This window comes from Eumetopias jubatus, unplaced genomic scaffold, assembly GCF_037043125.1.
Source record: "Eumetopias jubatus isolate StellerSeaLion01/CBP00866 unplaced genomic scaffold, mEumJub1_p1.0 scaffold_10, whole genome shotgun sequence".
NCBI lineage: Eukaryota > Metazoa > Chordata > Mammalia > Carnivora > Otariidae > Eumetopias > Eumetopias jubatus.
Window position 1 is genome coordinate 57,334,298 of NW_028274816.1, and position 129,803 is coordinate 57,464,100.

General features: G+C 53.2%; 10 protein-coding genes across 18 annotated transcripts; 3 read left to right on the forward strand and 7 right to left on the reverse strand.

Moving 5' to 3' along the window:
- Window positions 1–1,125: 1,125 nt before the first annotated feature.
- Window positions 1,126–13,863, reverse strand: RASIP1 (Ras interacting protein 1). Of its 2 annotated transcripts, none has more exons than XM_028091615.2 (11): window positions 13,727–13,863; window positions 12,355–13,040; window positions 10,577–10,932; window positions 7,232–7,885; window positions 6,466–6,503; window positions 6,081–6,232; window positions 5,859–5,962; window positions 4,479–4,722; window positions 4,096–4,268; window positions 2,092–2,239; window positions 1,126–1,513 (listed from the first exon to the last, which is right to left on the reverse strand). In XM_028091615.2, the coding sequence occupies exons 1-11, from the start codon at window positions 13,861–13,863 to the stop codon at window positions 1,314–1,316; spliced, it is 2,892 nt and encodes a 963-aa protein (XP_027947416.1). In that variant the 3' UTR covers window positions 1,126–1,313. The 2 variants fall into 2 exon arrangements, with proteins under 2 accessions (XP_027947416.1, XP_087883322.1); XM_088027196.1 differs by having other exon boundaries at window positions 5,859–5,974.
- A 602-nt stretch (window positions 13,864–14,465) lies between these two features.
- On the reverse strand, window positions 14,466–18,177 carry IZUMO1 (izumo sperm-oocyte fusion 1). Its single transcript, XM_088026951.1, has 9 exons — window positions 17,943–18,177; window positions 17,246–17,320; window positions 16,792–16,878; window positions 16,508–16,528; window positions 16,075–16,155; window positions 15,784–15,884; window positions 15,356–15,509; window positions 14,862–15,051; window positions 14,466–14,592 (listed from the first exon to the last, which is right to left on the reverse strand). Exons 1-9 carry the CDS (start codon window positions 18,175–18,177, stop codon window positions 14,466–14,468), a joined length of 1,071 nt encoding a protein of 356 aa, XP_087883077.1.
- Window positions 18,178–20,615: 2,438 nt separating this feature from the next.
- FUT1 (fucosyltransferase 1 (H blood group)) lies at window positions 20,616–21,713 on the reverse strand. The gene has a single exon (XM_028091606.2). It carries the CDS (start codon window positions 21,711–21,713, stop codon window positions 20,616–20,618), a length of 1,098 nt encoding a protein of 365 aa, XP_027947407.2.
- A 2,685-nt stretch (window positions 21,714–24,398) lies between these two features.
- On the forward strand, window positions 24,399–25,972 carry FGF21 (fibroblast growth factor 21). Its single transcript, XM_028091380.2, has 3 exons — window positions 24,399–24,633; window positions 24,830–24,933; window positions 25,682–25,972. Exons 1-3 carry the CDS (start codon window positions 24,399–24,401, stop codon window positions 25,970–25,972), a joined length of 630 nt encoding a protein of 209 aa, XP_027947181.1.
- An 18,830-nt stretch (window positions 25,973–44,802) lies between these two features.
- BCAT2 (branched chain amino acid transaminase 2) lies at window positions 44,803–55,216 on the reverse strand. The gene is made up of 11 exons (XM_028091656.2): window positions 55,016–55,216; window positions 50,623–50,697; window positions 50,095–50,298; window positions 48,356–48,466; window positions 48,134–48,253; window positions 47,832–47,995; window positions 46,837–46,979; window positions 46,576–46,661; window positions 46,211–46,351; window positions 46,063–46,137; window positions 44,803–45,231 (listed from the first exon to the last, which is right to left on the reverse strand). Exons 1-11 carry the CDS (start codon window positions 55,214–55,216, stop codon window positions 45,193–45,195), a joined length of 1,359 nt encoding a protein of 452 aa, XP_027947457.2. The 3' UTR covers window positions 44,803–45,192.
- A 2,225-nt stretch (window positions 55,217–57,441) lies between these two features.
- On the reverse strand, window positions 57,442–72,575 carry HSD17B14 (hydroxysteroid 17-beta dehydrogenase 14). Its single transcript, XM_028091620.2, has 9 exons — window positions 72,408–72,575; window positions 71,874–71,912; window positions 71,632–71,714; window positions 71,061–71,127; window positions 67,650–67,741; window positions 58,376–58,480; window positions 58,049–58,116; window positions 57,856–57,952; window positions 57,442–57,753 (listed from the first exon to the last, which is right to left on the reverse strand). The coding sequence occupies exons 1-9, from the start codon at window positions 72,493–72,495 to the stop codon at window positions 57,580–57,582; spliced, it is 813 nt and encodes a 270-aa protein (XP_027947421.1). The 5' UTR covers window positions 72,496–72,575; the 3' UTR covers window positions 57,442–57,579.
- A 325-nt stretch (window positions 72,576–72,900) lies between these two features.
- PLEKHA4 (pleckstrin homology domain containing A4) lies at window positions 72,901–92,948 on the reverse strand. Of its 5 annotated transcripts, XM_088027198.1 has the most exons (20): window positions 92,865–92,948; window positions 92,150–92,257; window positions 90,743–90,815; window positions 90,527–90,627; window positions 90,259–90,368; window positions 89,455–89,670; window positions 88,802–89,081; window positions 88,085–88,171; window positions 86,931–86,978; window positions 86,706–86,786; window positions 86,412–86,561; window positions 84,689–84,787; window positions 81,902–82,042; window positions 80,725–80,824; window positions 80,575–80,651; window positions 77,755–77,757; window positions 75,150–75,311; window positions 74,181–74,239; window positions 73,660–73,772; window positions 72,901–73,353 (listed from the first exon to the last, which is right to left on the reverse strand). In XM_088027198.1, the coding sequence occupies exons 1-20, from the start codon at window positions 92,946–92,948 to the stop codon at window positions 73,094–73,096; spliced, it is 2,352 nt and encodes a 783-aa protein (XP_087883324.1). In that variant the 3' UTR covers window positions 72,901–73,093. The 5 variants fall into 5 exon arrangements, with proteins under 5 accessions (XP_087883324.1, XP_027947406.2, XP_087883323.1 ...); XM_028091605.2 differs by lacking the exon at window positions 77,755–77,757 and having other exon boundaries at window positions 88,085–88,159; XM_088027197.1 differs by lacking the exon at window positions 77,755–77,757 and having other exon boundaries at window positions 88,085–88,159; window positions 88,790–89,081.
- Window positions 92,949–95,817: 2,869 nt separating this feature from the next.
- PPP1R15A (protein phosphatase 1 regulatory subunit 15A) lies at window positions 95,818–99,317 on the forward strand. The gene is made up of 3 exons (XM_028091621.2): window positions 95,818–96,042; window positions 96,733–98,455; window positions 98,886–99,317. The coding sequence occupies exons 2-3, from the start codon at window positions 96,737–96,739 to the stop codon at window positions 99,144–99,146; spliced, it is 1,980 nt and encodes a 659-aa protein (XP_027947422.2). The 5' UTR covers window positions 95,818–96,042; window positions 96,733–96,736; the 3' UTR covers window positions 99,147–99,317.
- A 1,239-nt stretch (window positions 99,318–100,556) lies between these two features.
- On the reverse strand, window positions 100,557–107,852 carry TULP2 (TUB like protein 2). The gene is given in 13 exon segments (XM_088027201.1): window positions 100,557–100,722; window positions 101,014–101,185; window positions 101,429–101,527; window positions 101,613–101,637; window positions 101,639–101,725; window positions 102,245–102,357; window positions 103,410–103,508; window positions 103,510–103,722; window positions 104,392–104,513; window positions 106,084–106,209; window positions 106,772–106,898; window positions 107,310–107,361; window positions 107,821–107,852. Coding segments are annotated over 13 exon segments (1,401 nt in total). The 3' UTR covers window positions 100,557–100,588.
- Window positions 107,853–108,890: 1,038 nt separating this feature from the next.
- Window positions 108,891–128,233, forward strand: NUCB1 (nucleobindin 1). 4 transcript variants are annotated; one of them, XM_028091401.2, is made up of 13 exons: window positions 108,891–108,994; window positions 109,399–109,538; window positions 112,018–112,125; window positions 114,581–114,713; window positions 118,838–118,941; window positions 122,037–122,222; window positions 122,469–122,559; window positions 125,568–125,626; window positions 125,898–125,990; window positions 126,076–126,168; window positions 126,522–126,692; window positions 127,120–127,216; window positions 127,341–128,233. In XM_028091401.2, exons 2-13 carry the CDS (start codon window positions 109,410–109,412, stop codon window positions 127,451–127,453), a joined length of 1,377 nt encoding a protein of 458 aa, XP_027947202.1. In that variant the 5' UTR covers window positions 108,891–108,994; window positions 109,399–109,409; the 3' UTR covers window positions 127,454–128,233. The 4 variants fall into 4 exon arrangements, with proteins under 4 accessions (XP_027947202.1, XP_027947205.1, XP_027947208.1 ...); XM_028091404.2 differs by having other exon boundaries at window positions 112,051–112,125; XM_028091407.2 differs by lacking the exons at window positions 108,891–108,994; window positions 109,399–109,538 and adding an exon at window positions 109,790–109,982 and having other exon boundaries at window positions 112,051–112,125.
- The last annotated feature ends 1,570 nt before the right edge of the window (window positions 128,234–129,803 follow it).

A 129,803-nucleotide genomic window follows, 5' to 3' on the forward strand; every position in this document is an offset into this window, starting at 1 on the left:
GGAAAGACTGGAATCTGTGAAAGGAGACCCCTGGGCCTATGAAAGGAGAGGAAGGAAAAGAGGGTGAAGGGATAGAGCTCAATACTCTGAAAGGACTAGAATCCAACACCCTTGATCAAGAGGGAAAGGGACCCGGTAGGTTCCTGGGGAATGGGGAAGGGTCTCTGCCACCTGCATTTGAGAGGGGAGTGGGTCGGTGTCAGCCACCATGGTCTGTGAGGAAGGGACTGGGACCAGAGAGGTGACAGAAGAGTTAAGGTGGTTTCCCCCCACCCCCATCCCAGGGGCTTCTCACCAGGTGGGCTCGGCGCAGCAGTGCTCTGGAGCGGGTTGAGTCCCCTGGTCTAGGCTGGAGGCCGCAGGCTCCGCCCCACCAGCCTGGGACCGCCTAGGACACCCCTTTCTAGGGCGTGCCAGGAGCCTGTGGAATGGGGCGGGGGAGGAGGGGGGAGACAGGAGCCCCGCCTGGGACCCTAAGAAGGGGCGGGAGCACGGGCTGGGAGGGACTGGGGCGGGGCGAACGTCGGGGTTCCCTGGGTCGCTCCTCCTCCGCGTCCTGGGGCTGCGGGGTCGGGCGGGGCAGCGGCGGGCGGACTGACAGAAGCAGGTGCCTGGAGAGGGGCGCCGGGTGAGCGGCGGGAGCAGGTGGTCGCGACCCGGCCCTGCGGGCAGGTGCCACCTGTCGCTTGTTTTTTCCCTGACGCAGCAGCAGGAGTCGGATTTAGAGGAGTGGAGAAGTTCAAACTGGAGCCCCGAACTCCTGGATCCGAGGGAGGAGGGGGCTGGCACCTGGACTCCCGGGTCTGAGGGAGAAGAGGGCTGGACTCTGGCCTTTGGGGTCGAAGGGAGAGAAGTCTGGTTCCCACCGGCAGGACTGAGGGCCTGATATTTGGCAGAGCAAGCTTAGAGCTCTGTCCTGAAATGCGTGGGAGGCCCCAGGGCTCCGGGTTTGGATTACAAGCCGCAGGGCAAGCTGAGGCCAAGGCTATAAATATCTCCTCGGACTCGGCAAGAACCCAACGCTCTAGTCGAGGACCCTGGTGCTCTAATCCGCAAAACATCATCATCACCAGCGTTCCCGAGTCTTAACAAGTGAGGCGTTGCCAATACCACAGATACCTTTATTGCTCCTTGCGCTCACGCCCCAAGCCCATCTTCCCACTGTCCCATCCTCTACTACCCGAAAACTCAAACTCCCGGCATCCCACGCGGGGAAGGAACTACAACTCCCAGAGAGCTCTGAGCTCGAGCGGGCTCCGGAGAGTAGAAGCCGAAGAATTTTCAAGGTTCGCGCGCTCGTTTGTTATTGGTTTTCAAGGAGGCGAGGCCACGGGAGGTCCGTGGCGGTGATTGGCCGGCAGTTCCTGCTGCTCAAGATCCCAGAGGAGGCGGCGGAGCCTGCGCAGTTCACGGTGCAGGGCGTCGTCTGTCACAGGACCCGTGAGGCGCAGGCGCGAGCTGCCCAAGGGCAGGATGAGGGGAGGATGGGAAGAGAAGCTTTCGAAGATGTCCCCTAGGAGACCGAAGAAGACGGAGTCAAACTCTGAAAATGGGCGTGGGGCAGGAGTGTTGGGGAGAGGCTCTGTCACGCCCGAAGGAAGGAAAAACTTCAACCCCCAGCAATTCCTGGGGCAGGATCCACTCAAACATGACTCGCGGGAGTCCCCAAGCGTCATGGGAGTTGTAGTTTCAGACAAAGAAAGGCCACCGTTGCCTGGGAAACGGGCGAGGCATTGGGTTCTTGGACCCGTGAGGAAGGAACGTCTGGGAACTTAGTTTTACGGATTCCTTAGAGTGGAGGGGGCTGGAACCCGAACTCCTGGGTGAGGAGGGTAGGTTGTCCGGGGAAGAGGTTGGGGGCCTGAAACCCTGGGGGAAAAAGGAGCTGGGGCTTGAACTCCTGTACCCTGGGGGAGGGGGCAGTTGGGGTTCATCACTTAAGTCTTGAGGGAGGAGAGGGTTAAGGGTCCAGAATCCTGGGTCAGAAGGAGGAAGGCGCTGGGGCTGTGGAATCCTGGGTCCTGAGAACCAAAAAAAAAAAAAAAAAAAAAAGCTGACAGCCCCAGTGCCTCTGTCCCCATCTGTCCTCACCTGTGTCCACAGCATCTCGCTCTGCAGGGGGGGGGTCCCAGGCAGGTGGTGTCCCACGGCCAGGACCCAGCTGGTAGTGGCTGAGCAGATGGTGGAGCTGAGCAGGAGTCAGTGTGGGGTGGTCAGTTCGTAGGCTGCTCCATGAAGCCTGGTGGGAAGATCGGGTGAGAAATCTATGGTCATTATGGGTCAGCTGAGAAATCCTAAAATGGAAGGCCCTCCATAAAGGGCATGGATGTAGTGGGTAGACAGTGGTGTCTGTGCAATATCTTCCGGACACTGTGAGGCCAGGCTATCAACCAAAGGGATGGTGGGAAAGGGCACTTTACAAAAATGTTAATTGGGGGCGCCTGGGTGGCTCAGGTCGGACTTCGACTCAGGTCATGATCCCAGGGTCCTGGCATCGAGCCCCGCATTAGGCTCCCTGCTCGGGGGGGGGGGTCTGCTTCTCCCTCTTCTCCCTCTCCCACTCCCCCTGCTTGTGTTCCCTCTCGCTGTCTCTCTCTCTCTAATAAATAAATAAAATCTTTTTAAAAAGGGGCGCCTGGGTGGCTCAGTTGGTTAAGCGACTGCCTTCGGCTCAGGTCATGATCCCAGGGTCCTGGGATCGAGCCCTGCATCGGGCTCCCTGCTCGGCAGGAAGCCTGCTTCTCCCTCTCCCACTCCCCCTGCTTGTGTTCCCTCTCTCTCTGTCTCTCTCTGTCAATTAAATAAATAAAATCTTAAAAAAAATCTTTTTAAAAATGTGATTTGCTTCAGCATAAATGAGGATGTAGGAGTTCGTGGGGGGGGGTGGAAAAGAAACAAAATTGGCCATTAGTTTATTATTGAAGCTGATGATGTGTACCTAGGGCTTCATTACGGCACTGTGGCTATTTTTGGTATCTGAAAATTTCTACACTTAACTGAGATGACATCTGAATCATCTGTGGGATGAAAACCAGAGACTCTGGACCCAGAATGCCCGGGTTCAAAAATCCCAGCTTGACCACTCATTACCTTCTGGCAAGTCACTGCGCCTCACTTTTTTTTTTAAGATTTTATTTATTTATTTGACAGAGAGACAGCTAGAGAGGGAACCCAGGGAGAGGGAGAGGGAGAAGCAGGCTTCCTGCTGAGCCGGCAGCCCGATGTGGGGCTCAATCCCAGGACTCCAGGATCATGACCCGAGCTGAAGGCAGACACTTAACAACTGAGCCACCCAGATGCCCCTGTGCCTCACCTTCTTCATCTGTCAATTGGGTGTGGGCGGGAATAAAACTAATAGGGTAGTTATGAGGATTCAATATGGCAAGATTGTAAAGACTTAGCACACTGCCTGGTGGTTATTAAACACTGTAGAAGTTTGATAAATATAAATAAATGAAATCAAGTAACTTATCCTACCTGATTTTCAGTCTCCTTGTCTGAAAAGAATTGTCAATTAATAACCTATTTCATGAGGCTTAGTCAACATTCAGTGAGAGTGCTAGACAGCATCGGGCATGTCATTTATGTTCAATGCATATTCTAACTATCACATTCCTTGGTCTCATAGCAGACTTTCTGAATCAGCATGTCTGAGGGTGGAGGCCTTGGAACCTATTATTAATAAGTCCCATGGGATTCAGATGCAGTTTGGACACTTGTGGCTGACTTCCTTCTAACTGTCAATGCATCACCCACAGTGTCAGAGCTGGGACCGGGGATAACATGAAGTCCAAGGGGAGGGTGCCTGGGTGGCTCAGTTGGTTAAGTGACTGCCTTCGGCTCAGGTCATGATCCTGGAGTCCCGGGATCGAGTCCCACGTCAGGCTCCCTGCTCAGCAGGGAGTCTGCTTCTCCCTCTGACCCTCCCCCCTCTCATGTGCTCTCTCTCTCTCTCATTCTCGCTCTCTCAAATAAATAAATAAAATCTTGGAAAAAAAAAAACCCATGAAGTCCAAGGGGAGATCCAAGGGTGAGCTGAATACAGAGGATAGCTGAGTGGGGTCGAGGAGTCAGAGGTCAGGGATCAGGAGTCACCTTGAGCAGGGAAGTGCGGGGCACGCAGAGCAGGTTCACAGCTATGGAGAGTTTCCGGAAGAATTCAGTGGCAATGTCACCCAGCCCAGCCCCCTGCAGCCAGTCCAAGACAAGGTCCAAGTTGGTTCGGATTTGGACAGCTCGGGACCATTGATAGAAAGGTCGGCCTTGACCTGTTGGGGGAAAGACATGAAGGGCAATGAGTGTGTGGACTTGGCCCTCCTGCCTCCCAGACCCTTCCTATCATTCAACTTGGGATCTGGAACTTGCTATCCAGAGTCCCTAAACATGAGGCCTGATCCTGGGGCACGCTGTCTGAATTGACATGGGTCTCAGAGGTTCCCATGCTTTCCTCCCTGTCCCTTCCCCAGTCCAACCCTCACCTCGTTCCATCAGCGAATTGAGAAGGGACGCATTGGAGAAGAAGAACAAGTAACCGAAAGTCTGAGACACGAGGTCCGGGTGCAGCTCACACTGGCTGGTCAGTTCCAGGGCCGCCTGGAACACGCCCAGTGTCGGTCTCAAGCCTGGAGGCATGGCCCCCAGCTCTGCTCCAGGCCCTGGCAGCTCTGCCCCAGCTGTGAAAGGGTTACTATCCAGGAGAGCAGGCAGCGTTGAATACAGAGTCTAAGAAGATACAGAGATGCAAACAAGTGATTGGACTACACCCCATGGAAGCTTCAGGGTGACAGAGCTTCTGGGAATTATAGTCCATTGTACCTGCGACACCCTAAAAGTTCTCTGTGAGCAAATCCCTATTTTCCAGATGGGTGTCTAGCATTCATCAGGCTGAGGACACCTCAAGTCTTAAGAAAACCTCCAGGAGTTTCCTGGGTATTTTACGACCACCTCGGTGCCTCATAGGACTTGTAGTTCTCAACAGAGACAGCTCACAGAGGACAAAGGATACTGAACAAAGAGCCCCCCCTTCAGTCAAAGAATTATTTATCCAGAGTTCCCGAAGGAAAGAAAAAAGAATGAAGAGTCAGGAAGTGGGAGTGGCATGGCAGTGAGCCAGTGGAAAGTGAGATCAGGCCAAGGACAGGAAATGAGGTCAGAGCTGAAGAAGAAATAAAGCCACACTTGTCAGGGATGGACAGGAAGCGAAGCCTTGGAGGAATGGGCTTCACCAATCAAGGCTGCTTAAGGAACAGAAAGAATTTCCCCAAAGATCCCCTTTGATGTTACAGATAGGGACTGAGGCCCACCAGAAGCCTGAAAACCTGTGAATTCCAAGAAGCCATCTTAAGGTCAAGGGTGGTGGGGGACTGGGGCAGAAAGCACTCCAGGGAGAAGATCTGTGGCTTGGAAAAGGGAATGAATTCAGAGCTGTAGGAAATGAAGTCAGCAAACACAGGAAGTGAGGTCGGATTCAAGAGGACCTTTCATTTAAATGACAGTGTCCGGCACTATTTGATCTCTGTCTCTGTCTCTCTCTCTCTCTACCCACCTATTAAATTTACCAGTGGACTTAGAAAACAGGAGCTTAAAAAAGTGAAAATGGTGATATAACCAGATAGTAAAGTTAGCCTGTCAAGAGGGGATCATTGCAGAGACAGGAAGAGAAGCCGGAAAGACAGGAAATGATGTAGGCTCAAACAGGAAGTGGTACCAGAACAGCAAAGTGCTGCGGTGAATGGGAAGTGATGTCAGAGAAGCAGGGAATCTCATAAGGTCAAATAGGAAGTAACATCGGAATGATGTGATGTAATTCAAACCGGAAGTGAGATTATGTCAAACAGGAAGTAGGGGATGAGACCAACCTTGGTGAGGTAGTAGACAGACTGCTGGAAGGTACACATGATGACCTCGTCCAGGAGGGCCATGGCCTCATCACATAATTCCAAGTCATTGCAGAGCTGTGGGTCTGAGGACAGACCTGGGGGTGAGAGAGAGAACCAGAGGCTGACAGGCAGGAGCCCAAGTCCCCAAGTAGCAGAAATGACAGGGGGCTTAGACAGGTCTGGGCTTGGGTCAGAGCTCACCCTCCTGGTCAGCCTCCTTCTCCATCTCCAGCACTTTCTCCTGCACAAAGCTCAGCAGCTCCGTGGTGTTGGCCATCCACAGCATGAGTGGCCGCAGCTCTACGGACACAGCCTCGGGAGTCAAGGGCACCTCGGGGACTCCCTCTGGGTGGCTGGGGAAGGAGAAAAGGATCTGTGTCCTTTGCCCAAACCCCACTGTAGTGTCTAAACCCCGAGATCTGGGTCTAATTGGGGACTGAGACCAATCCTCATTTCACGGCTGGAAAAGTTGAGTGCCAAGGAAGAGCAGAAACCTGCACTAAGCCATGAATGCAGTGAATGAACCACCAGCTGCAAATCCCCACCCTGCATCCTTCTAGACCCTTCTCCCCGGAATTTCTCTTACTTCTCTGGCTGACGGTCTCCAATTTCCTTAATCTTTTCCTGTAGAACAGTAAGATCAGAGTCAAGGTGAGGAGGGTTGGGGAGAGGCCTATGAGTTATTACCCTGGTGTTTCTAGAAGCACCTTTTTGACAGAGACTCTCCCCACTCAAATGGACTCTAACCCTCAAACTTCAGAATGGTCTCTCCTCTTCTTACCTTTTAAAACACAAAGCCCTATGATTGTGAGTGGCCTATTGTCCTCAGGTCCGCTCAAATAGTTTCTTCTTACTGCCCCCCCCCAAAAAAAAACACTTCCTTAAGCTTCTCTCTGATGAGCCCTAGCTCAGTGGGATGGAACCTTTAACCCCACTCTGGATGATTTCTCCCAGGCACTTCCATCTGTAAGTCAGACCAATTTGTTCTTCCTCAACTCCAGAAATGGTCTTGCCCACTACTGCTCAAAGCCCCCAGCCCAATGGGCTGCCGGCCTCACCTCCCACAATGATCTCTCCTGACTTCTCATCCAACGGGATCTCTCTCCCAATCTCTCGGAATGGTTTCTCCCATTATCCCATAAGTGCAAAGTTGGTACTTCACTGCCTTCTCTTCTAGCACCATGGATATGCATTCCGTGAGGCCTCCTGCTTAATAGCCCAAACCCCTCCTGGAGCATCATGGAAGAGGTAGTTTGATCCCGCCCAACTACGGCTGGAAGGTGGAGAGGAGGGGTGGCTGGGGAAAGAACCTGCGGTGCCGACAGGGCTGGACGGTGGTGGGAGGCACTCACCCAGACAGCCTCCTTGATGAGACGGGCGAGGCGGCCCAGCAGGCGCGGCAGGTGGCCCAGCTCCAGTTCCCGGGCTGAATGCTGCACGCACAGCGCCAGCAGCGTGGCGGGCCCGAGCGGTGGCAGGTCGCCAGCACCTGCAGCCGCAGCGCGCACGATCTCGCCCAGCAGCGCCTCTTCCTCGCGCGGCCGGAAGCGCAGCACAGGCTCGCGGCCGTCCAAGTAGGCCGCCAGCGCCTCGCCCCGCTCCTGCAGGCCCCGGCCGCACAGGCGGCAAGAGAAGGCCCAGCCTGGACCCGGCGGGGTGGCCCCAGGGCGGGCGGGCAGCCAGGGCGGCCGCGCTGGCCCTGAGCCTCCAGTGCGGGGGTCCTTGTACATGAAGAGGAAGTGCTCGCCCAGCCCCAGCAGGTCGCCAGGGTGAAGCTCCGCCTCCCGCAGCAGGAGGCACCCGTTATGCGTGACTGGTGCACCCCGGGATGGGCGCACCATGGCCGGGGGCTCAGGGCCCGCACGCACGGTGCAGTGCCGCGGCAGGATGTCAGGGGCATTAAGAAAGGTGTCCACATATGGGGCCGGGGACCCACCACGGGCCGAGGAGTTCCCGCCCCGGCCAAAGACATGCTGCTCCCGCGTCATCACATATACCACGAAGTCCTGGAGGGAAAGGGAAGATACAGGAGAGACACAGCTCCATGAGGAATGGATGCTTGCAACGAAGACCCTTTTGCCACAGTCGACTCTCCCATCAACTACCTCCGTTAGAATGAACACTTCCAAGGAGATCTACTGGGATGTCAAAGGACTCACCAATTACCTCCCCCCAAGCATGAGTGGACTTCTCTCTCTCTCTCTCTCTCTCTTTTTTCATGAGTGTCCTTCTCAAAGGCACTTCCTGTGACGGACTGGCCCATAACACTCATCTTGAAGACCGACTGCTTATAAGGAAACCCCTTTCTTGACAGGGGCTCTAGAATTCTCCTCCCTCAAATTGTTGATGCTTTCCAGGAAACCTTTCTCCAGTAGACTCTCCCATCTTCTCATCTCCTCTGAATGGACCCTTATAAGGCTATCCCTTCCCACAGTGCACTCTCCCACAACATCCAGCTCAAAGAATAGGTGCTTCCAAGAACAACACACCCTCATTACTAAAATGGACTGTCCTGTTACCATTACCCTCAAAGAATGGAACTTTCCAAGGAAATCTTTCTCTTAGGAACTCTCCCATTTCCCTACCCTTGGCCCCATTTGCCCAACATTCCACCCCCATGATGGAGACTACCAAAGACGTTTGTTTCCCCTTCCAATAATAGCTTCTCTGAATATTTCCAAAACAAGGGATAGATATCTTTAAAGAGATTCCCCCTTTGAACAAAGGTTTCTTCCATTTTCTCCACCCCATGAGTATGCACTCTGGGGAGACCCCCTTTCTACAAATGGACTCTCATTTTTCCCCACCCCAGGATGGACTCACTTCCAAGGAGACCTAATACTACAACAGACTCACCTACTACCCTCACTCCCAGGATAGAGGATTCCAAAGATACTCTCCTTTCCATCAGTGGATGCTTTCAATATTCCCATCCCAACAAAGAAAATCTCCATGGAGATCTCCATATAGTAGCTGTTCTAGCAACCCCACCTTATAAATAAATGTTTTCAAGGAGACCCTCTTCTTATAATGGAGTGTCCCATTTCATCCACCAAATGAAGAGGTGCATTCCAGAAGATCCCTTCCTAAATGACTTTTCCATCTCCATCCTATAAAAATGGAAGAGCTCAGTCTGATCCCCTTCCTAAAATACACCCTCTGTTCTCTACTCATGTCTGAGAGAATAGTCATCCTGATATTCATGAATCCCCTTCCTACACTGCACTCTATTACCTATACCCCATGGATGGACATTTCCAAAGAGACCCCTTCCTACAATGGATTTGTTTATCTGCCTCTAGAAAATGGAACTTTCCAGTCTGACCACTTTCTGAAGCTAGAATCTCCTGTTTTCTATCCCTGTTTGAAGCAATGGAATGGTCCAAAGTACATGAGCCCCTTTTCTAAAACTGCTTAACCCAAGAAGGGATGCTTTCACAGTGCCCACAATGAACTCTCTCGAGTTATAGCCACTTGTGAATACATGAGTGCAGATAAATTCTATAAGAGATTCACCTCTTATTCCTGATCCCAAGGAAGGAAGACTTCCAATGAAACCTCTTTCTTAAAAAGGAATTTCCCCGTGAACCTCACTCAAAAGAATGGATGCTTCCAATGTCTCTCCCTCTTCCCAGAACAGACTCCCCTATACTCCCAGAACAGATCCTCCAATTTGACTACCTTCCCAAAATAGACCCTCCTATTCTCCAACCTTGTCTCAAGAAATGGGCTGTTATAATATATGCAAACTCCTCCCTATAATGAACTTGCCCCATCCCCTTGCCCCGACAAGGAGGAATAAATTCTTCCAAGCAAGCCCTTCTCTAAATAGTCTTCCTCTCTCACTCACATTCAAAGCCAGGCCACCTAACCCAATTGGATCACTCTATGACTGTGAAAATGGGACTATTCACTAAGTTTCACCAGTGGGCTTTCCCACTGATTCCCAGAAGTACCTGTTGAACTTGACTGTACCACTGTTACCCAAAGTTGAACATCATAAAATGATTCCCCCAATCATCACATCACAAAAATGAGTATTTCCAATAATACATATGTTTCTATTGATGAAATAATTTCCTGCTAAGCCACTAATAATTTTCTACTAACTCCTAATCCTCTCTCCCCCTCTGCTCCCTAACACTCAAGCAAGTTCTATAGTCATCCGAATATATAAAATAGAAGTTATCAGTATCACCTACCCCCATCAAAAACAGATCGTTCCAGTGTAAACCAGAACATTTAAAGAGTGGATTAGTCCACTCCTTCCAAGAAAACACAGGCCTACCCAGAACAAGATCCCATGCATCCATCAAATTATCTTCTTCCCAAACAAGATAGACACTTCCATTACTCCTCATCAAGAAATAGACCCTTACAAGGAGATCCCTTTTCTACAATAGGCTCTCAACATTCCCCCCTTGACAAAGACAGTGCTTTCCCCCCAGTTTTGCATGAAATGAGCCATTCACTACTTGTTCTTCCAGCGAGATCTCAGCCATCAACTTTCCACCACTACCACCTCCCCCGCCAATCCCCCATCCCTCATCTCTGACAATGACATCTCCTACCCTGGAACCTTGCTGGGACATACCTGAGACTACCATGACCCAAGGAATTGTGGGAGTTGTAATTTTGTCTCCCTGCCACCGAAGGGTGGAGCATAGGTCTCTTCCAGTAGGACAGGTTGCGCGTACCTGGGCGTCCTGGTAGCCCTGGAGCAGCAGGAAGTAGGGACGGTTGCTGGGGGCCTGGATGAGGCATTGGGTCAACTGATCGAAGTCGCCAGGGTCCGCTGGTCCGATCTGGGCGTCTGCTGCCCCCGGGGCCATACTAAGTGCCTGCTGCCGGCGCTCCTGCTGCCGCCGCCGCCGCCCCTGCAGGCTGAGCTCCGACACGCTGCGCCGCAGGGACAGGTTTTCCGAGCGCTCTTTGCCCCCGGACCCAGCCGGGGGCCCTGACCCCGACCCCGGGCCGGGACTGGCCAGCGCTGCCCCGCCGGACGCCGCCCGGGTGCGGTTCTTCTGTGGCCGCCACGAGGGAGCACCCGTGCCTGCGGAGAGATACGGAGGGATGAGGCCGAGACTCGAAAGAGAGGCAGGCTTGGAGAGCTGGAGATTATAAAGAGACAAAGAATTGACTACAGAGAAGTGAGGCGGCTTCCCACATTTAGGTTTTTGCATATGCTGTTCCCTGTACCTGGAACACACTTTCTGCCTGACTCCTACCCACCTCGCAGTTTTCAGCTCAGAAATTCATTCTTTTAACTGTTTTTTGGGGGACACCTACTGCTGCACCATACTTCGGGCTTTGTCTGGACCCAGCAGAGCCCTGGCACATAGTGGGGATTAGTGGAAATGAGCTCAAGGAATGAACTGATGTGTTTCTCACTAGGCTGTAAAATCTAGGAGGGTGGGAACCTCACCTGTCATGTGCTCACTGTATTTCCCCATGGCCCTGAATAATGTGTGGCCCAGAGTGAGCACTCAACGAATGCTTTTTTTTTGGAGGGGGGAGACAGCGATGGTTATAATTGCCATTCTTTATTAGGCAACCACTATGTGCCAAGTCTTGTGCTAGAGCCCTGTTATACATGATCTCATTTCACCTTCACCTAGGGTTTTGCTCAGTGTAACTGGCAAAAGACAGATTGGAATCCAAGCCAGAGTTCAAAGCTCATGAGTTTAGCTACTACACCACTCTATTTCCCAAAGGGAGACTCGGAAACAGAAAAGCATTAGAAGGCTACCTGAGCGGCCCGTGGCCCTGAGCCAGGCCCCATCCCTGCCAGGCCCTGCTCCATACGCACTATTCCACCAAGGAATTCCATCACCTCCTGTTCCAGGCCCGGCCGTCTCCAAGACCAGTCCAGCGTGTAAGCACGACCTTCTTCGGCCTCTACAAATACTCTTCCTCTTCATTTCCCTTGAGCCACCCTCAAGTCTCCCATTCACACTCTGCGGCCAACCTAGACCTAGGGCCACCTGCTCCAAGGCCAGCTCCCCTGAGGCTCCGCCCATCCTTAGGCCCCGATCAGGCAGACCATTTCTTCACTTGCCAAGTCCCTTCCCCTTATACGCTTAATCTACATAGGCCCGGTTCCTCACGAACCCCTTCAACCTATTGCTCAGAGAGGCCTCCTGCCACAGGGGCCAGCGCCACCACTCGACACCTCTGGCTCCGGGTTACTCTCTTCCGCAGGCCCCGCCCCAGCATCCCAGGCCCCGCCCATCGGCTCTGCAAAAACCTCTGGCCTGGCCCATCTTGACGAGCCGGGTCCTGCCCCAACCCCACTCTCCACTAGACACGGTGCTCTAGGTCCCTCCCAGGCCCCATCTCCCCCGCGCCCCCGCCTCCAGCCTACCACTGGTCCCTTCAGCCCCGCCCCAGCCCCGCCTCCCCGCAGGTCCTGCCTCCAGGGAAGGCCCCGCCCCGTCCGCAAAGCCCCGCCCCCAGCGTCCGCCGGCCCGCTCACCGTCGCTGTCCGCCGCCCCGAAGGCCTCCTGCTCCAGGCGGCGCGCCTCCTCGCGGCCGCGCAGCTCGAAACGCCGCGCCCAGCCGGGCCGCGCTCGCCACAGCTCCTGCACCAGCAGCGGCCGCTCCGAGTCGCCCAGCACGCGCAGGTGCTCCGCCCGCCACTCGCCGCTGCCCACACCGCCCGCCGCGGGCCGGCCCAGCGCGTCGCACAGCGCGAAGGCGTCCACGCAGCTGCTCTCGCCCGGGCTGCCGCCGGGGCTGCCCGCCAGCCCGTAGCGCTCCAGCGCCTCGGCCACCAGCTCGCGTGCCGTGGAGCGCGCAGTGGCCAGCACGCTCTTGTAGTTGGCGCCCGACGCCAGCCCGGCGCCGAATATCTTGAGGACCCCTGGGGGCGCCGTGGCGCGCGTGACCAGCGGGGGCTCGGGGGCCACGCCCGCCGCCAGCTCCGGCAGCTTCTTCTCGCTGGCCCAGCGCTGGGCGCCCCCCGGAGTCCCGGGGCCTCCCGCGCCGCCGGACCCCGTGGCCCCGGTCCCCGAGCCCCGAAAGAGCTGGGAGATGCGCTTGGCGCGACTCCCCGAGGCTCCCCCGGCCGCCTTGACCGCGCCCACTCGCCGCAGCTCCACGTGCGGCGGCGGCGGGGGCAGCGGCTCGCTACTGCGACTCCCCGTGTCCGAAGAAGACGACCTGGGAGCCCGCCGGGGAGTGGAGAGGCGGGAGAAAGACCCAGAAAGACAGGCAGAGAGAGGAGTAGATGGTAGAGAAGGAAGGAGGTGGGAAAGACCCAGATGGAGGGGACAGAGACCCAGGGAGGAAGAGATCGGGGACAGACACCCAGAGAGTGACAGAGACCCATTGAGAGAGGACAGAGAACCAGATAGAAAGGGCAACAAAAACCCGGAGAAAGAGAGGGACGGAGGCCCAGAGAAAGAGGGAGACGGGAGACAGAGACCCACAGAAGGGAGAGAGATGCGGGGGCGGGGGGGTGGTGTACGACAGAGATGGAGTTGGGCAGAGGCCAGAGGCAAAGAGAGAGAGATAAATACATAAATAAAGGCGAGTCCCCCAGAAGGAAATTCCAAGAAGTAAGCAGGGAGGGGAGGAAGGAAGGTGAATCAAACCCCTGCCCCTGTGTCCCCATCTCCATCCAGCCTGACCCCATCTCCAGACCCAGCACTCCCCACACTGGGCCTGAAAGCACTGTGGCCCACTGTCTCCTCCTGCCTGCTGGCTCACTTGCCCATTCAGGACAGGAACTGGAAGCCAATCCTTGGGGCCCCTGGCATTACCCAGTGCAGAGACTGGGTCATAAACGGGGACAAATGGGAAGCAGATGGTGCAGGGGCGGGAGTCTCAAGGGGGTGAGCACTCACTTAACAGAGGCAGCGCTGGGCCAGCGCCGCCCCAACTTGGCCAGCTGCTTCCTGGGAGAATTGATCCACAGGCCCACGGGGAGATGGAGCTTCCCGAAGCGGGGGCTTCCGCCCTCCTTCCGGTCACCAGATAGCATGGCCCTAAGGAAGGGTGGGTAAGACCCCAACTCCTGAGGCCCTGAGTGGTGGGGTTGGGATGGAGGGGGACTCCTCAGTCAGAGAGGGGGGCTGGGGCTCAGAATTCTGAGTCCAGAGTGGAGGAGAAGGATGGGAGCCTAGACTCCTGGGTGCTGGGATGGGAGGTGGCTGGGGACTGGCTCCCGGGGTCTGGACTTCTGGGTCCCTGGCTCTTACCCTGCTTCAGGTCCCAGCAGCACCCCGGGGCCCTGGCTCCGTTGGCCCTGGTTGGTTCCTGACCCTGCTGCTCCTGTTCAGCCTTTGCCTCTGCCCCAGCTCCCAGCACTGGGTGGGGGACAGGAAAAGGCGAGAGGAAACCCGGCAGGAAGAGCGGGGAGGGGGCGTCCTGTGAGGGGACTGGGCCTGGGGGAGGAGATCTGGGTAGGGCTGGCCTTTCCCTGCTCCTTGATTCTGGAATTACGTCTCAGCCGGTTGGGCCCTTCCAGGACTCCGGAGCCAGCTTCCCGGCCCCTCCTGCCAGACCTCTCCTCTGGGGAAACCAAAAATTAGGATCAGACCAGAGGAATGAGTCAGATATTTATTTAGACAACCAGATAAATCTTTATTTCGGCCCTGATGGTGTGTCTTTTTCCTTTGGAACCTGGGGCTGCTGCATGTCAGGCTCCTTCTTGCGGTGGAAACAGGACTTGATGGAATTGATCACCTTCTCAGGTCGAAAGCAAAGTATCCTGGGGGGAGGGTGAGGTGCAAATAGCGGAACCAGATTAGGTCCTAACTGAGTGAGGGACACCCCTCCCAGCCTCCCTATATTTGATCTAATTCTAGCAGTGACCCAAGCTTAGTCCACCTAGGTAAGGCCCACCCTGTTTTCTAAGCCCCATCCCCAACGGAAGTACAGCTCTCAGTATTTCCCTAGCTCCCAGACCCCCTCCTGCGTTAGGAAGTTGGAAATCCCGCCCCTTGCTCCAAGCCCTGCCTTCTTCAGTGGGCGGCTCACGCGGTCGTAAAGCCGATTATCAGCACCACAAAGCCCCAGATCAGCAGTCCTATCAGACGGCCTCTCAGCACGTTCTCAGACTTCGGACACGGCGTCGGCGTAGGCTGGATGCTTGAATTCCCCTGACCTGGGGCCTCCCCACCCTGGCTGATGTTTGACGGTAGCTCTTCAGAGATCCTTCTGGGCAGCACTGATAGAAGAGAGGGAAGGAGCAGTCCTGGGAGGGCATGAAGGTCCCGCCCTGGCCAAGGCAAGCCCGCTCCACTCCAGCCTGCCCCAAGACCCAGGCCTTGCAGGAGAGAATAACGCCGCTAAGTGCGTGAAGCCCTGCCACCGTGGCGGGAGGACCACACCCAGGGCACGAAGCCACACCCTCGTGGCCTGAAACCACACCCCAACAGAAAGTTAAGCCCCGCAGACCACGCCCCTGAAGCTGACTGCCTCCACCCCCAGGACCCTGAATCCCACACTACCGTCCAGTCCCCAGCACTAACCTTTGACTTCATATAAGATGATCGTGGCTGGGATGGATCGCACACTGTCCAAACTGCAGCGGTAGACACCTGCATCCTCTGCAGTCACCGCGGTCTTGATCAGGGTGGGATTTTTCCCCTTGTACAGCAAGGTCTCAGAATCTCTCCCCCAAACCTAGACCCAAGCTCAAGGGGTCACAGAGGCCTGAGGAATTCAGGGTTTGGGGTTGTACAGGGGTGAGATCATCACGGGCCTCATGGTGGGGGACACGGGAGTCCAGGGTGGACTGGTCAAGACATGGGGTCCCCGGGGATCAGTAGAAGCCAAACCTGGGTAGGTCATGGGTCATAGGGATTGTGGGTGCAAACCTGTGGATACAGGGATCAGGGGGCTCACACAAGCCTGATGGGCTTGGGGTTCAAGGGTTACAGGACTTAGAGGGCCCCACCCTGAAAAAGTTGTAATCGGTCAGGCCTTGAGAGAGTCGATGCCAGTTGAGCTCACAGTTCAGGATCAAGTCTTCCATTTCATGGACTATGACTGGGCGCACTGGGGATAGGGGATTACGGTGGGATGCTTCTTCAAAGTTCGGGCCCTTCCTCAACTCCCTCCCACTTGGTCTCGGCCCCGCCTTTTCTCTCCTGCCGGCTCCAGGCTCCGCCCTCTCTAGATTCAGTCTCTCCTCCGGCTCCGCCCCTTTCGCGCCGACCCCCCGCCCCGCCGGCCCCAGCTCTCTCACCCCCGCAATCAGAGCTCTTTCGACAAGTGTGAACCTGCTTCTGACAGGTATTGCACCAGATCAGACTCTGCAACATCATACCTGAAGGGGCAGGATCAACGCTGTATTCGCCCTGAGAGGCGAGGCTTAAAGGGGAGGGCAGGGTCAAGGACTGGGGCGGGGTCAGGGGCCCAATCCCTAGGAGGTCAGCCCAAGGGGCGGGGGTAGAAGGCAGCCCCGCAGGAAGAGGGATGGAACCAGGCTCGGTAAAGAGAGAAAAGCAAAGAGAGCAATATGACGCGCTCCCGAGTAAGTCCGCAGTGCAGAAGGAATGTGGAACCTCTCAGACGTGGAGAATGAAGAAACATCGAGAACCAAAGGGGGAGGAGAACGGCTGGGTATTAACGGGGCGACCATGAGGGATAGAGGACCAGCTCCCATAACCCGGACTCACCACATTTGTTGGGACAAAAAGCTGCCTCAGAAGAAAGAAAAAAAAAAAAAGATTATCAGATTTCTAAGTTAAAGGAGTGAGAAAGGGCAAGGGAATAGGTTGGGGTTTGGGCTCTTGGGTTTGAGGGAGGAAGGACCCAGGTGCCTGGATCCCTGGGTCCAAGGGAGGGTGGAGCTGGGAGAGCTGAGGGGCTGGACGTGGAGAAGCAGGGGGCTGGGGTCGGGGACTCTGGGACTGTTGAAGAAAGGGGCTGTGGTCCCTGACGGACTCCCATCTTCCCTCACCCTCTTTTTGGAACTGAGCTGCAAAGCGGGCAAACATATCCTTTTGCAGGTGCAACATCCAGTACAGCTCCTTCACGAAAAGTTCACCTGGGAAGGAGCAGGGTGACACACAGTGCTTCCCCTCTCCCTCACTCCTGTACAGGAAGTCTGCTTCTGTCGGAAGAGCCTGGCATTCCACTTTGGGGTCTTCTCCCGGAGGGACAATGAAATTGACTGACCACTTAACATAATGCGGGCCACTGAGCTAAGGGACAGCTGGGACTGTTCTGATCTTCATTTTAGAAGCGACAAAGCTGCGAAATCCCTCACTCAAGGCCACACGGTTAGGAGATGGCAGAGCCGGAATCTGAACCTAGGCAGTTTGGCTCCAGAGCCACTACCAGACCAGTTGTCACCAACTATCACTTCTCCGGAAGATTCTGTAGACCCTCCACTGGCCCCTCTGTGCATTTACCTTTTACATTACTGTCTGTGATACGTTTCAAATCCTTCAGGAAACTCCAGGATGCCTTTTCCAGTGTGGGCTTATCTGGAGGGGTGGGAGGTGGGGATGCAGGGAGGGAGAGATAGAACTCCAGATTCCAAGCCTTACCGCCTCATTGGCTCGCCTATTCTTAGAAACTACAATAGTGCCTGGGTGGCTCAGTTGGTTGAAGGATTGCCTTTGGTTCAGGTCATGATCCTGGAGTCCCGGAATCGAGTCCCGCGTCAGGCTCCCTGCTCGGCAGGGAGTCTGCTTCTCCCTCTTGACCCTCCTCCCTCTCATGCTCTGTCTCTATCATTCTCTCTCCATAAATAAATAAAAATCTTTTAAAAAAAAGAAACTACAATACCCATGAGACTACTGGGCAAGGATAGGCCTGGTAAAGGGACTGTCCGCCCGTTGCCTTCTGGGAGTTGTAGGGTTTTTTTGTTTGTTTGTTTGTTTGTTTTGGTTTGGTTTGGTTTTTTTTTACACAAACTTCCAGGCTAAGCGATGGGGAACACAGTATTTACTACCTTGGGTAAGGCCCAGAATCTGCATTCCAGCCTTCTACATTCCCGAACCCAGTAGACTCTGCCTCCAACCCTGCCCTCCCGGCCCCCGCCCCCAGCAATCCTAGCCACAAACCCCTCCTTTGCCAGGACTCCACACTCTTCCCTGCCCTCACCGATAACCCCCATATAGGAATCCTCTTCAATTGGCAGGTCCTTGAAATCCGTCACGGTTTGTTTTACCCTTTGCATAAAGCTTTGGTGACGATCGGCCGCCAGATGGCCAGGCAGGTAATCCGTCTCCAAGGATTTTAGCGCCTCCACGACCTTTGTAGCACAGAGGATACAGCCCCGGGCAGGAAGCAGGCAGCCGGCCAGCGCCGCCACCAGGAGGGGAAGTTGCGGACCCATTGCGGCCAGAGCGCTCAGTCCGCACAGGGGGAGGGGGAAGGGGAAGGGGTCCTTTCGCCCCAAACGTTCACGCTAAGTGGAGAGAAACCCTTCCCCGAGACTTTGGGGGGCGCACACTTCTCGGTTAGGAAACCGAGGTGTCCGGAGACCCGATGCGCCCTCAACAGCCGCTGCCCGACCTTGACCTTGAATGTTGTACCCTCAAATAGCTAGGGTCCGCTGAAGAGCCGAATCCAGGCTGAGGGCTTTTAAAGAGGATGAGCAGGCCACGTCCTTCCACTCTGCTATTTTCCCACGACTAAAATTAAGGATTTTGTTGGGGGCGAGGGTGAGATCGGTCGCGTGATATGGAGAGCTTTCTGACTGGAGTCACAGTCACCGTTCGCCCCGGTCTGGGAGGAATTCCCACAGCTTCCCCCTTCTAGTTTCCCACATGCGGCCCCAACTCCCCAAAAGATACTCCCTGGGAGTTTTCTCGGCCCCGCCCACAAGCCCAACGCTGAGTCTGATTGGACCGCAACAAAGGAAGACTCCGCCTATCGTTCCATGATGTCACAAGAGGTGGCCGTCCTTTCAGACTAGAATTTTCCCAGCGTCTACCGAAAGGAAAGTTATCTTGTCCCCTCCGGCTTCTAAAGCCAAGGAAAGGGCTTCTGGGCTTCAGCTTCCTCCCGTCCCCGGATCCAGGCTTCCGGCTAGGTGCACGTGGCCTTTTGGGAAACTTGGCGTCGAGCCACGAAGATGAGGGAAGTGGCCCTTTCTAGCCCTAGGACTACGACTCCCAGGAGGCCCTGGGGCCTCTCCCTGGCCAGCCAGATGGCTATATGGGAAATGTAGTTCCAGAGTTACACACTTTGCTCACGCCCTCCACCTTCTCTCTCTAGCCCAAGAGGCTTGATGCCAAGGTTCAAGAGGAAAGAGGCCTAGAGCCAATACTGAGAAACTGGGTCTCTGCAGGTCCTGGAAGTTCTCTCCTTTTCTGCATCATTGAAAACAGGCCACCAGAAAAACAGGCAGCACTACTCACCCAACTCTGAGAACAAGAGGCTACCAGATCTGAACAGAACAATACCCCTAGACATGAATAATGAGTCCCTGGCAGTTCCAAACCTTTCCTCCTACACACACATACACACACACACACGACTCCAAAAAACCTGCAGACACAGGAGTTGGCGATGTGGACTTTTAATTCATACCTCCCTCTTCCCCACCTGGAGCAGCTGAATAGGGAATGATCCCTCAAAACTCCCTGAGAAGACTAAAAAAGGGGCCTGCATTCTTCTGGGTAAACAGGAGATGCGATCAGAGTTGTCTGCAATAAAGCTAGCCACCACCTTCACCCGCGGCATAAAGCCTCAAGGGGTTCCTGAAATCTGAGTCCAGAATCCCATCCTCCTTGGCCAAACTCTGTGCTCCTTTCTGCCTGGGTTTGAGAACAGTCTGGAGTCTGAATATCCTCAGATTCTTTCAAACTCGAAGCCAGATTTAGTGGTTCTGTGAAATCGGGGGCAGACAAGGGTTGGCAAGGGACACAAGGCCAGCCGCTTTCTGTAAGCCCAAAGGAAACATTCCTGCCGGCTGAATTCCAGAAAATCAATCCCATCATCACCCCCCCACCCCCACCCACAGCCCTGCAGCAAAGGAGGAAACGTCTGTAATTGGGAGAGGCGACCTAACTCAGAGCCACCTTCTGGGGTGCTTGTCTTTGGCAGTTTTTGAGCTTAAAAAAAAAAAAAAGTGTTCCTACATTTCTGTAAAACTTTGCTCCAGAAGCTGCTGCAATTCACAGCCATTCCCCTCCCCCACCTCCCATGTTTTCACCTATCTGCTCAAAAGAGAGTCTTGGTCTTTTTTTTTCCGGGGCTAAGAGGTTGGACAGATTTCGGGTCTGCTTGCAGCTACAGATAGTTTGTCTTCCACCAATCTTTCTGGCAGTGGTTGAGGCGTTGAGCTTCAGATTGTACCTTCCTGAGATTCTCCTGGAATTCCAGAACTCCATCCTCCCTGGAAGAGCCCTGCAGGATTCTTCACAGGCACTAGAATTGACCCTCTCTAGAATGGCTGCAGAAACACAGAAGGGGAGTTGGTAAGTGCTTGCTCTAGAATACCCACAAATTCCTTCAGTCCTGGAGATGAACCTCTCTTCTAGAAAAGACCAGGGACAACATCAGAAGGGGGAGTTGCCTGTACTTGGGGTGCAGCCATCCTTCTAGATGTACTCTGGATATGGGCTGGGAAGAGCAGGTAGGCATTGCCTTCTAGAACTGACATGAGCCTCTCTGGGCATTGCCAACCAACAGGGAAAGATCTTCTGCTGGTTCTAGAATGTTCAGACAGCTACAGAAAGCCCTCTTTTCTCTCCAAGCTGCCAGGCCTCTGGAGATGCATAAATGCTGGCCCAAGACTAATCAGCAATTCCAAAGTCTCCCTGCTGCTCAAGGCCCTGACAGCGACCGGAGTGCAGACAAGTCTGCATTAATGCCCACCCACTCGGGCAGGAAGGCGGCCTTGGGCTTAAAGATCTTAAGGAAGCTGGAGTTAGGCAGGGTGAAGTTGGCCAGGTAGACAGTGTCTCCACCAGCCAGGTAGGCAGCCCAGAAACCAAAGGTCCCAATGGTCATGATGGTGTGGTTGCACTGCGTGAGCAGTGCAAAGTCCTTCCCTGGCGAGCCCTCCTGCCCGTCGCCAGCAAAGATTACATCCCCCCGGGAGGCATCAATGTTCTCCCGACACCAGGCCATGCCGTTGCTGGCGACCACAAAGATGGGGGCTTCGTGCCGGGCCCGGAACCAGTCCATAGCCTGCTGGAGGTAAGTGCGATCAGCCACCACACCCTTCCAGCGATGGGGCATGACTTGCAGGTAGTCCCCCCGGCGCACATGGACACCCACAAAGGTGCGAGGGCGGTCCCCCGTGCGGCCCAAGCGGAGCTGGCTCAGTAGACCCTGGGCCTCCTGCCGCAGGTGTTCGTGCAAGGTGAACTCGCGGCGGATCTGGGCGCGGAGATGGTGGAAGAAGGTCCAGGAGCAGGGGAAGCCCCTGAGCTTCAGAAAGTCATCCTCCAAGTGGGCATAGTCCTCCGACATCCAGTCATGCAGCTGCAGCTCCCGCCATGGCGTGTGGCCGTCCACCTTGGGGGCCAGCACGGGCAGGGTGATGCGGAACACGGGGGCGAGGGTGGCGTGCATGGTGGGCAGGATGAACGCCTGCCGACCGTTGAGCTGGGCCAGGGCCAGCAGTGTGGCATACTGTCCCATCTGGTTACCGAAGCGGCCTTCTGGGTAGATGGTCCAGATTCCGGAGAGGGAGGCAGGGGGCTTGAGACAGGGAAAGGAGGTGTTGGGGGCCATCGGTGAGCCCGACAGACAGAAGATGGCCACGGGGGGTGTCAGGAGGCGGCGGTCTGGACACAGGGCAATCAGGTCTAGGCCACTGTGAAACAGGTCTTGGTGGATGTGGAGGAAGAAGACGGCTGAAAGAACACAGACTAGCAGGAAGGTCAGACAGAGCTGCCGTCGGCTGGGGGCCCACATGGCTGCACAGGAGGAAAGGAGGATTAGCAGGTGCTCAGAGCCCGAGGACGAATGTCAGGGAGCAGAGGATGGGCGGGAGGAGGGTACTAAGGATTCAGACTCCTGGGTCCCGAGGGAAGGGGAATCAGGGTCCTGGATCTGAGGGAGGAGAAGCAGGGGGCTTGGAATTTCAGGGGATGGGGATGGGAAATGGTGCTTTCCAAGACAGGGTCTAGGATCCAGCATCTCATCTCCACATCTTGGAATCTGGCTCCCCAGGCCCCGAAGGCCCACTGAAACTGGGCAATGTTCCACCAACTCCCTTCTCAGGTGTACCCGGGTGGTGGGGGTGGGGTGGGGAGGAGATGGGCAGCCTTCATTCACCATGGAGGCGACAGGAACAGACAGGCCAAGCAGAACAGGGGAGGCTGGGAATGGATGAGGGATCTTGGTTCCTGGAGGATCAGGAGTTGCGGGTGGGGTGGAGACTCCCGGGGTCCTAAGGGGCGAGAGGTTGGGGGTGCAGTTCCTGGGTCCCAGGCATCCGCTAGTCCCACTCACCTGAGCTCCTGGCGGATGGCAGATCTGCAGTCGGCTTGGCGGGGCTGGAGCGCGCGGTCCTCAAGTGCAGCCCACATCCGCCCGCCCCCGGAACCCCGAACTCCAGGTCCCAAGGCTCAGCAGCCCTCCCCTCCATGCCGCTTCTCTCGACTGGCTCCGAGGGCTCGGGGAAGAGAGAAAGGAGATGGGCGCGGTTCCGAGGCTCGCAGCCTCCGCCCCTCCCGGGCGAGGCAGGTAGGTCCGAGGCGGAGCCCCGCCCCCGTCCTGAGGCCCCAGGCTAGGGTGGTAGCCCCCGCCCCCTGCCCTCCCCAGACCTGGGACCCTGCGCCCAGCCCCCTCCTCCTCGGCCTCGGCCAGCCACAGGGCTCTCCAGGGCTGGCCTACCTGGCCTCCAGCAGCGGTATCCTTCGGTGGACGTGGACTTCTAGCGCCCAGACGCAATGCTGGACCCAGGTGTTCGGGTCCATCGATGTCTCCCCCTTCTCCGGCGCCCGGGCTCACAGTCGGCCCGGGTACCTGGATGGTCGGAGCCCGGCCACTCCCCGGCCTCTAGGGAGGACCCGGACAGCAGGCCCGGGCGGGGAGGAAGATCCTCCGCCCTCTGCCTCGTCCTCCCGGTGGAGGTGAAGAACCTGTTAGCCAGGCTGCTCCTGGAGCGGATGCAAAACCTCCTCCAGCTCTCAGGGTCCCAGACGTGGGAGCCTCCGGCCGTAGGTGTCCCCGCGCCCAGCAAGGGCCTCTGATCCCCCAGGTCCGCGCAGCGCACCTGCAAATTCCAGAGTCGCGGCCCCCAGCCTCTCCTACAGACAGAGCTGTGGATCTGGCGCCTGACAGCTCCTTTCTAGACGGGCACCTCCCGGAGGCAGGCTCTCCCCCGGAGCCCAGGAAGGAGCAAGCGGGAGTGGAAGCCAGTTTATCTTCCCAGCCTCCTGGTTGGGGTTCAAAGGCTCCACTCTGCAGCACACCTGAGGCTGTTCCCATCGTCAAGGTGGCCCTACCCACCCCCACCCTCACCCTGGCCAGAGCAGGGTGACCGTGGGCATTCAATAAATCAAACTCAGGAATTTGACGTCACTCTCCAGAGATTTGACCCTAAATGTCTCCAGACCCAGGAGTCCGGCCCCCAGGCCTCCCCTTCCTCAGACGGGGGACTTCCAACCCCAGCCCCCTCCTCAGACAGAGAAGTTCAGGCCTCTAGTGCCCTCCTCCCTCAGCCCCAGGTGGCCAGCCTCTGTACCTTTAGTTTCCGGGAAACTGCCCACCCCCCCATTCCCTTTGGGCTCTTGCCTCTCATTTCCCCCTCCAGAGCCTGGCTGGGCCACCAACGCCGAGTCAAGAGACTCACCCTCCTCCCTGCCCCACGCTATTTTGAGAGCACTTTTCTGGGCCTGGGGGTAGCTTCTCTGGTGAAAGAAACACCAGGATTGCATCAGGGAGGAGAGAGAGGCTGGACGTTTGGTGTAGGAGGAGCATCGGGGCTGGACTGGTGAGGTTGAGGTCAGGATGCCTCGGTCCCAGCAGAGGACGCTTTGGTCATGTGCCATTCACTGCCTTCCTGATGATCAAGGAACGTCAGTCAGCGTGTGACCCCAGAGACCTAGAAATTCAGGTGACATGCAGAAATTCCAGTTATGGGACGCAGTCTGCATCCCCGTCAGCCAGGGAGTCAGACTTCCAGGCCCCCTCCCCCCGACAACCCTCCCCTCCCTCAGACTCCAGGGGTCCTGGCCCCCAGCCCCTGTCACCCAGGTCCCAGTTCATCAGACCCCTATCCCCCTGATTCCTCAGACTCGGGAGTCCCGGCCCCCACCTGGAAGGACCCCCTGATTGCGTCATCCGTTCAGCCTGATCGGGCCACGGTGGAATCCTAGCTGCTGCCAAGTGGGTCAAATATCATGGGTCAGGTGTGGGGAAGGTGATTGGGCAGGTCTGTCTGGATATAAATTTTGGAGCCCCTGCATCCATTCTAAGAGACCTGGGTATTCGGTTCAGCTGGGAATCCACGTGTGAGAGGACCCAGGCGTTCAAGCTAAGCAGCGATCCGTGGATCTGCTCTCCCAGACAGCCAGGCTCTGAAACAGAATCTATACCATTCCGCTGGTCAAATCTCAGACCCCAGATCTCGCCTGAGGACGTGAGCCATTGATGGGCTGGGAGGAGGCCAGGTCTGAGCACCTGGGGCTGTGGGTCCCTGTGCTGGCTGTCCTTTTGCTGGAAGCCTGCCGGGCACACCCTATCCCTGACTCCAGCCCCCTCCTCCAATTTGGAGGCCAAGTTCGACAGCGGTACCTCTACACGGACGATGCCCAGGAGACAGAGGCCCACCTAGAGATCAGGGCTGATGGCACAGTGGTGGGGGCTGCCCGCCGGAGCCCCGAAAGTGAGTGTGTAGACCAGGGCCTGGTCTGAAGGAGGAAGGGCCGGAGGCCTGGACCCCTGGGTCTGAGGAGGGAGAGGGCTGAGGCCCTGCAGTCCTGGGTCTGAGGGAGGAGGGGCTGGGGGCCTGGACTCCTGGGTCTAAGAGAGAGGGGCCTGGGCAGAGGCCCTCTGGGTCCCTGACCACTTTCTCCCCTCAGGTCTCTTGGAGTTGAAAGCCCTGAAGCCAGGGGTCATTCAAATCTTGGGAGTGAAAACGTCCAGGTTCCTGTGCCAGGGCCCGGATGGGACACTGTATGGATCGGTGAGTTTCCGGGGCCCCCTCCTTGTGCTCCCCCCTTATGTCACCTTTGTCCATCTGGGGTACCACATCTGGCACCTGTGGCCTGGGCCAGGATTGGTCCTGTGCTCTCCACGTGCCTACACCACGCCAGCACCCCTGCATGTGGGAGCTGACCTTGTCAATGTTTACAAGAGGAAACTGAGGCTTACGCAGGGACACACGTGCCGCCAGTCACAAGGCCTGTGAGTGACAGAGTGGCCTAAGAGGCCGAGTCTTGTGACTCGGAACCCCTGGTGGCCACATGGGCTCCTACCTGTCCCGTTCCCGCTGGGCGCAGGGTCGCTCTGAGGACCTATGGCCTGTAAAGTGACCGTGAGCCCTGTGGGGAAGCCAGACGCCCTTGTCTGGACTCAGAGAGCCTCGACTGGAATATTTCTGTCTGTGAAGTGGGGACGGGGAGGTGGGCCTTGCAGGACTGCTCAGGGGGGAAGGAGGAGCCTGCTTCTGTTGTTCTTGTCCCGGAGGAGGAGGGGGCTGGGGACCTGGACTCTGGATCTGAGGGAGGAGGGGCTCCCCCAGCTCCCTAGGAGTGTCTGGACTCCTGTATCCTGTTGGAAGAGAGCACTCTGTGGTCTGAAAGAAGAGAGAGCTGGCGGCCCGGACGCCTGGGTCTGAGGGAGGAGGGTGCTGGGGGCCCAGACGCCTGGGTCCTGCAGCAGGAAGGTGGGAAGGAATTCCCTATCTCCGATCTCTCTTCTTGTCCCCTCAGCTCCACTTCGACCCCGTAGCCTGCAGCTTCCGGGAACTGCTTCTCGAGGTTGGGTACAACATCTACCACTCCGAGACCCTCGGCCTCCCACTTCGCCTGCCCCCCCGCAACTCCCCATACCGGGACCTGGCGCCCCGGGGACCCGCCCGCTTCCTGCCCCTGCCCGGCCTGCTTCCGGCCCCCCTGGAGCCTCCAGGGGTCCCAGGCCCCCAGCCTCCCGACGTGGGCTCCTCGGACCCCCTGAGCATGGTGGGGCCTTCGCAGGGCCGAAGTCCCAGCTACACTTCCTGAAGCCACAGGCTGTTTATTATGGGGTCTCCTCTATTTATCGGGTTATTTATCTTATTTATTATTTTATTTTTCTTACTCGGGATAATAAAGAATCTGAGAGGAGGACCCGAGTGAGTGTTTGAGGGAGGATATGGGATCCCGCTGCCTTGTCTCCCATTGACCCCAAGAACCCTTGCGCCCATTGTCAGGAGGCTGTGAGAATGTCCCAATCGCCCTCTGGGCCTCAGTTTTCTGCTCTGCTTAGGTGTCCCTAGGGACTCTGGACTATCCCTGCCCCTTGACAGGAGAAGGCTTGTTAACCTCCCCGCCTCCCCCACCCACCCCCAACTTCGTGCTTGTGTTGTGGAACTATTTTTCTGGGGTCCCTCAATAACAGGGGAACATTTAAACAATGACACCACAGACCTACAGCCTCATGGGAGATGTAGTTTTCTGGGTCCACTTAGCACGAGGATTTGGATGACATCTGGGTCCTCAGGGGCGGGCAAGGACTCTTGGATCCTAGGGGTTTGATTGGTCCTAGATGGGACACTTGGGTCCTGAGGGATCAGAGAGCTGGACATCTGGACACCTGGGTCCCAGGAAAACAGGGGAAGAGGAACGTGGAACCCTGGTCTGAGGGAAGGACTGGAGAGTGGGAGTCCTGATTCTCAGGAGGAGCACTTGAGGATCTAAATGCATCCATCCAGGGCGCCTGGGTGGCTCAGTTGGTTAAGCGACTGCCTTCGGCTCAGGTCATGATCCTGGAGTTCCGGGATCGAGTCCCACGTCAGGCTCCCTGCTCGGTGGGGAGTCTGCTTCTCCCTCTGACCCTCCCCCCCTCATGATCTCTCTCTCTCTCTCTCATTCTCTCTCTCTCTCAGATAAAGAAATAAAATCTTAAAAAAAAATAAATGCATCCACCCAGGTGCTTATGGACTAGGGAGTATAACCACTGTCACAGACTCCAGTCCCAGTGAGTGAGTTGCCCGTCCTCCCTCCCTTCCCACCACCTAGATTTCCACATTGCTTATTTCCCGGTGAGGAAAGACGGGAGGACGGAGATACAACACCTCCCCGGGGTTATGGTCAGCGCCCTCTGGGTCCCGGGTGTCTGACTCTCTACTGCAGCCTCTCGGGAGTTGTGGTCTCGGACCCTTCATTTTTAATCCCCACATTCAAATGAGAGGAACATCTCAGTGGAAGGGCGGGGATATCAGTGCAGGTCCTGGCTGGTCATAGAAGGGATTCAATGCCCAGAGCGGATGAAAGTCTGCATCTCGTGGACAGACGGTTTTCCACTCGGATGGCAAGAGGCTGGCTCAGGTGGGGGACAGCGTTGTCACTGGAAGCAGAAGCCGAGATGCCACAAAAGTCACCGGAAAGAGAGTTTTCATTCCTGGCGGGGGGAGCTTCACCGGAGATGTAGGTTCTTCGTCAGAAGAGTCCGCCTGCCTCAGGAAAGATCTCCCACTAGATCTGCCCCATCACCCCTCACTGCTTCTAGACTCAATTCTGGCAGGTTCCACAGGGTGAGGTGCAAAGTGTGGTCAGTGAGGAGCTGCGAAGCACACCCAAAGAACAGCGGCATCTCGCCCTTGAAATTGGCAGTCACCTGGGGGGCCAGTCTGGGAAGGGAACTTGCACATTCCCGACCCCGGACCTCTTGAATCAAAAAATTCTGGGGACTAGACAAACTCCTAGACACAGAAATCAACTTAGTGGTTGCCCCCAGCTGGCAGGAGGGTGGAACAGGGAGCCTATTATTTCCCCCCCAGGGCTTGCCATAACAAAGTACCACAAACTGAGTGACCTAAAACAACAGAAATTTGCTCTCTCATGGTTCTGGGGCAAAAAAGTCTGAAATCAAGGTGTTGGCAGGGCCAGGCTCTCTCCAAAGGCTCTCAGGGAGGAGACTTCTTCTTCTTCTTTTTTTTTTTTTTTTTAAGATTTTATTTATTTATTTTACAGAGAGAGACAGCCAGAGAGAGAACACGGCAGGGTAAATGGGAGAGAGAGAAGCAGGCTTCCCACAGAGCAGAGAGCCCGATGGGGGGCTCGATCCCAGGACCCTGGGATCATGACCTAAGCAGAAGACAGACACTTAACGACTGAGCCACCCAGGCGCCCCAGGGAGGAGACTTCTTTGCTTCTTCCCAGCTTCTGGTGGTCACTGGCAATCCTTGGCATCCCTTGGCTTATAGACACGTCACTCCAATCTCCATCTCCATCTTTATATGGCCTTTTGCCCAAGTGTCTGTGTCTAAATTGCCCTCTTTTTTTTTAAGGTTTCATTCTAATTTTTTTTTTTAAAGATTTTATTTATTTATTTGACAGAGAGAGACACAGTGAGAGAAGGAGCACAAACGGGGGGAGTGGGAGAGGGAGAAGGAGGCTTCCCGCGGAGCAGGTGTCCCGATGTGGGGCCCGATCCCAGGACCCTGGGATCCAGCCCCGAGCCCCGCTTCCTGCTCAGTGGGGAGTCTACTTCTCCCTCTGCCCCTGCTCATGTGCTCTCTCTTTCTTGCTCACACTCTCTCTCCCAAATAAATAAATCTTTAAAATAAATAAATAAATAAATAAATAAATAAATAATTTAAAACCTCTCTTATTGGGGCACCTGGCTGGCTCAGTAGGAAGAGCATGTGACTCTTGATCTCGCGATCAAGAGGTTGTAGGTTCGAGCCCCAAGTTGGGTGTAGAGATTACTTAAAAATAAAATCTTTAAAAAAGAAAAAATATATATATAAGCTCTCAGTATATCAACCTCTCCAAAATTGTGTAGACAGATCTGTTTCCTCCCCCACCAGTATCTGAATCTTTTCTCCCAGAGTTCTGGCCAAAATCAATCTGGGTTCTCCTTCCATTAATTTTCACAAGAATAGAGCTTAGTCCAACCACTAAAAAGAAAGGATAATTATGTAACAGGATAGAGGTGCTCATTATTGCTATAATGGCAATCATATTACAGTATGTAAATGTATCAAATGAACATGCGGTGCTCCTTGAATTTATACAATGTTATATGTCAACTATATTTCAATAATAACATTTTTTTAAAACACAGAGCTTTTTCCTTCCAAATGAGAGATTCTGGGGGGGGGGGGGGGCCTGGGTGGCTCAGTCCATTAAGCAGCGGACTCTTTTTTTTTTATTTTTTATTGTTATGTTAATCACCATACATTACATCATTAGCTTTTGATGTAATGTTCTGTGATTCATTGTTTGTGCATAACACCCAGTGCCCCAGGCAGAATGTGCCCTCTTTAATACCCATCACCAGGCTAACCCATCCCCCCACCCCCCTCCCCTCTAGAACCCTCAGTGTGTTTCTCAGAGTCCATTGTCTCTCATGGTTCGTCTCCCCCTCCAACTTACTCCCCTTCATTCTTCCCCTCCTGCTATCTTCTTCTTCTTTTTTTTCTTAACATATATTGCATTATTTGTTTCAGAGGTACAGATCTGTGATTCAACAGTCCTGCACAATTCACAGCGCTCACCACAGCACATACCCTCCCCAATGTCTATCACCCAGCCACCCCCTCCCTCCCACCCCCCACCACTCCAGCAACCCTCAGTTTGTTTCCTGAGATTAAGAATTCCTCATATCAGTGAGGTCATATGATACATGTCTTTCTCTGATTGACTTATTTCACTCAGCATAACACCCTCCAGTTCCATCCACGTCGTTGCAAATGGCAAGATCTCATTCCTTTTGATGGCTGCATAATATTCCATTGTGTATATATACCACATCTTCTTTATCCATTCGTCTGTTGATGGACATCTTGACTCTTTCCACAGTTTGGCTATTGTGGACATTGAGCAGCGGACTCTTTTTTTCCTCTAAGATTTATTTGTTTGTTTATTTGAGAGAGAGCACGAGAAAGGGAGAGAGAGAGCACAAGCAGGGGGAGAGGCAAAGGGAGAAGCAGACATCCTGCTGAGCTGGGGAGCCCAATGCTCAGTCCCAGCACCCTGGGATCATAACCTGAGCCAAAGGCAGAGACTTAACTGACTGAGCCACCCAGGAGCCCCAAGCAGTGGACTCTTAATGTTAGCTCAGGTCTTGATCTCAGGGTTGTGAGTTCAAGCCCCATGTCAGTCTCCATGCTGGGTGTGGAGCCTACTTAAAAAAGAGAGAGATTCTGCTGAGGAACTGTGAGATCTCAGGGGACCCAGACCCCCACTCCAGCATCTTCCAACCTTCCCATCATCTGGACACCCCCTACTATACTAATTGGAGCTGTGAGCCAGTGCGCGCGGGCACACACACACACTCACACACACACACACACACACACACACTATTTGAGTGCGGCTGTTCTAACTGCTCTCACCAAGTCCTCAGCTATGAAGGCAACCTCTCCTCTAAGGGTGGGGGCTGGGGGGAAACTTCCAGGCTTGCTAGTTTCCTTTTCTTCCTATACTGGGACTGGCTCAGCCCCCACTCACTTGTATTTCAGGGCTCCGTGGGGGCTCCGTTGTCAGCTGGTTTTGTGCAAGATGTCATTTGTGAGTTTTTGCTGTCCTAGTTGCTGTACCTGGATTTGCTTCTGTTGTTGTTTTGGGGGGATGGGGCTGGAGGGGGTGGGGGTGGGAAGATCAGTAGACCGTGCCACCCAACCTGAATCTAATCGTGAGGAGACAGCACACATTTTCAGTCAGGAGGCCTTCTGCCAAACAACTGGCCTTGACTCTTCAAAAAAGTCAAGGTCGAGAAAGAGGAAGACGGAGGAAATGTTCCTATTAATGGACGCCAGCGGCAGTCCTTTGAGCAATCAGGTGATATCCCAGTTGTGAGTAAGACACCTGAAGAAATTTGAATGAGCTCCGTGCATTAGATAGTAGTAATTGATCCATGTGAAATTTTCTGACTTGGATCATTGCATTGTGGTTATTAAAAAGAATGTCCTTGTTCTTAGCAAATACATACTGCAATACTTAGGGACAAAGGAGCGTGGTACCTCCAGTGTTTTCTCAAATACCTCTGGAAATGTAAATATATAATAATACAGAGAGATAGTGACCGGATGATAAAGCAAAAGGGGGCGGGAACAGCGAGAACTGGGGAGCCTGGTAAAGCATCTATGGAGTTCTTTGCACGAGTCTTGAAACTTTTCTGTAAGTTCAAAATTATATCAGGTAAAAGCTACCCCTGCGGAAAAAAAATCCCCGCTGCAACCCCATTGTTATCTCGCCTCTTTCCAAACATCCTTCTAAACAGATGAGCTTATGAGAGGACAGAAATTTCCAGATCTCCTCCCTCACAGAAGATGAAGAAGATGCAGAAGGAGGAGGAGAAGGAAGAAGAAGAAAGAAGAAAAGGAAAGAAAGAAGGAAGGATGGAAGGAAGCAAGGACATTGAACAGCAGGACTAAACAGCCTTGTCTCACCCCGTCCCACCCTACAATAATTTTATTTTATTTTTTTAAATATTTTATTTTTAAGTCATCTCTACACCCAGCGCGGGGCTCAAACTCACAACTCAGCGATCAATAGTCGAAGGCTCCACCAACTGAGCCAGCCAGGAGCCCCAACCCTGCAATAACTTTAGATTGTTTTTTTTTTTTAAACATTTTTTTTAAGATTTTATTTATTTATTTGAGAGAGAGAGAGAATGAGAGAGAGAGAGAATGAGAGATAGAGAGCACGAGAGGGAAGAGGGTCAGAGAGAGAAGCAGACTCCCCGCTGAGCAGGGAGCCCAATGCGGGACTCGATCCCGGGACTCCAGGATCATGACCCGAGCCGAAGGCAGTCGCTTAACCAACTGAGCCACCCAGGCACCCCAATAACTTTAGATTGTAAAGCTTTCAGAGAAAAAAGGTTGTTTGAAATCTTTTTTTATTATTATTATGATCAAATATGCACTGTCTTAACCATTTTTAAGTCTACAGTTTAGCAGTATTGAACGTATTCACATTGTTGGGTAGCCAGTCCCCAGAACTTTTTCATCTTGCAAAATTCAACCTCTGTACCCATTAAACAACTCCCCATACCCTCCTTCTCCCAGCCCCTGGCCACCACCATCTACTTCCTGTTTCTATGAATTTTACCACTTTAGATACATCAGTGGAATCATAGAGTATTTTTGTGTGTGTGAGTGTCTTACTTCACCCAGCATAATGTTTCCAGAGTTCATCCAAAGTGTTGTAGAATGTGTCAAAGTATCCCTTATGGTTAAATAGTATTCCACTGTATGGGTCAACTTGACTGGACAAAGGGATACCCAGAGAGATGGTAAGACAGTATGTCTGGGTGCGTCCATGAGTGTATTTCTGGAAGAGATTAGCATTTGATTTTGCAAACTCATCAATATGAGTGGACATCATAGAAAGCTGTATAGATACACATAAGTCCCTAATCAGATATATGATTTGCAAATATTCTTTTATCCTGTGGATTGACTCTGTTGACTGTCTCCTTTGATGCACAAAGGTTTTTAATTTGGATACAGTCCTATTCTTCTATTATTACTCTTGTTGCCTGTGTTTTTGGTGTAATATCCAGGAAATCATTGCCAAATCCAATGTCACAACGCTGCCCCCCTCCACCCCACCCCACCCCCGCCACGTTTTCTTCTATGAGCCTTATAATTTGGGTCTTTACGTTTAGGTCGCTGATTTAATTTGAGTTAATTTTTGCATGTGGTGTTAGGTAAGGATCCAACTTCATTCTTTGGCGTGTGGACATGCAGAACAAATGAGCATCATTTGTTGAGAAGACTGTGGTGAGGTCTTTTAATGTCAGAAAAGCTTTTATGGATGGACACAAATATTCACAACTATTTGTTTCTTTGGTAATGATTAATGAATTTTTAAGCAATCCACTTTCCTCTAAATATTAGCTGACGACTTCCACAGCTAAAAATAGCAAGCTTGTGCATTTCACAATTTTAGATTTTTCCAAACATTTGAACATTGCAAACGTAAATCAATGAATTTCCACAAGCCTGGTATCTCAGATTCCCTTAAATGAGTGAAGTGCCTTGAAGAAAAGACCGTAATAACAAGCTTGATCATATTTTTTGCAAGTCAAATATACGAGATTTTTCTAAACACCTTAAATATCTCAAGGACAGACAGATAGGAGTACAGGGACCAGCAAATCAATTTCTTTACATTTAACTGGTTACAAATGTGCCAGTGTCCTGGATATAAATATGTTTCTTCAATACCTCTATTCTGATCAAGATTTTGATTTCACAGTCCTGATACTTCTTACTTGTGATTTTTCTTGCTTATAGGTATGCTTCAATCATCCACAAGCTGAAGTTAACAGTTTGAGGGTTGAAGATTCAATCCTAGGATATGAGCCTGGCTACCTTCCAAGTTAATTCCCACCACGCCCGAATTCCATGACAGTTAGACTTTGTCACCATCACATGGATTAAGAAATTGATTTTGGGGGGCACCTAGTGACTCCATCCGTTAAGTGGCTGACTCTTGATTTCAGCTCAGGTCATGATCTCAGGGTCTCAGGTCATGATCTCAGGGCTCGCCGCTCAGCGGGGAGTCTGCTTTAGTTTCTCTCTCTCCCTCTCCCTCTGCACGCCCCCACTCTCTCTCTCTCTCTCTCTCAAATAAATAAATAAATATATAAATTTTAAAAAGTGATTTAACAGGGGCGCCTGGGTAGCTCAGTCAGTTAAACGTCTGCCTTCCACTCAGGTCATGATCCCAGGATCCTGGGATCGAGTCCCACATCAGGCTCCCGGCTAGGCGGGGATCCTGCTTCTCCCTCTGCCTTGCCTCTCTCTCTCTGACTTTGATGAATAAATAAATAAATAAATAAACATTTAAAAAATAAATAAATAAAAGTGATTTAACATTAAAAAAAAAGAAGAAATTGACTTTACTGATCCTGATTTATTTCCCACAGCTGTTCGCTCAGAGTGGCATGTCTTCATGCCACAGCCTGCAAAGCATGTTCTAAGAGTGCTACTATTTTAATAGGCGGGGAGGTGAGATGATTTAGCAGCTGTTTACTCTGGGTCCCTTGTCTGTTAAGCATGTGGAGCATCTCCTCTTTCTTATGCATTCAGGGTGAGCCCTTCCCTCTGCGAGTTCTGGTGAGGCTGCACTGCTGTCTCTCTGACATAAAGCTCACCCCCCCCCCAATTCTGTGACCCCTGTTGACAACCAAGAAGGCTGGCGGGGAGGCCCTGGCGGGAGACTAGGAGGCAGGAAGAGGAGCAAAGGACCCCCCCCACCTCCAGCGTGAATGGTGCCAGCAGCCATGGGCAGAACTGGCTCCAGCATCTGGTTACTCTTGGCATTTCTAGCACCAGCCAGCCGAGCGGCTCGGGCAGGAAGATTTCCAGCCCCCTCAGACCGAGGTGTCACCCGCACAGGCCACACCCTCCTGGAAGCCAGAGCGACAGCGGCCTGGGGCATCCCCACCCTCCCAGCCTCCAGAGGGACGAGTCCTATCCTGCAGGACGCCACTTCTTCTCGTGCCTACAGTCCCAGGGGTTTGACTGGTTCTGATAATGGCTCGGTCTCCTACCTCGGGGATCACGGGTTGCTCCTCCTGCCTCCCAGCGCTCACAGAACCAATTCCCTTTAATAAACTCCCTGTATTTGAAATACCTGGAGTGGCTTCTGTTTTCCTCAGCTGACCCAGAAACCTGGTCTGTTTCAGGGCAACTGAAAGCCCTTGGTCAATTTTGAAATCACAGCTTATCTTTCTAGCAAAGCAAAAGGTCTCGAATACTGACAACTACAAAACATAAAAAAAAAAAAAAAGAGGATGAGAAATGAGAAAAAGCAAGGCATTATTAAAAGACCAGGCCGGTTTGGAAACGAACCAAATAGAACTTCTAGAGGGAATAAAACACACACAGAAATGAAATAGTCATTGAAACGAAACGCTGACGGGCAGAGTCAAACAGCAGATTAGAAACAGCAAAAGGGAGAATTCATGGATTAGAAGGTGGAACTCAGTAGGTTACTGACAGAGACAAACAAATGGAAAATGGAAGAAGAGACACGGAAGGTAGAATAAAAAATTACAATGGGGGGCATCCAGTTGGCTCAGTCGGTTAAGCATCTGCTTTCGGCTCAGGTCATGATCCCAGGGTCCTGGGATCGAATCCCGCATTGGGTCCCTGCTCAGCGGAGAGTCTGCTTCTCCCTCTCCCTCTGCCTGCCGTTCCCCCTGCTTGTGCTCTCTCTCTCTGTCAAATAAATAAATAAAATATTTTAAAAAATAAAATTTTATTTTGGGGTGCCTGGGTGGCTCAGTTGTTAAGCATCTGCCTTCAGCTCAGGTCATGATCCCAGGGTCCTGGGATCGAGCCCCGCATCGGGCTCCCCACTCAGCGGGAAGCCTGCTTCTCCCTCTCCCACTCCCCCTGCTTGTGTTCCCTCTCTCGCTGTGTCTCTCTCTGTCAAATAAATAAATAAAATCTTTTAAAAATAAATAAATTTTAAAAAATAAAAATAAATACAAAAATAGGGGTGCCTGGGTGGCTCAGCTGGTTGAGCGTCTGCCTTTGGCTCAGGTCATGATCCTGGGGTCCTGGGATCGAACCCCGCATCGGGCTCCTGCTCCGCGGGGAGCCTGCTTCTCCCTCTCCCACTCCCCCTGCTTGTGTTCCCTCTCTCGCTGTGTCTCTCTCTGTCACATAAATAAATAAAATCTTTTAAAAAATAATAAATAAATAAATACAAAAATAAAGTATTATTTCATTATGTTGTCAGAAAATCCCTGAAAGATAAAAGCAACATTATATCCCCATTTCACAGATTAGGAGACTGAAGCACGTATGGTTCATACTTGGCTGCTATAATTAAAAGATGGGAGCACCTGGCTGGCTCAGTCAGTAGAGCACACTACTCTTGATCTCAGGGTTTTGAGTTTGAGCCCCACCTTGGGTGTAGAGATTGCTGAAAAATAAAATCTTAAAAAAAAAAAAAAGATGTGACCCAATAAAGCTTTTCAGAAAACAAAAGATTTGAATCTCCAGATGAAAAGGATATAGTGTGGGGCGCCTGGGTGGCTCAGATGGTTAAGCGTCTGCCTTCGGCTCAGGTCATGATCCCAGGGTCCTGGGATCAAGTCCCGCATCGGGCTCCCTGCTAGGCGGGGAGCCTGCTTCTCCCTCTGCCTCTGCCTCTCTCTCTGACTCTCATGAATAGATAAATAAAACATTAAAAAAAAAAGCCCACACATTTCCATACTTTAAAAAAAGAAAGAAAAGGATATAGTGTGAGGAGGAGTCTGCTGACACCAACTCTTTAGAGGTGTTCCCAAATTCCAGGGCAGTGGCGGGGGGGGGGGGCCCTTTCTCGCCCTTCACACAACACCAAGCAATCCCTGCTCGTGCCCAAGAATTCAACTCAATTCCAACACTCTCTACCCAGAGGGAGCATCGGATTCCACAGGCTCAGACGGCCCTCCGCCCCCCACTGCAGACAACAGTCTACATAAACCTTAGGCTGTGGTCTGGACCCACCCACTACAGATTGGAGTTTCCAACAACCTCCTCTGTGACGCTTTTAATTTGCTAGGGTGGCTCAGGGAAACACTTATGTTTATCCGTTCATGAAAGGATATGATAAAGAATATGAATCAACAGCCTGATGAAGAGATACATAGGGTGAGGTCTGGGGAAAAAGTGAGGAGCCTCTGTGCCACTCTCTCCCAGACCTCCATGTGCTCACCAGCCCAGAACTCTCCAGACCCCAGGCCTTTTGGGTTCTTCTTCTTCTTCTTTTTTTCTGTAAGATTTTATTTATTTATTTGACAGAGAGAGAGAGAGAGAGTGAGAGAGGGAACACAAGCAGGGGGAGTGGGAGAGGGAGAAGCAGGCTTCCCGCCGAGCAGGGAGCCCGATGCTGGGCTCTATCAGGCCTGAGTTGAAGGCAGACACTTAGCGACTGAGCCACCCAGGCGACGCTTTTCTTTTCTTTTTAACTTTAATTTATTAGCCTTTCCCCCCCCCCAATTTTTATTTAAGTAACCTCTGCACCCAACGTGGGGCTGGAACTCACGACCCCAATATCAAGAGTCCCATGCTCCACCGGCTGACCCAGTCAGGAGCCCCTGGAGAATTCTCTCTCTCTCTCTTTTTTTAAAAGATTTATTTCTTTTGAGAGAGTGAGAATGAGAGAGAGAGCACATGAGACGGGGGAGGGCCAGAGGCAGAAGCAGGCTCCTCGCTGAGCAGGGAGCCCGTTGCGGGACTCGATCCCGGGACTCCAGGATCATGACCTGAGCCGAAGGCAGTCACCTAACTAACTGAGCCACCCAGGCGCCCTGGGGAATTCTCTCTTGACCTTTCGCTCCTCGCCCCACAAGACATCAACATCTATTTTCCTTAATAGACCTCTTTGATCAGGGTATCTGGCTGGCTCAGTCCGGCGACTGTCGATCTCAGGGTTGTAGGTTTGAGCCCCACACTGGGTGTAGAGATTACCTAAAAAAAGGAAAATCTTAAAAAAGAAATAGACTTCTTTGATCAATTCCCCTGTCTGTTACCCTTCCTCTCCTCTGCCCCCACCCAAACCCTCAGCACCTACCTTGGGCTTCTGCTTCCAAACCAGCTGGACCCCCACCCAGCAAAAACCCCTTGGGCGCTCCCCACTGTGCTGAGCCCTCCCCACCCCACCAAGGTCATGACACCCCATTCTGGGCCATTGTTCCCCCATAAACTGACCTTACCTGCCCCACCCAAGGGCCTTAGGACTATTTGTTCAAAAAGAAACAAAAAAGAAAGAAGAATGTTTGATCCTATTCGCCCATTTAAATGCATCAGTGTTTTTTTTTTTTAATGGCTTCAGGATTATGAGTCACAGTTTAAAGGCTTTCTCCACACCCAGGTTAGAAAGGAACTTTCCAATGTTTGCTTCTCATTCTTACAGGTTTCATATTTTACATTGAAATCTTTGAGCCATTTGGAGTCTATTCAGCGAATTATTTTTTCCATTCCTTCTTTCTGTTGGGTTGATGGGGTTTTCTTTATTCCCATTTCTTTCTTTCTTTCTTTCTTTATTTTAAGATTTATTTATTTATTTGAGAGAGAGAAGACAGCATGGGCAGGGAGAAGAGGGAGAGGCAAACTTTCTGCTGAGCAGGGAGCCTGATGCAGGGCTCGATTTCAGGACCCCGGGATCATGACCTGAGCTGAAGGCAGACGCTTAACTGACTGAGCCACCCAGGTGCTCCTGTCTTTTTTTTTTTTTTTTTAGATTGTTTATTTATTTATTTATTTATTTATTTATTTATTTATTTGTCAGAGAGAGAAAGCACAAGCAGGGGAAGCAGCAGGTTTCCTGCTGAGCAAGGAGCCCCATGCGGGACTCAATCCCAGGATCTTGACCTGAGCAAAAGGTAGACAGTTAACTGACTCAGTCCAGGTCTCTTGATACTCCTAACAAACCCTTTTCAACTACATTTGCATTTGTATGCTGACTTTGGAAGGCACTTAAGTGTGGGGGCTCGTTGTTTAACCTAACCAACCCTGTGGTTAGAGGGTTAAAACTTTCAATCCCTCCCCCTGACCACAGGGAAGGGGAGAGCAATTGGAGGTTGAGTTCATGACCAATGGCCAGTTATTTAATCAGTCATGTTTGTGTAATGAAGTGACCATAAAACTCAAAAGGACGGGATTCAGAGAGCTCCCAGGTGGATGAGCTGCTGGAAATTTGGGGACTGTGGCACCGCTGGAGAAAACACGGAAGCTCCATGCCCTTATCCGGCTGTTCCTGAGTTATATCCTTTTATAATAAACCATTGATCTAGTAACGAACATTTTTCTGGGTTCTGTGAACCACTCTAGCAAATTAATCCAGTCCAGGGAAGGGATTGTGGGAACCTGTGATCTGTAGCTCATGGGTCAGAAGCTGGAATTGGAACTGATATTTGAAGTAGGGGGGCATGGAGCAGGCTTGCAGGACTGAACCCTTACCCTGAAGGATCTGGCGTTCTCTTCATCGGGCCTTGAGTTAAACTGCAGGACCCCCAGCTGCTGTTGGAGAATTGCTTGGTGGTGTTGGAAACCACATCGGAATTGGGGTCAGAATCATGGACCCAGAGGTTCATTATCAGTGGGAATGGGTAATAAACTGAGGTACATTCAATGGCAAACTATAACCACGCAAAACAGCATTAAGGGAAAGAAGTCCTGTTTTATTTCTCTTTCTCATCTCATACCTGGCTGGTTGGGGTGTGATCTCATAATATCCGTCTGACCCGTTGGTCTGACCTTCAGAATGCATCAGAATCCCATCACTCTTTGCTCCTCCCACAGTTACCACCACGGTCCTGCAGCCTCCCCCCGCTGGCGGGAAGTCCCGGCTTCCATCCTCTCCTCCCTCAGTCTGTTCCCCACACGGCCGCCAGATGGCGCCCGTTCCCACTTACGGAAGGTCATGTTCCTTTTCTGCTGGGAACTCTTCGTGACTCCAGGCTCATTCCTAGAAAAGCCTCAGTGCCCGCAACTCTTTGGAATATCTGGCCCCTTTCCTGTCTGCGCGCACACCTCACCGTCTCGCCGTGGCTCGTTGACTCTGTTCTGGCCACACCTGCTTTACAGTTCCTGGAAAACCGATGGCACCTTCGAGCCTCCGGGCCCTTGTACTGGCTGTTTGCACGGAATACTCTTCCCCCAGACACCCACGTGGCTCATCCCTCACCTGCTTCAGGTGGCTGCTCCAAATCCACCTGCCACGGGCAATTAAATGATATTAGGGAATCGTTGATTTCATTATGCGTGGCATTGTTGGAAGACACAAACTGGAGGGGAGAGGGCTGAAGATGTCTGAAATGAACTCTAACAGGGTTCGGCAAGGGGCACCTGGGTGGCTCAGTCGGTTAAGGGTCCTGACTCTTGATTTCCGCTGGGATCATGCTCTCCGGGTCATGGGACCATCTATCCCCCAATCAGGCTCCCTCGGCCGAGAGTCCGCTTCCTCTGTCTCCTTCTCCCTCTGCCCCTCCCTCCACCTTGTGCTTGTGCCCATTTTGGGGACAGTGTCACCGCCGGAGAGAACACGGACGCTCCGTGCCCTTTCCCCGTGCCTTATCTGGCCGTTCCTGGGTTATATCCTTTTATAATAAACCAGTGATCTAGTAAGGAACGTTTCTCTGGGTTCTCTGAACCCATCTAGCAATCAATGCAACCCAAGGAAGGGACTGTGAGAACCACATTTACCAATGTTATGTTTCCTCTCACCCCCACCCCCACCCCGTTGGAACATGAGAGCCAAGAGGGCAGCCCTGTCCTCTTTTTTTTTTTTTTTAAGATTTTATTTATTTACTTGAGTGAGAGAGAGAGAGAGAGAGAGCGGGGGAGAGGGGCAGAGGGAGAGGGAGAAGCAGATGCCCCGCTCAGCGTGGACCCCAAGGTGGAACTTGATCCCAGGACCCTGGGATCATGACCTGAGCTGAATGCAGATGCTTAACCGACTGAGCCACCCAGGCGCCCCTATTTTTTTTCTAAATATCTTATTTATTTTATTCAAGGATTCCTGAATGGGGCAGCACCCCTATCTAGCAGGTAGGTAGGATTTCCAAGGAGGTGTGCAAAATGAAAGACTTTTACAGGCAGAGGGACTGGGGACAATGATGTTATATTAGCAAAAAGTGGATTGCTTGTGGCAAGGGCCCCTTCCTTTAGGGGATGGCAGCGGTTATACCAGGCAGGTGGCCTCATGAGGGCTGATGAGGTGATTTCAGATGGTTTAAGATGCCATTCCTGAAAGAGGCTGAAAGTGTACCTTGGTTTAGCTGGATGTCAAGTCTCTGGTGATGTGGGGCTTGGCTTTGCACAAGTGATTCCCTGTTGGACCTCGTGTCTCTTTTTTAGCAGTTTTGTGTTTTAGTTTTTAGCAGTCTAGTGGTAGCTCCATCCAGCCACCAGCCTTAGTGTGAGCAGGTAGCCCTATGCGCAGTTTGAGACATCATGGCGGCCGGACCCCAGCCTCCTTCCGGCAGTGACAGTTGGTCCGAGCCTTGTGGCAAATGGGAAGCTGCCAGCCTCCTTTTCAGCTTTGAGGATGTGGCCCATTCTGGTCACTGAGGCGTGGGAGGTATGTCTTGGGAATCTCAGTGTTGAATGAAGACAGATGGGCATGATAAAAGAGCCTTTGCTGCTTCTCTGAGGACAACAGAATCGCCCCCAGAAAGGGAAGAGCATGGCCAAGAAGCTGACCAACATCCGTGGATGGTTGAGCCGCTGATTTAACAGACCCTGGGCGTATGTTCTTGCCTTTCTTCTTACCATTATTCTTCACGACTATTCAGGTCATGAAAGATCAGAAAAGATGCAGGAGGGGCGCCTGTGGGCTCAGTAGGTTAGGCACTGGACTCTTGATTTCGGCTCAGGTCCCGATCTCAGGGTCGTGGGATCGAGCCCTGTGTCGGGCTCCAGGCTCAGCGAGGAGTCTGCTCGAGATTCTCGCTCTTCCTCTCCCTCTGCCCCTCCCCCACTGCTCTCACACGCTCTCTCTCTCAAATAAATAAATAAATCTTTTAAAAAGAAAGAAAGAAGGGCGCCTGGGTGGCTCAGTTGGTTAAGCGACTGCCTTCGGCTCAGGTCATGATCCCGGAGTCCCGGGATCGAGTCCCGCATCGGGCTCCCTGCTCGGCGGGGAGTCTGCTTCTCCCTCTGACCCTCCCCCCTCTCATGTGCTTTCTCTCTCTCTCAAATAAATAAATAAAATCTTTAAAAAAAAAAAAGAAAGAAAGAAAAGCTGGAGGACCTTCCCCACATAGGAGGAGGGTAAGCAGCCATGACAAGTATGGAAACGTGGGATCCCAGATTAGCTCTAGATCACTGGGTGATTGTAACAGGCTATAACCCAGAAACAGCCAGATGATGAGACGCAGAGGACCAGGCCTAGGGAAGGGTGCAGAGCTTCCAAGGCCTCTCCAGGTGCACCACCCTCCCCCCAAAATAAGCTCTTTTGAGAGAGAAGCTGCAACAGGAGCAGATCTGTTGCTTATTTTATTATTTAACCAAGTCTCACATCAGCTTGCTAAGTGCCAAACATCGCTCGTGGACTTTTTAGTCCTGAGACCTCTTGACCCTCCTCCACGAGGACCCCCTCCCAAGGGGCCTTAGTTAATGTGGGTCACACCCATCAATGTTTATAGAATTAGAAATCACAACAATTAACCAAATGTGTATTCATTAAGTTATTTAAAAAATAACAATACTTAACTAATGATGTGTTATGTTTACCTCGCTAGGCCTCAGGCTCTTCAGGAGGGCCTCTGGCTTAGTTTACCTCATAATAATGGCTGTTTACCTGTCCTTTCCCTTCAGATGCAAATCTAAGATAAAAATCTGGCCTACCCTTTTGGGGCCCAGTTACTGGTCAGCAATTCAATTGGCTACTGGAGTCAGGGACTCTCCTTGGCTGTAATCAGCTCTGGCCACCGGGAAAGACAAAGAAGCAAAGAATCTTTCGACTGCAAGTTACAAAACAAAACAAAACAAAAACCCTACAAAATACAAAAAAACCCAGAAGCAAATCACAACCTGACAAAAGTGGTTTAAACCAGTTTTTGTTTAATTTTGACTTTTTTTAAAGCAAAACTAGAAATCAGGTTTTTTTTTTTTTAGATTTATTTATTTATTTGTCAGAGAGAGAGGGAGAGAGGGCGCGAACAGGGGGAGCGGCAGACAGAGGGAGCAAGGACCCGGGGATCATGACCTGGGCCTAAGGCAGACGCTTACCCGCTTAACCGACCGAGCCACCCAGGCGCCCCTAGAAATCAGGTTTAATGGTTGGAGGACCTGAGGTCTCTGTGTTCGGCGGTCAGTGCGTGGACAATGGCCCTCTTGGGCGTGAAGTGGCTACAGCCACTCCAAGCATCACACTTCCAGATGATCACAGCCAAAGGGAGGGAAGAAAAGAAAAGGTTGTCTTTCAGGATTTCTTTTATCAAGGGAAGAAAGTTTTCCCAGAGGCCTCCAGGCAAATTTCCCCATTATGTGCAAGACCTCCTCTTGAGCAATCATTGACAAAAGGAAATGAGAGGGTTGACAATGGTTATCAACAAATCAGAATTTTGTCCCACGGCTGATAACTGCAGGACAGGCCACAGACTTGTGTCTGCCCTAGTCCCACATGGGTCTCCCTCCAGCAAAGGGGGTCAGAGATAAAATGACAAGCCCAAGGTCACACACCAAGCAGATAACGGAGGCACATTTGTATCCAGACCTGCAACCAAATGCATATGCCTGTGATGTGGGATGCAAAGGCAAAAGAAAAATTTCTTTACCACTTACAGCCCATTGACAAGTCCTTGAAACAGGAAAAGTGGCATTCCTCTAGGGACTCAGCTGCCTCGATGTTAATACTTTGCTAAGGGCAAAAGGCAATCTTAGCTTAATATTATCCATCCCGACCCCCCAGGATCCTGTGAGTCTACTTTAACATATAAAAATGTCTTTGGAAACTTCCCTTATCTCTACCCGCCGCTCCCCCAAGATGTATGTAGGCAATCATCCCCTGAGCATATGACCCACTGATACACATCCGAAGGGTCTCATGACAGGTGTTATTAGACAGTAATAGATGACCTTCTCCTAACAATAGCTAGCCCCCCTCAAGGTCCTGGAAACCTTGTTTCCAAAAATTCCTTAGAGACTTAACGCTATCCCCAACCCCCTCCCAACTTGAAAGTATATAATGGGTCGCTCCTCAGGACCCCCCGTGCGGATCCTTCTGCCCACGGGTCCTGTCCCGCTGCCGGGTCCTGTCCCGCTGCCGTAATAAAATCAGCTTTTCTGTCCTCCCTTCTGGCCGCCTGCTGTGCCAGCCACGCACTCCCCTGTGCCCCTCCCTGTAGCATTGCCTCACAAAATCGAGGAAATCAAGGACTTTTTGCTCACAGCCAGGAGAAAGGACACCAAATCCGTCAAGATCAAGAAAAATAAGGATAATGTGAGATTTAAAGTTCGGTGCAGCAGATACCTTTACACCTTGGTCATCACGGACAAGGAGAAGGCAGAGAAACTGAAGCAGTCCCTGCCCCCAGGTTTGGCAGTGAAGGAGCTGAAGTCAACCGGGCCCACTGATTTGAACTGTATTAAAGTTTTAAAAATTCTTAAAAAAAAATCAGCTTTTTGCACCAAAGATGTCTCAAGAATTCTTCCTTGGTCGTCAGCTCCGAACCCCGACATTTTCCTACATCAGCCTGGTCCTAATGTCTGGCTCTCTCTATACCTACACATAACAATTATTAAAGTATGTGTGTGAAAGGTTGTGTCCAAGATTGGGACACAAGGCATGACACAGGGCGGGAACAGGGACTAGGTTTTATAGACTTCTGAGGTTCACCGCCTCTAAGGGTAGAGCATCCTGCCTCGCTCCCCACCCACCAGGGCCCACTATCAGCAGTATTGGCCATGGGTGCTGGGAAGCCCTCGGAAGAGAGTACGCGGAGGCAGCGCTGGGGGTACAAAGACCCTTTGGGGGCCAGACTGGATGCAGAGAGCGGGCTAGGCAGGGCAAGGGTCCAGGCAGGAGAAGACAAGAACTGAGCTGAAGCAGGGCCGAGAGGACACAGGAGGAGACAGGCAGGGCAGAGCCGGGGACAGGACAGGGCTTGAGTCTGATGGGCTTTGCGGGGGAAAGGGGTTGCGGTGCCGAGGGATCTGGCTTAGTGACTGGATGTACAAGTGGGGCTGTCCCAAAGATGGGGAAGTAGAGGAGGGCAAGAGGCTAAACTCAGTGTATGATGAGGTGGAAAAACCTCCCATGTCAGAGAAAACGCCAGGTCACTGGGGGCTAGGATTGCTGGGTCTTCGAGAATGAAAAGGGCCCAGGACAGGGATTCCTGGCCAAGACCCTAGAGTCCCTGAGCTGGATCATTGGAGATGACAGCTAATGGCTTGTTCTTTGGCATTTATTTCAAAATTGCAGCGAGAGAAAACAAAAAAAAAAATCAACAGCAGCACGGGGAGATCCGGCCTGAGAACGGAGAGATGCGGAGTCAGGGCCAAAGTGTATCTTTAACCCCACAACACGGAGCAGCGGGGAGCCCAGATCCCCCAAGGTCTTAGAGGCGGGGCTGGGGGCCCGGACGCCTGGGTCCGGCCCTTATGGCTTTGGGAGTGTAGAGACCACGTGGGGGCGCCAGAGACCCAGGCGTCCCGGCCGCCCCCGGCCTTTTATTTCATATTGCACTTCAGGTGAGTCATAGGTAGGGAGGCGAGGGTCCGGCGAGGACTAGATGCCGTGGATGGGTGGGTCCGAGGAGAGGGAGGGCCGAGTCTTTAGTGTCACACTGGGAGCATCCACTCGTGAGGTCTTGCTCCGTACTGCGGGACAACAGAGCCGAGGTGTGAGACGAAAGCCACACTGCAACTCCCAGCAAGCCCGGGGACGCCGCAGACTAACTGGTTGTGGATTTGCGCCCCAGGTCCTCACGGGAAATGTAGTCCACTTCCCGGAAGCCGGCCAATAACCGCAGGGGAACCGTGGCCGAGTGGGCGCAGAGGCTGAAGGGAGATGGAGTTCTGCAAAGGGTCACTGGAAGGCCTGGAAGGGTTTTTGGTGGTGGTGGTGGTGGCGGTGGCGAGGGGGATCGTTTTTGGCTGAGATGGCCCGGAGAGTAGGGAGAGGTGTTGTTCTAGGTCCTGGTGCACCGCACCGGACTTTAGAGAAGCTCACAGGAAAGGCAGTTTTAGGTCGAGTGCCGGGAAAGGAGCCCAGAGGTTCTCAGGAAAGAGAACTCGGCCGAGATAAATGGAAACACCTCCAGGAGCTTATGAGAGGAAATATTCCTGGGCCACACAGGCGGACCAGGATTCCGGGGCTTGTGGAAGATTTCTCAGGCCAAAGGGAGAGCCCGGGGCGCCAGGGGCTCCGCGGAGGGCTTCTGGCCCCAAGTCCTACGGGCCCCTGGGAAGGGGTCCCCACTGCAAGGAGACGCAGGAGCCCCAGAGGGGGAGGGAAGGGGCTTCCTCGTCAGCGTGTAGGGGCTCCCAGGAAAGGAGAGTGACTCAGTCTGGGGCCCGAAGGCCCACGGCAAGGGCCATGATTGGCTCTTGGGGCTGCAGGGCAGGAGGGCTCCCAGTCCAGGGGCTCCTGGGACGTGAACTTCCCCGGCGAACAAACATCCAGCCCACTTCCCGGCCAGTGCACCTCACCTGGATCGCCTTCAGCTCCTTCAGGAAGCGGAGGATAAGCTCAGGCCCGTTTTCCATGGTGGGAATGTGCAAGTGCTGGAGAAGACAGTGCCGTGAGGACCAGGAACCCCCTTCTTCCCTCCCGTCTCCAATGGCAGCCCCATCTCACCTTGCCTTGGTATAGGATTTGGTGCACAGGGCAGACCTGGCAAGCGGTGCCTGAGCCAAAGACTTCCCGGACCCGCCCCTCCTCCAGCGCCCGCAACAACTCCTTCATGGTGATCTTCCGCTCCGCTACCCGGAACTCACCCTGCCGAGCGATACACGTGTGAGCGCGCAGTGGCCCTCGCAGCACAGCCCTGCCTCTCCCTCCCTGAGAATGGGGACAGACACCCGAGGAGACAGCCACCCAGAGAGAAGGGGCAGAGACGTGCTAGTGTGCCCCAGCCCCCCACCCAGAGCCCCCTGAGGTTCTGGCCCCCCAACATAGCAGTACCCCATCACTCCAGCCACCCACAGTCACGGCGCCCTCACCCAGGTCCTAGCCAGGTCCAGCAGGCTCTGTCTGACCACTCCAGGCAGGATGACACCGTCCAGCGAGGGGGTCACCAGTTCCAGCACTGGGGCAAGTATAAAGGCTGGGGGGTTACCTCACGCCCTCAGGCACACCCTCCCATCTTCTTCCGAAGCCACCCCAAACCCCCCCCCATCTGTGAAGCCCGCAGTTGGCTAGGACTTAGGATAGACCCGCTTCCCCAGGGGGCAGGGGTGGGTGGGTGTCATGGGAGGGCTCACCCCCGTCCTCGTGGGTCCAGTAGATGAAGATGTTCATGGTGCCCACCTCGGTGAGCTGCTGGTCAGGCCCATAGAGCCAGAGCACCTGCTCACAGCCCCTCTTTTTCGCCTCCTGCTGCACCAACACGGTGGGCCCGTAATTTCTGGCAGAGAGACAAGCATGGTTGACCAGCAAACCGGCTCCTTCCTCAGACTCACCTGAGGGCTCACTGTCTCCTCGGTGAACAATGCCCCGGCCATTGCCATTGCCATCACAGTGCCGGCTGTTCTGGATCCTGGGGCTCCCACTAGCCTGGGGGCCCCTGGAAGGCAGGGCCTGGACCTGATTCTTCTGCATCCCCAGCTTCGCCTGGCCCAGGGCCTGGCCCTCGGGACACCTCACAAGGTAAGTGTGTGGAAGGGACCCGAATGAAGCTCCCAGCTGGGGTCACACTTGCTATCCCAACACACCGTCACCCCACCTTCTGCCTGGATCACCTCGGGGCGGGGGAACCCTCCCTGCCCTGCTCAGCCGAGGTCCCTGGCGACAGATTAACACAGGAAGCCAACACAGAGCACGGTGATCACTGGAGGCCCAGGGGACTATGAGAGCTGTGCATGGGGGTGGGGAGGGGGGGCGCTGGCCGAGCCTGGGCATTCAGGGAAGGCTACCTGGGGGAGAGACCAATGAGCTAAGGATAAACTTAATTTCTGGAGGCTTCTCCGGAGGCCAATCCAGGTTTCTCCACTGACTTTCTCCTTACCCCTTCCAGATTCTGAGCCGATGTGTCCATAGCGCTTAGCACAGACCCTCTCTCCTTAAGCACCCCGCCCCCAACAGTGCCAACAACATCATGGGCAAGCAGAGCTGTTCCCAGTCATGTGAAACGAGACGGGAAGGACAACTGACATCTGAAGACACAAATCCACACCCAAAGCACGACAGCCAGTGTCTCGGACATCCAGCGTCCCGGACATGTAGGGTTGGGGGAGGGACTGCTGGAGAGACTACTTACCCCCCCAGCTTGTAGTCACCAACCCCACCCATCCAGGCCCGGATGAAGGCTGGGTCGGCCAGGAGGGAGACGGGGTCCACGGCGTCTCCAGGGAAGTATGCACCCACGGGGCAGAGAATGACAAACAGGAGTGCTTGCGAGGAATGGGAGACGCCTAGTGAGGGCTGCGGTGGGCAGAGGGGGCATCAGGGACCCAGGAGTCCAGGCCCCCAGCCCCTCCCCCTCCCTCTCCCCTGGAGTCCCCACGCCCACCCTGACCTCCACCCACCCCCCCACCTCCCGAGTTAGGGAGTCAGGCCCACCTCATTCCCGATGAGCACAGGCCGGACGTAGAGGCTGGTGTTGTTGCCCTCAGGGACCCAGTCCTTGTCCACTTCCACCAGCCGGCGGATACACTCGAGCAACTCGACCTTGTCAAAACTCTGGGCAGGATTCCCACGAGTCAGCCGCCCACCTCCCTGCTGTCCTCACCCCACCCCACACCCTGCTCCCCCCACCCCCCGGGGCCAGCCAGGGCCCCTCACCGGCAGGCAGAGGCGCAGGGCTGAGCGCAGCATCCGGTCCATGTTGAGCCAGGGTCGGAAGAGGCGCACACGCTGGTCGCTGCCTTTGAACGCCTTCATGCCCTCGAAGAGCTGCAGGGACAGGTGGGTGGGTCACTGAGCTCAGAGACCACCGTGGGGAAGCCGCGAGACACATCGGGAGATCCCAACACAGCGCCTGATACACAAGGATTCAGACACAGATGCAGAGACAGAGCCGAGAGACCAACACACTGAGCGCAGAGAGGAAGGGAAGGGGGACGAGAGAGACGGACAGAGAGAGCCCAGAAACAGCTGGACACCCACAGCCGGAGGTGCCGAGAGATCGCCCTGCTTAAACCCCTTCCATGTTACTGGTCCGATTTCTCAGGAACAGTGATGGCATCCAAGTTCTGTTTTTAAAGACTCCTTGCGTTCTTGAGAAGCACTGAACTCGCTGTGGATGAAATACTGCATAGCCCAGGATTTGCTTCAAAATCTTGCAGGAAGGGGGCACGACAATGGGAGTCCAAATGAAACGAGAGGGTGACCCACAGGTGCTAGCTGATGAAGCAGGGTGGTCGGCGGGGGGCTTATATATTATTCTATTTTTATGTTTGAAATTTCCCATAATAAAAACTTAAAAAAAAATCTCTACACCCTACGTGGGGCTCCAGCTGATGACCCTGAGATCAAGAGTCACGTGCTCGACTGCCTGAGCCAGCCAGGCGCCCCCAAAACATTTGTTAAAGTACAAAACAACAACGACAACAAAAACAACACAAAGTTGATCCGCACCCCCAGCTGGTTGTTGACCTTGGCCTTCGAGGCCTCACAGGATCTGGCCCCTCTTATCTCAGTCTCCTGAGGCTGACACTGCAAACCGGTTACTAGGGATAAAATATGTTCATCCAAATTCTTGTCACCACTGAAGCTTCCTCAGGAAGACTCTGCTCTCAGTCATAGCTTTAAGTCATAACCTGGATGCCTCCTGGATATCTTCCTTAAAGGCCCCTCACCGAGTCCTGCAAAGCCAGTCTCCTGCTGGGTCCCCAACAGGGGGACAGCACCCTGGCCTACCTGGTCACCTGGCCAAACCTCTGGGCACCACATTCGGGCCCTCCCTTCCCTGCTCTTGTCCAGCCTCCCGGCCCAGCTCAGGCCTCCTGGCCTCCAGCTCATCTTCTATCTGGCCTGAGGGGGTCTCACTACACCCAGAACTGACCCTGCTCCATGCCTGCTCAGAGCGTTCCAGGCTCCCAGTGCCCTTGACAAGGTGCCAGCCCCTCAGCCCCTCTGCGGCCCTGATGGACATCCTCAGCCTCCTCTGCTATGTTCCAACCCCCCAGTTCCCCCGATACGCTGGGCTCTCCTTTGTCCCGTGGTTGCTCCGTCTCCTGCTAACACGCTAAGCTTCCTCTGCCAGACGGGACCCTACTTCCTTTCAAGTTAGAGGTTGGATTGGTGCCTCTCCTGACTCCTAGAAGCCTCAGGTGCCTCCTTCAGAGCATGACCGCACGGGGCTGTAACCAAAACGTGGGGTTTTCGAGTAGAAGAACGGGGTCTGTTCTTGTTGGGGATCCCGGCATCAGCCAGCATGGGGCCTGGAACACGAGACCTCAGAGAACACATCTTGAGCAAGAAGAAAGAGACAAGAGCAAGCCCCGGGCGGTGGACCCCGCAAGCGACAGGGCAAGAGGGAAGCGATGCAGAGAGACAGGGAGAGAGGTTGGCGGCCATGCCTGCATCGAGTAGTGGAGGCCAGAGCAGGCGGGGTGCAGCGTGAGGTTCTGGAAGGGCTGGATACGGGGCTGGCTCCAGCCCTTCTCCTCCTTCCATTCCACCATCAGCATGTGGTCAGTGAATATCTTCCCAAACACCAGGGGCTTGCTGGGGTCTGGCTTCTGATGAGGCTCCCGCGTCAGTTCCAGCTGCAGGTCTGCAGCCTGAGAAAAGACAGGGGACCCGGGTATCCTGAAATCTGGTCACAACCTCAAACTGAAAAAAACTACAACTCCCATGAGCCTCTGGGGCTAAGACCCAAAGAGAAGAGAGAACTGTAGCCCCAGAGGCTTGTGGGACATGCAGTATCAAATCTCTCCCACAGCCTTATGGCAGACTATTAGGACCCCATTGCCAACCACCTTCACCTTTGGACCCTGGACCCTTTTGGAGATGCCCAAATCCAGCTGCCAGCCCCTTCCTCAAACCTAAGAGTCCTGGTCCCCAGCCCCTCTTTGAGATCCCACAGTACATTCCCCTCCATTCACCTTGAAGTTGGATGAGGCATATCTTCTGGGGCCACACAGAAGCCAAGAGACAGGGAGGAGTTTTCGGGCCCAAATCTGGGGGTGGGGACAGAAGTAAGAAAGGTGGTGAGGCCAGGAAAAGTAGAGAGAGCAGGGACTCTGGTGCCTGCTTTGCCACTACGCACTTGGAACGTCCCTCTGGCCTGATCTGTCCCAGGCCCAGTGCCTTCTAGACGGACCATGTGGCCCTGGACAAGTCGGCTCCCCTGTCAGGCAGCACCTAGTGGGAGAGAATCCTGAAGGAGGCCAAGTCCCCTCCCTGTCCTCACAAGGACAATCCCTAGAAAGGGCTGAATCAGCTCCTATCCCCTCCATGCCAGGGCAAAGTCAAACACAGGCACCTCCCACCTCTGGGAACTTTGGCCCCAGCCCTGAGATCAGCTCAGACAGAAGACTGCGAGGCAAAGTGCACAGGTAAGTGAAGGCCTCCCTGGGGGACCCAAATCCTGGTAAGAATTAGAAAAGTGAGGGGCGCCTGGGGGGCTCAGTCATTAAGCGTCTGCCTTCGGCTCAGGTCATGATCCCGGGGTCCTGGGATTGAGCCCCGCATCGGGCTCCCTGCTCGGCGGGAAGCCTGCTTCTCCCTCTGCCTCTCCCCCTGCTTGTGTTCCCTCTCTTGCTGTGTCTCTCTCTCTGTCAAATGACTAAATAAAATCTTAAAAAAAAAAAAAAAGAATTAGAAAAGTGAGGAACCTAGAGGCCATACTTCCCCAGAACCCAGAAGCTGGGGCCCTGTCCCCCTCCTCCCTCAGACCTAGGAGTCCGGACCGCCAGCTCCTTCCCACCCAGACCCAGGAGTCCAGGGCCCCAGCCCCCTCCCTCCCTCAGACCCTGGAGTCCAGACCTCTGGCCTCCTCCTCCTCCAGACCCAGGAGTCTAAGGCCCCAGCCCACTTGTCCCTCAGACCCAGGAGACCCAGTCCCCAGCCCCTCCTCCCACAGATCCAAGAGTTCAGACCCCCAGCCCCCTCCTCCCTCAGACCCAGGAGTCCAGACCCCCAGCCCCCTCCTCCCTCAGACCCGGGAGTCCAGACCCCCAGCCCCCTCCTCCCTCAGACCCGGGAGTCCAGGACCCTAGCCCCCTCCTCCCTCAGACCCGGGAGCCCAGGACCCTAGCCCCCTCCTCCCTCAGACCCAGGAGTCCTCACCCACAGCCTCCTCCTCCCTCAGACCCTGGAGTCCAGGACCCCAGCCCCTCCTCCTCCCTCAGACCCTGGAGTCCAGGACCCCAGCCCCCTCCCTCCCTCAGACCCTGGAGTCCAAGACCCCAGCCCCCTCCTGCCTCAGGCCCAGGAGTCCTGCCCCCAGCCCCCTCCTCCCTCAGACCCTGGAGTCCAGGACCCCAGCCCCCTCCCTCCCTCAGACCCTGGAGTCCAAGACCCTAGCCCCTCCTGCCTCAGGCCCAGGAGTCCAGCCCCCAGCCCCCTCCCCCCTCACAGCCTGGAGTCCAGACCTCTGGCCTCCTTCTCCTCCAGACCCAGGAGTCTAACCACCCCCCTGGCTCACTCCTCCCTCAGATCCAGGAATCCAGGCCCCCAGCACCCCCTCCCTCAAACCCCCAAGTCCAGGCCCCCAGCCCATTCTCTCTCATATCCAGGAGTCCAAGTCCTTATTCTTCTAGGATTTCAGACCAACTGGGCTCAGATTACTTGAGCTCCCAACCCATACCTTGGACACCAGTGATTCCAATTCCCTTCACATCCCAGGGCTGAGAGGCAGCCACATGGACCTGGGGGGTGATCCTAGTCATCAACAGAGACCCTGCTCAGATAAACATCTGTGGCCTGCCTGAGACAAACGAAGGAGAGCAAATCGGTCTGTGTCCATCAGGGTGGCCTCTCCCCAGTATTCTTTGACCTCATAATGCCTCTTTCCCAGCCTGGCAGGAAAGCAGCTGGGTCATGAGGTTGGTGCAGACGGAACAGCCTAGCCTGCTCCTGCCCTGTGAGCTGGGTGGGCGGATACCAACCAGTGAGAACGAACATGAGTGGCAGCAGTCACTGGTCAGTAGGTGAGTCATGGGGAGATGGGGCTGCGGAGCGTGAAGTCTGAGGAGTGGTTTCGGATAGTGTGGGGCCCAAGGGCTTCTGGGCGGATCAGAATGTGGGTCCACGGCATGGCCTCTAGGTGGCGCTGTGTAGCCCACCCAAGTCTTGTGGCTGTGCTTCTGTCCAGGAGGGAACAGGAAACCCACAGCCTGGAGATTAAGACACCCAGGGCAGAGACAGCCAGTATCTGGGCAGGACAGCAGAGCTCAGGAGGAGCCAGAATGGGAGGAAAAATAAAAGAGAGGGAAAAGCAAGAATGAGAAAACAAAGAGACACAGAAAACAAAACCGAGGGGGTGCCTGGCTGGCTCAGTCGGAAGAGCAGGTGACTCTTGATCTCGGGGTCCTGAGTTCGAGCCCTGCGCTGGGTGGAGAGATTACTTAAAAATAAAATCTTAAAAAAAAAAAAAACAGAAATGGAAACCAAACTGAGAACAGAAATCAAGAACATAAGATGCCAAAATAGATATGATCATAAAGAGACTGATATGAGAGACAGATAGGGAGGCAAACTCAGTCGAAGTGAAGTCTGGAGAAATCTAGAAAAATGCCAAGGGTGAGATACGGAGAGGCTGAAGGAGGAAAAAGTAAACAATGACCAGATTTCAGGTGACAGCGCAAAGTGAAACGAGACCAGAGAAATGAGGAAAGACAGAAAGACAGCGATGCCAACACCTGGAGACAAACTTCTCAGAGATGCTTAGAGACAGAGTACATCCAAGAGAGAGAGAAGGGAGAGGCAGAAAAACACACAGGGCAATTGGGCAGAGAGAAGGAGCCGGGCAGTGTCCAGGTTGTACATCAGCACTGGCCATCAAGACCCTCTTGCCCTGAGAGAAGCTGCTTTCATCCCTCAAGGACATTTCTGTAGGAGCGGGGGTGGCGGGGTCTCCCCTCAGCTCAGGGAAAGTGCTCCGCTATCTGACACCCCAAGCCATAGGGATTGGGACAAGGAGTGTGAAAAGATTGGGGCTGAATTAAGAAACAAGGAAGAGTTGGGGGGCAGGGGCACAGAGCAGGGCTCTGCAATGTGATGGAGGCTCCCCCGTGTCTCATTACAGCCCAGGACTGTCCCCAGCACAGTCCAGGACCATTCTCTCAGCACAGCCCTGGAACGTCACCATCAAAGCCCAGGACTGTCTTTGTCATAGTTCAGCACCGTCCTTCATGCTTCAGGACTGCCCCCCCCCATCACAGCCCAGGAAGGGTCCCCCTTGTAATGCAGTGCTGCTGTCCTTTGTCTCAGCCAGGGGCTGTCCCTATCACAGGCCCAAAGGGTCCCAGTCAAAGCCCCAAATTGTCCTCGTTGTGGCCCAGGACCGATCCCATCACATGTAGGACTGTCCCATGATAGCCCAGGACTCTCCCATCGCAGACCAAGACTGCTCGATGGCAGCTCGAGACTCTCCACCATCACAACCCCAAACTGTCCCTGCCACTGCCCGGGACTCTCCCACCACAGCCCAGAAGTGGCACCATCAGAGCCTGGATGGTCCCAGTCATAGCCCAGCGTCAGTCACCCCAGACTCGGAACAGTAACAGTGTGCCCTGCCCTCCATCAGGCTGGGGTAGGAGTCCCAGACGGGGTCAGGGGCAGAACTGGACGGGAACAACACTTCTCCCAGGGCGAAGCTGCCTCTGTGCACGGCTGTAAAGATCCCTTCTGTGAGCTGTTAGCGTTTCTTTCCTCGCTGAGAAACTCTGTGCTGTAAAATCCCGCTCTCCAAAACTCTGCCGGTCGTCCGCTTCTGGGTAAGAATGGACCGGGAGGATCTGTCTCTGTGACAGTCGGAAGCTGGCTCCCTTTCCCACCCTGATGCGCAGCTTCGGAGAAGAGCTTGCAGGGACAGTCCACACACATCCTAACTTTTAGTTCCAAGAAAACGGGGCCTTGGGTCCAATTCCCAGTCCAGACCTGAGATCTGTGCCTTCGTCCTACCCGCACCCCTAGAAGTTCGGGGTGTCTTATCCCGGCGCCCCCACAGCCTGGCTGTTATCCCTTCCTTAACCGCGCCCCCCCCCCCACGCAGCCCTGCGCCTGTCCCATTAACTGCACCCTCCTCCATGTTTCCCTCGTACCTCCCGCTGTCGGCCCCGTCCCACCAACCACCTCCCTCCACCTCCCTCGCCCTTAAAGCCTCGAGCTCCTCTCCAAGGGGCCCCCCTCCCTCTCGGCGCCCCGCAGCGGAACCCGAGCGCCGGGGGCGCGAAGCCGGACGGGGCCGGGAGTAGTGATCCACCCGGAAGCGGGCCTCCCCCGCCTCCCCACCCCTTCTCCCGTTTCCCCCGCCTGGGGCCGCGAACCCACCTGCCCCAGCGCGGCTGCGGCCATGGTCGGTGCGGCGGGTAACTGTGCCCGCCCCGGCTCCGGAGCGGGAGAAAGACGTTCCGGCCCCGCCCCGCTCACGCCCCCTCCCGCGGGCGGGCGGCTTGCCCTACGCCCCAGGTGGGTCGGGCCGCCCCAATTATAGGGCGCCTGCGGGGAGCTGGGCCCTGCTAGAGAGCGCATGCTCTGGAATCCGCGGGGCTAGGGGAGTACGTGGTCATGCACCCTCCTCCCAACCCCCACCCAGATTCCGTTCCAGCCACACAATTGCTGCGCAACACAGTGCATGAAGTTTTTTTTTTTTTAATGCATTTTAATAGGTACTGTCACGACGCTAACGAGGATAAGCAGCCCGAGGTAAGAACTGAAAGGCCAGGAACAGGAACCTCCGCATGTCTCCATCCCTTGGTGATAAGGCAAAGCACTCGCTGTAAGTGTCCTTAAGTGTCAGTGGGTGCGTGTATCATGTAAATGAAAAGGGAAAGGACTTTGGAAAAAGGCCTCTGAAGAGGGTAGCAGGTAGGGATGGATGAAGGAGTTGCAGCCAACCCCTGTTTGAATATAGTTTTTCTTTCCAAGGAGAAAATGTATGTGTATTCGTTGTAACTTTTTAAGAGATACAACACACGTGGGGCAGCTGGGTGGCTCAGTCCGTTAGGCGTCAGACTCTTAGTTTCCACTCAGATCATGATCTCAGGGTCCTGAGATTGAGTGCCACACAGCGCAGAGTCAGCTTGGGATTCTCCGCCTCTCCCTCCCCCTCTGCCCCTCTTCCTAGCTCGCATATGCACACTCTCTCCCTAGAATAAATAAATATCTGAAATAAATAGGGGTGCCTGGGTGGCTCAATCGGTTAAGCCTCCAACTCCTTATTTCAGCTCAGGTCATGCTCTCAAGGTCGAGAGATCGAGCCCCTCGCCTGGCTCTGCGCTCAGCTCAGAGTCCGCCTGTCTCTCTCCCTCCGCTCCCCGCCCCCACTTGCACTCTCTCTCTCTCAAATAAATAAATATAATTTAAAAAAATATATACAACAGGGCGCCTGGATGGCTGAGTCAGTTAAGCATCTGCCTTCAGGTCAGGTCTCAGGTCATGATCCCGGGATCCTGGGATCGAGTCCCGCCGGGAGCCTGCTTCTCCCTCTCCCCCTGCCTGCCTCTCTGCCTACTTGGGTTCTCTCTCTGTCAAATAAGTAAAATCTTAAAAATAAAAATAAAAAGATACAACACACATGGTTCCGGTCTCATCAGTGAGGCCCAAAAAAATTTTAATCCACCAACGCATGAGTGAGCCTCTAAGAACAGCCCCTAGAGGCCCTAGGGAAAGGTTACCTGGTTATGCCCCCTTGTGAGTGTCTCCCCAACTACAGGACCCTCAGGGGCAGAGTTAGCTAATTACAGCTCATCAGGATCCCTCTAATGCCTAGCAATTCAAACCTGCATTAGTGCCCCCTATACCGAACTCCTTGGTCACTGTGGCCCCAAAACCTCCTGTGGTCAGAGTTCCCCCAACTCCTGCATCCGGATTACAAGGACCAAAATCTTTTTCCTGTCGAGTCTTCAAACTCCGATTCCTGGGCCACCGCGCCTCCACAATTCTACTCTGGAATATTTTGCCCCCGAATTCTGTCCCCGGGTGACTGTCGCCCAGCCCTAACAGCCACAGGCCTCGGCAAAATCCCAGCCCTCCCCCCTCAGAGTATCATCCAGTTTTGCTTCCTACACCCCAGTCCTCTCCCACAGCCTGGCCTAGGGCCCGAGGGGCGTGGCGGCCACGACCGCGCCCTCCCCGCTTCAGCCAATCAGCGATTGCCGCACACACCCCCGCGGCGGCCAATCCGCAGCAGTCATGCAGGCCCACCCCCTCACTGAGGAGATTCAACCCAAACTGGGCCCCGCGCCCCTGGGGGAATCCAGGGTCCGCCCTTCCGTAACTGGGGAGTCCACGCCCCCTATGTTTCCTTCTCCCCCAAACCCAGGAGTCCGGATCCCAGCGCCTCCTCCCTCTGACCCAGGACTCTCAACCCTAGCTGCTGCTTCCCACAGAACTTCTGGAGCCCTACCCTCCTACTCCTCAGCCAGCGAGGTCGAATCTCCTTTCCCTTAAGGACCAAGAATAACGAGGAGGTCCTTTTGTTTCACCTCCACTATTATCTCCTAATAGGGTTTAATTTATTCTCCCCTGCGGGCCTTTGCATTAACAGGGGTGAAGCCAACGGCAATACTTTTCCCAGGAGCCTGCTGCAAGGCCTGCCGGGAGTTGTAGCCCCTTGGGTCGAGGCTACGCGTGGGAACCCGTGGGGCTGGGAGCGGGGACGCGGTCCCCGCGTGGCAGAACTCAAGGGCAGAAAATAAATGTCATGACGCCCTCCTCTTGGCTGCAAACTCCTTTTATGGGAACTGGCGGGGTAGTTTGGCACATTGGTAAGTGGAGTTAATGTCTAGAGCTGGGGTCTGCACCTAAGAGGCAGATGGTAGACGCTGCAATCTGGGAGACTGAGCTTGGGGTTGGAGTTCTAGTCAGGAAGGCCCAAGTGGAAATGTGGGAAATTAGGAAGGGATGGTGGGGAGCTCCACGGGGGTGCCCGGAATGGCCTTGCGCCCATACCCCAGCTCTGCACCCCCGCTCACAAGCAGCTCAATCCCAGTGCAGAAGTTAGCTTCGGAGGCCAGGAACACGGCAGCGGCCCCCACGTCAGCGGGCTGGCCCATGCGGCCCAGGGGCTGGGGAGAGACCAGGGGAAGAGGAGACCAAGTGAAGCACCTGGTCTGACTGCCGCGCCCTAAGCCACTCCCATACCACCTCGATCTGGCCCCCACTCCCACCTGGGCCAATGTGCCCTCTTGGACTGTAGCGGTGGGGTCAGGCGTTGAGGCTGTCAGCTCCTCCCACAGTGGGGTCCAGATGTTTCCTGGGGAAATACTGGGGGAAGGGAGAAGAGGGGATCAGGAAAGTGTGCCCTAAACGTGGCCTCTTCGGCTCACTCCCAGCCTTCTCTGCCCACTTGGAGCTGCTCACCAGTTGACCCGGACGCCATATTGACTCTCATCCAGGGCCAAGGCTTTGGTCATGGCTGTTACTGCCCCCTGTGGAAGATGATGGGGGGGGCGGGGAGTTCAGTCCAGGGAAGACGAGGTCCCTCTTTTTCTCTCTTCCAACAAGGGGGTGTCAAGCTGGGGCATCAGAACGGGGAGGTCATGCCTTCCCTGCTGGCCTCCATGGGATGCACCAGGCTCTGTTTCCTGGGAGACACTTGGCGCATAACCACACGTGCCGCGGGTTGTCATGCTTCAGGGCTGAGGTACCTGGAAGGCCTGGTAGGGAGTGAAGGAAGGGGTAGGGTACCTTGGTGGCCACATAAGGAACTGCCTGGACCTGGCCAATGGCGCCCACCAGACTGGAGATGTTGATAACGTTCCCCTGGCTCTTCCGCAGGTGGGGGAGGGCAAGCTGGGGAGACAGAAGGCAAAGTCAGCCACCTGAGCCCCTGGGTTCCCCCAGCCACACTGAAAACACATCCTTATGCCTGGGCCAAGGGCCATTGCCCTGGTATGTTCCCTAATGGATCTCTCTGTGCCTTGTAGGGACAGCATTCTAGAACTCGAGAGAGCACCTTCACTGGTTTGCCCCAGGGTCTCTGGGTCTGCTTAAGGAATCTCTCCATGTCTGGAAGGCATTTTTTTCTCTGTCTCCTCTACTACCTCTCTCTTTCCCTCCCTCCCTTTGTGTCCCTGTCCCCCTCCCCCACCACCCTCCCCACCTGCCCCCCCAACCCCGTCCCAGTCCCCCTCTCTCTAGGCCTCTGTCTCTCCCACCCCAGGTCTTTATATGTTACTCAAACTCATGTCCAAATCAAGATAGGAAAATGCAAGATGGCTGCATATTTTGCAAAAATGGGCAGAAGCTCTTTTATCCCCGAGGGGAAGACGGTATCTCTGAATTTTAGGGAGAACTCTGTGGTCAGAATGTGATGTGGGAGACCTTCATGAAATGCACCCATTTTACCAGCTTCTCCCCGGCAACTCTCTGGCTCCCCGGAGGTCCCTAAACTAATTCTTTCTCTCTCTCCTCCCTTCCTCTGCCTCTCAGCTCTTTCACTACACATGACCTTGAATAAATTCAAATTCTATCCTTCCCCTCGCTTTCCTTTGACAGCTGAGCTGGCCTGGCAAGACCTGTTCCTGCAGTTAAAGATTAATGACTATAAGCAGGTTCCCTTAAGTGGTTTCCAGAGTGGGAATCTAAATTAGCTCCCTCTCTGGGTCACCCCATCAGCTCTTTCAAACTTTCTCCACTCCCTCAAAAACAGCCTCCACCTTTTCTGAGGACCATAACTTCAAACATACCCTACGCGTTCCAACCTCAGGGCCTTTACACTTGCGGTTCCCTCTGTCTGGAGTACTTTTCCTCTGATACACATGGGACTCACTCCTAGGGTGACCAGCCATTCCGATTTGCCCAGGACTGAAGCGCTTCTGAGGACGTAGGACATTCCAAACACTTTCAGAACTAACCTGGGACAGTCCCAGGTAAACCTAGTCCCTCAACAATTCCAAATCTTGTTCAAATGTCACCTTCTCAATGAGGCCAAACCTGAGTGTCCTATTTATTTATTTAAAGATTTATTTATTTGAGGGGCGCCTGGGTGGCTCAGTCGTTAAGCGTCTGCCTTCGGCTCAGGCCCTGATCCCTGACCCGCGGGAAGCCTGCTTCTCCCTCTCCCACTCCCACTGCTGTGTGCTCTCTCTCACTGTCTCTCTCTCACTGTCTCTCTCTCTCTCTCTCTCTGTCAAATCAATAAATAAAATCTTAAAAAAAAGAAGAAAAAATAAAACTGCAACCTGCCTACCTTGATTCCTTTTTTTTCAAAGATTTTTTTAAAGCATTTTATTTATTTATTTGACAGAGAGAGAGAGAGAGAGAGAGACAGTGAGAGAGAGAACACAGCAGTGGGAGTGGGAGAGGGAGGAGCAGGGAGCCCGACGCGGGGCTCGATCCCAGGACCCTGGGACCATGACCATGACCATTCTCTGTAACATAACACCTGCTTCTGACACACCATATCTCTTTTACTTATTTGCTTATCCTCTGTCTCTCCCACCAGAATGCAAAAACTCATGAGGGATGGTTGCAATTTCTTACTTTGTTTCACCCCTGGTATTCAGGTGTCTGTCATGTAATAGGTGCTCAATAAATATCTTTTGACTAAATGAATGAATTTATTGAATTTATCTATGTTTTTTTAAAGATTTTTGTTTATTTATTTGTCAGAGAGAGAGAGCACAAGCAGGGGGAGCAGTAGAGGGAGAGGGAGAAGCAGGGTCCTCACTGAGCAAGGAGCCCGATGTGGGACTCGATCCCAGGACCCTGGGATCATGACCTGAGCCGAAGGCAGACGCTTAACGACTGGAGCCACCCAGGCGTCCCCTGAATTTATCTATGTTTTGAAGATTTTATTTATTTATTTGAGAGAGAGAGAGAGAGAGCACAGAGGGAGAAGCAGACTCTCCGCTGAGCAGGGAGCCCGACGCGGGACTTGATCCCAGGACCCCGAGATCATGACCTGAGCGAAAGGCAGATGCTTAACCGACTGAGCCACCCAGGCGCCCCTGAATTTATCTATTATGTGCCTGTCCCTGTCAGCTCTTCACACAGATCAATCAATGAATCCTCAGGACAAACCCAGAAGAAGGGACTGTCCATAGCTCTTTTTCCCAGGTGAGGAGACGGAGCAGGTGACCGATGCTCTGAGGGTCATGTGACAACTGTCAGGGCTGGTATTTGCACACCACAGTGGCAGTCAGAGACCAAAACGCACAACCAAAAAAAGAATTTCTGACAACTCTGAGTCTTAAGAACTTGAAGATAACACGAGCATGAGTGACATGATTATGTGGGCACTGGGGGGGGGATTCGAATCCTCCAACCTCTCCCCAGGGACCTGACTCCCCCCACCCCATTCCTTTCTCTCCTCCCTCTCGTTGGCCTTGAAACCCTCCCTCCCTCTGCCCTGGCCTTGCCCATCCCCTCCCCCAGGCCCGGCCCCTGCCTATTTCTTTCCTAGACCTTCTCACTCCCTGCCCGGCTGTTTAACTCCCTCCCCACCCTCAGCCTGTGAACCTGATGTCCCTAGGGGCCGCACAATGTGGGTCATTCGCCACCCTTGTCCTAGCACTTGGCATACAGCTAGCACTGAATAAATATTTGTCCCACACTCCCTATGGACCCTTCTCAACCCTCCCACACAGTCCTTGGCCCATGGGCCCCCACTGCCTCCAAGGTCACCTAGCACCTCTGTGCAGCCACATCGAGGATGCACTGGAATCTTATTGGCCCGTCCTTCTCACCCCTCTCCCTCCCTCCCCTTGGACACCTGACCGACCAGGAGAGCCTGCAGCCTCGCTCTGGCCTGACTCCATTTCTCCTAAATGTTGGGGTTCCGGGGTCTGCTTCTCTCTGAGCTCTGCCAGGGGAGCCCCTGCGTGGCTGGTTTCCCATCAGCATATCATAAATCTCCCTTAGAACCACCTTCTGGAGCTCCTCCCCTGCCACCTTTGGGCACCTCCAGCTCTATATCTCCAGTGCAAAACTCATTCCATTGTCCCTCCTAGAATCTGCCTTTCTCCCAGATTTCCAGCCTCAGACATGGGGTCCACTCACACCCAGCTCTCAAGCCAGAGACCTGAGAGCCTTCTAGAGCCTCCCTCTCCCCAAGTTCCTCATCCGATCCATCACCAAGCCCTGGGCCATTGTGCCTTCTAAGGACCTCCTGAATCTCTACAGTTCTCTCCCCCTCATTCATTCATTTGACAAACGTTAACCAAGCACCTAGTATGTGCCAGGTACTGTGGTAAATTGCCAGGGATACCACAGGAAACAAGACAGAGATTTCTGCCCTCATGGAGCCCAAGGTCTGGGGGGGGAAGCAGCAATAAACAAATAAAAGTGCATAATGGAATGTGCTAGAGTGTGGTCAGGGATAGGGAACAAGAAGTAGAGTAAGATGAGGGGAATGGGAGTGTTGGGCTGGGTGCAGCTGCAAACTCAGGTAGGAACTGTGGGGATGTCTTAGAGAGGCCTGGGCCAGGCAGAAGGAACAGTATGTACAAAGGCCCTGAGGCAGGACAGAGCTGGTGTGTTTGGCACAACAAAGTCACTGTGGTGGGAGGTGAGGTCAGACGAGGAACCGGGGCCAGACCATGTGAGGCCTTGAAGGCCACCTCTTTTTACTTGCACAAATGCTACTGTCTCTTAATACTGGTTTTCCCACTCCCACACTTTGTCTTCTGACTTGTTCTGCAGGCAAGAGCCAGAGAGATCTTCTTTTTTTTTTTTAAGGTAATCTCTACCCACAACGCGGGGCTCGAACTCATGAACCCTGAGATCAAGTGTCGGGTGCTCTACCGACTGAGCCAGGCAGGCGCCCCTAGAGTGATCTCTTAACATTAATGATCTGTTAGTATTTTTTTTTAAAGATTTTATTTATTTATTTGACAGAGAGAGACACAGCGAGAGAGGGAATACAAGCAGGGGGAGTGGGAGAGGGAGAAGCAGGCTTCCCGCGGAGCAGGGAGCCCGATGCGGGGCTCGATCCCAGGACCCCGGGATCATGACCTGAGCTGAAGGCAGACGCTTAACGACTGAGCCACCCAGGCGCCCCCTGTTAGTATTTTTTTTTAAAGATTTTATTTATTGTTTTAACAGAGAGAGACAGACAAGCAGGGGGAGTGGGAGAGGGAGAAGCAGGCTTCCCACTGAGCAGGGAGCCCGATGCGGGGCTCGATCCCAGGACCCCGGGATCATGACCTGAGCCGGAGGCAGACGCTTAACAACTGAGCCACCCAGGCGCCCAGTATTTTTTTTTTAAGATTTTACTTATTTTGAGAGAGAGAGTGGGAGTGTACGCATGTGTGAGCGGGGGGAGGGGGAAAAAGAACCCCAAGCCGACTCCATGCCTAGTGCAGAGCCTGACAGGGGCCTCAACCTCATGACCATGAGATCATGACCTGAGCCCAAACCAAGAGTCAGATGCTCAACCAACTGAGCCCCCCAGGCGCCCACAATTCGTTAGTATTAATGGCATCTCATCACTTCCTTGCTCAAATGCCTTCCATGGCTCCCTATTGCTCTTGAGATAAAGACCAGACACCTCAGCATGGCCCTTGGGTCCCCATATGGTCTGCTCCCCCAACCCCTTCTTGCACCAGCCCCTTGGCTCTCTCAACTCAGCCCCTCCATAGTGCCCAGCTTTCTGGTGGCCTGGCCTTTGCACGGACTGTTCCCTCTGCCAGGAACACTTGAACCTTACGTGTAGCCACATCAAGGACCCCCTTGGACTCTTATAGGTCTGGCTCTCCTCCCCCCTTCACCCCACCTCAGCCCACTCCCTAGTCAATGCTGTTCATTGTTCACTTCCTCCGGGAAGCCCACCCTGTCCCTGAGGCATATTACTCTTGATCTCGGAGTCATGCGTTTAAGCCCCACGTTGGGTGTGGAAATTACTTAAAAATAAAATCCTGGGGCGCCTGGGTGGCTCAGTCGGTTGGGTGTCTGCCTTCGGCTCAGGTCATGATCCCAGGGTCCTGGGATGGAGCCCCCCCATCCTCAGGCTCCCTGCTCAGCGGGAAGCCTGCTTCTCCCTCTCCCACTCCCCCTGCTTGTGTTCCCTCTCTCACTGTGTCTCTCTCTGTCAAATAAATAAATAAAATCTTTAAAAAAAATTCTAATAATCTGAATAAGAAGGTCTCTAGATTACCCAAGACCATGGTATCAATGTTAACCTTACTGTGACTATATGAGAGAATGTTCTCATTTTTAGGAAATATTCTCCAAAGTACGGAGGGGTGAATGGACATCATGCCTGCAATTTGCCCTCAAACCGAGAGGCAGAAAAATAAAGCAAACAAATACTAATAAAAATAAAATATTAACAATGAGGAGTCTGGGTATACAGGAGTTCTCTGTACTATTCTGACAAGATTTTGTGAGTCTTAAATTATATCAATAATTATAAGTAAACATTCAAAGCCATTGGTAGTATTTATGAAGTTCCTACTTGATGAAATCAGAGGATGTCTCGGTAAGGGATGGCAGGAGGCAATGGATAGAACAATTTAATAAAATGCTTCTAATTGCTAAGCTGGAGGTGGACATGGGAGATGAGTGTCTCTTGTTCTTAAAACACACCTGGGTGGTTACTGCCCCCAGGACCTTTGCACACTCTTTTTTGGTAAATGATACACCCTGTGGCCTATTCTCCAATTCCTTTCCTCCCACTCAGGGTTCAGCTCAAACCTCACCTTTTCCCTTCTACTTCTGCCAGGCTTCATTTCCTCAACGTTTATGTCGGTGAGCTCAACCTGAGTTAGGTAGATTGGCCATAGGAAACAGAATGGGGCAATGTTCACGATAAGTAATAAAAATGTGCAGACAGTAAACTCTGTGCCAGGCCTGTTCTAAGGGCTTCGTGGTATTTTACCCTCATTCAATTCTCAGGAACAATCCAGTGAATCAGATGCCATGATCAGCCTCGTTTTTCACCGGAGAAAACCCAGGTGCAGAGAGATTGAGTAACTTGCCATGTTGCAGGTAGGAGGCGGCAGAGAGCTTAGGCAGGCCTGTCTCGTCGGACCTTTACTCCTACATGAGGCTTCCGTACCAGCCATTCACACCTAATGGAGTCAGGTAGCCCCATCAGCAGAGGTGGGGACTGGGGTATAATGGAGAGTCATGCCACATTTAGCAGACTGTTGTTCTGCCCCATGGGTCCAGCTTGCCAACCTTTCAAGAGAAACCAGAGATCTGTTTGCGTATGAGAAATCTCTGTCTTTTTAAATGGTGGGCACTGGGGCGCCTGGGTGGCTCAGTTGGTGAAGCGGCTGCCTCCGGCTCAGGTCATGGTCCCAGGGTCCTGGGATCGAGCCCCGCTTCCGGCTCCCTGCTCAGCGGGAAGCCTGCTTCTCCCTCTTCCACTCCCCCTGCTGCTCCCCCTGCTTGCGCTTTCTCTCTCTATGTCAAATAAATAAATAAAATCTTTTTAAAAAAATAAAAAGTAAGTGCTGGGCACTGAGAGATTATATATATAATTACATATATAATATATAATTACATATATATCCCCTTTATGGGCTGTGGTATATATCTTATTGTGTGGAGGTGCCAACAGAGGTGAACACAAGTGAGGGGTAGGAGTGAGGATTCACAGGTTGAGCAAGAGCACCCAACTGCCCAGAAAACTTTCACCTGGATCTCAGGTGAGACCTCAAAAACAGCGCCTGCTCTTCCTCACACTAGTGACCACCCCCCCGCCCCGCCCACTCCTGGGGTTCCTCCCTTCTCTGTCTACACTGCAATTTACCTTCTCTGTCTACGCTGCAATTTGCTGGGGTATTTTATTTTTTTTTTAAAGATTTGCTGGTTCATTTATTTTAGAGGGTGGGGGAAGGGCAGAAGGCGAGGGAGAGAAGCAGACTCCCCGCTGAGCGCGGAGCCTCACAAGGGGCTCGACCTTACGACCCTGAGATCATGACCTGAGATCATGATCTGAGCCAAAAATCAAGAGTCCGATGCTCAACCAACTGAGCCACCCAGGCGCCCCTTTTAAGGTGGGAGGCGGCACTTAGCAGACTGTTGAAACCCTGGTTTTTCAGACCTACTCCAGCCTCAGGCTGGTGAGCTCCCAAGTGATGACTCCAGGCCTCTCTCTCCCCTCACCCCAGACTCAAGAATCCTAAGTGGACGTGGGCAGGGCACCACACCCCCACACCCCCTCAAAAGTTCTGCCAGTCCACCGGCTCCTCCCCAGGCTTCCTCGTGGCAACGGATGGCAACTCAGTCCTGCGGCCAGTTGCTGGCGGTAGGGGTGGGGGACAAAGAAGCCAAAACCCCCACTCCTTTCTTTCTCGAGTCCACCCCCCACGTCTAGTCTACAAGGAAATCCTGACAATTCTACTTTCAAAATGGATCCGGAATCGGAACACTTCCCACCAAATCCACAGCCACCGACGCGGTCGGATTCAAATCACCTCCTGCTTGGACCACTCTGGGCCATTTGCCTCAGCCCTCGCCCCCGCCTGTTCCCCACGCGGCCGCCGGAGGGCACCAGTTCCCACTTACAGCAGCTCACCGTTGGCTCCAGGCTCAAGCGCCAAAGCAAAGTCCTCTCCGTGGTTGACAAATCCAGATATGACCTAGGCCCTTTCGTCCCCTTTCTGCTCTCACCTCCCGCCCTCTCCCCCTTGCCCTGCGTCAGTCACACTGGCCTCTTGCTGTTCCTCCTACACTTGGAGCAGTCCCCACCCCAGGGCCTTTGCACAGGCTGTCCTCTGCTGGACCACTCTGCCCCACACATATCCTTGACTTAAATGTCACCTCTCAGAGAAGCCTTCTGACCACCTCCACTCTGTCTCAAAAAGCACATAAATAATCTAAAAACAAAAACAAAAACAAACAAACCCAAACAAAACAAAATCTCATCTGCTAAAAACACATACTAAATTACTTATATGTAAAGTATGTCTGAGATTTGCTTTAAAATACTCCAGCAAAAGGGGCGCCTGGGTAGCTCAGTTGGTTGAGCATCAGACCCTTGATTTTTGGCTCGGGTCATGATCTCAGGGTCGTAAGATCGAGCTCCTTGTGAGGTTCCGCACTCAGCGGGGAGTCTGCTTCTCTCCCTCTCCTTCTGCCCTTCCCCCACCCTCTAAAATAAATAAACAAATCTTTTTTAAAAATAAAATACCCCAGCAAAAAGAAAGAAAGAAAGAGAAAGAAAAGGAAAGAAAAGAAAAGGGAAGAAAAGAAAAAATTGAGGGGTCCACAGGAAGAATGACAGAATGTTGATAATGGTTGCTGGGTGATGGGTATGTGGAATTTGGCCCACAATCTGTCTACTTTTCTGTATGCCTGCAAAATGTCAAAATAAAAAAGTTTTATAGGGGTGCCTGGGTGGCTCAGTCAGTTCAGCATCCGACTCTTGATCAAGATCTCAGGTCTCGATCTCAGGGTCGTGAGTTCAAGCCTCACGTTGGGCTCCACGCTGGGCATGGAGCCTACTTAAAAAAAAAAAAGTTTTCTAGGGGTGCCTGGGTGGCTCAGTCGTTAAGCATCTGCCTTCAGCTCAGGTCATGATCCCAGGTCCTGGGATCGAGCCCCGCATCAGGCTCCCTGCTCAGCTGGAAGCCTGCTTCTCCCTCTCCCACTCCCCCTGCTTCTGTTCCCTCTCTCGCTGTGTCTCTCTCTGTCAAATAAATAAAATCTTAAAAAAAAAAAGAACTTCTTTGTTCCCCATAGTGATTCACAGGGTGGAAAAGCTGTAACTGCCTATCACTGACTCCCTGCCTCAACCCTTTCCCCCCTGTTCCTAACATCCCCCAACACAACCAGCACACCACTCTGGAAGGTTCTGGAAGGTCCCTAAGGGGACTGGGCCAGGTAGCCACACAGTTAGCTTTGGCTGGATGTAGGGATTTGCTCCCACCTACTTGCTACAAAGAATGGAGTCCTTTTGGAGTAAGATCAAACGGAGGCAGAGGAAACATTCTGCTCTGAGAAAAAGTGGGTCTGACAATCTCATCGTCAGGAGGCCCCCTGGCCTGGCAGCTGGGGCTGCAGTCCTCACCTTGGTCACAGTGTATGTCCCCAGCAGGTTCAGCTCCAGCAGCTGCCTGAAGCCCTGGGCAGAGGTCTCCTCGGGCCACTGTGGAGGTGGATCTAAGGGTGGGGGACAGAGAGGCAGAGAGAATGAGGGAGTGATACAGAGAACAGGGAAGAAATAGGGATATGGGGGCAGGGGGCACCGGGTTGGGGGGGGCAGACAAGAGGGTAAGGGATCGGGAGAAGGAAGGGGGGTTGCATAACAGTGAATTAAAAAGCCGTCTCAGGCCAGAAGGCTTGGGTTCCAATATGGGCCCCTGCCATTTCCTGGCTGTGTGACTCTGGGCAAGTCACTTTGCCTCTCTGTGCCTCAGTCTCTCTATCTACAGAAGGGGGATGACTCTTTGCTCTTGGGCTTAGAAGTTTCCCAAATCTGGGGGTGCCTGAGTGGCCCAGTCGGTAGAGCATCAGACACTTGATCTCAGGTCTTGATCTCAGGGTTGTGAGTTCAAGCCCTATGCTGGGCATGGAGCCTACTTTAAAAAAAAAAAAAAAGGAAATTTCCCAAGTCAGAGCACCTGGCTGCCTGGGTCGGTGGAGCAAGACAGCTCTTGGCTCTTGATCTTGGGGTTTGACTTTGAGCCCCCACGTTGGATGTAGAGATTACTTAAAAATAAAATCTTAGGGGCGCCTGGGTGGCTCAGCTGGTTAAGGGTCTGCCTTTGGCTCAGGTCATGATCCCAGGGTCCTGGGATCAAGCCCCATATCGGGCTCCTGGCTCAGCGGGGAGCCTGCTTCTCCCCCTCCCTCTGCCTTTCCCCCTGCTCATGCTCTCTCTTTCTCTGTATCTCTGTGTCTCAAATGAATAAATAAAATCTTTAAAAATAAATAAAGAAAAATAAAATCTGGACGCCTGGGTGGCTCAGTTGGTTAAGCGACTGCCTTCGGCTCAGGTCATGATCCTGGAGTCCCGGGATCGAGTCCTGCATCGGGCTCCCTGCTCAGCGGGGAGTCTGCTTCTCCCTCTGACCCTCCCCCCTCTCATGTGCTCTCTCTCTCTCACTCTCTCTCAAATAAATAAATAAAATCTTTAAAAAAAAAAGAAAAAGAAAAAGAAAATCTTATACTATATGTTGTCTAATTGAATTTAAATTTAAAAAATAAAGTAAATAAAATCTTAAAAGAATTTTTTTTCAATGAGTCAGTATTTGTGCCTGACACTTAGTCCCATAATATATTTGTAAAATAAATAGGAGGAATTGGTGGGAGGGGAGGGGTAATGGCTGCTAGAGGGACAGAAAAATCAATGTTCAGAAGAAAAGGAGCTGGAAAGATAGGGGAATAAGAACAAGGAGAAAAGACAGGCAGGTCGGAGGAATGTACCCTGAACGCTCCAAAGGCTTTAGGAGACAATAGGAGAAAGAAAACAAGATGGCGGCCAGAAAGTTGAGGGACTCTTGGATTGTTCTTCCCCAGGGACCCAGGGCTTGTGGCCTGGCTTCCTTCAGGGATCTGCTCAAACATCTTCAGAGAATCCGTCCTGGACCCTCTGTTGAAAACAGCCCCTGCCATTTTCTAGACCCTAAACAGCTTTTTTTTTTTTTTTTTTTTTAAGTAAGCTCTATGCTCAATGTGGGGCTCGAACTCACGACCCCGAGTTCAAAGAGTCGCAGCCTCCACTGACTGAGCCAGCCGGGTGCCCTGATTTTATTTTTCTTCACAGCCTTTATCACCACCAAACATGCCAGTATATACAGTCGATTCTATTATTCAAGGCAGTTATGGTCTACAAAATTTCAGTGAATACTGAATTAATGAATATTCATCCATTGCTCCCAGGGGAAATAGGTACCTATTAGACAGTAATGTGTAAATGTTATGAACTAAATGTGTCCCCACACCCCCAAATTCATATGTTGAAATCCTAACCTTCAGTGTAATGGCATTTGGAGGTGAGGTCTATAGGAGGGGGTTTTTAAGTTGCGAGAATGGACCCCTCATGGATGGGATTACTGCACTTAGAAAAGAGACCTCAGAGATCCCTTTGTCCTTTTGGCCCTCACCAGACACGAATCTGCTGGCACCTTGACCTTGACTTCCCAGCCTCCAAAACTGTGAGAGATAAACATTTGTTGCTTGAACCCTCCCCGCCTGTGGCATTTCTGTTCTAGCAGCCCAAATAGACGAAGACACTATAGGTCTGCCTCTAGACATGTATATACACATACTCTAGCTATCTGCATATCAGATTCGAGTCTTAAACCCTCAAAACAATTCCTAATTTGTTTTCCAAACAAGGAAACAAGTCTCAGAGGTGTTAAGCCATTAGCTGGAGGCTAGAGTTGGGATGCTAATCCATCCAGTGGGCTCCAGGGCAGAGCCACATCTTGTTTGACCTCCACTGGGAACAAGTGCTTCAGGTAACTGGGGATTTTTCTTACCACTTTCCCTCCTTGCAAACCGTCAAACACCTGGAAAGCAGTGAGTATGGAGGCTATTTTGTGTTTGAGTTGGTGATTTCACGAATAGGGAAACCACCAACGGGGAGGCTTAACTGTATCCTTGTCTATTTCCTTACTTGAGCATGTGAATCCCAAGAAGACGAGAATGTTTTTGTCTCTTTCGTTCACTGCTCATTGCCCAGTCCCCAGGAAAGAGCTTGGGACATAGTAGGTGCTCAGTAAATACCTCTTGAATGTACAAAGAACACAGAAAGAATGAACTAGTATTTGCCATCTCTTTGATCCTTACAACAATATACGGAGGAAAATTCAGCCCAGAGAGGGTGAGCCCCTTGCTTAAAGTTGCCCAGCCAATAAATGGGGGGCGGGGTAGTAGTGGGGGGTGTCTCTCTTAGCACAGCCTTGCTGTGTGATCTCAGTACAGACAGTTCACCCCTCCGCGTCCTGGTTCACCAGCATGAGAGATTCTTAGGAAGGGTAGTAACTGAGCTGATGGCATTTTCCCTTCAAAGATACCACACTAAGACCTATAAACCTCATGCATGAGGATATCTTCATAGTCATCAGCAAAGAGAAGGGCCATCCACATCACTTCATGGATAAGCAAATTGAGATCACAAGACTTCTGGAAGCTGTTTTCCCAAGATAGTTCTGGTAATTATTAGCTTGAGTAATTTATCTTATTCAATACTCACAACAACTCTGTAATGATGATGATCATTATCATCATTCCCATTCTAGACATCTAGGAACTGAAGCACAGAGAGGGGAGGGCACGGGCCTGAGGGCACCCGGCGGGGATGGAACGGAGCCAGGACTTAAGCCCAGGAGCAGGGGGATTCCTTAGCTCTACCGTCCCGTCCAAGGGGACAGAGAAGGGGATGGGGAAGACAAAGGGGAAACTGAGGTGGGGGGAGGAAGCCAGGAGGTAGGTTGACAGCAGTGGAGAAGGGCCTGTGGGCCTCACAACTCACGGTAGCCAGCGTTGTTGACCACACAATCCAGGCGGCCAAAACGGCAGACAGTCTCAGAAATGAGGGTCTGAGGACAAAGATGCCTTGTAAGCGGGCAGTGCGGGCACCCAGCCTTGAGGAGCCTGGACTCCCACAAGCAATGTGGGGAGGGGGAAGCTGGATCACAACCGAGGGGACAAGAACTACGGGAAGTGGGGACTCCCCCAAATCACCAAGCATGGGAGGAGAAGAGGAGACAGGAAGCCAGGGGGGCCAGAGCCCAAAGGGCTGGTTGTATTCACACTGCAGAGACCCGGGGTCAGGGTCAGGGTGGGGGGCGCACATCAGAGAAACACTGACTGAAGGGAAGGGCTAGGAACCCAGAGACAAGAGACGGAAACTCTTCCAGAAGGAGATCCACTGTGAGGGACTTTTTTGTTCCAATCTCTGTGACAGATGTGACAAGAGCCCTGAAGTAGTGAGAGAGAAAGGAGAACCTTCCCAGGAGACCCGGAACCTGGCCAGGGGGGAAAGCCTGGAAATGAGGCTGAGCCTAAACCTTTGGGACCAGGCAGGGACAAGAATAACTCACCCTCACATCTTCCTCCTGAGTCACATCACAGAGGATAAAGAGAGTTCCAGCAAGTGCCTGCTCCAGGGCCCGACCCCTAGACTCTGCAGGGAAAGAAAGGCTGGGGGCCTGGACCCCTGGGTCTGAGGGAGGAGGGGCTGGGGGCCTGGACCCCTGGGTCTGCGGGAGGAGGGGCTGGGGGCTGGACTCCTGGGTCTGAGGGAGGAGTGGTTGGGGGTGAGGACTGAGAGACACGCACTCACCATCTTTGTCACAGATAACTACTTGGGCGCCGCTTTGCACTGGGAATGGAAGAACAGGTTACCCCAGCACAGACCTTGGCAAAGGCCTCTGCTGCCCTCTTGTGGCCTCCTGCAGTGGGGGCCCATCTTCCCAAACGTTCCCTTCGTGACCCCAGAGTCTCATGATGATCCTCTAGATCGAAGGGCAGAAAACTTGACACATACTCTCGTTGGCCACTCCAGGTGCCTTCTGGGGTTCCTGAGCCCCCCATCCCTGGGTTCCGGAATAAACCCTAAACCTGCAAGTGCCATTCCCCAACCACCCACTTTGTAGATACAATAACTGAGACCCAGAGAAAGGGAGTAACCATTTTTGGAGACCCGCCAAAAGCTCAGGCCCCAGGCTGATACTGCCTTCCCTTTCATTAGCATCGCAAGTTGGGTTTTAATAAGAATCTTGGCTCCAGTACTGAAGATCCCACACCCACTAGTTCCCAGGGTCCCTCTTCTCCTAGAGAGTCTCCATTATTCCCGAGCAGCCAGACCCCTACTCACCGAAGGCTCTCACGATCCCGGCTCCGATGCCGCGCCCGCCCCCTGTCACAACCACCACCTTCCCGGCATAGCGCGTTCCCGTCGCCATTCTGCTTCTGTCTGTCTCTCCCTGTCACTCGCTCTGTGCTTCCTTCCACTCCCAAAGTCAGGTGAGGCCGGGGAGCCCCATTAAATAGGGGCTGGATCCTGGAAGCCCGGCCCAGGGGGGCGTCGCCAGGAAGGCCAGAAGCCTGGAAGTTTGGCCTCGGCTCCCTCCTCCCTCAGACCCAGGAGTCCGGGCCCCCAACTCCCACCCCCCGATCCCCTCCTTCCTCAAACCCAGGATTTACGGCGTCCAGCCCCTTCCTCCCTCAGACCCAGGAATCCAGGCCCCAGCTCCCTCCGTTTCCAGACCTACAGGTTCCAGACCCTCAGGACACAGGAGTCCACGACTCCAGCTCTGTCCCGAAGAGACCCCAGCGTCACAACCCCAGACAGAGAGAAAGCTATTGACTAAAAGTTCAAAGTTTTAATCCGAATTTGTACAAGTGTTGGCAAAACCAAACTTTGGCCATAGAAACGTCTCCCTCCCCAAGCCAACGGGAGGACCAGACCACGCCCCCAGGCGCCCCGAGTGGCTCCAGATCGCGGGGCGGTTCCTCCGGGCCACGCCCCCACGCTCCGACTGGCTGCGGCGCTCGGGCGGGTCAGAAGCTGGACTGCAGCAGCGTGACTCGCAGAGGCCACGCCCCCTCCTCTTGGGTCATGGCGGGAGGGGCGGTCCCGGATTCCCACGTGGGCTCCCAGGAGGCGGGGCCTGCGTCGCGCCCACTACCTCGGCGGGAGAACCCGGCGGAGCCGGAATTAGCCACTGGAGATCTTGGGGGCGAGGTCACCTGGGGGGTGGTATCTGACGGAGGCGGTGGCGCGGGGGGAAGAGGGTCTCCTCGGGAGTCCAAGTTTCCACCTGGACGGCACGAGTGGACAGTGAGAATGGCAAACTTTGGGACACAGGAGTCCGGACCCCCAGTCCCCTCCTGCCTCAGACCCACAGGCCTGGCCCCCCACCCCCACCCCCAGATCCGAGAGTCTTGAACCCCTGTCCCCTCCTGCCTGGGGTCTGGAACTCCCTAAAACCCTCTACGGCACTCTCCCCATCCAGACATAGGATCCCAGCAGCTCCCAGAACCCTCCCGATCAGAACCAAGGATTCCAGGCTCTGGGTCCCTCTTCCCCAAAACCCAGGAGTCCAAGGTCCCCAGCCCCTCCTCACCTGTCATCATTCTGTGCCACTGCGATGCCTCAGTGGCCAGAGCCTGAGAGAGGCTGAGGACTCTCTCCCGGTGCCCTTCGGCTGTCGGCAAATAAGGGGTGGTATTCCTCGGACTAAAAAAGAAAAAGAGAGAGAGAGAGATTTGGGGGACGTCGACAATTAGCCAGTACTGCAGTGCCCCACGCGTCCTTCTGGGAGTTGTAGCCCTTAGGCCATTCCCTAAAGGGTTTTAAACAGGGTGTGGCCCTCTGAGGCCTGCGCATGTCGTGGGATTTGTAGTCCAGTCCTCCCTAACTTTCACCCGCCTTCCTGAAGCAGGAGCGGAGTTTGATATCGACCCAGTTCTGCAGTTTGGGTAACTGCAGTTCTCATGCAGATCTAGGGGCTTTCTGATGCCCCAGGAAGTCAAACATCTCTAGAAGGTTCTGCGGTCTGTACTTTATACTCAAAAGACAGCAATAATAATGCCTTCCCTTTGGAAATGGATGTCCTGCTTCTTGCCCCACTCTCCAGTTCTTTACCTGCTCCAGGATCCAGGGCTTCTGAGCCATTTGGGGGCTCCTGAGTGTCCCTGGACAGGCTGCAAAGGAATTGGGGCCTTAAAATTCCTCCTCACCTGGAAGTGCCCACGTTCTCGTTTTGAGGGTGAAATGAAGGGGGCTCAGAAAGGGAATTAAATTGCCCCAGAGACAATGTTTAACTTTACATGCATTCCTGGAAAACAGCAAGAGTTAAGAAAATCCGCCCCCACCCCCCAACACACATCCTTTTGCATTCTGGGAAATGGCTTACCACAGAACCTCTCTTCCTTCCTATGACCTCCACAGGACTGACAGATGGTCACCCCCTTATTTACCTATGACAAGACCAGGAAGAGGTCCTCCAAATTCACAATTTTTGGCTCATAAGGAATTAGCTGAACTGCTCGTCCCCCTAATACTAACTAGACAGAGAGATAAACATTTGGTGTTCAGCTGACTGAGATGCCTCCTGATTACAAAAATAATCCTGGCTGTAAAATCACCCCACCTATGACTTGTCTAATTACTCCCTAGGAAAGTCTCAGATGAAACCATCGGCCGAGAGACCCTTATCTTCATATCTGGAAGGCTCTCTCCATTGCAACCGTATGAATATAATCATTTCCTTACTTGCTCATTTTCTCATCCCCCCCTTTGATAATACATAGTAACTAAAAAAAAAAAAAAAAAAAAAAAAAAAAAAAAAAAGCAGGGCCCACAGTCCAGACCTGTGACCCCCATCCTGAGGGAAAAGCATTGGTGAAGTGAAGAGGTCTCTGCCTCCCCAACCCCCACCCCACAAGGGGAGCCACCAGCATAGGTACACTTTGGGGTGAACCTGGAAACCCAGTTCTGAGTAAGGAGGGAGGGAAATCCCCATTTTACAGAGAGGGAAACTGAGGCTCACACTAGGAGCAGAGGATCCACTACCACCCCACCGCCCCACCTTGCACCCTCTGTTCCCTTCACCCTCGGTTCTGTGTCAGGCTGGCGTCTGGCTGGGGACAGCGTCCCCCCCAGAGTGAGAAGCCGGGGTGAGGCCGGGCGAGGGAGAGGACGTCCAAACTCCTGGTTTCTGCGTATTCTCTCCATCTGCTCCTGAGCACTCATCCGAGGCCGGGCGAGGGGGGCCTGGGGAGATGAGAAACACCTTGACACCCCAACCTGGGCTTCCTCTTTCTCTCTCCCCTGAAACTCGGCCTCCAGTGTCGCACTTTCCAGTAAGTTCATCACTAGACTCAGAAGGATCTTTCTGCAGCCAGAGCTGAGGCCATCCTCCCATGCCTCCAAGCACCCTCAGGACAAAGGTGTTTGAGGCCCTACCTGCCTCCCTGGCCTCATTTCCATCAGTTGCCCTGTTCGAATCCAAAGCCACAGCCTAACAAACACCCACGCGTCCTGGACATGCCCAGCTTCCTCACACTGGTAAATTAGGAGCCGGGTTGTCAACTCTGGGTTCCTTGTGATGAAAAACAACTCTGAGCCAGCTTAGACACAAATGCAGGAGGAATGAGATGCATTCACTAAATTGTCAAGAGGATCCATTTGGGTCGGCCTTTGAGAGGGCTTTGTGAGCTCTCTCTTGCTCCCGAAACCAGACGGATGGCACAGCAGGGACAACACCATAACGCCATGTGATAAGTGGAGTGGGCGGCCACAGGTAAGGACCTTCCAGAAGCTAGGATGGAGGCCTGAAACAGATCCTTCCCCAGCACCTTCAGAGGGAGCACAGTCCCGCTGACACCTCCATCATGAACCTCTAGCCTTAAGAACTTAAAATGCAAGAGGACAGAGATAAATCAAAGAAGAGGAAGAAAAAAACCCCACTAAAATGAAACCAGAACTCTGGAGAGAATCCCAAGGGTGTGGCTGGGCACCCGTTTGCTGAGAGATTAGACAGGTGACGTGTGGATACAGGAAATCAGCTCAGCAGAAATGCCACCAGCCTGAACTGAAGGGGACAGACTGGGGATGAAATCAGGAAGGGTTGTCATTCAGGCAGGAATCAGGCCAGGCTGACAGATCTTTCCGGCCGCAGACATGTGTCATCCTTTGGGAAACGGGGGCCATGTGGACACAAACGCATACAGCAAGAATGCCAGGGGACACCTGGAGTTCTCTTGTCACCAGTCGAGGGACTATCAGATGCCGGGGAACTGACCCTTCCCGGGTGCCTTCCGAAGGAGCATGATTTTGGACTTCTAGCCTACAACCCGAAGACAGTCCATTTGTTGTCTCAACAAACAAAACCAGAGGGAAGAGAACCCTCAGCTGCAGCCTCTAACTAGAAGATTTTAGGGAGCCGGCTTGGGATCAACTGCCTGGTATAGGGCCAAACACTGCAGTTGACTCTGGTTGGCTCTGACCTGGGCAATCGTGAGTCACAGGTCCACCTGCTGTAAAAATGATGGCCCCTGTATATTGACCCTATATTTTTTCTTCCCAGCGGGCCAGACCATTGGCCCCAAGCCGCCATCACCAAATTCCAAGGTTCACACACCCACTTGTTTTAGACACAGCCCAAGCAGGCAGATAATTGTAGCCATTTACAGCCTGCTGGCTTTGATTACTCCAGGAAACAGGAGCTCCATCCCAGGACCCCGAGATCATGACCTGAGCCAAAGCTCCCAGTCCTAAACACTCCTGCCTCCGGAATCCAGCAATTTCGGAACTCCCCAATGTAGGACATCGGCTCTCCGCTTTGCTTGCCGAGACTGCATCTTACGAGAATAGGTCTATCTTAAGCAAGTCAGCTTTGCCTCCAGCACAGACTAGCATCCTCTGTCGGGATCACCTCCATGCTGTTGCACATACAGCCTGCACCCGCTGTTTGGAGGACCATTTTCTGCATGGCCCACATCTTTTTTTCACTCATCCGGACTCAGCTTCCCAATTGTTAAAAAAAAAAATTTTTTTTTTTAAATTTTAAGTAATCTGTACACCCAATGTGGGGCTCGAACTAACAACCCCGAGATCAAGAGTCCCATGCTCCACCAACCAAGCCAGGCAGGCCCCCCAATTTCCTTATCCTTTCTTCCTGATGCTTTTAAGTCTTATCCCTGTCGGTTATGTAGGATTGGATTTGTGTCTCTCTCCCATCAGACGGGAGCATCAGGTTTAATTCTTGGCTGGACCCCCAACACCTCCCACGGGGCCTGGCCCCCAGCAGGCCTCTATATGCTGAGCAAATAAAGGGATTTGAGATTTCTTCCTGCAGTCACCACTCCTCAGAGCTCAGGGGAGAAGGGAGAAGAGGCAACTCCTTGGCCCTCCTGACACACTGCTTAGATTGGTCATCTGCTTATGTCTTCTTTGTGGGCATCAGAATGGTCCTGCCAAGACCAGAAGCCAAGCTTTTCCTGCAGGACCCCTCTGCCAGCTTTAGGATGGGGGGAACCATAGAAAAATAGAGGTCGTGATGCAGAGGTTCATCACCCAGCATATTCAGCTCAAAAGTGTAGATCCTTGGGGTGCGTGGGTGGCTCGGTCAGTTAAGCGTCTGCCTTCGGCTCAGGTCATGATCCCAGGGTCCTGGGATGAAGCCCTGTGTCTGCCTCCCTGCTCAGTGGGGAACCTGCTTCTCTCTCTGCCCCTACGCCCAACTCATGTTCTCCCTCTCTCTCTCTCTCTCTCGATAGCTTGAGATAGTATCAAGTGGAGAAATTCAGGTTTCATAGGGTATGCACGGGGAATCCACACGGACATGGAAATTCCAAAGGCAGTCAGGCAAAATGAGGTTATGTGTGTCGTTCTGAACCAGGGGGAAGGGGGCAGAGGTCTGGGACTTCAGGGGAAAGGAAAGAAAAATCACACTTCACAGGGTGATTAAAAGAGCAGAGGTTTAGGAATTAGATGGTTGCCCTGTCCTACAGATGGGTCACTCAGATAACATTTACGTCAGCTAATAACCTTTCATCTGGGAAAGACCCGCAATCTAGATTCTTCTATGTAGTTAAGAGAGGGGCAAATTTTCTCTTGAGCCCGTAGGGTCTCAACTACCTTCAGCTCAGAATAATCATCGTGCCGAAGAGGCCCATCTTGGGGTCCCTCAGCTGCTATACAGTTCATTGCTGACCTTCAACAGTGTTTATGTATCAGGGACCAAGAGATTCCAGCTGGTTTGCTCAATTAAAACAAGACCTCCCAGGGGCGCCTAGGTGGCTCAGGTCATGATCTCAGGGTCATGAGATCAAGCCTTGCATTGGGCTCCGTGCTCAGTGAGGAGTGTGCTCGTCCCTTGCTAACCCTCTGTTCCTCACCCCCCCCACCCCGCTCACCTGTACCCTCTCACTCAAATAAAAAAATAAATAAAATCTTTTAAAAAAGAAATAAAAAGCGCATATTTATAACCCATGTTTATTCCACTCTGACTCGATCAATCATTTAGTTGTTCATTGCTCTATTTTTAAAAAACCACAAATTTAAATTGACATGTCATTTATAAACTGAGTCCCATTTAAGTATGAATATTCATAGTATTGCTAGAGGAATGTGATGTGTCTGATTAAGGGCGCTGCGCCAGATGCTGCTGGAGGTTTTATTGCTTGCTTGCTTGCTTGCTTGATTGATTTTATTTATTTATTTGACAGAGACACAGCGAGAGAGGGAACAGCAGCAGGGGGAGCGGGAGAGGGAGAAGCAGGCTTCCCGTGGAGCAGGGAGCCCGATTTGGGGCTCGATCCCGGGATCCTGGGACCATGACCTGAGCCGAAGGCTGACGCTTAACGACTGAGCCACCCAGGCATGCCAGGAGGTTTTATATAATACACAGTATATGCATCCTACTACCGGCCTAGAATCGGCAAACTTTTAAAAATTTATTTATTTGACAGAGAAAGAGAGAGCACAAGCAGGGGGAGGAGCAGAGTGAGAGGGAGAAGCAGGCTCCCCGATGAGCAGAGAGCTGGATGCAGGATTCCAGGACCCTGGGATCATAACCTGAGCCAAAGGCAGACACTTAGCCTACTGAGCCACCCAGGTGACCCCAGAATCTGCAAATTTTTGCATTTTGCATTACGTCTGGTCCCCAGGGTTTTGGATAAAGTTTGAAGATCGGTATAACTATAATCTACCTTCCTCTCAACATCTCCAGTTCTTCCACTTAACTTAGTGTAAATTAGGTTATCTCCGGCCTGGACTGTCCTCACTGGGTCCCCGGCCTCAGTGCTCGCCCCACAGCTTGTTCCCCGCATGGCCGGCAGAGGGCGCCAGCTCCCGCTTACGGCAGTTGAGAACCCTCCACGGAGCTCATCTTGAACCACACAAGCCCCAGCACGGTCCACCGCCAATACCCATCTCTCTCCTCTCCACCCCACTCCCCCTCGCTCGCTCACTCGGTTCCAGCCACACGGGTGGCCGCTAAGCACCAGAAATGCAGGGAGTGCAAGCGATTTTTTAAAAATTTTATTTCGGGGCGCCTGGGTGGCTCAGTCGTTGGGCGTCTGCTTTTGGCTCAGGTCATGATCCCAGTGTCCTGGGACTGAGTCCTGCATCGGGCTCCCAGCTCAGTGGGAGGCCTGCTTCTCCCTCTCCCACTCCCCCTGCTTGTGTTCCCTCTCTCGCTGTGTCTCTCTCTGTCAAATAAATAAAATCTTTAAATTAATCAATAAATTAATTTTATTTCATTTTAATTCATTTAAATTTAAATAGTCCGATGTAGCTACTGGCTACCTTATTGGACAGCCATGAGGAGATATATATATATATATATTAAGATTTATTTTATTTATTTGAGAGAGAGAGAGCACGAGCAGGAGGGGCAGAGGGAGAGAGAATCTCAAGCTGACTCCGCGCTGAGCCTGAGTCGGGGCTCCATCTTACGACCCTGAGATCACGACCTGAGCCAAAACCAAGAGAGGGATGCTCAACCAACTGAGCCACCCAGGCGCCCCCTGCCATGAGGATATTTAATAAATATTTGTCAAATGAATGAATGAAGTCCTTACTACATCTAAGCACTATTTTCTTTTCTTTTTTTTTAAGATTTTATTTATTTGAGAGAGAGAGAGATAGTGAGAGACAGCAGGAGCAGGGGGAGGGAGATGGGGAGGGGCAAACGCACGGCTCATTCCCAGGACCCGGAGATCACCACCTGAGTGGAAGGCAGACGCTTAACTGACTGAGCCACCCAGGCGTCCCTAAAGGGGGGGGGGTGTGCTAGGAGCTCCATTTTGCAGCTGAGCACACGCAGGCTGAGGGGTTTCCTAACAGACCCAAAGTCACACAGCTTAGAAGTAGCAGAGACAAAATTCAATCCCAGCACTCTCAACAAATCTCACTCTCTCTGCTCTGGGGTGTGATCTCAGAACTTTCTCCCAGCTCTTTGGCCAGAGTGGGTGGTGGTCAGGTTAAAGGGTTACAGATGGGCCTGAGGACGCGCGGATGGACCACCCACCTTGGTTCCTGGTTGTGGGGAAGCCGGACGGCGACTCTCAGGGCTGGAAGCCCGGGAGACCCTTGGAGATCCAAGACCTAGGAGTGCAGAACCGGGACTTGGTGAGGCCAGGGAATGCCAAGGAAGTCCCATCCAGCCCAGGATGCTCACCTGAGCGAGGGCTGGAGAGGTCTCTGTCGCCCCCGGGGGGCCGTCCCCAGTCAGCCTCAGGGGACCGGGATGAGCTCAGTTCCAACGACTCAGGCAAGCTCTGGAGGGGTCAGGAAAGGAGAATAATGCTTATCATCATCATTCTTTTTTTTATTTTTTAAAGATTTTATTTATTTTTTGACAGAGAGACAGCAAAAGAGGGAACACAAGCAGGGGGAGTGGGAGAGGGAGAAGCAGGCTTCCCGCTGAGCAGGGAGCACGATGCGGGGCTCGATCCCAAGACCCTGGGATCATGACCTGAGCCGAAGGCAGATGCTTAATGACTCAGCCACCCAGGCACCCCTAACATTGTCATTCTTACTATTTCTCAGGCACTCAGCAACCAAGACACAGCATGAATAGGAGTCAGATTGAAAACCAGTCTGGTTTCAAATCTCAGCTCTGCCATTTTATGAGCTGTGTGACCGTGGGCAAGTTACTTTACCTCTCTGAGCCATATTTCATCTTTGATATGAAGATCGCATTGAATTCCCTCCATAAACCTACAAAGCAGCAATTATTATTCCTATTTGACATGTGGAGAAGCCAAGGCTCCAAGAATGAAGTCGACGGCTGAGATCACAAAGATGGCAGAGCTGGGATCTGAACCCAGGTCTCTCGGATACACAATCTGCTAGCAGGTCAAGACCCACAGCAGCTCTAACCCAGCTATGACAACAGCGGCTCTTGCCTCCTGAGGGCCTACTCCGTGTCAGACACTTTCTAATCATCATCTCTCCTTTTTACGGAACCCTACAAGTTGAGGGTTATGATCAGCGGTGTCTCGTAAATGTTGAATAAATGCCTCTCTGGGAGAAAACCGCCCTGGTTTGCAGCACTGGCCAATCTCTGTGGTGCAAATACTCCCACCATGGTCAATTTCAAGCTACCGATATGACATCACTGAATACGGAGTTGACATGAGATCCACACAGAGGTGGGAGGTGCTGGGAGCTGGCTCCAGCATACCACTGGACTCTGATCACAATATAACAAAGAAACAAAGGATACTTCCCTGTGGATGGTTAGCTGAGAGAAAGAAAGGGAGAGAGAAAAAGGTTGAGGGGGTGATGATGAGTTGGGCCTGGGCAGATGGGACAGGAAGCTGGGGGTGGGGAGAGAGGCTTGTGAGTCTCACCTCCCTCTCTGATGACTCCTTGCCCTGGAGTGCGGGGGATGGGGAGTCAGGTTCAGTGATGGGGGGTGGCTTTTGTGGGCCCCCCAGACCTGCCAGCGTGTCTTCCACCATCCATAGCTGCTGCTGAGCAGATGCTCTGTCCTGGGAGGAGGAAAGAAATCTGTTATTCAAAGGTGGGAAAAGGCCAGGAGGGTTAAAGTTGGGTCTGAAATCAGGGAGGCTATATTTATGGAGTCATAAATGGATTATGTATGCATGGGGAGGTTACACTTGTGGATATCCATTTCCATATGGATATCCCATTGACCCACCACCATTTACCACAAACATGGTCTTTTCTAATCTGCTCTAAAGTGTGACCTGTTATACATAGGTGAGCATATAAATATGTGAGTCTGTTTCTGGATGCCCTATTCTATTCCTTTGGTCCATTTGTCTAAACAACACTGTCTTTTTTTTTTAAAGATTTTATTTATTTATTTGAGAGAGAGAGAGAATGAGAGAGAGAGAGCACGAGAGGGAAGAGGGTCAGAGGGAGAAGCAGACTCCCCGCTGAGCAGGGAGCCCGATGCGGGACTCGATCCCGGGACTCCAGGATCATGACCTGAGCCGAAGGCAGTCGCTTAACCAACTGAGCCACCCAGGCACCCTAAACAACACTGTCTTATTAACTGTAGCTTTACAGTCAGACTTGACATTTATTTGCCTTAGTCCTCCAGCTCTGCGCTTGGAGGTTGCCTTGGCTACTCTTAGTCTTTTGTACTTCCAGACACAATTTAGAGTCAGCCCGTCAATCTCTATGTAGAAACCTCCCAGATTTGTATTGGGATTATAAATCAATTTGGGGAGACTACATCTTTACTTTATGTATCTTTCCTATCCACAAACATGGTATATCTCTCCATTTATTTAGGTCTTCTTTAAGTTCTCTCAATGATGTTTTGTGGCTTTCAGAATAGATGTCTTGTATATATTTAATTAGATTTCTTCTTGGATATTTAATTTGTTTATGTCAATTACAAACACTGTTGCTTATAAATATTTATTCTCTATTCATTTGGTACTAACATACAAGAAGATAATTGATTTTTGCATATTATCCTTGCATTCAGTGACCTTGATAAATTTGTTTATTCTAATAGCTTATCTGGAGATTATTTTGAATTTTCTACATTTATACAATCATGTGTCATCTGTAAATAAAAAATAGATTTACTTCTCTGGTCCTTACACCTTTATTTCCTAGACTTGTACTGTCTAGGACCCCTGGTACAATGTTAACTAGAACTGGTAATAGCAGATACCCTCATCTTATTCCAGCTATCAGGCAGAAAACTCTCAATATTTCACTGCCAATTATGTTTGCTGTAGGTTTGTTATAGATGTGTTATCAGATTAAGGAAGTTCCCTTCTATTCCTATTTTGCTGGGAGTTTTTATCATTAATGGATATTAATGCAGTCAAATGTTTTTCCTGCATTTATTGAGATGATCCTGAGGCTTTTCTCCTTTTTAAAAAGATGTGGTGAAATACATGGACTGATTTTCAAGTGTTAAACTAACCTTGCATTCCTATAATAAACCTAATTTGGTTCTTTTCATATATTGCTGGTGCTGAGAGATATTTAACACTAATTGGTGGGGGATTAGAGTTGAAGGGTGGATTTTAGGAAGAAGGGGAACGGATTTAACATGAAGAGAGCGGAGCTTAAATCTGTGAGTATGCATTTAATACTAGAAGTCAACAGTTTGTTTAATTTCGTTTTGTGGGCTTGAACCCACCACCCCGATCTAAAGACCTGAGATCAAGAGTCAGACACTTAATCAACTAAGCATCCAGGCACCCCTAGAAGTCAACATTTAAGGGGTGCCTGGGTGGCACATTCAGTTGAGCATGGGACTCTTGGTTTTGGCTCAGGTCATGATCTCAGCCCAGAGTCTGCTTAAGACTCTCTCCCCATCTCCCTCTCCGTCTGCCCCTCCCCCATCTCTGAAATACATAAATAGATCTTCAAAAAAGGAAGTCACATTTTAAACTAAAGATATATGTTTCAGAAACTCAATTATTAGGCTTAGATTGAAGAAGTGGGGGGAGGGGCTCCTTATTGACTCAGTCAGTGGAGCTTGTCACGCTTGATCTCTGGGTTGCGGGTACAGGCCCCACCATGGGTGTAGAGATTACTTAAAAATAAAATCTTAAAAAAAAAAAAGGATGGGGAGCCTGGGTGGCTCAGTCGTTAAGTGTCTGCCTTCGGCTCGGGTCATGATCCCAGGGTCCTGGGATCGAGCCCCGCATCGGGCTCCCTGCTCCGCGGGAAGCCTGCTTCTCCCTCTCCCACTCCCCCTGCTTGTGTTCCTGCTCTCGCTCTCTCTCTCTCTCTGTCACATAAATAAATAAAATCTTAAAAAAAAAAAGGATGAAGTGGGTCTGAAGCTAAGCAAGGAGGCTTATACTTCAGAAGTGGAGCCTGAACAAAGGGATTGGATTTAGAACTAGAAATTCCAGAGGATAAATATAACAGCAAAAGTCAGGAGGCAGGGTGGGGACAAGGCTTCAAACTAATTTTGAAATCTCTCCTCTAATAGGAGAGATTTAGAACCAGAGGGGAGAGGGGTTCCGAACCTGAGACAGGTCTTAAAATGAAGGGCACGATCTCAAGTACAAAAAGGGGTTTAAAATGAAAGGCAATGACAGGGGGGAGCAGCTTGAAATGAAGTGGGAGGGGCTTCAATGGCCAAAGGGTTTTCAGGGGAAGATGGCAGAGAGGGTGGAGTTTGGGGGACATACCTGGGGGGAACCAAGGTGCAGCAGGTATTCCAGGGTCTCCCTCAAGGTGCCCAGCTCCTGTTCCAGACTGCTGTATGCGTCCCAAACCCGCTCTCGCTCCTCAGGTCCCAAAAAGGGGGAGACACAGGGTTAGTATGCCCACCCACCAGATCTTTCCCCACTCCATTTTTTTCCCAGCTGACGAGGAGGAAGAAAAGCTTGATCCCTGGTGCCCTGGGGCGGTATATGGACTACAATTCCCAAGAGCCTCTTTGCTCAGTCCACTAGGATACCCAGAGTCTATATGGAACCTGCCATTCCAATGAGCTGCTAGAGTAGACAAATAACAGATTTTCCTAAATTCTCTGACTACCTTTGAAATCCCCTAGGGAGGCAGACTCTACAGATCCAATAAGCTCTTGGGACAGTCAAGATCACGAGCCCCAAGTGCCCCCAGGGAAGCATCACCATCATCATAGCAGTTAACATTGATTAGGCACCTACCATGTGCCAGGCACTGTTCTTGGCTCTCATTTAATTCTCATGAGGTAAGTATTATTAATGTCTCCATTTTACAGATAATAATTATAGCTAATATTTCTTACCATGTACCAGGCACCTGTTAAATACTCATATACACTTCTTTTTTTATTTAAGATTTTATTTATTTATTTGAGAGAGACGGAGAAGCAGACTCCCCGCTGAGCAGAGAGCCTGCTGCGGGACTCAATCTCAGGACTCTGGGATCACAACCTGAGCTGAAGGCAGACGCTGAACCGACTGAGCCACCCAGGAGCCCTCATATACACTTTTTTTTTAAGATTTTATTTATTTATTCATGAAAGACAGAGAAAGACAGAGAGAGAGAGAGAGAGAGAGGCAGAGGGAGAAGCAGTCTCCCCAGGAGCAGGGAGCCTGATGCGGAACTCGATCCCAGGACCCTGGGATCATGACCTGAGCTGAAGGCAGACGCTTAACCATCTGAGCCACCCAGACGCCCCCTCATATACACTTCTAAGATATATATTTTTATGATATTTATATGATTTATATTTATGTATATATTTATATGCTATATATAAGATATATAAATATATAAAATACATTCTATGTTAAATATAATACAACAGTATTAAATATTCATTTATTCATGTATGTTATGTATAAATACATGTATTTATGAAATTCTTATAATGGCTCCATGAAGTAAATACTATTTTTATTATTTCAAGTTTACATAAGAGGTACCTAAGGCCCAGAGGGGTTAAGTAACTTCTCTAAGGTGGCACAGCTACAATGAATGGGAGCAGGAGTTGAGATTCCAAGCGAGGAAGCCCATATCAAATTCACCCTCTCAACTCACTAAATTAAGTCTCCTGTTTCTTGGTTGCTTGCCCCTCGCCCTCTAAGACTGTCAAGATAACTGATTTAAAACTTGGGGTGGGGGGAGGGCACCTGGGCGGCTCCATCAGTGAAGCACCCGACTCTTGATATCGGCTCAGGTCATGATCTCAGGGTCGTGAGATGGAGCCCGGGGTCCAGCTCCACGCTGGGCATGGAGCCTGCTTAAGATTCTCTCCCTCCCTCTCCCTTTGCCTCTCACCCCCCTAAAAAAAAAAAAAAAAACTTGGGGAGAGCAGAATTCTCAAGAACAGCCTTTCCATGAGCTTCTGCTGTCAGGTTTCCCTTTGCTAACACCCTGTAGAGTCCTCCTGGGAGGGCACGCCCCTTCCCAGATGCTCACCTGAGTCAGGTGACAAAGAGTAGCCCTCACAGTGACCAGTCGGTCTTGCAGGAGGCGCTGGTGCCCCCACGCCCTCCCTGGAGCAGCAGCCTCTCTGGTTGTTTGGCCCAGCTGCTGCCTGGTCAACTCCAAGGCTGCTTCTAGCTGCTCCTGCACCAGAAGGGAAGGTGGTTAGGCTTCTGAATCCACATTCAGCCCCAGGGATAGAGAAAAGGTGTCTTCCCAAATCCTTGTGTGTGCTGAGGAGCAGGAAGGGAGAGGCCAGATGTCCTTCCCCATCTCAGAGCCTCATACCTTCTCCTCCTGCCTCTGGTCTAGCTCCTCCTGCAGCCTCCTCAGGAGCCGGTCCTGCCCACACAACTTGGTCAACAGAGTCTGGAGAAAGGAGAACAGGAGTTACTTATGGACCAGACCTGGCTCTTCCCCTGTCCTCCCTGCCACTCCCCACCCCCACCACCATCTAAAGCATTCTCCCCCAACTCTGAGTACTTGGAAGGGTTTAGACCACAGAGAACTTACATCTGTCTCTAAGCTTTGGGGAAAACTTGAGTCCAGGGGGGGACCTGGCTGAGGAGAAGGAGAAAAGCCAGGGGTCACATGGACAGACAGGCCTTTATTGTACCTCAGTGCTCAGTCAAGCCCTGTTTCTATTGATAGTCCCCCTTCTCCTTATTAGCTTTTTTTTTTTTTCCTTTTTTTAAATGTAAGCTCCATGTCCAGCAGTGGAGCCCAACCTGGGGCTTCAACTCATGACCCTGAGATAAAGACCTGAGCTGAGATCAAGAGTTGGATGCTTAACTGGCTGATCCACCCAGGCACCTGCTTATTAGCTTTGTTCCAAGCTTTAGCAAACCTCAGGAGACCACATGCCAGATTCCTGGCTTTAGGAAGATCCAATGACTCTGTTATCAAAAAGCTTCAGCAATGTTATAATTAATGGAGAACATTTAGACATTTCTTTTACAACTGAAAATAAAATAAGGATGCTCGTTACTATTGTTACAGTTTAACACTGTATTAGAGATCTTGACCAATGCTATAAGAAAAGAAAAAGGAAACAAGTAGAAGTGTAAGGATAGGAATGATATGCTCATCAATCCAGAGAAATCAACGAAATCAGAGTGACTAGAATAAGAGAATTTAGGGGCGCCTGACTGGCTCAGTCAGTGGAACATGTGCCTCTTGTTCTTGGGGTCTCGAGTTCAAGCCCCATGTTGGGTGTAGAGATTACTTAAAAAAAAAAAAAAACTTCAAAAAACAGACTAAAAGAATTCAGCAAGGGTGCCAGGTGAAAGATGAAGTTCCAAACATCAATATCCTATCTCTACACCATCCATAGCTAGAAAATATAATTTAAAAAAAAGATATCATTCAAATAGCTATAAAAACTATCAGGAATTTAGGAGTTACCTTAACAAGAGCGTATAAGATCTCTATGGAAAAAAATTTAAAACAAATAAATACCCAGAAGATGATATGAATGCATGGAGAGATATTCTATATATATGCTACCTGGTTTGTGGCAGCCCTAGGAAACTAACAGAGGCATCAGTCAAGGGACCTTGAAATATTCACTCTTCTCTATGCACATTAGTCCAGAAAATGACATTCTCCATAGCAAAGAAAGCAAGGGAGGGGGCTCTGGCAGATTTGAGGTGCCCCAGGACACCTACCAATAAAACCATGGAAGCCCGTGTCCCGGGAGCTCTCGGGGGTAGTTGGAGATACGTGGAGGAGCCAGAGGGAGCCTGGGAGGAATACTGAAAAAGAGATGTTTAGAAATTGGCATGTTTTAGTAACAAATATTAGAGTGGGTGCATCCAGAATTGATGTGACTTAAGAGATTCTTTGAGGTTCACAACTGGGTCCCCGCAACTTCCTCAACTACTTGTTCTCCAGCTTTGTGCCACTGTGGGAACATATAGGATGATAATAAATGGACAAGCCTGGCAAAACTGCCCCAGGGTTTGATAGAAGTTGCAATCTACTCTCACTCTCACATTTGTGTTTAACTGTGGATATTCTGGGCTACAATTCCATGATGCTCAGAGGAAATAGCAGGTGACCATCTTGGAAAGCTAAACTGGAGACACAAGACAGGTGCGCTCCAGACTACCTCTCCCAGCACTGTCTGGGAGGACAGTATTCTGGACTACAATCCCCATAATACTTAAGGTGTAATGGCCAGAGACTGGGCTGAAAAGACGGCCCTGAGGACTGATGGGAGATGAAGTCCACTTCTCCCCCCTTCACATCTGAACCCAGATGTGATTATGTTGAAACACAATCCCCATGATGCCCAGGGGGCCATGGCTGGCCGACCAGCCTGGAAAGACAGACCATAGCCATATGGGAAATGTAGTCTCCCTCCCCATTACCTCTCTGCTCACCTGTGTTCTGGCCTCCTGACTCCAGTGCTGGGGACTCCTGGGGGGCCTTCCTCCCCCAGGCTCAGAGGAGGGTCCTCGCCGGGGAGTGGGGGGCCTGGAGAGTGTCTGGCGCTGAGGGCCCCAATCCAGGGGAGGCCGGACATCGATGCGACTCAGAGGTGTATGGGGTCTGGCAAGAGGCGCTATGTCACCGGAGGATGGAGGGGGTCTGCGTGCAGGAGCAGACCGGGGCCGGGGGAGACTCAGAGGGGAGGGAGGGCGAGAGAGGGGTGTGAATAGGCTGTTGGGCAGAGAGAATAGGGGAACTGGTGAACTAGAGCCCCCTCACCCTACTACCCACCCAGTCAGCCTCATGTACATGTTCCCTTTTAGTGAGTCTCACTGTCCCTCTAGAGTAGAACCCCTCTCTATTAGCCTGATCCTGAATAACTTCCCCCTTTGTGGCATCTCCTCCTTAGGACTTCCTTTCTATGGGTTCTGACCTCACAAGAACTCCAGCAATGCACATTCACTCAAGAGAGAAAGCACTAAGCCGCACCTCGAATCAGCCGCAGACCCCGCCCTTCTCTTAGGCCATGCCCCCAACATAGCTTTTCCTCGACACTCTGCCCTGTAGAACCTTCTTGTCCCAGACTCCCTCTCCCTCAACTCACTCCGGGCTCCTGGTCCTCCGGATCCGAGGTCCAGATTGGAGGTCGGCTGTGGGGCTGGGGGTGAGCAGCCCGGATCGTCCACGACCTCTGGAGAGCCGAGCCACCTCTGGTGACTCTAAGCCGTGTCTCTCTTCCCCTCTGCTCACTTCCGGGGGACCACCAGGGCCTCCAGGGCCTTCTCCAGGCTGGGGACGTGCGGGTGACCTGGGTCGCCCACTAACGAGTGGGCACAGAAAAAGACATCACTCCTCTGTACCTCATGACAGCCCTTATTCCCATTTCAGGAGTGAACGCACGGAAACCTACACAGAATAAAGGGTAAGTGGTGCGCTATAAATCATTGTTCCCACTTTGCAGATGGGAAAACTGAGGCCCCGAATGTGGAAGTGACTAGTGCAGGGCTATAAGGTCCATTGGGGTTTCCATTCCATTCATTCCCAGAATGAAACTTGGGAAAAGCCGGGACAGAGTTTGTCTAAAGCCTTTCTTTTTATATTTGACTTTCCTTAAGCGGTAGCTTTGGGGGTGGAGACTTCTGAGGGAGCCAGTCAGAGTATGGAATATTGATGAAGGGGTGCTGGACAAAATGGTGGGCGGAGTTTAGAAGAGAAAGACTTTTTGCTGATTGGAAGACATGAGACATGAAGTTCCCTGGAGGTGGGGCCTGAAGGGCGGAGCCTCCTTAGCTAGAAGATGTGTGACTGGACGTCGAATAGGCGGGGCCTAAAAGGGAGGGGCTGGAACTAATTAGATGGACTCCGATTGGAGGTGCAGGTCAGGGGCGTGGCCAGGAACTATACTCACCACTCGTCCCCCTCTGCGCGCGAGGCCCGGCCCAGCGCCCTTAGCCAGCCGCGCAGGTCCTCCAGAGTGTCAGCGGCCAGAACGTAGGTCCTCATGCCCGGGTGCTCGGCCTGCGGGGAGAGAGAGCTGGGGACCTGGACGCCCGGACCCTCTAAAAAGGAGGATGCCATGGACCCTGGTCAAGGCTTTTTATCTCCAATAATGGATGCTCCCATGGCTGCCCCCGTGGCCTACTGCCTTAGTGCCCACGGGGAATGGACGGACTCACGGTGAAGGTGAAGCGCCGCCCTCGGGGGGCTCCTGGCCCATCTGGCCTGATACTGTAGCTAGGGAGCAGGACGCTGCCCAGGACGCTCTCCTCGCGGCTGTCTGCAAAAGAGAGCCTGGGGTCAGGGATCACACAGGCATCGGGAGGCCAAGAGGCTAAGGGAAAGGGAGGGTGGGCGGGGGGGCCCGTCCACCCCGTGCCAGCCGGGGCACTGACCCTTGTAATAGAAGAGGCAATGGCCGGAGAGGACAAACCAGCGGCGTTTCCAGAGCCGGAGCCCGGAGCTGTCCTGGGGAAACAGAGTGGGAAGGGAGGCCTGAGTAGAAGGGGAGTGGGGAGAGGAAACGTGGAAATAAAGACAGTGACACCCGGGGATGGAGAAACCCAGAAAGAGGAGAGGAACAGACACGTTTGCTGCAATAGATTGAGCCGGAGAGCTGGAAGCCAGAGTGTAGGGGTTGAGCTCACGTAGATTCTGGACTCGGTCAGGCCTGAGTGGGGCTCCTAGCTCCACCCCTCTCGAACTATGCCATTAGGCTAGTCATTTCCTGGCTAGGACACTCGTGTTTTCTCATCTGTCAATTGGGGATTGAGAAGTTACCAGAAGGTTGGAACGAGCTACTGTACGACCCGTGGGCCGGGACTTTATATACTCAGACTTTTGATTGGATTATTCCGGAGTCAGACACACAGAGAGGCCAGGAAGGTGGCCCTGGGAGCCCTAACCTGAATCCTGCATCTCCCCCTCTCCTCTGCCAAAACTACTCCATCTCCAACCTTGTGCCCCTCTTCTCCTCTATAATCCATTCCTACAGAAGTCAGGTTGATCTTTTTCAGTTATGTCAGATGGTGGGAGTCCCCCGCTCAAGACAGAGCCTACTATCATACTCAGAATAAATCTCAAATTCCTTCCCCTCTTTTACCGGCTTGCAGGGAATCTCAAACCGGGTCTGCATAAAAATCACCAGGGGAGCTTTTTAAAACACAGATAGATTCCTGGGTCTCAACCCCAGAGTTCCTGAGTCAGTAGATCTAGGGTGGGTGGGGGCTGTCGGTCTGCATTTCCAGCAAGTTCCTAGCCGGGACATATCGCAAACCACTGCCCTGCCATCCCTCCTATCTCGACCCTTGGCTGGCTCCAGACACCAAGCTTCGGCCTGCCATGGGGCCTCTCGCTCTCAGATTCCCTCAGTCCCCCAGCTCTTAGCATAATGGGCTCCTTCTCGTCAGTTTGTTCTCAGCTCAAACGATGCCTTCCCTGACCAAGAGTCAAAGCATGCCCTCCTCCCTCTACCACTTTTGTGCATGTCCTCCCATGTTATTTCTTCAGAGCAATTCCTACAATCTGAAATATGCTAATGTAGTACCCATCCCTGCCCCACCCCCTCTTGAGCGTACTATAGATACTTGTTTGTCTTATTTGGGCTTGGCATGTTATAAATATTCTGGAAGTGGTCACTGAATGAATGAAAGGGTGCCGGGAACAAGGACAGAGAAAGGGGAGAAGGCTCGTTAGAAAAAAGGAAACACATTTGGAGACTGGGAAGGAGAGAAACAGGGAACAGCCAGGGGCCCAAGCTCTAACGTCACTCAGTGTCCCTTCCCTTCTTGTGCTCACTCCACCTGCTTATGAAGCCAGCCTCGGATGTGCACCGGGAGGTTGGGATCCCTTCGGAGAGCATTGCCTCTCTTCCCGAAGGCGTGCACCTTGCTTACTGCCCTGGTAGGCTTCTGAGGAGAAGGAGGACAGAAATTAACAGGATGGTCTTGGGTGCCGTGGGATGCAGGCAACCCAAGGCCCTGGCTCGGCTGCCCTTAGACACCAAGCCAAGGAGGGAACTGAATTTTGAGATCAGAACTGGATGTGCATGGGGGCGCCTGGGTGGCTCAGTTGGTTAAACGGCTGCCTTCGGCTCAGGTCATGATCCCAGGGATGGAGCTCCGCATCGGGCTCCCTGCTCAGTGGGGAGCCTGCTTCTCCCTCTGACTCTGTCTGCCCCTCTGCCTACTTGTGTTCTCTCTGTGTGTGTGTCAAATAAATAATCTTAAAAAAAAAAAAAGAAGAACTGATGTGCATGGAGTCCAGCAGGACTGTTCCTCTGGTTGAATTAGGAAAATCCGAGGGGTGGGGACAGCTGGGAGTGCCTCTGAATTCCTAGCTGGAGCTGTTGGGCAGTTTGGGACCTTACTAGGTGTGGCAGAGCCCATCATCGCCAAGGGTCCTTGCCCTTAACAACAGGAATCCTTTGGATTGGCACGGAACCCAGGGCTGGGAAACAGGAGGTTGGGGCAGTCCAGAGCCCTGCCCTCCTCCCCAGCCCCTCCAAGAACCTCGAACCTTGGTGCTCAGGCTGCCCAGCGAGGAGATGGTGGAGGCGCTGCTGGCCAGGCTGAGGCTGCTCCGAGGTCTGCCCTCCTCCATCAAGGGCTTAGGGAGAGAAAGAAAGGGTCTGTGTGCCTGTCTCTGCAGCTGACCCGGCTGGGGACAGGGACGGGGTCAGGGGCTCGCAGGTCGGAGGAGGCTGAGGAGAAAGAGTCCGTTGTCTGGGGACTGGGGAGCTGGGGGAGGCCCTGGCCCGGGACTGCATACCCGAGAGTGATGCCAAGAGAGGTGGGCGGCCCTGGCAGCTGCGGGGAGGGGGCAGCTGTCTGCAGCTCAAGACAGAGAATAGGGGCTCCTTTATTCTTGCCCCCTGCACTCTAGGCAGGAATTTGACCCTCTCTGTGCTCGGGGAGCCCCCAGTCCCTGCCTCTTCCCGGCCGCCCCCAGCTACCTGTCTCCTGCCCTCCACACGCACCCCCAAGCCATCCCTGCCAAGCTCTGGGATGCCAGGAATGCACACCCAGGCAGTCCCTCCCAGACCAGCCAGGGAACTTACCAGCTCTGGGGTCCCAAGGGCGGGGGCAAGAGGGCCGTGTGAGTGCTGGGGCCCCCAGCTGCAGTGTCCCTCCTTTTCTGGCGGGATGGGGGACGACCTCTCAGACCTGTCTCCCTTCTCACCTGCTCACTCACGCGTTTTGCTTTTCGTCTCTCCTCTCTTCTGGTCACTCTTCCCTTTCTTTCAGAGCGGCTCTGTCTCTGGCCTCACCTTGTCTCTCAGGCTCTAATCTGTCTCTTCCAGTCGCCTCTCACTCATTCTCTCCCCCGCCCCCCACCCCCCACCCAGCACTTTCCCTTCCAGTCTTTCTGTTTCTGTTCCAGATCTTCTTCGCTCAGACTTACAGTCTTTCCTCCCCAGGTTTCCGTCTCGTTCTCTCCCCCTCGCTCTCCCTCACCCTCAAGCTCTTCCTCCCCTCTCCGATTCTCTTTCCTCCCTGCTGGTCGGCCAGCCGCCCACGCTGCGGTCTCCCCTTCCAATCCCGGCTGACCCCGCCCCTCGTGTGCTCCCCCCCCCAACACTTCCAAGCCTGACCCCTGGCTCAGCTGCCCCCACCGCTGAGGGGAGGGGCTGGGGCCCCCCCTGACTCCTGGGTCCCTGGGCTGGGCTGGGATTCCTGTTTGGAGAGGAGGAGCTGGGCCCGGATTCCGGGGTCCGGCCGCTGGCACCCTGAAGGGAGGTAGCTGGGGTCCTGGAACTAGAGGGGGTTCAGACTTCTGGGTACCTGACAAGGTGTGAGCCTGGAGTCAGGACTCCTGAGTTGTTAATGGAGCCGGGCATCTGGAAATGTGTTTTTGAGCGGATGGGTCCAGGTTTTCCAAGGAGGAGAGAGTGACCCTGGACTCCTGGATTATGGCTAGGGCAGGGTCAGGTAGCCATGTCAAACATCTGCCTCGGATCCAGGTGAGAATTGTGTTCTAGACTGAGGATGCTGCCCTCCGGAGGGAGACATGGTCCCTGGGCATATTTTAAGGCCAAAATTATGGACCAGGTAGGGGGGAGGGGCAGGGAATTGGGACTGTGTACCCGGTCCTGGAACTTGTGGCAGGAGACCCCACCCCCATGAGGTTCAGTCTATTCTACCCAGCCAGGATTTCAATTTGTGTATGAGCTTTCTTTCTTCTTTCTTTCTTTCTTTCTTTCTTTTTTCTTTCTTTCTTTCTCTTTCTTTCTTTCTTCTTTCTTTCTTTCTTTTCTTTCTTTCTTTTTCTTTCTTCTTTCTTTCTTTCTTTCTTCTTTCTTTCTTTTTCTTTCTTTTCTTTTCCTTTCTTTTTTCTTTTCTTTTCTTCCTTTCCTTTCTTTTCTTTCTTTCTTCCTTTCCTTTCCTTTTCTTTTTCTTTCTTTCTTCCTTTCCTTTCCTTTTCTTTTTTTTCTTTTCTTTTCTTCTTCTTTTATTGGGCGCCTGCGTGGCTCAGTTGGTTAAACGACTGCCTTCGGCTCAGGTCATGATCCTGGAGTCCCGGGATCGAGTCCCACCTCGGCTCCCTGCTCGGCGGGGGGTTTGCTTCTCCCTCTGACCCTCTTCCCTCTCATGCTCTCTGTCTCTCATTCTCTCTCAAATAAATAAAATCTTTAATTTTTATTTATTTATTTATTTGACACACAGAGAGAGAGCACAAGCAGGGGGAACAACAGAGGGAGAGGGAGAAGCAGGCTCTCTGCTGAGCAGGGAGCCTGATGTGGGGCTTGATCCCAGGACCCCGGGATCATGACCTGAGCCAAGGCAGATGCTCAACCAACTAAGCCACCCAGGTGCCCCTGTGTATGAGCTTTTGTATGAGTTTGAAGTGGGTGAAATCCAGGTATGGAGCTTTGTGCTTGAGACCAGGAAGGAGTCTGAGTTTTTGGTTTCGAGTCCACTCACCCAATATTTGTTGAGCACCTACTATATCCCGGGCACTGAGGAAAAAAAGCAGTGAGCAAAGCCAAGTGCCTGCCTTCAGGGTGCTTACATTCTTGTTCTCGCCTCAATCTAGACTCTGCTGCGACCACCTCCGGCAAGTGACTTCATTCCCAAGCCTCAAGTTTCTCATCTGTGAACATGGACTGTGAAAAAACAATGCTCTCCCCCACCAGGAAGGAAGCGGACCGGCTGTGACGACAGGAGGCTCTAGCCTGGGTCCTGCTGATTAAGTCGGGGTTGGGAAGCCGGTTTGCCCCCCACCAAGAGTCGTTGGGAGAGCGCCCGGGCGGCTGAAGCCGTGCACGCGTTTGATTGACAAGCTCGCGTGTTTCGGGGCGTGGTCGCGCTCGGAAACGCCGCCGTGTAGTCACAAAACCCCCGGAATCTCCGCGAGAATTCCGACCTTACTTTCCCTTCCCCCCGCCCTTGACGCCTTGGTTTCGAAACCCCGCCTCCCCTCGTGATGTTATCACGCGCGGGCGCGTAGGCCTATAAAAGCCTTGCGGGCCGACCCTGTTCCCTGCCTTGCTGTGGATCACTCACGCCGACGAGAAGAAACCCGCATCCCTTCGCCGCGACGGTGCTTGCAGCAGCAGCTGATACCCCGAGCCCCCGAGCCCGGCACCGGAGGGCGAGATGAACGCGCTGGCCTCCCGAGCCGTCCAGATCTGCGATCGCTGGTGGCAACCCGAGCCGGCGCTCTTGCCCCCCGGGTGACGCGCAGCCCCTAGTCGGTGAGTGAGGGGTCCGAACGCCTGGGCCCCCCAGCAGCTTGGGGGCCGGGGACCAGACTCCTGGTCAGTGAGGAGGGAGTTTGCCCTTCTGGGTACCGAGACAGGAGGGTTTGAGGCCGAGACCCCTGGGTCCTGAGGAACGAGGGTCTGGGAGCCCGGACTCCTGTGTCTGGGGAGAGGTGGGACCAGGGCGCACTCCAGGGCCCGGACTTGGGAAGGAGAAGAAATTCGGAGCCTGAGCCTGGCGAGAGGAGGGTTCTGGAAGCCAGACTCATGGATCCCCAGTGGAATGGATGGAACCCCCCGGGGGTCGCGACTTTTGGGTCTCAGGGGTAGGAGGGTGATGAGGGCCTGATTTGTGGATCCTCAGGAAGATGAGAGAAACAGGAGCTAGGACTTTGTCCCCAAGGGAAGCAAGTAGAGGACCTGTATTCTCAATTCTGGGGGCTTCTGGGTCTGAGAGAAGAGACTGGGGGCTCAGACTCCTGGGTATTGAGAGGAGAGAGGTGGGAACCACACTGTGCCTCTGCTGGAGATGGGAGTGGCAGGGATCAGCAAGGGACGTGGGGCAGGGACTCTCTCGTTGCTGTTTGTGTTACTATTTCCGTTGCTATGACTCACAATCATCCCTTGATGCTCTCCCTTACTTGGCTTCTAAACTCTATTTCCTTTTGTTTATTTCCAACCCAGACAGATGGCACCAGGCCAAGTGCCCCATCAGCCTGCCCCCTGGAGGGATAGCTACCCCTTTTTCCTCCTGTCCCCGCTGATGGGCCTTCTCAGCAGGGCCTGGAGCCACCTGAGCGGCCCAGGACCTCCAGAACCCTGGCTGTTGGGAGCAGTAACCGGAACTGATCAGGGAGAAGCTGGCCTGGGGGGAGAAGCTAAGACATTTCCGGCCACTTGGCATGCCCCCTGGGGCGGGCACTTTCAAGGGGGGATCGGAGACAGTGGAGCAGCTGAGGAGGATGAAGTGTTCTGGGAGGCCTGCCATGACCTAAAAGCCAGCAGTTCTCCTCTTGAAGCCTGGGAGCTTTCAGGGGATGATGAAGAGTATGGTGGGGAACAAGCAACCAGTGTCCCTAAAGAGCAGGGAAGTGAATTTATAGATGGCCAGCCTGCTTCCTTGTCCCCCAGCCTTCTGTTAAGAGCCCTGCAAGAACCTCCTGGAGAGGAGAAATCTGAGGAAGGAGGAGCTGCTGAAGATGAAGTGGTCACGTTCTTCTCTTTTCCTCCATCACGCTCACCAGGGGAGGAGGAGGAGGAGGAGGAGGAGGAGGCGGGAGAAGCTATAAACAAAGAAGCTGCCAGAAGCCCTACTGCCCCTTTATCTCCAGGATCCAAGCCCAAAGCTTGGGTGTACTGTGCTGGGGAGGAAGAGGATCAAGCCACAGAGGAAAAAAGAACAGAGAATAAAGAAGTCATAAAGAACTCCGTTTCCCCCTCATTTTCAGACTTTCACCCCAGGGCCTGGGAGTGTTGCTCAGGAGAGGAATCTGAGGAGGAGGAAGATGAATTCAGTGATTGGGGAGCAGCTGAGGAGGAGGGAGAAGCTGAGGGTCCCTCTTCCATCCCCTCCACAAGTGCCCTCGTGAGGGCCTGGGTGTATCGACCGGGAGAGGACACAGAGGAAGAAGATGAATTCAGTGATTGGGGAGCAGCTGAGGAGGAGGCAGAAGCTGAGGGTCCCTCTTCCGTCCCCTCCACAAGTGCCCTCGTGAGGGCCTGGGTGTATCGACCGGGAGAGGACACAGAGGAAGAAGATGAGTTCAGTGATTGGGGAGCAGCTGAGGAGGAGGGAGAAGCTGAGGGTCCCTCTTCCGTCCCCTCCACAAGTGCCCTCGTGAGGGCCTGGGTGTATCGACCGGGAGAGGACACAGAGGAAGAAGAGGAGGACAGTGATTGGGGAGCAGCTGAGGAGGAGGGAGAAGCTGAGGGTCCCTCTTCCGTCCCCTCCACAAGTGCCCTCGTGAGGGCCTGGGTGTATCGACCGGGAGAGGACACAGAGGAAGAAGAGGAGGACAGTGATTGGGGAGCAGCTGAGGAGGAGGGAGAAGCTGAGGCCACAGATACCTTTTTAAGGGCCTGGGTGTATAGGCCAGGAGAGGACACAGAGCCGGAAGAGGATTCAGAAGCAGCTAACTCTGAGCCAAGTCCCTCCCTTCAGGCTCAGAGCACCCTCCACCGGGGCTGGACATATCGGCCTGGAGAGGACACAGAGGGAGGGGAAGTTGCTGAGGCGTGGGGAGAAGCTGAGCCCTGCCCCTTCCGAGTGGCCATCTATTTACCTGGGGAGAAGCCACCACCTCCCTGGGTTCGTCCTCGGCTGCCCCTCCGACTGCAGAGGCGACTCAAGCCCACAGAAACCCCCACCCGGCATCCAGACCCTGAGACTCCCCTAAAGGCCAGAAAGGTGGGTACTGAGGACTCAATTTCTTGAGGCTTAGGGAGGATTTGGAACTCCTGGGCCTGGGGAGTGGGGCGGGCGGGGGGAGCGGAAGGGCTGGATGGCCCAACTTCTGGGTCCCCCGTGTGTTGCAGAGGGTTGCATGTGAACTCCGTTGGGAGGGCTGTGTTCACTGTAATGCAAGCCTTTGCAAGAGGCTGGGGCCCCGTGGGAAGGGGGGTGCAGCTGTGGCTCAGATCAGCACCGGGAAACAGTCTCTACCTGCAGTGAGTCATGTGGAGGATGCCGTGGGCCAGTGACTAGCAGGTGACTCAGACAACAAGCATTTTTGCGTCACTCATTTTTGTTTTGGTTCTCTCTCCCCCCCCCCCCCCCCCCCCCCCCCCCGCCTACTGTGGACACGTGTGTCTTGCATCTGTGCTGCTCCCGTCTCCAGGTACACTTCTCTGAGAAGGTCTCTGTCCATCTCCTGGCTGTCTGGGCAGGACCGGCCCAGGCCGCCCGCCGGGGACCCTGGGAGCAGCTGGCCCGGGATCGCAGTCGCTTCGCCCGGCGGATTGCCCAGGCCCAGGAGCAGCTGGGCCCCTGTCTCACCCCTGCCGCCCGGGCTAGGGCCTGGGCCCGCTGTGGGAACCCTCCCCCTCCTCTGGCCGCCACACCTGCTCCTCCCCAGATCTCACCATTGTCCTCCATCTAGGCCACACCCTTGAGCCATGTTGGGGCATCTCCCTCCACTCTTGTGTCCCCGTCTCTTGCCTGGACCTCAGTGGGAGGCGTGGCTAAGATCATGGAGTTTCCTGTTTCTGTTAGCTATTTATTTTGAGGGGGTTGTTATATATAAGAAATAAAACCTGCTGATTTGTAGCAAGCCATGTCACCATCACTGTGTGTATCTGAACTGACAATAATCCACTACCCCTGGGATAAAGGCGAGTACCTCAATAGAGGACAAACTGTATTTCCCATCATCCCTCAAATTTGCCTCTTCTTGTCCTGAGGCTTCTTTTGAACTAAGGGCTGGTGGGTCTTGTAGTTTTTCTCTGGCATCGGCCTCAATTTTATTAAACTTGGGACGATTATCTCCCCAAAGGGGCTGGGAGCTGGACTCACTGATCACTAAAAAAGGGTTCGATTCCAGTTTTCTGTGCCTCCCTGGAATATACTCATCCTCCTGCTGGCCTTTAAATGGTGAGTTGCTCAAGGCTTTCAGTGACCCAATTTCACCTTTTTAAAGCCCTGTTCCATAGACTGTTTTCTTACCTATAAAATGTGGCTAACAATAGCACATGCCTTATAGGATCGAAAGGCCCCAAAAGAGTTCGTATTTATTTATTTGCCTTTTTAATTTTTTTTAAGATTTCATTTTTAAGTAATCCCTACACCCAGCAAGGGGCTTGAACTCACAACCTTGAAATCAAGATCCCACCATCCACCGACTGAGCCAGCCAAGCATCCCAAATCCATATTTAAAACAATGCTTGCCAAATAACAAATGTTAAATAAGCGTAGCTAGTATTGTAATTATTCTCACTCTCACCCATGCATGTCTTGAATTACCCATCCAAGTTTACCTCTCCAACTCAGAAGTCTTTTCTGACCCCATGAGATCTATCCAGCAGCTGAAAGCAGAGTGCCTCAAACATCCTGCCCCGTGTGGAGCCTCTGACCCTGCCCCTCTCCAGTGGTTCCCCAGTCTCCTGCCACACTATCCTTTCATTTTCCCAAACGGATCAAGCCCCTTTTCACCTTAAGACCTTTGTATGAGCTGTGCCTACTGCCTGATGTTCCCACCCCTGACCCCTCTGGCCCTGGTTTCTCGTGATTCTTCAGATGTGGTGTGGAAATCACTTTTTTAGGGATACCTTGATCTGACCCAGCTGACCTGGGCCTCCGCGTGCTTTTCTCCTTCCTCGCAGAGGCGCATTTTAATTTTTTGTTGTTTAAGACCCATCTCCCATGACTGAGTCCTGCGAAAGCAGGTGCTGCTGAAAGCCCTACTCCCCTGGAGCACAGGACTGGGCACCCAGGCAGAGTATGATGGGTTGGTTACGAGTAAGGTGGTGCAAAAGAAGGCATGCGGGGGCCCTTTCTCCAAATGAGCAGGCACAGAAGCTGGTGAGGGCATGGTATTTCACTGGATTACTCGCAGGCCAGCGTGCCATCGAAACTGGACAAGCAGATGGCAAAGGCTTGGAGCGGGCAAAGCGGGAAGCGGAAATCCATGGTGAACGTTTCTGGGGCCACGCGGCCGAACTGGAGCACCAGGTAGTCCGCTGAGGCGGAAGTCCGGAACTAAGTAAGCCCTAGCCCCACTCCTCAACTCCCTTCCGCGGGCCTCTGAGCTTTGAGTACTACCACTTCTCAGAGGCTGTGCGGCGCTCCCACTACGCCCAGAAACCCTGAGGGCCATTAAACTACAGTTCCCAATAGGCTTTGCAACAGCGTGGAATCAGCCCTCCCTAGAAAAACGCTCAAGTGCTGACGGGAGAAGTAGTTCTCGTCCACTCTTGCGCCCCCCCCCCCCCCCCCCCCCGGCCCAGGTAAAGCGGTTCCTAGGAGCTCACGGTCATCCGGCTGCACGATTTGGAAGTTCTTGACCGAGGCCCGAGTGACTCGACCATGAAAATTGAGTACGTAGGCGCCGCTCTCGTCGTTCCACGACGGGGGTTTGTTTTGCAGCAGGACCAGCCCCTGGCTGGCCGCCCGTTGGAGGCGACTCAGTAGCGACTCCTGTTCCTATAAGATAGAGTAGGGGGTTCATTGGTGGTTAACCAACCACCAATGAACGTTTTTCCTCCGGATGCAGAATTTTGCTTCCCTAATCTCTCCTCCTTGAGAAACATGAAAGTCTGACAAAGTCCTGGCTTCACATATGACCACCTGCAAGCCATGGGCCCCCTTCTCCCTTAGGACCTAGGGCAGGTCCCTCAGACCTTCCTCCCCCACTGATCCAGAGATTCTCAACCTTAGCCAACTCACGTTTTGAGGCTGGACGCTGATTCTCCAGTTCTCGGAATCGATTCTTGGAATGATCACAGCCATTTTCCGGGGCCCTCGGAATCCCAAGACGTTGGTCTCCTGGGGGTATTATGCTCCAGTTGACTTGGCTCTTTCTCCCTCCCCACCGTCCTGCTTCATTCTCTCTTGTCTCCCAGACACTCACATAACACACAGCCCCCAGCTCCTCTGATGCGAGCGGTCTCGGGGAGGAAATTCTTCCTTTCAGGATTCACCCCGTTGTCAAAGATGGTGAACTTGGTGCCCGAGACATTAGATCTGCTCCAGGAGGGGAGTGGTCCGAGTAAAAATAATGACTGTTTTTGCTGTACATTAAGTGCTTTCCCAGGTCATGTCGTCAACTCTTCCCATTAACACTCTAGCTGGGACCTAAGTTCCGTGTTCCATGCATCGACGGTCCCAGCCCCCTCTGTTTCTCTGATGAGCCACGACTTTTAGTCCCCTGCCTTTTAGGAACCTTATTCCTGCTAAGATGCAAGAATGCATACATCACAGCCCTCTCCCATGCGAACTTAGGAGTCCCACCCTCTTGCCTCTCAAGGAGTCAAATGTCTTAAATGTCAACCTCTGCTCCAAAGCCCTTAGTTCGCTTACTCCCACCCACCCTGGGGCTACCACCTGAAGATATACACAGTCCATCAATCCGTAAGACAAGAGGTCCGAGAGCAGGCAGAACTTGTGCTCCGCGGCCTGCTTGCCCCCTTCTCTCCCACCCGTCCCGGCGCCCCCGAGGCCTCCTGCCACCTATTTCTCACACCCATCAAGGGCTCTGCCCACCTGACTTTGCCCACAAAGTTGTCCCCATCCCGAGACAGGTCTGTGGGGTCCAGGGAAACGAGGTAATTCGAGGTTTTGCTCCTTTTCCTCTTGAGCCAAGCCAGGAGGAAGCGCTGTGGGTAGGAAGAACGGCTCATCAAAAACAGTTTCTGATATCTGGCTAGGGTTAGGGGCCCCAGACAAGGAAACACCGTGTCCCCACGGCAGAGGAGAGGGTAATGGAGCATAAAGCATCCTGAGACTTGCTGCGAGATGCGGTTCTCACTGAAGGAAATCATCAGCTGGGTCTTGAAGGGGAGCTTCACATCTTAATATCTCCCCCCGCCTCCATTCCTTCCACCGTTGGGTCCTGGGTCAGGGCTGAGCCCAGGCAGCGGTGAGTCTAACTGAGGCTAGGGAAGAGCCTCACCTGGAACATTGCAGCGGGACTTTGGTAGGGATTTCATCCGACAAAAACAGGTCTAGCACTACTGAGTAGGGGGAAAGCCTCCTTTTGGGAGAGTGCCTTGAAGAGAAGCCTCCACACCGAGGGGGGAACTAGCCAGATTGAGAGGGGCGTGATTTGGCTCTAGACTAGACAATCCACGAGGGGAGGAGTTGGTTCCTAGGGGGCGGGACTTATCCGAGGATTGGGTAGGGGCCTGATACATTAGAAGGCTCAGTGAGAGGCCGAACTTGGACAAACACAACGGGGACAACACCTCGAGAGGGTGTCTAAGGGGTGAGGTTTTGGACCCTGAGACAGCGTGGCCTGACTTTGAGAAAGGTGGGCCCAAACTCAAGAGTGGACGAGGCTTAGTTACGGGCTTGGTTAGGGCCTATGCTACTGCTAAAGTAGCCTAGTTCCGTGAAGGGCAGGGTTTGGCGTTGGAGTTCACAAGTCCTAGCTCAATGTCATCATCGAGCAAGACCTGGATTCGTCAAAGTCTCCACCTCGCTCAGAAAGGGGCGGGACCTGGGGCGCCTGGGTGGCTCGGTGGTTGAGCGTCTGCCTTCGGCTCAGGTTGTGATCCCAGGTTCCTGCCTCTCCCACTCCCCCTGCTTGTGTTCCCTCTCTCGCTGTGTCTCTCTCTGTCAAATAAATAAATAAAATCTTTAAAAAAAAAGGGGGGACGGGACTTGCCCCTGGGAGGTGGGGCTTGCTCGAGAGGCAGCCAGACTGCACCTTCCGGCCGTAGGCCGCCTCCAGGCGGAGATAGTAGAAGGGGAACATGCCCTCGTCTACGCCGCGCTTGTCGCGGCTGATGCGGCACTGCACCGTGCGGGCCGCGCAGCGCCGGCCGCAGCACACAAGCTTCCACGTCCTCTCCCAGCCGAGGGCCTGGCGCACGGGGAGGCGAGCGGGGCGAGCTCCCCACATCGCTGCTGCCCGCGCCGACCTCGCCTTCCGGGGTCTCGGACACCTCCTCTTCGGCTGCGGGCGGGGAATTCCTCACTGTAGACTCCGACTCCTCTTTCTTCTCTTCCAAGTCTTCGCCCTAGCCCACGCGCCAAACTCAATTTGAGGGATGTTGAGACCCGCCTCCACCACAGGCTTACCAACTATTGATTGGCCATGACAGCTCAGGGTTACGCCCTCTCTCAACCATGTTTTCTGCCGATTGGTCAAACGTCTCGGTCACGTGCTGATTGGCCAGTACCTTCAAGGGGCCCACGCAGCCAAGCCCTCATCATCTGTTCATTGGTCACCACGAAGAGCTGCCCTCTGAAGCCACGCCCACCTCATCTATCGGTTAGAGAATCTCTTTGCAGGAAAGCACTGTCCATTCAGCTGAAAGCAGTGTTGTTTCCGTCTAGATAACATATAATATGGCCCAGATCTCCCCATTTATCATACTATTTATTTTACTTTCATTAAACACCTGCGAGGGCCAACTGTTGGCCCTTCCCCATCACTGTTTCACCCTCTCCAAAGCTCTCTGCCTTTCGGTTGGCTGGATTTTAATGTATGTGCTTACATCGATTTGAACCCTCTAGATTGACTTCATAAATGGTACACACACAGAGACAGGGATGGCCCAATCATAACGGGTTCCACTCACCAGTAAAAAGGGCCTCTGATTGGACTGCAGAGTTTTAGACCCACCCTCTCTGGAGTCCGAAGCTAGCCCTCCTCCTATATCCTGATTGGCTGTGCCACCTCCCACCTTGTTGGAGGCTAAGTCTCCACGACCCAGGTCACCGTCCATGCTAGGGTTTGGTTCTGGACTGGGTGCCTCATATTCATCTCCAACATCTTGGGATTCACTCTCTTCCTCCACACTGGCCCCTACGGGGTGGAAAGAGCCAGAAGAAAACTGGCTCAGGACACCTGGGTCCCAGGAGCTTGGGACCTGCTCACCAGTGCTAGCTGGTAAAGGCCAGATATCCTGGGTTTCTGGCCTCTCCTTATTACTCATCACACTCATTTGCCAGATCCTCCTCCTCCCCCATGTGCACGGGTGTCTACACTGGCTGAGAAGTCTCTGACTGCCCTGGGTCTAAGGACAGGGTGGGGTTAGAGTCCTCCCTTTACCTGGTCCCAAAGAGCGCATCAGAGAGATTGGGAACTAAAATGGGAGGGAGGAATGGGGTTTGGGGTGATAATTAAGAGTCCTGTTATTGAATCGTTGGTCATGTCATGAGAATAGAAGGAACTGTCATACAATATTAAGAAATAACAAGTAACGATGCTACAACATAGATGAACATTAAAAACATGATAAGCAAAAGAAGCCAATCACGAAAGATCAAATACTATATTATTCTATTTAAATGAAATGTCCAAACTGAGGGGGGATGGGGTAACTGGGTGATGGGCATTAAGGAGGGCATGTGATGTGATGAGCACTGGGTGTTATAGGCAACTGATGAGTTATTGAACTCTACATCTGAAACTAATGATGTACTATATGTCGGCTCATTCAACTTAAATAAAAAATAAATAAACAGGGCGCCTGGGTGGCTCAGTTGGTTGGGCGACCGCCTTCGGCTCAGGTCATGATCCTGGAGTCCCGGGATCGGGTCCCACGTCGGGCTTCCTGCTCAGCGGGGAGTCTGCTTCTCCCCCGGACCCTCTTCCCTCTCGTGCTTTCTATCTCTCATTCTCTCTCTCTCAAATAAATAAATAAAATCTTTAAAAATAAATAAATAAATAAACAAATGAAATGTCCAGAATAGGCAAATTTAAAGAGACAGTACATTAGTGGTTGCCTAGGGCTGGGAGAAATGAGGTGTGGGGGGCGGGGGGGGTCACTGCTAAAAGGTACAGGGTTTCCCTCGGGATGATAATGTTCTAAAATTGATTGTGGTGATGATTGCTCATCTCTCTAAATATACTAAAAACCATGGAACTGTAAACTTTAAATGAGTGAATTGTATGGTATGTCAAATATATTTCAATAAAATTGTTACCAAAAAAGGGAGGAGGATCTGCCACATGGACCAGGGACCAGATTCTACCCAATGTCCCCGAAATTACCAGGTCGTTGGCGGGCTGGCCAACCCCTGCGTCGAGTCCCCAGAGGCTCTCTATAAGGAGGTGGTGAAGCAAGAACATCCTCCACGGAGACTTCCTCCAACTCCGGATCGGAACTGTCTGGTAGCCAGGATAAGGGAGAGGGACTAGAGACCGGGATTTTGGGGGGTGGGGAGGCGGGGAAGGGGCCTGGAGATTCAAATTCCTGAGTGTTGGAGAAGGAGTAGTTTCAGGATCTGGACTCCTTGGTGTGAGGGATGACAGGGCCCGTGGGGGGCCTGGACTCCTGAGTTTTTGGAGAGCAAGGATTGAGGTTCCAGACTCCTGGATTCTGGTGGGAGTGCAGTTCTAGGGTATAGGCGGCCCAAGGACTCGAGATTACCTCCTTCTGTCAGCGATGCCAGTGGGCTGCCATCTCCACCGCAGCTGACGATGCCCAGGGCACTGTGGGCCCCAGAGCGCAGATGTGCCTCTGGCACGTTCTCCTGGAGGAAAGGGCTCCCAAGGCCTGGGAGAAGGTGCAGCGAAGCCCATTAACTCGATGTACAAATTCCAGTCCTCTGCGAAGATCCGCTCCCTCACTGACTCCCAGACACCATCCCTGAGTAACCGCCCAAACCCGGGAGACCCATTCAGAACGCAAAGTCCATCCTAAGGCTCAAGCAAGCACAGACTTGCAGCTAAACTGTTGCGAACTCTGTGCCTACACAATCCCACACACGGCTCTCGGTCTCTCCGGGGACCTGTCTCTAAATTATCCCGGCCTCGCCCTCCGCCCCCCCCCCCCCCCCCCGGGCCCGGGCTTTGTTAATTTCAGCCCTCACTCTACCGAAATTGCGTCCCTGCCTTTTCCAGGGCCGCCCCGCCAACCTCCCCCAGGCTCCGCCCCAGAGCTCTAGGAAGCCCAATCACGGGATTCTCTCGCGCCCCACCCCCTAGTCGGACCAGGCTCCACCCCCGCGCTCTCCCTGCTCCGCCCCTGAGCTCTGCCAGGTCCCGCTCCCGGGTCCCCAAGGGCCCTGCGCTGGGCTCTCCTTGGGCGCCTGCCCCACACCAGAACTTTTCCTGACCGCTGTCACCCGCGAGGCGCTCCTCCCGCCTCCATGGTCGCCGGGGCCGCAGGGAAGCGTCGGGATTGGCCTGAACCATGAGGGGCTCTTGGCGCTTCCGCCGCTGCTTCTTCTCAAAGAGCCGCCGCTGCGGGAGAGGAAAAGGGGGGTGTGGGGGCCAGGAACCGGACGGGAAGACAGGGGTGAAGGAGGGCCTGGGGCAGGGGGAGGCGTTTATGGGAGGGAGTCCGGGAGTCCAGGCTCTCAGTCCCTCAGCTCCTCCCTTCCTCGGATCCAGGAGTCCTGGCACCCTGTCCCCTCCTCTCCCAGGACCTAGCAGTCCTGCCCTCCAGAAGCCTTAGAAACTTTGCATTCTCATCATCAAGATTTGCTTCCTCAGGATCCCCAATTCCTATTTTCTCATTTCCCAATTGCAGACTTGAGGCTTGGAGAGAGCCAAGGAGGGACAGGAGTCCCAGAGCAAATCCTGGGGGTGGTGCTCCTGGAAGCTCTGGAAGACTGAAGGGGGGGTGTGTGGCAGGACTCCCTGGCATAGTACCTGCTGTTCCAGCTTCTGCAGCCTCATGGCGGCGAGCTCAAACCCCAGCGCCCTGAGAGAGGTGCAGGCTCATGGTGACAGCAAGCAGGGCACCCCCGCTGCCCAAGAGCCCCTCCTTTCCTTCTTTCTTCCTGCCCAACTTAGGGTTCTGAGCACTTGTGAGGTCACAGAAGGAGCAGAACCTGAGCCTGCTCCACCGGTTCTGAAGCTCTTTTTCCCCAGCACTGGCCTGTCTAGAATCCAGGAGTCAGAAATCCCAGGCCCCTACTGTCCCAGGATTCAGGAGTCCAGGCCCCCAGCCCCTCCTCTTTCAGACCCATGAGTCCTCATGTGTAGCTCCCTCCCTTCAGGACCCAGAAGTCCAGGCCCCCGCTCCTTACCACTAGGCTAATGGTGCTGAACCTGCAAACATGGTCATAAAGCCAGAATGGAGTGAGGGTGGGCATAATCAAACTTTAGGTTCCCCCTGCACCCCCATTTTCATCCCTGCGCATCCCCTTTCCCCACTCACTCTTTCTTCCATGTGTCATTCTCCTGAGACATTCTGGAGAAGCAAGAATGAGGAGTCAGGACACAGACCAGTGGACCCAGGCAGCCCGAATTCCAGCACCTATTTGGTCAGGGACCCAGCAGCCTGTTTCCAGCTTTCATGACTTTGAGGGGCCCAGGAATCCAGTTCCCTCTTCCCCCAAATAGTTAACTCTCCTTTATGCACGCATGGGAACTTAGGACTCTGGGCGCCAAACACTCGACCCCCATTGACCCCCCCCATCTCCAGCACCCACCTGCCCAGGGTTCCTGGCAACTCCTCTCCTGGTGCCTGCAAAGGTTTTTCACAGTCACGCCTCAGTACCTTGCCTCTCTGGCCAATTTCTAAACATACCTAACCCTCTCTTTAGCTGGGCACCTAATCTCTGGGTCTCTGGGAAGTAAGCAGGCAAAGGAAGAGGGCTCAGAGGGAGGGGGGATTCCCACCGGGACCTGCCCTAATCCCCCCTCCTGGCCCCCCACACTCCACTTCCAACAAAGCAATGACCCTTGGCCTCCATGGCAGCCAGGCAACCCTGCTCCAGGCTTCTGAACTGGAAGGGCATGCAAGGTGTTCCTTAAAGGGACCCAAGAGAGCCGGCATCACATATATATCTAGTGTGTATATGTATATATATATATGGCTTATATATTAGATGTATATGGCTTATATATTAGATGTATTAGATATATATAATATATTATATATTAGAAACGTATAAGATGACCTGTGTCAACTGCTACCGATCTGTAACTTGCTGCCACTTCTTGTGGAAAAATAAATGGGGAAAACTACAACTGCCAGGAGGCGAAGGCAGGGGCCTCTTTGCCCGCGGAAGTGGCCTCATTTTCCCCCTGCCTGCAGGGAACTGTAGTTCTCTTCGAAAGCCTCCGCTTTCCTTTCGCCTAAAAAGCAGGAAATGCGGCGTCTAGCGGTAGAGCTTCCGAGAAAGGAGGAGAGGCTTTCGAGAACAGACCAGCGACTTCGGCAAGGGGCGGGCCGCTAGACAGGGACCCAGGAGCCTGGAGCCAGCGCGGACCAATCAGGCCCCGGAGGGCGAGTCCTCTGCGGGAAAGTGGGCGTGGCCTAGGGGGGAAATCACCCGAACGCACCGGAGGTCCCAGCCCGGGAAAACGCCCTCTGCGGTGAAGGAAAGGTGAGGAGCTTGGGGGGGGGGTCCTAGATTGGGTCCTGGGGAGGAGCGGGAGAAGGGGACCAGAGGGCTGGAAAACTGGGTCTCGGGGAGGATGGACTGGGCACCAGTACTCCTAGATCCTGGCAAAGGAGGAGGCTGGGGGCCTGGATCTTTGGTTCTGGGGAAAAGGGGTTGATATCCTGGATTCCTGAGTCTGAGCGAAGAGGCTGGGTGCTGGGAGCCAGGACTCCTGGGTCTAAGGAAGGAAGAGCTGGACGTGCGGAATCCTGTGTCCCGGGAAACGAGACGCTTTGAGTCTTCACTCTTAGAAGGGGGTTGCGGGCGGCTCTGGGGGGTCCAGACTCCTGGGTCCAGGGGAGTAGGCGACTTGGGACAGACATTATCCACCTCTCTGCCCCCCACAGGCCACGCCGCCATGCCTTCCGCTGGGCCCCGCGCAGCCCTCCTCCTCCTGCTGTCACCATTGCTGCTGCTGCGCGCTGTTCTGGCCGTGCCCCTGGAGCGGGGGGCGCCCAAACAGGAGAGCCCCGCGACCGAGAGCCCCGTGAGTGGCCTGCCCTGCTCTCCAGTCAGGTGTTTGCAAGTGGTACTACGATCCCCGCGGATCCCCGTCGCCCCTGGGTGGATACTTCCCCCACGGCCGCGGCTCGGAGTTTGCCTGCCATTCTTTGCAGTCCCGGGGCTTTGACGTGGTGAAAAACTCGGGGCGGGTGTGTGTGGGGGGTGTGTGGGTGTGGGTGTGTGCGTGCGCGTGCGTGCGTGCATATTTCTAAGTCCCTGGCTCTGAGGTGTGGGGAAATCAGGTCAGATTTTAAGTGACAAATCTGCATTACCCCCTAGCTTAATCTGTATTCTTTTAAGCGCCCCCTCCCCCAAGAAGGAATCCGAAAAAAAGAACTACATTTCCCAGTAGCACCTTGGGCAGGTGGTGTTCCTTAACTGGGGTGTTCTGGCTTCATGGAGCTCGTGGGAGTTGAAAATTATGAAGGTAATTCCAACATGTGTTTATCAAATGCTATGAAACCTTTGGTCTCAGGGAATTTGGAACTTTAAAGATCCTCAAGGCCGAGGCCCTGATTCGTGGCCTGAATCCTATAGCTTTCATCAGCAATGGGCACATGACTGTCTCTGGAAGGGATCATTCCATGCTCCTGTATAGAGGTCCCGATCTTGTGAGTTAGGCCTCTGCTTGGTGAAATCTTTGCAAACACAGAAGGGCACTTCCGAGTCCCCTTTCCCTTCATTCATCCCACACATTTCTTGAGAATGGGCACCAGAGTGATGGTCAGGGAGGAAGGGTCACGAGCTGAAATCTGAAGTGCAAGGAAGAACATTCCACGCAGGGGCAGCCTGTGGTGTGGAAAGCAGAGTGAGTAGAGAGACATGGAGGTGGCCAGTGTGACCGGAAGGGGGTGGTAGGAGGCAGGTCGTGTGGGGCCTCAATGGGTGCTCTTCAACCTTACTTTATAGATGAGGAAGCAGAGGCACAAGAGAGTTTAAGTAACTTGCGCAAGGACTGAGGTTTCCAGGTTTAGCAAATAAAAACACAAGACAGTTAAAACTGAATTTCACATAAGCATGAATAATTTTGAGTATAAGTACACTCCAGCAGTATATTTATACTATAAGTTATTCATTGTTTATCTGAAATTTAAATTGAACTAGGCATTCTAGCTGTCCCAACAAGGTCACCTAGCTAGTAATTGGCAGATTTGGGATTCCAGCCCATTGGCTAAACAATCAAAATGTCCACACCTTGGGGCTCCTGGCTGCCTCAGTCGGTAGGGCATGAGACTCTTGATCTCGGGGTTCTGAATTCGAGCCCCACACTGGGTGTAGAGGTTACTAAAAAAATAAACTTAAAAAAAAAAAGATGTCAACACCTTAGTTTCCAGAACCTGCGACTCTCTTACCTTATAGGGCAAAAGAGTGTTGGCAGGTGTGATTGAGACAAAGCTCTTGAGATGGAAAAGTTATCCCGTATTATCCAGGTGGGTCCAACATAATCACAAGTGTTCTCTATAAGAGGGAGGCAGGAAGGTCAAAGTCAGAGGTGATGTGATGATGTAAGCAGAGGTCACAGTGATGCAGGATCATGTGCCAAGGAATGCAGGCAGCCTCTAGCTGCTGGAAAAGGCAAGGAAACAGATTCTCCCCTAGAGCTTCCAGAATAAGTTCGGCCCTGTCTACCTGTTCTGGGCTTCTGCCCTCCAGAACTCTAAGAGAATACATTTGTGTTGCTCTAAGCCATTTAATCTGTGACACTCTGTTCCAGAAGCAACAGGAAATTGGTACACCCACAATGGCATGGCCGAGCCATCAGCACCTGGCTATCAAGCACCTACTGTGTGCTCCCTACATACAGAATGATAGCATTAATAGATCGAACGTCTCCTATGTCCTTAGCATCATGCCAGATCCTTTATCTCATGTACTTTTCACCACGGCGCTGAGACATAGGGAATTTATTGCCTATTTTCAAATGGAAGAGGGAGGCCCAGGAAGAAGAGAGTGTCACCCACCTACACATGGCAGGTCTGGGTCCAGGAGCCTAGGGATTTTTGTCTGTCTTGTTCACTTGCTGGATCCCCTAGCATAGCGCCTGGCATGCGGTAGGAGCTCGGTGATCGCTTGATGAAAGACAAATGAGTGTATGTTTCGCTGCTTGCCAACAAACACTCATGCGTCCACCCTGAGCACCCACTCTGTGCACAGCGTTGGGCTGGGTGTCTGTCTCCCCGTGTGATGTTTACTTCATCTCCACTAACGGCCTGGGAAGAGATGAGTGCTGGGGCCCAGAAGATCAGGCGGTTTGCCTGGGGTTACAGAGCAGATGGGGGTCAGAACTGGGGTCACCTGGCTCTAGAGCCTTCATCCCATGGGGCAGGCCTGCCTCTTGGTTCAAGCAGGGGGTCTTGGAGTCCTGCAGCCGGTGCCCGGGGAGCGGGGCCTGGGTCCTACATGCAGGGAGAAACCAGAGGGGGGTAGGGGCTGGGCTGCTACGTTCATCCCTGACCCCTCAGGACACAGGCCTGTACTACCACCGGTACCTCCAGGAAGTCATCAACGTGCTGGAGACCGATGGGCATTTCCGCGAGAAGCTGCAGGCTGCCAACGCTGAGGACATCAAGGTGCGGCTGGGCGCGAGCCAGGTGGGGGGGGAGGAGGGGCGCGCGATCGGAGGACAGAGTTCAGGTAAAGGACCGGCTTCCCTAAACAGTCCACGTTGCTCCAGGGCTCGCCATACGGAGGCACGGGAGGCACTTCTCAGTGCCACGCGGCCGGGAAGGGATGTGAGGAGCACAGAGTGTGCGGTTAAGCCTGGATGCAGTTGGCACAGGCTCCCGCTGTCCGCTTTACCCTTCGATGCTGTGTGACCGCCCCTCGCCGTGCCTCAGTTTCCCCATCTGCAAAGCGGGCGCAGTAGCAGAATCTGCATTACAGGGTTCAGGTTAGGATTCACCCGAGGTAAGACGCATCAAGGGCTGAGATGTGCAGGCTAGCGGTCCTTGTACCTGCCGGGTGCGTGTGGTTCAACTGAGTCCTCGGCGTAGCGTGTTCTGCTCAGGGAAGAATTCAAGACACAGGAGGTGCGGTTCCGGCTCCCCTCCCCTCTAGCTCACGGAAGGCCTCCAGAGGGGCCGAGATTGTCCTCATTTTATAAAGGCAGACGTGGAGACCCTTGTGGCAGGGTTTGTCCTTCCTATGGGCCCAGTTTCCCCTCAGGGCTGGCTGATGCGGGCTGCCCCGCCATGAGGAAACAGGGCCGACTGGCCCCCCTTCCTCCTCCCCATCCCACCGCACACAGATCCCCCTTCCCTGCACAGGGGTGTGTGGGAATGCCCCATGTGGAGGAGCCTCCTTGAGTCTTTAAACGCCTCGGTCCAGGAGAGGGCCCAGGTGACCCTGCAAACCTCCCAGCATTCCTGGGGCTGTCATCTGTCCCTACCCACCGGCCCCCAAGGAAGGACCGGCAGAACCCGAGACCACAGAGCCCAGCCCCTCCTGCTGCCCAGCTGGGAAAACCTGAGGGGCAGCCCTCTCCACCTCCACCAAGGTCCAAGGTCATACCACTGGGCAGTGACCTTGGAAGCAGGGTGGCCAGTTAGGCAGGCAGGGCGTGGAGTGGGACGGTGCCTGGGTACAATCCCAGTTCCTCCTCACGCGCTCTGGGCTGAGTGGCCGCACCCTCTGGGCCTCGGTGTCTTTCTCAGAAACCAGGAGGCCTGATGCAACATTTTCTATGACGTGAGAGGTGGTTGTGTGGGTGGGCAAAAATCCCACTTCAAGTGCTCCCTCGGGCACAGCATAAGGCTGCGGTGGATGTTAGTCGTCATCCTTGGGGCGGGGGGCAGTAAGGTCCGCTCCAGTTCTGAGGTCCCGAGCAGGAAAAGGATGTGGGGAGACACGACACCAACCTGGTGTCCTCACTGTCCGAGGGACCTCGGGCAAGTGGCTGCTCCTGCTGGGCCTCAGTCTATCCATCTGTAAAATGGGGCTGTGGGCAGGATTAGAGGACAGACCCGGAGAGTCCAGCGCAGGGCTTGGCCCAGAGTAGATGCTTGACTGGTTGGGGTGAATAGGACTGTCACTCTGGTCACCATGTCCCGTTGCCTATCAAGGGCCACGGGCCCTGTGGGCTGGGGAACCCCGATGTGAGTCTCAAGTGACCGAAAAAGCAGCTGGAGCAGTGACAGATAGCAGAGGGCCCTGGGGGAGGCCCCAGGAGGACACAGTCCAGTGTGACAAGTGAGAGAGGACTTCTAGAGCAAGGATGTCCCTTACCCAAGTGAGGTTTGAAGTCTGAGTGGGGATGTCCGTGGTGTAGAAGTTGTTGCAGTGGGGTGGGGTGGGGTGGGTAAAGGCATGGCATTTCAGACAGCGAGAACTGTGTGTACAAACAAAGCATTCTAGTACTTTCTGCTGTCTGCCTGGGGTTCCTGATCACTGACACAAAGATGGGCGATGGGGCTGGAGAGGTGGGTGCATATGGGGTCTTGAGTGCTGGGCGAAGGGATTTTGTCCTGGGGGCCCTGGGGAGCCATGGGGGCTGTGAGCAGGAGAGGGGTGGGGTCAGCTCTGAACAGACAGAATCTGAAGTGACAGGAGGGGCAGCTCACAGAAGGCACCCCGGGGAGGGGAGCAGGGAGTTGCTGGGAGGTTCTTTCCAAGGGAGATGCTGTGGGCTTTGAGTGTCGAAGGGCAATGAGGATCTGCTTAGGCTTGGAAAGGGGTGGCGGGAGAGACTCCTAGGCAGAGGGACTAACCAGCATGTGCAAAGACCAGGAGGAGGGAAGGAGCCTTGAGTGTGGGAGCCGATACCCAGTTGGTGTTGCTGGAACCGAGTGTGATTTGGTGGATGGCAGGGCACGGGGCTACCGAGGTGGGCAGGGCCTCAAACGCTGGGCTGAAGGGCTGGACCTTGTCTCAGAGGCTGGAGGAGCGGGTGGGGCAAGGGTCTGTAAGCTTTCCAGCCTTCACAAAGCTGGTAGAAGGTTCCAGAGAGGGCAGAGAAAGGTCGAGGCTGCCCCGTGCGCCCCCTCCCAGGCCCCCAGCCTGACCAGCGTCCCCTCTCCATTCGGGCAGAGTGGAAAGCTGAGCCGGGAGCTGGACTTTGTCAGCCACCATGTCCGCACCAAGCTGGACGAGCTCAAGCGGCAGGAGGTGTCCCGGCTGCGGATGCTGCTCAAGGCCAAGATGGATGCAGAACAGGAGCCCAGTAAGCAGGGGTGGGTGGAGCTGGTGGGGTGGGATGGCCTCCCTCCTGGGGACTCACTACCCCCACCATAAGATGTGCATAGAAGATTGATCGAGTTTTCTTTCTAGAACAATCTACCGCTCCCATGACTGTGGTTGGTAGGCTGTTTTTTGTTTCTCCGTTTTGTTTTGTTTTTTTTTTTTTTTTAATTTTTATTTTTAAAAACCACGGTCATTTAAAATGTTGCTGCAACTTCAAACTTCCAGGAAAGTTGCAAGAATAGTACAAAAAGCTCCCGAATACGCTTCACCCAGATGAGCCAGTTCGCCATTTCCGAGTTCCTTGTAGACTGTATCTCTTTTCACCAATTCAGTGAGGTTCCTCAGAAGCAGGGCGTTCTCCTGCCTAACTACCATGCGGTGATCAAAGTCAGGAAACTGCAAAGGGTACTCGGTATTTTTCCTTGCTTTGTTATTCTCTGTCTGCCCCGCTGGGATGATTCTGATTTGCTGACATTTATACCTGAGACTATATTTTATAAGTCTAATTATTTGGCTAGAAAAAGGAAAAAAATGTACCTGGAAGAGAGAGGCAGGTTTAGATTCCAAGATCCCACCCTACTTCTGACATTCCTAGATAGGGTTTGTCGGCAACTTCATTCCTTTTTAGGGCCAATGTACGGATAGACCAGGATGGGTTTATCTATTCATCAGTTGATGGATATCTGGGTTGTTTGCACCCTTGATGTTAATATATATTTTTTACCTTAAGAAAATGTTTTTAAGATTTTATTTATTTGAGAGAAAGAGAGAATGAGCTGTGGGGAGGGGCAGAGGGAGAGAAAGAGAGAGAGAGAAGCAGACTCCATGAAGAGCAGGGAGCCCGATGCGGGGCTCGATACCAGGACCCTGAGACCACGACCTGAGCCGAAGGCAGACGCCCCTCTTTTCATTTCTACCTGACTCCACTGATCCATTGACCAACCATGTCTCAAGTCCAACTGTGTGCCAGGCACCAGGCGGGTGCTGGAGCTCCACGGTGGCCAGACAGCCTGAGTACGCACCCATGCCTGTCCTGCTGCTTTAACTATTATAGCTTCAGAGTCTGGCCACGTCGCACATCCATTGCTGCCGCTTGGGTCCTGCTGGATCACTGCCTCCTCCCCGGCCTCCTCCCCAGGCTCCCTGCTGCCACCCCTCCTTTGGGTGCTCTTCCCCACGCCTTCCCCCCCATCAGCAGCCAGGGGGATCCTGTAGCCGTTTCCTATGGCCACTGTAGCAAATTACCCGAAATTCAGTGGCTTAAAACAGCACACACTGGGGCGCCTGGGTGGCTCAGTCGTTAAGCGTCTGCCTTCAGCTCAGGTCATGATCCCAGGGTCCTGGGATCGAGCCCCGCATCGGGCTCCCTGCTCCGCGGGAAGCCTGCTTCTCCCTCTCCCGCTCCCCCTGCTTGTGTTCCCTCTCTTGCTGTGTCTCTCTCTGTCAAATAAATAAAATCTTTAAAAAACAAAACAAAACAAAAAAACCAATAGCACACACTGATTCCCTTACAGTTGGGAGATGAGAATCTGAAACCAGTTTCACCGGGCGAAAATCAGAGTGTCCGTGGGGCTGTGTTCCTTCCAGAGGCTCTAGGGGACAGCCTGTTGCCTTGTCTTTTCTGGCTGCTAGAGTGGCATTCCTTGGCAGGTGGCCTCTTCCTCCATCCTCAAAGCTAGCATGTAGCCTCTGTGTTCAGGGGTCACGTGGCCTTCTACTATAGTTGGATCTCCCTCTGCCTCCCTCTTTTTTTTTAAGATTTATTTATTTGAGAGAGCGCACGCATGCGTGCTTAAGAGCATGAATGGCAGGAGGGGCAGAGGAAGAGAGGAGGCCGACTCTGTGCTGAGCGTGGACCCCAATGCTGGGCTCGATCTCACGACCCTGAGACCATGACCTGAGCCGAAATCAAGAGTCGGAGGCTTAACCCACTGAGCCACAAGGTGCCCTTGCCTCCCTCTTAGAGGAACCCTTGTGATTAGGTTGGATCTCCTGGGTAATCCGGGATCAACTTCCCATCTCAAGATTCTTAATTTAATCACATCTGTAAAAGTCCCTTTTGCCACCTGAGGTCTCCTAGTCACAGGTTCCAGGGTTTCGGGCGTGGGCATCTCGGGGGCCGTGATGCAGCCCACCACAGCACCCAGTCCATGGCCTGTCCCTCCTCTGCTTAGAACCCACCGTGGCTCCCCAGTGCTCAACAGGCCCAAAGTCCACAGCCCTCACTGCTGCTCTGCCCGCCCAGCCCCTCCCTTCACAGGCGCCCTCTCCCCACCCTCTCCTGTCAGCAGTTTTAGTAATGCTGGTGTGCAACACGTCTCTGTCACCTCTGGACCTTGGCCCAGGCGCTTCCCTCTGCCTGGGACATTCTCGGTGGCTGGCTGGGCTTCTGTCTCAGCTCCCATCCGGACTGGGCTGCACGAAGGAGGCTCCGTTCGTTTCAGTCCTTGGGGTCGTGTGTGTTCGTCCTCTGTCTCTCTGCCGGGTGCTGGGGAGCAGATGCTGAGGCTGTCTGGGTTCCGTTGCGTCCCCAGCGCCGGGCACTGAGTCTGGCCCAGGGTAAGGGGCTCAGCACGTGCCTGTGGCATAAATAATGCACCATGAAATTTGATCTTTGTCTGTGTCCTGAGTGCCTGTCCCTCCTCTGGGCTCAGCCCGGCCAGAGCTGCCTCCATGGTAACACAAGGCCCCAGGATCCCAGCCTCCGTGTGTGTGTGTGTGTGTGTGTGTGTGTGTGTGTGTGTGTGTTGCCTCCATGGTAACACAAGGCCCCAGGATCCCAGCCTCCGTGTGTGTGTGTGTGTGTGTGTGTGTGTGTGTGTCCCCCTCCCCAGACCGGGAGCCACTGGAGGGCTGGCCTGGGTCTGAGTCACATGGTGGCGGGGGCAGGAGGCCTTGGGAGATGTGCGTTCAGTGGATGCCTGGCTGTTGAGGGTGTGCTTTCTCCCTTCCTTCCTGAAAACCCTACCCCTTCCTTACTGCTTGGGAACTCCCGGGCACGGAGAGTGCCGCCTGAGCAGGGGCCTGTTTGATGACAGTCTCATACAGGGAGGTTGCATGACTTTGCTAACAAAGTACCATAGACGGGCTGGTTTTAGCAACAAAGATTTATAGTCTCACAGCCCTGGAGGACGGAAGTCCAAGATCAAGTTGTGGCAAGATCAGTTCCTTCTGATGGGGATCGGCTCTGGGTCTCTCTCTTGGGCTTGGAGAGGGCCAGCTTCCACCTCTTGTCTTCTCCTGGGGTGTCCAAATTTTTTTCCCTTTTAGAAGGAAACCAGTCCTATTGGATTTGGGTCCACCCTGTGACCTCATTTTAACTTGATCACTTCTGGGAAGACCCTCTCTGCCAATTAGGTCACATTCTGAGGTGCTAGGGGTTAGGACTCCAACAGATGGATTTTAGGGCACGTAATTCAACCCCTAACAGGGCTTGAGTTTATGTGCTCCGGAGCCCAACGACCAGTTCTAATACTCCCTCTGCCAATTCCTAGATAGTGGTGACCTAGACAAGTCCCTTACCCTCTCTGGGCCTCAGTTTTCACATCCGTAAAATGGGATTACCATAGAACCTATGTCGTAAGATTTTTGTGAAAAATAAATGCATTAGGGATGCTTGCGTGGCTCAGTCGGTTAAGCATCTGCCTCCAGCTCAGGTCATGATCCTGGGGTCCTGGGATGGAGCCCCGCATCGGGCTCCCTGTTCTACGGGAAGCCTGCTTCTCCCTCTCCCCCTGCTTGTGTTCCCTCTCTGGCTGTGTCTCTCTGTCAAATAAATAAATAAAATCTTTTAAAAAAATACATTAATATATTTAATGTGTTTAAAGGAGAGCCTGGCATATAGTAAGTGCTCAATACATGTTAATAATTATTATGGTTATTGTTGTTTTAAGCATCAGAGTGAGTTGTGGCATCACCTCCTCCAGAAAGCCCTCCCAGATTGCCCCAGGCTCATTCAGGCCATCCTGTAGGCTTTCCCAGTGCCCCCGGGACCTCCTTTAGAGCACATCTAGCCCAGGATAGGGATTTTGAAAGAAAGAACATTCCGTGAGTTTTTTTGATTGTTTGTTTTTGTTTTTGTTTTAATACTTGTCCCTCATCCAGATGTACAGTTGGATCACCTGAGCCTCCTGAAGCAGTTTGAACACCTGGACCCTCAGAATCAGCACACCTTTGAGGCCCGGGACCTGGAGCTGCTGATCCAGACGGTAGCGAGGGGCGAGGGGAGGGGGGCTACAGGCAGTGGACTGAAGGAGGCTTTATGGAAGGGGAGAAGGGAACGGAGCCCAGGACATGCACCCGATCATCCTGGTGTTCTCTGAGGTCGGTGGCTGCAGAGGCCCAGGCGGTGCCCAGAAGCCCTCCCCAGATTCTCTCTGGGAGAGTGGAGGTGTAGGCAGCACGGGCTGGGCTCCCTTCAGACCTGGTTTCAAATCCGTCCTCGGCTTTGTCCTTCCCATATGACTTGGGTGGGGACGGGGCAGGGGAGGAGGCGCTGTGTCCTCTCTGTCCTCGTGGGAGGCAGAATCATGCCCCCCCCAGATGTCACACCCCACACATCCTAATCAGCAGAACCTGTGACACATGACCTCACACGGTGACAGAGATTTTGCAGATGTGATTAAGTTGAGGGTCCTGAGCTGCTGAGATTACCCTGGGTTATCCGATGGGCCCTCCATGTCCTCACGGCGGGAGGTGTGACTACCTTACGTGGGAGGTGTGACTACCTTAGGAGGCGGCAGTGTGAAGCAAGGTGCTCCGTTGCTGGCTTCGCAGATGGAGAAAGGAGCCACCAGCATGGAAGGCAGCTCTAGAACCCAGAAGAGGCAAAGAAAAGGGTTGTCCCCGAGTCTGTAGAGGGAGCATAGCTTGGCCTCCACTGTAATTTGAGCTCCGTGAAACTAATTTCACATCTCTGGCCTCCATACTGTAAGATGATAAATGTGTATTGTTTTTTCTTTTCCTTCTTTCTTTCTTTTTTTTTTTTTTTAAGTAGGCTCCACACCCAATGTGGGGCTTGAACTCACAACCTTGAGATCAAGAGTCATGTGCCTGACAGACTGAGCCACCCAGGCGCCCCTGAATGTGTGTTGTTTTAAGCCACCAAATGTATGATCATTTGTTATAGCAGCCATAGGAGCTAAGAGTCCTTCTCTGAGAAGTGGGACCTCCAGCCCAGCCTCATGGGGAAGGCCAAGAGCGGTGGGGCTGGGGAGTGCAAGGGGATCCCCCCCAGACCTGCCCCTGCCTCTCCCCTGCTCACTTTCCTTCCAGGGGTCCCCAGCACCTCCTGGACAAAGCCCAGCCGCCTGGCCTGAGCCCTGCTCTTCTGCCCTACTGGAGCGCCATCTAGTGGCCACGAAGATAATAACAGACAATCGCGTCTATTCCTGGCATTGGGCTCAGTCCCTGAGGGGTGGTTTTGCCACTCATTTCCAGAACATTCCAGAAACTGTCCACTTTTCTCCAGCCCCACTGTCCTTCTCCTAGTTTCAACTCCCATCGTCTCTCATAGCCGCTTCCTCACTGGGCTCCCTGCTTCTGCCTTCTAAGCTCGCCGGCAGGACTTCTCAACTCAGCACTCTTGACGTTTGCGGCTGGATAATTCTTTGTTGTGGGGGATGTCTGTGCGTTGTATGACGTTTAGCCGCATCCCTGCTCTTTACCGACTCCATGCCTGTAGACCTACCCTCGTTGTGACAACCAAAAAATGTCCTCACACTTTGACAATGGTCTCCTGCGGACCAGTCACCCTGGGTTGAGAATCCGTTCCCCACACAACAGCTGTGTTTGTTTCCTATGCTGCCCTGTAACAAATTACCACAAACTTAGTGGCTTAAAACACCTTGAAATTACTGTACGGTGTAGACCAGAAGCCAAGAAGGGTCTCACTGGGGGTGGTAGTTTGCCATGGCTGCAGCAACTTACTACGGACTCAGTGACTTAACACAACAGAAACGTGGGGCGCCTGGCGGGCTCAATCAGTAGAATGCGTGACTCTTGATCTCGGGGTTGTGCGTTCGAGCCCCATGTTGGGTGGAGAGGTTACTTAAAAAATAAAAATATTTTAAAATTAAAAAAAATAAAAATAATGTATGATGACTAACATAATAAAATAAAATTAAAAATCATAAAAATAAAATAAAAATAAAAACAGAAATGTATTCTCTCACGGTTCTGGAGGCCAGAAGTCCAAAATCAGTATCCCTGAGCCAAAACCAAGGCTTTGGCAGAGCTGTACTCTCTTCAGAAGCTTTAGGAAAAAACCCACTTCTTGCCTCTTCCGGCCTCTGGAGGCTGCCAGCATTCGGCAACTTGTAGACCCATCACTCCAGCCTCTGCCTCCACGGTGTTGTCCCTGTGTCCTTCTGTATCTTCTCTGTAGCTTTCTTATAAAAGCACCACTCACTTGGATTTAGGGCCTACTCTAATCTGGTAGGACCTCATTGTAACTAAGTAAATCTACAAAGATCCTATTTCCAAATAAGTTCACGTTTCAGCATTGTGGGTGGACGTGAATTTTTGGGGGGATACTCTTCAACTCGGTGTCGTATTGCTATCTCCAATTTACAGAGGAGGAAACTGGGGCACAGAGAGGCTAAGTAACTTGCCCAAGATCACACAGCCTAGTGGGATTTGTTCACACAGCAGAGCCTGGATTTGAACCCTGGGCAAAGTAATCAGAGACCTAGCCTTCTTTATCACCGAGCTGTACTGCTTTCCCTATTAAGTCCACCTTGCGTGTTGTTCCTTATCGCTTATTTCTCCAAGATCTTTACTTTATTTTATTTTTAAGTAATCTCTATACCCAAGCCTCATGGCTCGAACTCACAACCCTGAGATCAAGAGTCGCATGCTCCACCCACTGAGCTTAGCCAGGCGCCCCTATTCCTCCAAGATCTTGAGATTGTGGAGGACTTTTGAAAGAGCTGGGTTAATGTTCTTACTGTGTAGGGGTGCTTGGCTGACTCAGTCAGAAGACCCTGGGGCCCTTGATCTCAGAGGGTCATGAGTTCGAGCCCCATGTTGGGTGTAGAAGTTACTTAAATAAATAAACTTTTAAAAAAGTTGTTACTGTGTAACCATTCTAATCTCTTTTGAACAAATAGACAGAGGAGGCTGGGTCACGGGGCAAGAGCAGGTCATAGAGATCAAGAAGTGAGCTCAGGACACGGAAGCCAGGACTGGGTAGAGGTGGGGGTGGCCCTTGACCGTGTTCAAGGCGGAGGACCTGTAATTTGGAGGTTGAAATTAGGGCCTGGATGTGGCGGTGAGACGAGAAGGACTGTCTGCCTTGCCCCAGGCCACCCGGGACCTTGCCCAGTATGACGCGGCCCACCACGAAGAGTTCAAACGCTACGAGATGCTCAAGGAACATGAGAGACGCCGTTACCTGGAGTCACTGGGAGAGGAGCAGCGAAAGGAGGCAGAGAGGAAGCTGGAAGAACAACAGCGCCGGCACCGAGAGCACCCCAAAGTCAATGTACCTGTAAGAAGCCCCCCCACAATGAGGCTACCCCCCGCTGGTGTCCAACTCTCCAAGCACCACACGATGAGAAAGTAGCTAAAGAATACAATTCCCAGCAGACCCTGAGGCCAAAAGTCCCTTTAGATATGCTCAGGCACGCCAGGGGCTGCTGGGAGTTATAGCTTTTCTTGCTTGAGGGAAATGACGTTTGAGGGATGGGGGGACTCAGACTTCTTGCTCATGAGCCCCTGGCTCTCCCCTCCACAGGGCAGCCAAGCCCAGTTGAAGGAGGTGTGGGAGGAGCTGGATGGATTGGACCCCAACAGGTTTAACCCCAAGACCTTCTTCATACTGCATGGTAAGGTGGGGAGGAGCCCCCAGACCCAGGCTGAACCCGGAGGCTCTGACCTTTCTGGGGCCTGAATACTAGGAAGAGGTGTCTCCATCACAGTGGGGCTTAGCAGGCCAAAGAGAACTGAGCCTGTCCCTCCTGTTGGTCTGGAAGGCTACACACTTCCCCATTGCTAGGGTCTTCCATTGAAGAACTAGGCCTCTTTTCTGGGATACACCAGATTTTTTGGTTCTTGGGACTGGCTGATACCCACTGACTGAGCCATCCAGGCTTGACTAGGCTGGGCACCCCCTCCCATAGCAGCCCAGGAGTCCCGTTGCCAACGGTGGGCTGCTTCCAAATAAACAGGCCTCCAGGGACTGAGGAGCTACCTTTTTCATGGTTGTTTCAGACACCTCCTTTATTCTCCTCCTCTCTAGAAACTTAACCCAGGGTTGCCAGGCCCCCTCAGATGTGCCTAGGACCCTGCCCCAGAAGCTGCAAGCAGTCAACGGACCTTAACAGGGCCTGGTTCATTCATTCAGCAAACATCTACTAAGCCCCCTCTAAGACCAAGCGTCATGGCAACCCTGGATCCCGCTGTGAACAAAACAAAGTTCCCTCCTCTCATGTAGCCAGTGATCAGGCAAACCAATAACTCTGTATTTCAGTGGATCTAAAAAACCGGGTAGTGTAAGATATTCTAGAATTTTTACACAAGCTGCCCATTAAATTAACACACCACCGATGACCAGATGTCTTTTGATCTCAGGGATAATCAAATCGCAGGGGAGGGGTTACATCTTACAGCCAAGGAAGTGGATTCTATAATAGCGTCTGGGGCAGTGATAACAGAAAAGTAACATGGGAAAGCCAATAGCAGGCTTACGGGCCTAGAGTGTGTCATACCCACCAGCCCCATGTGGCTATTGAGCTCTTGAAACGTACCGAGGAACTGAATTCTTTTTTGGTTTTGAGACGTGAGTTTTTTAAAAATTTGTAACTGTGGTAAAATACACTTAACATGAACTGTCCTATCTTCAGCCCTTTTTAAGTGTACAGTTGAGGAATGTTAAGGACACCCACATTGTTTTGCAACCAACCTCCAGAATTCTTTTCATCCTTTTGAAACGAAAACTCTTCTGTTAATCAATAACTCCCCGCTCCTCCTCCCCCTAGCCCCTAGCCACCTCTATTCTGGGTGCTGTCTCGATGAATTGGATCATTCTAGCTACTTCACATGAATGGAATCATAACAGTATTTGTCTTGTTTGTAACTGGCTTATTTCATTTAGCGTAATGTCGAGGAACCCAAGTTTTCGTGGTCCTTGGCTGTTATTAATTTAAACACTCCAGCTCCACTGGACAGTGCAGCTCTAGAGAGGTGACATTTGAACCTAGACTCCACTGAAGTGAGAGGTTGAGCCTTGCAGATATTTGGGGGACATGCGTTCTAGGCGGAGGGAACAGCGAACACGCAGAGGGGAAGAGTGAAGGCGGGTTTCCAAGGTAACGGGAGCCAGATTGCTCAGAGCCTTCCAGCCGGGTTAAGGAATTTGGATTCTATTCTCTCTGGGATGGGGCACCACAAAAGGGTCTTGGGCAGAGGACTGACACCATCAGCCTTAAGGGCTGACCCAATCCAGCTGGCTGCCATGTGGAGGATAGGCTGTCCGGTGTGAGGGCCAAAGCCATGAGGAGGCCAGAGATGCTGGTGGCTGTGCCATGGGAAATAGGGACGAGTGGTTGGATTCTGGATTTATCTTGAAGGTCTAGCTAGTAGGACTCGCAGGTGGACTGGATGAGGATTATGAATGAACATAAGGGTTGAGGGTGACTCCAAGATATTTGGCCCAAGCAACCATATTTGGCAGGGAAGATTGGGAACTGGGTCCATTCGTGTTAAATTGGAGATGTCTGTTAGGCACTTCATGGCAAGGAGAGTTGGCAGTTGGATATTCAGGTGTGGAGGCAGCTTGTGGATGGCACTGAAGGCTGAGGGACTGAAGGGACCCATTTGAAGAGGTGCCGGCCAGTCACACTCTTTTTGTAATGATGAAAATGTTCTGCGCCACCCAACATGGCAGCCACCAGCCACGTGTGGCTACTGAATGCTTGGCCTGTAACAAGTGGACTGAGAAACTGGGATTTTTATCTTAATCGATTTAAATGTAAGTGGCCTGTGTGGCTAGCAGCTACCATGTTGGATTTGAGGGTTAGATGGCCGGAGCCCTGGGGCCCATCAATAGGTAGCATGCAGGAGGACGGAGCCAGCGAAGGAGAACGAGGGGTATCTGGGAGGAGCGAAGGATGTTCTGGAAGCCGAAGGCAGAAAGTCAAGTAAAACGCAGGTTAAAAAAATTAACCATTGGCTGGGCACCTGGGTGGCTTGGTCAGTGGAGCATGTGACTCCTGATCTCGGGATTGTGAGTTTGAGGCCCACATTCGGTGTAGAGATTGCTTAAAAATAAAATCTTAAAAAAAAAAAAACCATTGGATTTGCAAGGTCAAGGTTCCTGGCCATCTCTGAAGGACCAGTGTGGGTCCTGATCTGAGTGAGCAGAGGAGGAGGGGACAGTGAGTGTGGCCCATGCGGCTGAGAAGCCTGGAGCCTCGGAGCCATACAAGCTGGGTGGCCCGTAGAGGGGTTCCTCTGGCCTGGGGCTCTCTGGGAGTCGGAGGCCTCTGACACCCCTGGCTCCTGGGCAGAGGGGTTGATCCTGTGCCCAGATCACCAGGTGTTAGAGATCAAGTTGTCCTGTGTGACAACCATCCCAAGGATGGTCCTGACGAAGCCCACCTTCATTTACTTCCTTCTTGGGACCCCAGTTGGTAGGGATCGGGCTGTCCTAGCAATGGGCCAATGGGGCACTGAAGCCTGAAGGATATCATTATGTTGTTGGGGACCCAGGGATTCCTGCCCTCTCATAACAGAGCCCACATCAGCCCCCAATTCCTTCTCTAGCAGGTTCCTCAGGGACCTGACCCACCCCACACTCAGTCCCCCCCAAGATACCTTGTTGTTTCCCCCTCAGATATCAACAGTGATGGGGTCCTGGATGAACAGGAGCTGGAGGCCCTCTTCACCAAGGAGGTGAGCGAGCATCTTGGAAGCTGTGGGGGCAGAGGATGCCTACATCCACCATGTGTCCCCTCAGGTCCCCCTGGATGGGAACTCAGGGGAAACTACAACTCCCAGCGGCCCCTGGGACAAAAAGAGGCTACCAGGAGTGGCAGGGTAGCCCCCAGGGACTTCTGGGAGTTTTAAGTTGCCTGCTTGTGTGTGTAAAGAGGCGGAGTAGCCTAGGAGAGAGGTTGCCCTGGACCCCTCAATATCTCCTGCCTCTCGCTTGACCCTGCTTCAGCTGGAGAAGGTGTATGACCCAAAGAATGAAGAAGATGATATGCGGGAGATGGAGGAGGAGCGGCTTCGCATGAGGGAGCACGTGATGAAGAATGTGAGAAGAGGGGACTGGGATCATGGGGAGGGTTGGGGCAGGGGTGGAGTGAGGCCCAGCTCTGTCGCTTACCCTGGCTCCCCAGGTGGATACCAACCAGGACCGCCTCGTGACCCTGGAGGAGTTCCTCACATCCACCCAGAGGAAGGAATTTGGGGACACCGGGGAGGGCTGGGAGGTGAGGCCATGGAGGATTCTTTGAGTCCTGAATACCTCTCTCCCCCAGCCCTAACCCTTCTTTCAGAGTCTCTGGCCACGTCTCTTACTCTCTGGGTCTCTGCCCCTCCTACCCTGGGTCTCTGCCTCCTTCTGCCTCTGGGTTCTGTCTCCATCTCCCTCTGGGTCTCTGTTCCCCCCTTTCTCTGGGTCTTTTATCACCCTCCTCAGCTTCCTCTCAGATCGCTTCTATCCTCACACATGACCCAGGCCTCCCAGCCTTCCCCAGACCCCCTCTGTTCGCGGAGCCCTCTCCAAGGCGGGTGGGCCAAGGCTGACGTCACCCTGCTGAGGGCCCCTGTCCCCGCCTCACAGACAGTGGAGATGCACCCTGCCTACACGGAGGATGAACTAAGGCGTTTTGAGGAGGAACTGGCCGCCCGGGAGGCAGAGCTGAATGCCAAGGCGCAGCGCCTCAGCCAGGAGACCGAGGCCCTGGGGCGCTCTCAGGGCCGCCTGGAGGCCCAGAAGAGAGAGCTGCAGCAGGTGACTGGCCAGGGAGGCTGGGCCCATCCTCTGAGTCCCTGGTGGCCTTTTTCCTTGGGTGTTCAGAGGCTGGGAAGGCCTGTGGCCACTGTGTTCATCACTGGTAGAGCCTCAGGTGGTGACCGCCATCTTGAGTAAGGGCAGATGTCCGCGTCCCTGGCTGCTCTGTGGCTGCCATGTTGGATAAGGGCAGTGGGGCTCTAAGCAGGAAAGTGGGAGGGGGTAAGGCCAAGGACAGAGGAGGAGGTTAGACCCAGCAAGCGTTCAGTGACCTGGACCTTTGGAACTCTTGAGCCCAACTCTCAATGAGAGAGAGAGAAAAGCTGAGGCCCATGGGGAAGGGACGGGTTCAGGGCGGCATCGCAAGTTGCCCTGGAGACTTGGCGGCATCCCCTCTTGCCTGTCCAATCTCCCCCGCCCGCCGCAGGCCGTTCTGCAGATGGAACAAAGGAAACAGCAGCAGCAAGGCCAGAACAGCCCAGCCCCTGGTCCCGAGGGACAGCTGCAGTTCCACGCAGACGCAGGTGCTTTGGTCCCCTGGGCACCCCGGGTTGGGGGGGAGTGGCGGGTGCTGGCAGCCGACTCCTGGATCCAAGGGAGGAAGAAGCTGGGATGCCTAGTGCTACCATTTCCTCCCTCCGTTTGCAGACGATGCACCTGTCCCAGCTCCAGCTGGTGACCAGAAGGACGTAGACCCTTCAGAAAAGAAGGCTCCTGATCAGCCCCCTGAGCTGCCCCAGTTGGACACCCAACCCCTGTGATCCTCCTGGGGACCCCCGCTTACTCTGGGTTCCTACGGGGGCAGCGGGTGGGAGCAGGATGAGGAGTCGACATCAACCTCCTCTGGGCGCCAGCGACTTGTGTGGCCACGTGGGGGAGGGGAGGGCCGGGTGGCCCTTCACACATTGCCGCCCGAGCCCCGCATCTGCCACCTCAGCTTCCACAGCCTCCCGGGCTGTGGCCCCTTCTTCCGGATCCTCTCCAGCGGGCTGCCTTCTCAAGTCTAGTTGGGCCCTCACTGGGTCACCCTAACTTAGGGAAGTCCTCTCCCTCCCGAGAAGGCTCTGCCTTGTGCCCACCTCCCTAGATGGTTTGGCCTCAGCTGCCCAGGTCGCGGCTACTCGGGCATCCTGCATCCACCCCCACAGCTGCTGGAATTCTGCCTGCTGCCCGGCTTCTGCCAGTTGATGAGGCTTGGGTGGTCCCTCAAGAGGGCCACCGGTGCCTCAAGGGCAGTGTCTTCCCCGTGGCTGGCTGCGAGGGACAGCAGAGTCGTCAGTTGTCAGCACAGCTGATTAGCACTGATCCCAGGAACCCAGACTCTCCCTGACTCCTGGCTTCCGGCTGCCTCAGCCTCCACCCTGACTGCTTGGCTTACAGCCCCAGAAGGGTCCCCAAGCCAACCCTGCCCCAGGATCGGGTTCCAGCCCCTCAGCCTCATGTGGGAGCCCCACCCCCACCCCTTTCTGGCCTTCTCACACCCGTCGGCTCCAAGTTCTGCTCTGTACTCCAGTTCCATCCAAATACACCTTCTGGAACAAGCCGTGCCTCTGTCTTTGTATATACTCTTCCCTCTGAAACCTCATCCCCAAGTCCCCTGCTAAAGTCCCCCTCATTCTGTAAAATTCAACTCAAGCATAATATCTGATCCTGGCAATTTTTTTGTCCTCTCCTGATAAGTCCACTGTGTACACACACACACACACACACACACACACACACACACACACACACCCTTCAGCAGGATCCCAGCCACATGGATAGAAAGGTTTAGTAAAGAAATACTATCTCCCAATCCCAGGGTAGGGTGATTCCAGGGAACCACTTTCTCCCATATCCTCGTTCTGCTGTGGTCCCAGAGTGGCTGCAGCTGCTCCAGATGTCACACCTGCTGCACCAACAGCTGACGAAGGACATTGGCAGAGGTGACAAATCAGAGCCTCCCCCTACCCCTCCCTGCCAGAGCCTGTTTACCAACACACCACTGGGCATGGGGTAGGTCTGGTTTGGCACCCACAAAGAGAAGGAAGTGTAAAGGAGGCTCAGACAATAAAAATTATCCGAGGAGACCCAAAGCCGGTGGGCACCAAGGGCAGGCGGATCTGCTGGGAGGGTTCCCGCACAGCTCTGGCGGAGCCCAAGCCAGTGGCCCTGAGCCAGCCGGTGGGCCTGCTGGAGGAGGGCAGCAGTGCAGGGAGGGGCCCGAGGCACGTATTTGGCCCCCATGGCTGCTGGGGCGGACAGCGGCCCCAGGCCAGGCATTGGTAGCCTGTGGCCCAGCGACCCGCATCTACTTTCAGAGGCCCCCTTGGGCTGCCGGTGAGGCCTCTGGCAGCATGGAGTAAGGCATCAGGGGAAGGTCACGGTCAAGTATGATCTCAAGGAGCTACGGAAGTGCCTCAGCCTGGAGGAGTGGATCTCGGAGCAGCTCCCTTCCAGAAAGAGGAAGTTGCAGAGTTGGAGACTGATGTGGAGAGATGGGTCAAAGAGCAGCTGGGTGACTGTTACAGACCCACTGAGGCCTCTTTCTCTGGCCTGCTGGTAAGATCCAGGGCCTGCAGAAAGCCCAAACACACCCCAGAAGTAAGGGTCTTCACCCTAGGTGAAAGGTGGCACCCAGAGGATGATCACTGGCCCCCAACCTCATGGCAACAGCAGTGGGGGGGGGGGAGGACGCGGTGGGTGGCTGAGGCCAGGCCTGGTGACCTGACCAATGGTCATTAGAGAAGCAACGAGACGCTAATACACAGCCGTGAACAGTTCTATAGCACTTGGAACGTGGCAGGGGCCATGCCAAGCACATATTATCATATATATATAATGATATTATATATCATAAATAACAATCCATTTCATCTTCACATAAACACTGTGAGGCGATTACCATCATCAGCCCCATTCTAGAGATGAGGCGAATCAGAGAAGCCAAGTCACTTGCCTGAGAGCCCACAGCTAGTAAGTGGAGCTGGGATGGGAACCCTGGCCGGCTGGATCCAGTTCATGCTCTGAAGCATCATGCGAAGTCCTTTTTGGCACTGAATCTGTGCTGAAAAAATTCTGGTGAATGAGTCAATGAGGGGTGCCTGGCCGGCTCAGTCGGTAGAGCACGGG

Excerpts from the sequence above, each read along its gene's own strand:
- RASIP1 (XM_088027196.1), bottom strand. The coding sequence starts at position 13,863 with ATGCTATCTGGTGACCGGAAGGAGGGCGGAAGCCCCCGCTTCGGGAAG. Across the intron at positions 10,933-12,354 it reads CGGGGCGGCGGACAGCGACG|GCACGGGTGCTCCCTCGTGG; the intron begins GTGAGCGGGCCG and ends ATCTCTCCGCAG. Across the intron at positions 1,514-2,091 it reads GCGAGATGCTGTGGACACAG|GGGACATCTTCGAAAGCTTC; the intron begins GTGAGGACAGAT and ends TCGGTCTCCTAG.
- IZUMO1 (XM_088026951.1), bottom strand. The coding sequence starts at position 18,177 with ATGGGTCCGCAACTTCCCCTCCTGGTGGCGGCGCTGGCCGGCTGCCTG. Across the intron at positions 17,321-17,942 it reads TTCCTATATGGGGGTTATCG|ATAAGCCCACACTGGAAAAG; the intron begins GTGAGGGCAGGG and ends CCACCCCTCCAG. Across the intron at positions 16,156-16,507 it reads TTTTTGTCCCAACAAATGTG|GTATGATGTTGCAGAGTCTG; the intron begins GTGAGTCCGGGT and ends CTGCCCCTTCAG.
- FUT1 (XM_028091606.2), bottom strand. The coding sequence starts at position 21,713 with ATGTGGGCCCCCAGCCGACGGCAGCTCTGTCTGACCTTCCTGCTAGTC.
- FGF21 (XM_028091380.2), top strand. The coding sequence starts at position 24,399 with ATGGGCTGGGAGGAGGCCAGGTCTGAGCACCTGGGGCTGTGGGTCCCT. Across the intron at positions 24,634-24,829 it reads TGCCCGCCGGAGCCCCGAAA|GTCTCTTGGAGTTGAAAGCC; the intron begins GTGAGTGTGTAG and ends TTCTCCCCTCAG. Across the intron at positions 24,934-25,681 it reads ATGGGACACTGTATGGATCG|CTCCACTTCGACCCCGTAGC; the intron begins GTGAGTTTCCGG and ends TTGTCCCCTCAG.
- BCAT2 (XM_028091656.2), bottom strand. The coding sequence starts at position 55,216 with ATGCGCTCTCTAGCAGGGCCCAGCTCCCCGCAGGCGCCCTATAATTGG. Across the intron at positions 48,254-48,355 it reads CCCTGCGCCTCTGCCTGCCG|AGTTTTGACAAGGTCGAGTT; the intron begins GTGAGGGGCCCT and ends AATCCTGCCCAG. Across the intron at positions 46,352-46,575 it reads TGGACCTGGCTAGGACCTGG|GGTGAGTTCCGGGTAGCGGA; the intron begins GTGAGGGCGCCG and ends ATCGCTCGGCAG.
- HSD17B14 (XM_028091620.2), bottom strand. The coding sequence starts at position 72,495 with ATGGCGACGGGAACGCGCTATGCCGGGAAGGTGGTGGTTGTGACAGGG. Across the intron at positions 58,481-67,649 it reads GGACATACACTGTGACCAAG|CTTGCCCTCCCCCACCTGCG; the intron begins GTGAGGACTGCA and ends CTGTCTCCCCAG. Across the intron at positions 57,953-58,048 it reads TATGGCGTCCGGGTCAACTG|TATTTCCCCAGGAAACATCT; the intron begins GTGAGCAGCTCC and ends CCCTTCCCCCAG.
- PLEKHA4 (XM_088027198.1), bottom strand. The coding sequence starts at position 92,948 with ATGGAGGAGGGCAGACCTCGGAGCAGCCTCAGCCTGGCCAGCAGCGCC. Across the intron at positions 90,369-90,526 it reads GGCGGCGCTTCACCTTCACC|GCCGAGCACCCGGGCATGAG; the intron begins GTGAGTCCGTCC and ends CTCTCCCCGCAG. Across the intron at positions 82,043-84,688 it reads TGCACCTTGGTTCCCCCCAG|GACAGAGCATCTGCTCAGCA; the intron begins GTATGTCCCCCA and ends TCCTCCTCCCAG.
- PPP1R15A (XM_028091621.2), top strand. The coding sequence starts at position 96,737 with ATGGCACCAGGCCAAGTGCCCCATCAGCCTGCCCCCTGGAGGGATAGC. Across the intron at positions 98,456-98,885 it reads CTCCCCTAAAGGCCAGAAAG|GTACACTTCTCTGAGAAGGT; the intron begins GTGGGTACTGAG and ends TCCCGTCTCCAG.
- NUCB1 (XM_028091401.2), top strand. The coding sequence starts at position 109,410 with ATGCCTTCCGCTGGGCCCCGCGCAGCCCTCCTCCTCCTGCTGTCACCA. Across the intron at positions 109,539-112,017 it reads GCCCCGCGACCGAGAGCCCC|GACACAGGCCTGTACTACCA; the intron begins GTGAGTGGCCTG and ends CTGACCCCTCAG. Across the intron at positions 114,714-118,837 it reads GGATGCAGAACAGGAGCCCA|ATGTACAGTTGGATCACCTG; the intron begins GTAAGCAGGGGT and ends TCCCTCATCCAG.